Source organism: Pristiophorus japonicus, chromosome 1, assembly GCF_044704955.1.
Source record: "Pristiophorus japonicus isolate sPriJap1 chromosome 1, sPriJap1.hap1, whole genome shotgun sequence".
Taxonomy (NCBI): Eukaryota; Metazoa; Chordata; class Chondrichthyes; family Pristiophoridae; genus Pristiophorus; species Pristiophorus japonicus.
The window spans coordinates 1937019-2081197 of NC_091977.1; the positions used below are offsets into that span (position 1 = coordinate 1937019).

Genomic DNA, 144179 nt, shown 5'->3' on the forward strand with positions numbered 1-144179 from the left:
ACCTTCTGGTAGGGGCGTCTTACCCCAATCACAGGGGACTCCCTTCCCTGGATTATGCTGTTGGCAAACAAGGCAGCGACTACTGATGTTCTGGGCCAGAGCCTGGAGTCTAGGGTGCCACCAAGTGGCCAAAAGCGTGTCACTTGTTGTCCTTGCTCCACAATGAGTAGCAAAGTGCATACATTCAATAACCCATAAGGCCAACTCGTCAGACATGCAAGTCTGTTCCGCGGGAGTGGTCCAGAGTTTAGAGACATTGTCATAAGTACATCCATAATTTTTCCACAACAGTTTATCTTTTTCAGGAGCATCCTGCTGTGCTTTAATGACATCTTGGATGGTTGGCATTGGTTTTTCCGAGGCGAACTTATCCTTTGTAGAATTTTTAGTTTAACTCATCATTCTGGGCACTACCATCTGTTGTCCCTCGTGGCACTATATCAACCGGGGATTTTCCGCTAGTGTGGGCAGTACATTTGACAATGGCAATGTGCTTGGGGAGCATGAGCGCCTGCAACAAGTCTGATACTAGCTGCTTATGGGATATCTCATTCCCATTTGAGGTTAGGAATCCCCTATTTTTCCATAATTGTCCGAAATCATGGGCTACCCAAAAGGCATACCCAGAGTCGGTATAGATATTGACCTTGAGGTCTTTAGCCAAGATACAGGCTAGGGTGAGGGCGAATAGTTCAGCTTGTTGGGCGGAATAGGCGGTAATACAGTCAGGGTCCTCCATTGGTACATCAACTAAATCCTCCCTGACCGAGGTGGCTTCTTGAATTAAAGATAAACAGTCATGACTCGGTTCTTCCTCATCTTGGGGTGGCTCGGTAAGAAAACAGGCCGGATTAATGGCAGTACAGTGCCGAAAGGTCAGCCTAGGGTTATTTAGTAGGTGGATCTCATATCTACTCTGCCTGGCCATGGTAAGATGTTGAGTCTGCAGTTGACCCAAGAGGGCAGCTACAGAGTGAGAGGTATATACAACAATATCCTGCTGGAGGGTAAGGTTGGCGGCAGATTGAAGGCTATTGTAGATGGCAGTTAATATTTGAGTACATACAGGGTGCCCCAAGGCAACGGGGTCTGTAGGCAACAGGCCTATGCTTATCCCCGTGTTTCTGAGTTAAGACAGCGGTAGCACAATCTTTCAAGATCGTACAATACAGTTGAAAGGGCCGGTCATAGAGGGGCTGGCCCAAAGCTGGAGCTTGCAGCAGGGCTGTCTTTAGTTCCTTAAAGGCTTGGACGTCTGCGGTTTCTATTTCAAAGCTGCCTTCCTTGGTGGTGTACGGTGTGAGTTGCTTGGTCATCAGGGCAGCATTCGGGATCCAGGATCTACAGTAATTGATCATCCCCAACCACTGCTGCATTTGTTTAGCCGTGCTAGGGACTGGAAACTGGCAAATTGTTTCGACTCGGCTAGCCTCCAAAGCTCGGTGGGTGCCTGATAAAATGATCCCAAGAAATTTGACTTGAGACTGGCCAATTTTGACCTTTGATGGGGAAACTATGTATCCCAGGGAGGACAAGTAATTCAGTAACTGATTAGCATCCTCCCTGTTACTTGGTTCATCTGCGCTGGCTACCAGTAAATCGTCCACATACTGAATTAAAGTGGATCCCTTAGTCAGCGTGAGGTACTGTAACTGTTTCTGCAGGCACCTTGAGAATAAGGTCGGGGAGTGGATGAACCCTTGGGGAACTCTAGTCCATGTATATTGCTGTCCTTGGTAAGTGAAGGCGAACAGGTATTGACTCGTCTGGGCTAGCGGCAAGGCGAAGAAGGCGTGTTGGAGGTCTATTATTGCGAAGATCTTGGCGTTTGCTGGGATTAACGACAGTATCTGTGCTGGGTTGGGAACCAGAGCGTGTAGGGGCTGGACGATAGCATTGATGGCTCGAAGGTCCTGGACCAAACGGAACTGATTTGTTTTGCCTGGCTTAGGGACTGCCAGTATTGGTGTATTACACGGGGACTGACATTGAACCAAAATCCCCTGTTCCACTCGTCCTTTGATCAATCGGTGGATACTTGGTATTGCCTGTGCTTTTAGTGGGTACTGACGGATGGAGTGCCAGTCCACATTGTCCTGTACTGGGATCTCAATCGGATCAATTGGAGTATAGCCCACTTGGGAGGGGTCCTCTGCCCATATATGAGAATCCACGTAATCGGGTGTATTGATACCGATGTAGTGGCATAGTACCGTCAGAACCTTCTCGGGATCCCTGTGAAATTGGACCGTCCGGCCATGTCCCACAATCTGCAAATCCGGGCTGGTAGGGTCAGCCTCATCTATAGCTTGGCGCACCATAATTCCCAAATCTCTGGCATGGTGGGGAGGTAAAACTTCGCGAGTGACGTGGGGTGCTACCGTTGGGGGCTGCCGCCACAACTTTCTATTCATTTCCACAAAATCTGTTTTCCCCTCCGGTCCAGATACTCTGGCTCTTAGGAGGAATTCCCACTCCTCTCCCACGTGATCCTGGTAGAGATTCTGGAGATCCTGATTCTTACCACTAGGATCATAGGCTAGGGTCACATGATAGGGCGCTTGGGGCAAATCCAGGGACCACCATTGAGGGGTCCGGGTAGTGTAGCACTGCCGTTTAAAGGTTCCTTGCTTTACAACGATCCCATCATCCCCGCATTCCAGATGCAACTGAAATTTACAGAGGAGATCCCCAGCCATCAAGTTACAGTCCAAACTGGTGGTAATAACAAACCGATGTTCTACAGATTCTTCCGTAATTTACTTTAACTGGTTCTGACACTGCGAATGTTGAGACTTGTCCCAGGAACCCTGACAGTCCCTGTGTCTCGGTGGAGGCGGGGAGTTTAAGCTTCGATTGCACAGAGGACATGGAAGCTCCCGTATCTATTAAGAAGGGTTGCCACTCATTTTGAATTTTTAGCGATATCATTGGTTCCTCATCCGAGGAAGGTCCTCGTACAGTCAAGCTGCGTAGTCAGTATTGATATTCGGGTGACAGATGGGCAAAGGGGTTGTTCTGGGAGAAGTTAGTATAAGATCCCCGTCCTCTCTCCCCTTGCCCCCCTCCTTTTCCTCCTCTTCCTTTTTCGTGCCGAGGGGAGGGGCATTCCCTGCTCCAATGTCCTTCCTGTCCACAATTAAAGCATCGTTCGCTCCTTCCCCAGCCCTGGCCGCCTTCCATACCCGATTGAGGGCCATAAGGGGGTCCATAGTTTGCGGGGCAGGGACCGTTGGGGTGTTGGGTATTCCCATATCCTTGGTTATCCACCCATCCCCTTACACAGTGCTGTGGTTCCATTTGATATCCCCTTGGGGCAGGTTTCGCTCTTTCCCCTCGAGGAGGCTCTTCCTTTCTAGTCACGTATTCAGTCTTGACCCGGGTTGGGGCGCACCTCCCCCCTCTCCTTTCTTTTCCTGCCAATAATATTTCACTGCTTTCTCCATCTGGTCCTGACTGTTATCTGCCCAATTCATATTATTGGTCCAGATAGCGTGAGCAATCGAATGGGATAGGCACTGAAGTAGAATAGCACAGAATTGAGGTGAATTATCCCCCGCTCGGAAGGCATTATCTCCAGATTGACCTCCGTATATTTCAATGAATCTTTCCATGAATTCATCGGCATTTTCGTCTCGCTTGGGTTTAATTTCTAATACTGCGGCCATACTGATGGGCTTCTGAAGGGTCGTGCTGAGGGCGGTGAAAACAGCGTTTAGGCGGTCCTGGGCGTTATTAGGGTGTGCAGCCAACAATGCGTCATGGGTTGCATATCTTAAGTGAACTAGAAATCGGGAGTGCTCAGTTGGGCTCAAGGACTGCTGTACCAGGGCCCACAGGTCCCTTGATTCTGCATTAGAAACTGCAATGGTAGTCCAGAGATAATCTATAAACTTGACAGGTTCCCTTTTTCGATCTGGCATGGTGGCCAGAATGGCCACAATTTCGCTCGGTTTCCAAGGCACATAGACATCTATGGTGGGGTGGTCTGCAGCTTGTTGTGCGTCAGGGTTTGGCATTGGTTGAACCGGGAGCTGCCGCCGGGGCTTAGGGGTGAGGGTGTCAATCTCGGAAGACGTTTCTGGGTCAGAGGGGGGCTTAGAGCCGTCTGACTGTACAGCACCTCCGCGTCCCGATCGGAAAGGTTTGTTTTGCCTTTCGCAACTGGCATTCTGACTAGCGGATTCACGGGACTGCTTATTTCTTTGAGATATAGATCTGCCCTTCCGGGTGTGAGATCTGGTCCTCTCGGCTACATGGCTCCTGAACTGGGTATTTGAGTCGCTATCAGAGGATGAGGGGTCCGTCTGGGCTTGTTGGTTCGTTGGTGTGGGGTTATGATTATCCTTACCTCCTACCGCCGGAGTGTAAGATGGAGGTTGGGAAGGGGACTGTGGTAAGGGGCTTGGGACTGCGGGAGGCGCCGTTGGGCGCCGAGTCAGTGACCATTCATCAATTTCATCATCAGCCTCGGTCAACGCAAAGCCAACCATTTGACTACGTAGTCAGTCAATACCTTTCTCATAGGTCCCAGTGGATCTCTTAGTACGTTTTTTGTGCGCGCATTCTTTTTTTAAGACGTCTACGGTTTTAACATGTTCTCCTTCTGTCAATGAGAATCCTAATTCATTGGTGTTTTCCTGCCAACTTGACAGAAGTGATGCATCTTTTAATTTTTGACAATAATGTCGCCACATGGCAATTAAATTCTTGTCCCTTTTCCCTCGTCCCCTTCTCCAAATCAATCCCTGTGCCTTTTTTGCTACCTCCACGCTAGGGGCCATTGGTCATCTCCTAATAATTTGTTCAGGGCTCCAGATAACAGTCTAAATTGTTCAGCTCTTTCAGGGAATTCTTCACATAACTTTTGTAGTGGACTACCCGCATCCGTAGTTTTATCTAACTGATTACCCATTCTCGCGTCGCCCCGCGTATTGTAACTTTTGTAATTAGTCCTGATTGTCCCCGTGTCGCCCCGCAGTGGTTTAGGTTACCTTATCCAGAGCCTAGGCGGACCAAGTGATATACAAGATCGACGCCACACCTGGCATAAGTACAATTTTAAATTTACACAGTCCCGCGTCGCCCTGCGGTTTCTTTCCCTCCGCGTCGCCGCACGGTTCACGTCGCCGCGAGATTTAATCTCGCCCTATCTAACCTAGCCCTATCCTCCACGTCACCACGCGGATCGCGCCGCCCCGCGATTTGATCTAGCCCTATCTAACCTAGCCCTATTCTCTACGTCGCCGCGCGGATCGCGTCGCCCCGCGATTTATTCTAGTCCTATCTAACCTAGCCCTATCCTCCACATCGCCGCGCGGATCGCGTCGCCCCACGATTTGAATCCAATCAGTGCCTAGACGGGCCAAGTGATATACAAGGTCGACATCACACCTGACTTGGACACTTATTTCCTATCCTCCGCATCGCCGCGCGGTACGCGTCGCGGCGCGATTGTCTATATCTCCGCGTCGCCGCGCGGTTTCCCTGTTCATGTCACCGTGCGATTAGCCTTACTTAATTTGTTCTAGGTTCCAGATTTCCCTATCCTTTCGCGTCGCCGCGCGGTTTAAATCCAATCAGTGCCTAGTCGGGCCAAGTGATATACAAGGTCGATGTCACACCTGACTTGGACACTTATTTCCTAAGTTTAGACGGTATTCGCCAGATTGACCTGGATCTTGTTCAGACACTACCTGAGAACCAGCGAGTGGCCAAACTTTCCTCAGACTTTTGAAACTGAAGGAAACTGCAGTGGTATTTTAAAATATACTCACTCCAGTGGCCACTTTCCTCCCATCTCGTCCAAGGCTAGTCTGGCTCTTAATTCGCAAGTTTTCGGCAGTCGTCCGTTGAGATCCCACTTCTGACACCAAATGTTGATTCTGGATTCTTTTTCCTTCAATCTGTTTCAGCGAATACACTGAGGCGAACACCAAAGCAGCTTCTAACCAAGCAGTCTTTATTAATTGTTTCACCGGCCGGGACTTATCAGAACGAAAGAACGCTCTCCCTCAGAGTGCGCCCACTTCCCTCGGACAAGCCCCGTTACAATGTAGGGTCGCAACGGTTATATACTTCCTGTACGTGATACAATTGAGAGACATTCAGTTCACCCTATCCTTTGTGATCCCTCCTTCCCTTTGTCCACTCATTAGCCGATACCTGGCCTTCCTTGCCCAATTAAATAAGGGCAAGTGGTTACAGCAACTGTTTTTCACAAAGAACTTTCTCACACATTGCACAAAGAACTTTCTCACACATTGCTTGTAAACGTTACAATTTTACTGGCGTGACTAGTAACTTAGACCTTGAGCAAGTCTGTTAATTGTGCTGATGTTGTAATATTTGCAGTCTGACATTCTTTTAGTTATTCTTCCATGATTTCTTTGTTCACTTCACTGTCTCTATGGCTTATACATTTTCAGACATTCACACTGCGAGCTATCCGAAACGCTGTCTTAATATCCTTCAGTTGCCCCTCCAGCCCGCTTACTTTCCCCAGTAAACGAGTGGTCTCCTCCCATGCAACCTGCTCCTTGAGCTTGGTCTCTGTTACCTGACACTGCAGGTACTCCCTTTTGTTACAGGAGGTTTCCTCCTGAATGTGCCTCTCCTGCTTTTCTTCGCTCAACTCATCTAAAAGCCTCGTTCCTACCTTGTGGCTGGCTCCTCGGACTCTTTGAGCTCTGCCTTAAGTGTCCCAACCTGCTCCCTAAGCAGTTGGACTTGCTTCTGCAGCCACAGGAGCCAAATGGCCTTTTCTTTTGCCTTTCTATGCTCCTTACTCCCCGTCCACTCAGCGGCTTTGTCTTCCGGACTCTCAGCCCACAAAAGGTCGAGTACCCACTGCTATGTTACATTAACTTTCCCAAAGATATATGAGGAAATCTTAGCCCTCATTGCCGATCTCTTGGCCTTAATATCTTCCATAACTCTCTGTTCAGCACACCCAGGTCCTGCTGTAGTCACCAGATTCTGTAAGTGGTTTCCGTTTACCAGAATATTTCCTGGACACTTTCTGTTAGCAACAAATGTGGGTGAGCTTCCGCCCTGTGTTGTGATTCCGCCAATGATTGGGCCTTTGCTTGGGCCCGCTGTCATTTTCGACGCTGACGCTACATCATACACAGCATCATTGCCCAACATAAAACCAAGAACAATTGAATGAAAACTAACATGTGAGATATAATTCTAATCCAAGGGTGAATGTTTACATTCATTCCCCAATCCCACAGACTACGGTACCAAGGGATCGTATCTAGGTGTTTCTCATTGTCCTCTGTTAGTCTTGTGAGGTTCCTTTTGATGAGATGATATCATTTGATACTGGTAGCAAGTGAGTCCTTAAGCTGGTTGAAGTGTTCCGGCAGGTGTGGAATTGGCGGAGCAAAATCACTTGCATATTGGTCCATCTCATCCCGCAAACTGTCCTTTATATTCAGTATAACAGCCTCCCGCGCATGTATACAGACCATTCGAGCGCACCCCACGCTTACTGAGACCCTTGGGGTGAAGCAGACATTTGGGTTAATGATGTTACATACAGTTCCACCATACATATATTTCAGGAGGGTCGTTGCCACTCAGTATTCTCCCTTCCCTCGATAAGTGGAATGAGTGGCCTCCGTGTCTGCCAGACTTTCAACCAAACACAGTTTTCAGTTTGATTATAGCCACATTGGTCTCGCTCTCCACATCCCACCGGGTGAGGACATATGGATAATCGACCCCTCTGTCTACACCCCTCCAAGGATATTCCCACCATTGCCTTGTTGCGTCTTATGGCATATCCGTCAGTAGGATAGAATTGTAAATATTTGTCCCGTCGGAATACCCCAATGTTATCTACTTCGAACTGGGGGTACGGGCCTCCTGCCTCGTCAGTCAGTACTGGAATGCTGAGAACTAGCCCCACCAGTCCTGAACACTCCCCTACGCAGCCCGCAGCTGCTGGGTATGCCCGGATCATTCGCTTCAGGGTGCAGTTATCCAGGGGACCCGGATGTTGCGCCATCCGGAGCAATTGTGTCGCATGAATCCAATCTGGCACTTCCCCCGAGGAATGAGGGACAGGTCGTGCCTTAGCTGTCTGACTATCCATCCTCCATACTCATGGCACAGGTCCCTTCTAACTTCTGTTTCTTCATTCTCGAATTCTCGGTCGATTAAATGGTTTATGATGGCGACGTGGCCTTCCAGGACTGTTATCCCTTTTACTCAGCTCCCCGCCGTCCCCATCCCTTCATTTGCCAGATGGATTGCTTCCTTCGCCTGCCTTGCCAGTAACCCCTGCACGACCCCTTTGAAGTGATCTTGGGCCTGTATGACTTGTATGTCTAGGGCGTTTACTACGGATGTACCATTATTTACCCCCGTTAAGACATCATTTACGAGGCTTCGAATCTTCCTATATATCGGCTTGAGGGCCCCTGTTGTCTTGGCCCTGTTCTTCTATGATACTCTGTTAATACCGTATGTGTTAGTCGAGCATACAGTGCTTTTATCTTTGGGTCGCATTTGGCGTTGAGGCCTAGGCCGGTGAGATTTATCAGTGTAATATTTTATGCAGTACATTCTCATACAAGGTTATCCCATCTGATCTCCACACCAATCCGCTCGGGGGCCCCTTTGTTGTCTGAGGGCATTCCAATGGGTCCCAAAGCTGTAATTCGAAGGGCCCATCCCCCCTACAGGTCGCTTTCGACTTCCCTGTCCGTTGTTCTTTACACCATATCTTTAGGGAACTGTTTTATTTCCGATCCCACTTTTACCCATATGAACCTTTCCGGGTTTAGCGAGTCTCCCGGCCTAGTTCGATTAGAGACGGTATACCCCCCTTGTGACCTTACTTCCCCCAGATCAGAAATGGAATGTTTTGTTTGTGGGCTTCCTTTGTTGGTGAGGTGTGAATTCCAAGCCCTCATTTTCTTTCAGCTGGTTCTTCCCGTTCGTGCATTTGAGATCGGATATCAGGCGGACTCGTTCCCTTCGCTCTGCCCCGTCGAGGCCGATAATTAAGAGCAGTAGAATCATCATTCTTAGTCAGCTATAACCCCAAGTATTAATTTTCATCACTTGGATACCTGGTCCAGGGTTCTGTCTGCGGCTTCTAAGGATATAGATCAACAATATTAACATAACACACATCCCTATTAACAATATCGTGCTTATCCACTCGTGGTAATCTTGAGCGTATTGCTCACTCTCGTCAAATGGTATCATTTCTGGTTTATATTGTCCCTTTCATATAATTTTAACTGAGTCCACTGTTTCCACCTTCCTTTACCTACTCTGGATCTGTCTATGCAAGCGCAGGTGTCATTGTTCATTAGCACCTCATCCAGTCTTTCCTGTCGTATATTTAGGAGGTCTTAGACGACAGTGAGCGGGACCACCCGCTAACTCTGGACGATCTGACAAAGGCCGTCCGGTCCCTCGCGACGAGTAAAACTCCCGGAAGCGACGGCTTACCGGGCGAGTTGTATTGGGCTCTGTGGGACTGGATGGGCCCAGACCTGCTGGAAGTGTACGGGGGTATGCTTCTGGCTGGTAGTATGTCAGAATCAATGAGGAAAGGCATCATCACCCTCATCTACAAGCAGAAGAGGGAGAGGGAGGAAATCAAAAACTGGCGGCCCATTTCGCTGCTCAATGTGGATTACAAGATCCTGCAGAAGGTCTTCGCAAACAGGGTCAAGTCTGCAGGACCAGACCTCCGTTGTCCCGGCAGGAAGATCTCTGATAGCCTCGCGCTACTCAGGGATACGATCGCCTACGTGCGGGACAGGACGGTGGACACCTGTTTAATCAGCTTGGACCAGGAGAAGGCCTTTGACAGGATATTGCACACGTACCTGATGGACGTGCTCTCCAAGATGGGGTTTGGGAGGGTATCCACAATTAGATCCAACTGCTCTACACAGACATCAGTAGCACAGTTCTAATCAACGGGTGGGAAACTGAAAGCTTTCCGATCAGGTCTGGAGTCAGGCAAGGCTGTCCCCTCTCCTCTGTCTTGTTTGTGTGTTGTATCGAACCCTTTACCGAGTCCATCAGAAAGGATGCGATCATTAGAGGGGTGACAATCCCAGGCAGCGGAGGTGCTCAGGTCCAGACCTCCCTGTACATGGACGACGTCACCGTCTTTTGCTCAGATCCGCAGTCGGTCCGCAGATTGTGAGCAATCTGCGACCAGTTTGAACTGGCCTCGGGGGCGAAGGTTAATTGCAGCAAAAGCGAGGCCCTGTTCTTTGGAAGGTGGGCTGATCGATCCTTTATTCCCTTCACTGTTAAGTCAGATTACCTGAAGGTGTTGGGAATATGGTTCGAGCAGAAGGGGCAGCGCCAAAAACTGGAAGGAGCGTATCACTAAAGCCAAACATAAACTGGGATGGTGGAAGCTACGCAACCTCTCCTTTGCAGGAAAGAACCTGGTCTTGTGTGGAGTGAACGAGGGAGTGAGCATGTGTGGGGTGAGCACCTGGGGAGTGAGCATGTGTGAGTGAGCGAGGGAGTGAGCATGAGTGGAGTGAATGTGTGTGGAATGAGCGTGTGTGGAGTGAGCGCGTGTGGAGTGAGCGAGGGAGTGTGTGTGTGGAGTGAGCGCGTGGGGTGAGCGCGTGTGGAGTGAGCGTGTGGAGTGAGCGCGTGGGGTGAGCGTGTGTGGAGTGAGCGTGTGTGGAGTGAGCGTGTGTGGAGTGAGCGTGCGTGGAGTGAGCGTGCGTGGAGTGAGCGTGTGTGGAGTGAGCGTGTGTGGGGTGAGCGCGTGGGGTGCGCGTGTGTGGAGTGAGCGTGTGTGGAGTGAGCGTGTGTGGAGTGAGCGCGTGTGGAGTGAGTGTGTGTGGGGTGAGCGTGTGTGGAGTGAGCCTGTGTGGAGTGAGCGTGTGTGGAGTGAGCGTGTGTGGAGTGAGCGCGTGGGGTGAGCGTGTGTGGAGTGAGCGTGTCTGGAGTGAGCGTGTGTGGAGTGAGCGCGTGTGGAGTGAGCGTGTGGGGTGAGCGTGTGTGGAGTGAGCGTGTGTGGAGTGAGTGTGTGTGGAGTGAGCGCGTGTGGAGTGAGCGCATGGGGTGAGCTTGTGTGGAGTGAGCGCGTGTGGAGTGAGCGTGTGTGGAGTGAGTGTGTTGGGTGAGCGTGTGTGGAGTGAGTGTGTTGGGTGAGCGTGTGTGGAGTGAGCGTGTGTGGAGTGAGCGTGTGTGGAGTGAGCGCGTGTGGAGTGAGCGTGTGTGGAGTGAGTGTGTTGGGTGAGCGTGTGTGGAGTGAGCGTGTGTGGTGTGAGCGAGGGAATGAGCCTGTATGGAGTGAGCGTGTGTGGAGTGAGCGTGTGGAGTGAGCGTGTGGAGTGAGCGTGTGTGGAGTGAGCGTGTTGGGTGAGCGTGTGTGGAGTGAGCGTGTTGGGTGAGCGTGTGTGGAGTGAGCGTGTGTGGTGTGAGCGAGGGAGTGAGCCTGTATGGAGTGAGCGTGTGTGGAGTGAGCGTGTGTGGAGTGAGCGTGTGTGGAGTGAGCGTGTGTGGGGTGAGCGTGCGGAGTGAGCGTGTGTGGAGTGAGCGTGTGTGGAGTGAGTGCGTGGGGTGTGAGCGAGGGAGTGAGTGAGCATGTGTGGAGTGAGCGCGTGGGGTGAGCGTGTGTGGAGTGAGCGTGTTGGGTGAGCGTGTGTGGAGTGAGCGTGTTGGGTGAGCGTGTGTGGAGTGAGCGTGTGTGGTGTGAGCGAGGGAGTGAGCCTGTATGGAGTGAGCGTGTGTGGAGTGAGTGTGTGGAGTGAGTGTGTGGAGTGAGCGTGTATGGAGTGAGCACGTTTGGAGTGAGCGCGTGTGGAGTGAGCGTGTGTGGAGTGAGCGTGTGGGGTGAGCGTGTGTGGAGTGAGCGTGTGTGGAGTGAGCGCGTGTGGGGTGAGCGTGTTGGGTGCACGTGTGTGGAGTGAGCGTGTTGGGTGAGCGTGTGTGGAGTGAGCACGTGTGGAATTAGCGAGGGAGTGAGCGTGTGTGGAGTGAGCGTGTGTGGAGTGAGCGCGTGGGGTGAGCGTGTGTGGAGTGAGCGCGTGTGGGGTGAGCGTGTTGGGTGCGCGTGTGTGGAGTGAGCGTGTTGGGTGAGCGTGTGTGGAGTGAGCACGTGTGGAATTAGCGAGGGAGTGAGCGTGTGTGGAGTGAGCGTGTGTGGAGTGAGCGCGTGGGGTGAGCGTGTGTGGAGTGAGCGTGTGTGGAGTGAGCGCGTGTGGAGTGAGCGCGTGTGGAGTGAGCGCGTGTGGAGTGAGCGTGTGTGGGGTGAGTGCGTGTGGAGTGAGCGCGTGTGGGGTGAGCGTGTGTGGAGTGAGCGTGTGTGGAGTGAGCGTGTGTGGGGTGAGCGTGTGTGGGGTGAGCGTGTGTGGAGTGAGCGTGTGTGGAGTGAGCGTGCGTGGAGTGAGCGTGTGTGGAGTGAGCGTGTGTGGAGTGAGCGAGGGAGTGTGTGTGTGGAGTGAGCGCGTGGGGTGAGCGCGTGTGGAGTGAGCGTGTGGCGTGAGCGCGTGGGGTGAGCGTGTGTGATGTGAGCGTGTGTGGAGTGAGCGTGTGTGGAGTGAGCGCGTGGGGTGAGCGTGTGTGGAGTGAGCGTGTGTGGAGTGAGTGTGTGTGGGGTGAGCATGTGTGGAGTGAGCGTGTGTGGAGTGAGCGTGCGTGGAGTGAGCGTGTGTGGAGTGAGCGTGTGTGGAGTGAGCGTGTGTGGAGTGAGCGTGTGTGGAGTGAGCGTGTGTGGAGTGAGCGAGGGAGTGTGTGTGTGGAGTGAGCGCGTGGGGTGAGCGCGTGTGGAGTGAGCGTGTGGAGTGAGCGCGTGGGGTGAGCGTGTGTGGAGTGAGCGTGTGTGGAGTGAGCGTGTGTGGAGTGAGCGCGTGGGGTGAGCGTGTGTGGAGTGAGCGTGTGTGGAGTGAGCGTGCGTGGAGTGAGCGTGTGTGGAGTGAGCGTGTGTGGAGTGAGCGTGTGTGGAGTGAGCGTGTGTGGAGTGAGCGTGTGTGGAGTGAGCGTGTGTGGGGTGAGCGCGTGGGGTGAGCGTGTGTGGAGTGAGCGTGTGTGGAGTGAGCGTGTGTGGAGTGAGCGCGTGTGGAGTGAGCGTGTGTGGGGTGAGCGTGTGTGGAGTGAGCCTGTGTGGAGTGAGCGTGTGTGGAGTGAGCGTGTGTGGAGTGAGCGTGTGTGGAGTGAGCGCGTGGGGTGAGCGTGTGTGGAGTGAGCGTGTGTGGAGTGAGCGTGTGTGGAGTGAGCGTGTGTGGAGTGAGCGCGTGTGGAGTGAGCGTGTGGGGTGAGCGTGTGTGGAGTGAGCGTGTGTGGAGTGAGCGTGTGTGGAGTGAGCGCGTGTGGAGTGAGCGCGCGGGGTGAGCTTGTGTGGAGTGAGCGCGTGTGGAGTGAGCGTGTGTGGAGTGAGCGTGTTGGGTGAGCGTGTGTGGAGTGAGTGTGTTGGGTGAGCGTGTGTGGAGTGAGCGTGTGTGGAGTGAGCATGTGTGGAGTGAGCGCGTGTGGAGTGAGCGTGTGTGGAGTGAGTGTGTTGGGTGAGCGTGTGTGGAGTGAGCGTGTGTGGTGTGAGCGAGGGAGTGAGCCTGTATGGAGTGAGCGTGTGTGGAGTGAGCGTGTGTGGAGTGAGCGTGTGTGGAGTGAGCGTGTTGGGTGAGCGTGTGGAGTGAGCGTGTGTGGAGTGAGCGTGTTGGGTGAGCGTGTGTGGAGTGAGCGTGTTGGGTGAGCGTGTGTGGAGTGAGCGTGTGTGGTGTGAGCGAGGGAGTGAGCCTGTATGGAGTGAGCGTGTGTGGAGTGAGCGTGTGTGGAGTGAGCGTGTGTGGAGTGAGCGTGTGTGGAGTGAGTGCGTGGGGTGTGAGCGAGGGAGTGAGTGAGCATGTGTGGAGTGAGCGCGTGGGGTGAGCGTGTGTGGAGTGAGCGTGTTGGGTGAGCGTGTGTGGACTGAGCGTGTGTGGTGTGAGCGAGGGAGTGAGCCTGTATGGAGTGAGCGTGTGTGGAGTGAGTGTGTGGAGTGAGTGTGTGGAGTGAGTGTGTATGGAGTGAGCACGTTTGGAGTGAGCGCGTGTGGAGTGAGCACGTTTGGAGTGAGCGTGTGTGGAGTGAGCGTGTGTGGAGTGAGCGCGTGGGGTGAGCGTGTGTGGAGTGAGCGTGTGTGGAGTGAGCGTGTGGGGTGAGCGTGTGTGGAGTGAGCGTGTGTGGAGTGAGCGTGTGTGGAGTGAGCGCGTGTGGGGTGAGCGTGTTGGGTGCGCGTGTGTGGAGTGAGCGTGTTGGGTGAGCGTGTGTGGAGTGAGCACGTGTGGAGTTAGCGAGGGAGTGAGCGTGTGTGGAGTGAGCGTGTGTGGAGTGAGCGCGTGGGGTGAGCGTGTGTGGAGTGAGCGTGTGTGGAGTGAGCGCGTGTGGAGTGAGCGCGTGTGGAGTGAACGTGTGTGGGGTGAGCGCGTGTGGAGTGAGCGCGTGTGGAGTGAGCGCGTGTGTGGAGAGCGTGTGTGGAGTGAGCGTGTGTGGAGTGAGCGTGTGTGGGGTGAGCGTGTGTGGGGTGAGCGCGTGTGGGGTGAGCGTGTGTGGAGTGAGCGTGTGTGGAGTGAGCGTGTGTGGAGTGAGCGTGTGCGGGGTGAGCGTGTGTGGAGTGAGCGTGCGTGGAGTGAGCGTGCGTGGAGTGAGCGTGCGTGGAGTGAGCGTGTGTGGAGTGAGCGTGTGTGGAGTGAGCGTGTGTGGAGTGAGCGCGTGTGGGGTGAGCGTGTGTGGGGTGAGCGTGTGTGGAGTGAGCGTGTGTGGAGTGAGCGTGTGTGGAGTGAGCGTGTGTGGAGTGAGCGTGTGTGGAGTGAGCGTGTTGGGTGCGCGTGTGTGGAGTGAGCGTGTTGGGTGAGCGTGTGTGGAGTGAGCGTGTGTGGAGTGAGCGTGTGTGGGGTGAGCGTGTGTGGAGTGAGCGTGTGTGGGGTGAGCGTGTGTGGAGTGAGCGTGTTGGGTGAGCGTGTGTGGAGTGAGCGTGTTGGGTGAGCGTGTGTGGAGTGAGCGTGTTGGGTGAGCGTGTGTGGAGTGAGCGTGTGTGGAGTGAGCGTGTGTGGAGTGAGCGTGTGTGGAGTGAGCGTGTGGAGTGAGCGCGTGTGGAGTGAGCGTGTGTGGAGTGAGCGTGTTGGGTGAGCGTGTGTGGAGTGAGCGTGTTCAGTGAGCGTGTGTGGAGTGAGCGTGTGTGGTGTGAGAGAGGGAGTGAGCCTGTATGGAGTGAGCGTGTGTGGAGTGAGTGTGTGGAGTGAGCGTGTGTGGAGTGAGCACGTTTGGAGTGAGCGCGTGTGGAGTGAGCACGTTTGGAGTGAGCGTGTGTGGAGTGAGCGTGTATGGAGTGAGCACGTTTGGAGTGAGCGTGTGTGGAGTGAGCATGTATGGGGTGAGTGTGTTGAGTGAGCGTGTGTGGAGTGAGCGTGTGTGGAGTGAGCACGTTTGGAGTGAGCACGTGTGGAGTGAGCGTGTATGGAGTGAGCACGTTTGGAGTGAGCGCGTGTGGAGTGAGCGAGGGAGTCTGCGTGTGTGGTGTGAGCGAGGGAGTGAGCATGTGTGGAGTGAACGTGTGTGGAGTGAGCACAAGCAGAGCCTACACGCGGGAGGGGCGGCATTTGGGGTGGGCTGCAAAGCCACCCACAGGCGAATAGTTCACCTGCCAAATCTTAATACCCAATGTGAGGCTCGTCGCCTTGACAAGAGGAAACGGTGTCTGGGCGTTACTAGAGAACAGCTTGGAGGAAGAAATTGATTGCTGACTCCTCTGTGATGCCCCTCTCATGTCCGATCTTTTGCAGATGTTGCGCTCGATGTCACCCCCGTGTCCTCGGGGCTCCAGCCCGGGCTCACACCAGCAGAGGGTTCCCCAACATCTGGGGCGTGTTTACCTCAGTGACCGAGTAAGTATATAGTGATACACTATGGGGCTCCTTGTAAATACTGACACACTCCCGAGGACCTCCTGTAAATATTGACACCTCCGGGAAACCCCTGTAAATACTGACACATTCCCGGGGACCCCCTGTAAATACTAACACACTCCCGAGCACCCCCTGTAAATACTGACACATTCCCGGGGACTCCCTGTAAATACTGACACACTCCCAGGGACCCCTGTAAATACCTACACACTTCCAGGGACCCCCTGTAAATACTGACACACTCCAGGGGACCCCCTGTGAATACTGACACACTCCCAAGCACCCCCTGTAAATACTGACACACTCCCGAGCACCCCCTGTAATTACTGACATACTCCCAGGGACCTCCTGTAAATAATGACGCACTCCCGGGGACCCCCTGTAAATACTGACACACTCCCGGGGACACCCTGTAAATACTGACACACTCCCGGGAACCCAATGGAAATACTGACGCACTCATGGGGACCCACTGTAGATACTAACATACTCCCAGGGACCGCCTGTAAATACTGACACACTCCTGGGGACCTCCTGTAAATACTGACACATTCCCGGGGACCCCGTGTAAATACTGACACACTCCCGCGGACCCCCTGTAAATACTGACACACTCCCAGGGACCCCCTATAAATACTGACACACTCCCAGGGACCCCCTATAAATATTGACACACTCCCAGGGACCCCCTGTAAATACTGACACACTCCCGGGGACCTCGTGTAAACACTGACACACTCCCGGGGACCCCCTGTAATTACTGACATACTCCCAGGGACCTCCTGTAAATACTGACACACTCCCAGGGACCCAATGGAAATACTGACACACTCCCAGGGACCCCCTATAAATATTGACACACTCCCGGGAACCCAATGGAAATACTGACGCACTCATGGGGACCCCCTGTAAATACTGACACACTCCCAGGGACCCCCTATAAATACTGACACACTCCCAGGGACCCCCTATAAATATTGACACACTCCCAGGGACCCCCTGTAAATACTGACACACTCCCGGGGACCTCGTGTAAACACTGACACACTCCCGGGGACCCCCTGTAATTACTGACATACTCCCAGGGACCTCCTGTAAATACTGACACACTCCCAGGGACCCAATGGAAATACTGACACACTCCCAGGGACCCCCTATAAATATTGACACACTCCCGGGAACCCAATGGAAATACTGACGCACTCATGGGGACCCCCTGTAAATACTGACACACTCCCAGGGACCCCCTGTAGATACTAACATACTCCCAGGGACCGCCTGTAAATACTGACACACTCCCGCGGACCCCCTGTAAATACTGACACACTCCCGGGGACCCCCTATAAATACTGACACACTCCCAGGGACCCCCTGTAAATACTGACACACTCCCGGGGACACAATGGAAATACTGACATACTCCCGGGCACTTACTGTAAATACGGACACACTGCCAGGGACCTCCTGTAAATACTGACGCATTCCCGGGGACCCCCTGTAAATACTGACGCACTCCTGGGGACTCCCTGTAAATACTGACGCATTCCTGGGGACCCCCTGTAAATACTGACGCACTCCTGGGGACCCCGTGTAAATACTGACAATCCCCTGGGGTCCCCTGTAAATACTGGCACACTCCCGGGATGAAGGGATTGTCTTATGAGGAAAGGTTGAGCAGTTGGGCCTGTACACATTGGAATTTCGAAGAATGAGAGGTGATCTTATTGAAATGTATAAGATACTGAGGGAGCCCGACAGGGTAAATGCTGAGAGGATATTTCTCGTCGTTGGTGAATCCAGAACTCGGGGACATCGTTTCTGAATAAGAGGCCGCCCATTTATGACGGAGAAAAGGAGGAATTTCTTCTGTCAGAGGGTCGTGAATCTTTGGAATTCTCTGCCGCAGAGAGCTGTGGAGGCTGGGTCATTGAATATATTCAAGGTGGAGATAGACAGATTCTTGCACTGTAGGGGAGTGAAGGGTTAAGGGGAGCGGGCGGGGAAGTGGAGCTGAGTCCATGATCGGATCAGCCATGATCGTATTGAATTACGGAGCAGGCTCGAGGGGCCGTGTGGCCTACTCCTGTTCCTATTTCTTATGTTCTTATGGGGCATAACCTCAAAAATGTGAGCTAGGCCGATCAGGGATGATGTGAGGAAAAACTTCTTCACGCAAAGGGTAGTGTAAATCTGGGATTCTATCCCCACAGAAACCTGTTGAGGCTGGGGGTTAATGACAAATGTCAATACTGAGCCTTTTGTTGGGTAAGGGCACCAAAGGATATGGGACCAAGGCAGGTAGACAGAGTTAAGGTACAGATCAGCCATGATCTCATTGAGTGGGGGAACAGGCTCGAGGGGCTGAACCACCTACTCCTGTCCCCATGTCCCTGTGTGAGCCATTTTGAGTGAGATGGATTAGCCAAGGTGAGCAGAATACAATGGGGGAGGGGGCACACTGGGTGCTGGAGATGGACAGACCCCACCCACCGGTTACAGTGACATCCCATCTGACCCCCCAGCCTCTCTCCACCAATCATTGGACAGCGAGTGTTCCTTACCGGGAGAAAAACACCGGCTTTTCCTGATCAGGTGATCTCGCCATTCCTCCAAGATCAATAAGCTTCTTGACACATGCAGGTTAAGTGTTGGTTGATTTATTGAGCAGTACAGATATGCAGTAGCACTTAAACACACACTAAATCGATGGGGCTTACAGACACAGCCGATGGTCAGGAGCTCAAAGGACCTTACAGTTCTGAGCTCAGTATTCAGGCCCTACACACCCTTGCAGTACAAATCCCCATTTCCGTCCGCCACTTTATTGCTCCTTTCTAAGCTCCAGGTTCCCCCTTGTCCAAATATCCATCAATGGAAGCTACAACTGCCCTGACCATGTCTGGCTCACATCTGCAGCTTTCCACCGTCACACCACAGAATGGGGACCAACCACTGGGTCATTTCCACAACACGCCTGTTCACTGACGTGGGTCAAGATGCAAACCTTTGGCTTTCCACTTCCTCAGGAATAAATCTCCGTGTCGGGAGAATCTCACTGGACCCGCCCATTACCAGTAACTTCGGTTAATAAAACTGGCACCCTTACCTATTTTACACTGGGCTCATGAGCTCGGTTTACTCCATTCCTCCCTCATCTTATCAAAACGGTTAGCTTTTCTCTCATATAATTGCTGTTCTACCAAAGAATATCTTTACTTATAAGTCTATAATGAATTCTGTAAGGACCACAACCAGCTACTTGCCCCCACTCTAGGGAAACCCCAATGACAATGCTGATAACCACCCAGAGGTTGTCCTTTGGCCAGGACTACCTCCCGCCCGCCCGTTATCAGCGCTGACTGACAGCTCCCTGAAGCTCAGGAGCCTCTGCACAATGCTGGCTGGCTGGGTCTTTGCTGAGATTCCCTCACTGAGCAGGAGGTCCCCTCAGCCTGAAACAGGCCCGAGCTGGAGGCTCAGTCTCGGCCCAGTGGTTACTACTTAAACATGGGATGGTATTTCCCACCGCTAACGCTCAAAGCTCCCGCACCCTCGCAGCATGAAGAGGAATCAATAGTGATACAAGAATAGCACGCGTCTCGTTGGAGGTTAACCCTTTGTAGAGAATTTCCTTGGGTTAAACAAGACGACGGTCGGTCAGGCAGAGCCGGAATCGAGGCAGGCTGTCACACACACACACACGGAGACGGCATCACGGGCTCTGGCTGACCCGCTCGCTCCGTCAATTCCCATCCGAGCACTCAACGTCCTCCAGTTTGAAACGGAACTCCTCGTTTGGGCATTGTTCCTTTATCATCTGATTAATCTGCATCACAGACAGGAGAAAGTGTGGGTGTTACAGCAAGGGGGGAGTGCAGGGGGAGAGGAGGATAGAGAGAGAGAGAGAGAGAGAGAGGAGAAAGGGTGAGTGTTACAGCAAGAGGGGAGTGCAGGGGGAAGAGGGGGATAGCGACAGGAGAAAGGGTGAGTGCAGGGGGAGAGAGGGGGATAGAGAGACAGGAGAAAAGGTGAGAGTAGGGAGAGAGGGGGGGTAGAGAGAGAGAGAGAGAGGAGAAAGGGTGAGTGTTACAGCAAGGGGGGAGTGCAGGGGGAGAGAGGGGGATAGAGACAGGAGAAAGGGTGAGTGCAGGGGAGAGAGGGGGATAGATAGAGAGAGAGACAGGAGAAAGGGTGAGTGTTACAGTAAGGGTGGAGTGCAGGAGGAGAGAGGGGGATAGAGAGAGAGAGAGACAGGAGAAAGGGTGAGTGTAGGGGGAGAGAGAGGGATAGAGAGAGAGAGAGACAGGAGAAAGGGTGAGTGCAGGGGGAGAGAGGGGGATAGAGAGAGAGACAGGAGAAAGGGTGAGTGTAGGGGGAGAGAGGGGGATAGAGAGAGAGAGAGGAGAAAGGCTGAGTGCAGGGGGAGAGAGGGGGATAGAGAGACAGGAGAAAGGGTGGGTGTAGGGGAGAGAGGGGGACAGAGAGAGAGAGGAGAAAGGGGGAGTGTAAGGGGAGAGAGGGAGATCGAGAGAGCAACAGTATCCGTAATAAGGTGGATGAATTAACTGTGCAAATAGATGTTAACAAATATGATGTGATTGGGATTACAGAGACATGGCTCCAAGATGATCAGGGCTGGGAACTCAACATCCAGGGGTATTCAACGTTCAGGAAGGATAGAATAAAAGGAAAAGCAGGTGGGGTAGCATTGCTGGTTAAAGAGGAGATTAATGCAATAGTTAGGAAGGACATTAGCTTGGATGATGTGGAATCTATATGGGTAGAGCTGCAGAACACCAAAGGGCAAAAAACATCAGTGGGAGTTGTGTACAGACCTCCAAACAGCAGTAGTGATGTTGGGGAGGGCATCAAACAGGAAATTAGGGGTGCATGCAATAAAGGTGCAGCAGTTATCATGGGTGACTTTAATATGCAGATAGATTGGGCTTTAACCAAACTGGAAGCAATACGGTGGAGGAGGATTTCCTGGAGTGCATAAGGGATGGTTTTCTAGACCAATATGTTGAGAAACCAACTAGTGGGGAGGCCATCTTAGACTGGGTGTTGTGTAATGAGAGAGGATTAATTAGCAATCGCGTTGTGCGAGGCCCTTTGGGGAAGAGTGACCATAATATGGTGGAATTCTGCATTAGGATGGAGAATGAAACAGTTAATTCAGAGACCATGGTCCAGAACTTAAAGAAGGGTAACTTTGAAGGTATGAGGCGTGAATTGGCTAGGATAGATTGGCGAATGATACTTAAGGGGTTGACTGTGGATGGGCAATGGCAGACATTTAGAGACCGCATGGATGAACTACAATAATTGTACATCCCTGTCTGGCGTAAAAATAAAAAAGGGAAGGTGGCTCAACTGTGGCTATCAAGGAAAATCAAGGATAGTATTAAAGCCAAGGAAGTGGCATACAAATTGGCCCGAAATAGCAGCGAACCCGGGGACAGGGAGAAATTTAGAACTCAGCAGAGGAGGACAAAGGATTTGATTCGGGCAGGGAAAATAGAGTACGAGAGGAAGCTTGCAGGGGACATTAAGACGGACTGCAAAAGCATCTATAGATATGTAAAGAGAAAAAGGTTAGTAAAGACAAACGTAGCTCCCCTGCAGCCAGAATCAGGGCAAGTCATAACGGGGAACAAAGAAATGGCAGACCAATTGAACAAGTACTTTGGTTCGGTATTCACTAAGGAGGACATAAACAACCTTCCGGATATAAAATGGGTCAAAGGGTCTCGTAAGGAGGAGGAACTGAGGGAAATCCTTATTAGTCGGGAAATTGTGTTGGGGAAATTGATGCGATTGAAGGCCGTTAAATCCCCAGGGCCTGATGGTCTGCATCCCAGAGTACTTAAGGAGGTGGCCTTGGAAATAGCGGATGCATTGACAGTCATTTTACAACATTCCCTCGACTCTGGATCAGTTCCTATGGAGTGGAGGGTAGCCAATGTAACCCCACTTTTTAAAAAAGGAGGGAGAGAGAAAACAGGGAATTATAGACCGGTCAGCCTGACATCAGTAGTGGGTAAAATGATGGAATCAATTATTAATGATGTCATAGCAGTGCATTTGGAAAAAGGTGACATGATAGGTCCAAGTCAGCATGGATTTGTGAAAGGGAAATCATGCTTGACAAATCTTCTGGAATTTTTTGAGGATGTTTCCAGTCGAGTGGACAAGGGAGAACCAGCTGATGTGGTATATTTGGACTTTTAGAAGACTTTCAACAAGGTCGCACACAAGAGATTAATGTGCAAAGTTAAAGCACATGGGATTGGGGGTAGTGTGCTGACGTGGATTGAGAACTGGTTGTCAGACAGGAAGCAAAGAGTAGGAGTAAATGGGTACTTTTCAGAATGGCAGGCAGTGACTAGTGGGGTACCGCAAGGTTCTGTGCTGGGGCCCCAGCTGTTTACATTGTACATTAATGATTTCGACGAGGGGATTAAATGTAGTATCTCCAAATTTGTGGATGACACTAAGTTGGGTGGCAGTGTGAGCTGCGAGGAGGATGCTATGAGGCTGCAGAGTGACTTGGATAGGTTAGGTGAGTGGGCAAATGCATGGCAGATGAAGTATAATGTGAATTAATGTGAGGTTATCCACTTTGGTGGTAAAAACAGAGAGACAGACAATTATCTGAATGGTGACAGATTAGGAAAAGGGGAGGTGCAACGAGACCTGGGTGTCATGGTACATCAGTCATTGAAGGTTGGCATGCAGGTACAGCAGGCGGCTAAGAAAGCAAATGGCATGTTGGCCTTCATAGCGAGGGGATTTGAGTACAGGGGCAGGGAGGTGTTACTACAGTTGTACAGGGCCTTGGTGAGGCCACACCTGGAGTATTGTGTACAGTTTTGGTCTCTTAACTTGAGGAAGGACATTCTTGCTATTGAGGGAGTGCAGCGAAGGTTCACCAGACTGATTCCCGGGATGGCAGGACTGACCTATCAAGAAAGACTGGATCAACTGGGCTTGTATTCACTGGAGTTCAGAAGAATGAGAGGGGATCTCATAGAAACGTTTAAAATTCTGACGAGTTTAGACAGGTTAGATGCAGGAAGAATGTTGGGGAAGTCCAGAACCAGGGGTCACAGTCTAAGGATAAGGGGTAAGCCATTTAGGACCGAGATGAGGAGAAACTTCTTCACCCAGAGAGTGGTGAACCTGTGGAATTCTCTACCACAGGAAGTTGTTGAGGCCAATTCACTAAATATATTCAAACGGAGTTAGATGTGGTCCTTACTACTAGGGGGATCAAGGGGTATGGCGAGAAAGCAGGAATGGGGTTCTGAAGTTGCATGTTCAGCCATGAACTTATTGAATGGTGGTGCAGGCTCGAAGGGCCGAATGGCCTACTCCTGCACCTATTTTCTATGTTTTTATGACAGGAGAAAGGGTGAGTGTCGGGGGAGAGAGGGGGATAGAGAGAGAGAGAGAGAGACAGGAGAAAGGGTGAGTGCAGGGGGAGATGGGAGATAGAGAGAGCGACAGGAGAAAGGGTGAGTTTAGGGGGAGAGAGGGGGATAGAGAGAGAGAGAGAGAGACAGGAGAAAGGGTGAGTGTAGAGGGAGAGAGGGGGATAGAGAGAGAGAGACAGGAGAAAGGGTGCGTGTAGGGGGAGAGGAGGGGATAGAGAGAGAGGAGAAAGGATGAGTGTCGGGGGAGAGAGCGGGATAGAGAGAGCAACAGTGATAGTGATAGAGAGAGACAGAGAGAGTGAAAGTGAGAGAGAAAGAGGGAGAAAGTGACAGAGAGATAAACAGTGACAGAGAAAGAGGGGGATAGAGTGAGAGATAGAGAGGAGGATAGAGCGTGACAGTGAGAGAGAGAGAAAGGGAGAGATATAGATAAACAGTGACAGAGAGCGAAAGAGGGGAATAGAGAGACAGAGACAGTGGCAGAGAGTGATAGAGAGACACAGAATGAGACAGTGTTTGAGAGAGAGAGCGACAGAGAGAAAGAGAAACAGTGACACTGAGAGAGGGGAGAAAGTGATAAAGGGACAGTTAGCGAGAGACAGTGTGTGAGAGAAAGACGTGAGGCAGTGGCAGAGAGAGATAGACAGAGGGCGAGAGAGAGAGAAAGAGATTGTGGCTGAGAAACAGATAGAGAGAGACTGACAGTGAGAGATAGAATGGGAGAGAAACAGAGAAAGAGACATGGAGGGGGAGAGAGAGTGAAAGAGAGAGATGGAGAAAGAGAGAGAGAGACAGAGAGCGATAGCGATAGAGATAGAGACCGTGACAGAGAGAGAGAGAGAGAGAGAGAAAAGAATGACAAAGCAACAAAGAGAAGTGATCCTAACATCATCAAGTCATTCAGCCTCTGGAGCCTGTTACATAGGAACAGGAGGAGGCCATTCAGCCCCTGGAGCCTGTTACACAGGAACAGGAGGAGGCCCATTCAGCCCCTGGAGCCTGTTACACAGGACCAGGAGGAGGCCCAGTCAGCCCCTGGAGCCTGTTACATAGGAACAGGAGGAGGCCCATTCAGCTCCTGGAGCCTGTTACACAGGAACAGGAGGAGGCCCAGTCAGCCCCTGGAGCCTGTTACACAGGAACAGGAGGAGGCCCAGTCAGCCCCTGGAGCCTGTTACACAGGGACAGGAGGAGGCCCATTCAGCCCCTGGAGCCTGTTACATAGGAACAGGAGGAGACCCATTCAGCTCCTGGAGCCTGTTACACAGGAACAGGAGGAGGCCCAGTCAGCCCCTGGAGCCTGTGACATAGGAACAGGAGGAGGCCCATTCAGCTCCTGGAGCCTGTTACATAGGAACAGGAGGAGGCCCAGTCAGCCCCTGGAGCCTGTTACATAGGAACAGGAGGAGACCCATTCAGCTCCTGGAGCCTGTTACATAGGAACAGGAGGAGGCCCAGTCAGCCCCTCGAGCTGCCCGTGACCACAGCTCCATGAATGGGGTGTTGCGGGGGACAGGACGATACCCAGAGGGGGAAGTGGAGCTGGTGAATTCAGACGGCGAGAGGGAGGATGTGGTGTGGCGTGGCCCTGTGTTTGCCCTCAGTGCCGTGCTGTCTCTCACCCTCTCCGCAATGATCTTCTTCTTCATTTCAGGATGGAGCTTGGTCGTCGAAGTAAGCTGCACATTAATCCACCGCTCCTTGGGATCTAAAAACAACAGTCACAACTTCAAAAGCCTAAACAGAGCGAGAGTTCAGCGCAGGTCAAAGGGACGGAGTTAGAATTCTTGCTCCCCTCTATTTCATGCTCTCCTGCCTCTGTTTTTGCATTCACTCTCTCCTTCCCCTCCCTTTTATTCACTTTTTATCTCAGCCCCTCTTGCCTCCATTCTACTCTCTCTGTGTTTGCATTCTCGACCTTCCTTTCTCTCGCCCCCTTTTGTCTCCTCCTGTCCCCTGTTCCGATATGATTTCTATTCTCCCTTTGTGACGTTCTCAAGAACATCAGAAATAGGAGCAGGAGTCGGCCATTCAGCCCCTCGAGCCTGCTCCGCCATTCAGCAGGATCATGGCCGATCATCCACCTCAACTCCACCTTCCCGCACTGTCCCCATATCCCTTCGTTCCCCGAAATTATCCACCTCTGTCTTGGACATACTCAATGACTGAGCTCTCTCACATTTGCCCCATCTCTCAGTGAGAGAGAAAGATGGAGAGAGAGAGAGTTGGAGAGACAGAGGGAGAGCGAGACAGATAGAGAGTCAGAGAGAAAAATAGAGATAGAGACGAGAGGCAGAGCGAGAGGCAGAGAGAGAGATAGGCACAGAGATAGAGAGTCTTGGAGAGAGATAGAGAGGGAGGCAGAGATAGAGAGACAAAGAGAAATGGAAGGACGGAGAGAGCGAGAGAGACAAAGCCATGGAGAGAAATAGAGAGTGAGAGAATCAGAAAAATATAGAGAGACAAACAGAAAGAAAGGGAGATAAACAGAGAGATTACATCAGTGAGAATGAGGAGGAGTGGAGATGGAAGCCGAGAGAAGATTAGTGAAGCACACATTATATATTCCCGTGTTTGCCCCAATGATTGTACACAGCGAATACAAGAGACAGCAACTTGTGTTGTGACAGCACCGACCGGGCAAAGCTAGTGACCGACAGTGATGGCTCTTGGTGCACAGACTGATGGCACACCTGCTTTGGGAGACTCGGGCCCGATATATTTGTGCCTGACTAAGACAGAGAGAGGGATTTAATTTCCCTGAATTGTTGAGAACCTGAGATGTTCTCACCCTCAACAAAATCCTCCTGAAAGGTGGGAGATTCCTCAGGTGTAGACAGAGGGTCATCTGATGCCAAAACAGTCCCAGAATCTGAGGGTCAAATATAGACAGCCTGAATTTCACTGGGACTCTGAGTGGTTGATGGAATGGAGAGAGGACAGGAGGGAGAGACAGAGAGAGAGAGAGAGATACAGGCAGGGGCACAGAGAGAGACATGGTGATAAAGACAGGGACACAGAGAGAAAGAGAGAGGGACAGAGAGAGATACAGGTAGGGGCACAGAGAGAGAGAGGGACAGAGAGAGATACAGGCAGGGGCACAGAGAGAAAGAGAGAGGGACAGAGAGAGATACAGGCAGAGGCACAGAGAGAAAGAGAGATACAGGCAGGGACACAGAGAGAAAGAGACATAGTGATAGAGATAGGGACAGAGAGAGATACAGGTAGGCGCACAGAGAGAGAGAGACAGAGAGGGACAGAGAGATACAGGCAGGGGCACAGAGAGAAAGAGTCATAGTGATAGAGACAGGGACACAGAGAGAAAGTGAGAGATAAAGACAGAGAGAGGGAACACAAGAGTAAGAGAGAGAGAGAGACAGATACAGAGAGAGAGGGAGACGGATGATTTCGGCAGTTATTATGATGAACAGTCTGTAGAATGGACCCCACAAGGCAGATACCTGAGGTGAATGTCAGATACCAGTCTTTATATAACCCAAAATCATCCAAACCCATTCCCCTTGTCACTGCATTTTTAAATTGGGTCCTGGGATGTGGGTGTCACTGGCAAGGCCGGCATTTATTGCCCATCCCTAATCGCCCTGGAGAAGGTGGTGAGCCGCCTTCCTGCATACGACTGAGTGGATCGCTGGGTATTTCAGGGGGCAGTTAATTTTCCAACACATTGTTGTGGGGCTGGATCCATACATAAGCCAGACCGGTAAGGGCGGCAGATTTCCTTCCCTGAAGGGCATTAGTCTTTATATAACCAGTAATCATCCCATTCTACTCCCCTCAGTCACTGCATCCCACTCCCCTCAGTCACTGCATCCCACTCCCCTCAGTCACTGCATCCCACTCCCCTCAGCCACTGCATCCCACTCCCCTCAGCCACTGCATCCCACTCCCCTCAGTCACTGCATCCCCACTCCCCTCAGTCACTGCATCCCACTCCCCTCAGTCACTGCATCCCACTCCCCTCAGTCACTGCATCCCACTCCCCTCAGTAAGAGACCGGAATTGATCTGAGGGACTGAATATTTCTGTAGTTACACTGGGAGAAAGGAACATTTAGAATGGACCCCACAAGGCAGATACCTGAGGTTGAAGACCCCTCTGGGATAATGGATGGACGGTCAGTAGTTTCACGGGTCGATTGATCCTCAGGCCCCTGAGTTGGGGATGTCTCTGTATCTGTAATAAAGGAAGAGAGATATGGGAGCGTGGAGAATGACAGAACAGGCCATCAGGCTGATGCTAGATCCGGAGAATATCAGATACCAGCCTTTATATAACCAGAATATTACAATCCCTCACCCCTCAGTCACTACAACCCACTCCCCTCAGTAACAGATGGATGAATCTCTGGGATTGAGGATTTCAGCAGTTACATTGGGTGAACAGCCTGTGTAGAATGGACCCCACAAGGCAGATACCTGAGGCTGTAGAGCCCGCTGGGATAGTGGATGGACGGTCAGTGGTTTCACGGGTCGATTGATCCTCGGGCCCCTGAGTTGGGGATGTCTCTGGGTCTGTAATAAAGGAAGAGAGACATGGGAGAGTGCAGAGTGGAGAACCCGAACAGTTCATCAGGCTGGTACTAGAGTCCGGAGAATGTCAGATACCAGTCTTTATATAAAATCCAGAATCTTCCAGGCCCCTCATTCACTACATTTTTAAATTGGGTCCTGGGATGTGGGCGTCACTGGCAAGGCCGGCATTTATTGCCCATCCCTGATTTCCCTGGAGAAGGTGGTGGTGAGCCGCCTTCCTACATACCACTGAGTGGATCGTTGGGCTATTTCAGAGGGCAATTAAGTGTCCAACAAATTGTTGTGGGTCTGGACCCATATATAGGCCAGACCGGTAAGGACGGCAGATTTCCTTCTCTGAAGGACATTAGTCTTTATAAGAACATAAGAAATAGGAGCAGGAGTAAGCCATATGGCCCCTCGAGCCTGCTCCACCATTTAATAAGATCATGGGCTGATCCAATCATGGACTCAGCTCCACTTCCCCGCCAAGTCCCCATAACCCCTTATTCCCTTATCGTTTAATAAACTGTCTATTTCTGTCTTAAATTTATTCAATGTCCCAGCTTCCACAGCTCTCGAAGGCAGCCAATTCCATAGATTTACAACCTTCTGAGAGAATAAATTTCTCTTCATCTCTGTTTTAAATGGGTGGCCCCTTATTCTAAGATCATGTCCCCTAGTTCTAGTCTCTCCTATCAATGGATACATCTTCTCTGCATCCACCTTGTCAAGCCCCCTCATAATCTTATATGTTTCGATAACATCACCTCTCATTCTTCTGAATTCCAATGAGTAGAGGCCCAACCTACTCAACCTTTCCACAAAAGTCAACCCCCTCATCTCCGTAATCAACCTAGTGAACCTTCTCTGAACTGCCTCCAAAGCAAGTATATCCTTTCTTAAATATGGAAACCAAAACTGCATTCAGTATTCCAGTGTGGCCTCACCAATACCCTGTATAACTGTAGCAAGACTTCCCTGCTTTTGTACTCCATTCCCTTTGCAATAAAGGCCAAGATTCCATTGGCCTTCCTGATCACATGCTGTACCTCATTCTATCCTTTTGTGTTCCATGCACCAGTTCCCCCAAGGTCCCGCTGTACTGCAGCACTTTGCAATCTTTCTCCATTTAAATAATAATTTGCTCTTCCATTTTTTCTGACAAAGTGCATGACCTCTCACTTTCCAACATTATACTCCATCTGCTAATTTTTTGCCAACTAACTTAGCTGTCTATGGCCTTTTGCAGGTTTTTTGTGTCCTCCTCACACATTGCTTTTCCTCCCATCTTTGTATTATGAGAAAACTTGGCTACGTTACACTCAGTCCCTTCTTCCAAGCCGTTAAGATAGATTGTAAATAGCTGGGGTCCCAGCACTGATCCCTGCGGCACCCCACTAGTTACTGATTGCCAACCCAAGAACCAACCATTTATCCTGACTCTCTGTTCTCTGTTAGTTAGCCAATCCTCGATCCATGCTAATATATAACCCCCAAACCAGTGCAGTAACCTTTTATGTGGCACCTTGTCAAATGCCTTCTGAAAGTCCAAATACACCACATCCACTGGTTCCCCTTTATCCACGCTGTTCATTACATCCTCAAAGAACTCCAGCAAATTCGTCAAACATGACTTTCCCTTCGTAAGTCCATGCTGACTCTGCCTGACCGAATTTTGCTTTTCCAAATATCCTGCTACTGCTTCTTTAATAATGGACTCCAACATTTTCCCAACTACAGATGTTAGGCTAACTGGTTTATCGTTTCCTGCTTTTTGTCTGTCTCCTTTTTTAAATAGGGGCGTTACATTTGCAGTTTTCCAATCTTAAGGGGCCTCCCCAGAATCCAGGGAATTTTGGTAAATTACAACCAATGCATCCACAATCGCTGCTGCTACTTCTCTTAAGATCCCAGGATACAAGCCATCAGGTCCGGGGGATTTATCTGCCTTTAGTCCCATTATCTTACTGAGTCGCACCACCTTAGTGATTGTGATTGTGTTAAGTTCCTCCCCCCCATAGCTCCTTGACTATCCACTGTTTCAATATTGTTAGTGTCCTCTACCATGGACCGATACAAAATATTTGTTCAGAGTTTCTGCCATCTCCATGTTCCCCATTACTAATTCCCCGGTCTCGTCCTCTAAGGGATCAACATTTACTTTAGCCACTCTTTTCCTTTTTATATAACCATTAATCATCCCATCCCACTCCCCTCAGTCACTGAATCTCACTCCCCTCAGTAAGAGACCGGAATTAATCTGAGGGACTGAATATTTCTGTAGTTACACTGGGAGAAAGGAACATTTAGAATGGACCCCACAAGGCAGATACCTGAGGTTGAAGACCCCTCTGGGATAGTGGATGGATGGTCAGTGGTTTCACGGGTCGATTGTTCCTCGGGCCCCTGAGTTGGGGATGTCTCTGGGTCTGTAATAAAGGAAGAGAGACATGGGAGCGTGGAGAATGACAGAACAGGCCATCAGGCTGACGCTAGATCCGGAGAATGTCAGATACCAGTCTTAATATAACCAGAATATTACAATCCCTCGCCTCTCAGTCTCCTTGCCCCACTCCCCTCAGTAACAGATGGATGAATCTCTGGGATTGAGGATTTCTGTAGTTACATTGGGTGAACAGCCTGTGTAGAATGGACCCCACAAGGCAGATACCTGAGGCTGTAGACCCCACTGGGATAGTGGATGGACGGTCAGTGGTTTCACGGGTCGATTGATCCTTGGGCCCCTGAGTTGGGGATGTCTCTGGGTCTGTAATAAAGGAAGAGAGACGTGGGAGAGTGCAGAGTGGAGAATCCAAACAGATCATCAGGCTGGTACTAGAGTCCAGAGAATGTCATAACACCAGTCTTCATATAACCCAGAATCTTCCAATCCCACAACATTAAATCACTTTTTCCCACTCCTGTCAGTCCCTGCATCCCCCAACCCTCAGTCTTCTCATCCTATTCCCCTCCATCTCCCCATCCCACTCCCCTCAGTCTCCTCATCCCACTCCCCTCAGTCTCATCTCACTGCGCTCAGTCTCCTCATCCCACTCCCCTCATCGCACTGCCCTCAGTCTCCTCATCCCGCGCCCCTCATCCCGCGCCCCTCATCCCACTCCCCTCAGTCTCCTCATCCCACTCCCCTCAGTCTCATCTCACTGCGCTCAGTCTCCTCATCCCACTCCCCTCATCGCACTGCCCTCAGTCTCCTCATCCCGCGCCCCTCATCCCACTCACCTCAGTCTCCTCATCCCACTCACCTCAGTCTCCTCATCCCACTCACCTCAGTCTCCTCATCCCACTTGCCTCAGTAGCTTCTATCCCCTGAAGCACCAATAACCTCAGTCTCACTCTCCGCCCTGGTAGAAAATCCCCCAAATTAAAGCTGGATCTGTTCCTCCTTCTTTAAACCAGGTTTCCAACTGTCTCCCAGCTCAGTCTCCCCTCCAACTCACTGCTCACAGCCAGACCTCATTGGGTATCTCAGTCCGCAGGTGAACACTGAGTGCAGATGGTGGGGACACTCGATGGTCAGTGACAGATATCATAAGAATATAACAACATAAGGAATAGGAGCAGGTGTTGGCCATACGGCCCCTCGAGCCTGCTCTGGTATTTAATACGATCATGACTGATCCGATCATGGACTCAGGTCCACTTCCCTGCCTGCTCCCCATAACCCCTTATTTCCTTATCGGTTAAGAATCTGTCTCTGTCTTAAATGTATTCAATGTCGCAGCTTCAACAGCTCTCTGAGGCAGTGAATTCCACAGATTTACAACCCTTTGAGAAAAGAAATTCTTCCTCATCTCGGTTTTAAATGGGCGGCCCCTTATTCTAAGATCATGCCCCCTAGTTCTAGTCTCCCCTATCAGTGGAAACATCCTCTCTGCATTCAACTAATCAAGCCCCCTCATAATTTTATACGTTTCGATAAGATCACCTCTCATTCTTCTGAATTCCAATGAGTAGAGGCCCAACCTACTCAATCTTTCCTCATAAGTCAACCCCCTCATCTCCGGAATCAACCTCGTGAACCTTCTCTGAACTGCCTCCAAAGCAAGTATATCTTTTCTTAAATATGGAAACCAAAACTGCATTCAGTATTCCATTGTGGCCTCACCAATACCCTGTATAACTGCAGCAAGACTTCCCTGCTTTTATACTCCATCCCCTTTGCAATAAAGGCCAAGATTCCATTGGCCTTCCTGATCACTTGCTGTACCTGCATACTATCCTTTTGTGTTTCATGCACAAATACCCCCAGGTCCCGCTGTACTGCAGCACTTTGCAATGTTTCTACATTTAAATAATAATTTGCGCTTCCATTTTTTCTGCCAAAGTGCATGACCTCACACTTTCCAACATTATACTCCATCTGCTAATTTTTTGCCAACTAACTTAGCCTGTCTATGGCTTTTTGCAGGTTTTTTGTGTCCTCCTCACACATTTCTTTTCCTTCCAGCTTTGTATCATCAGAAAACTTGGCTACATTATACTCGGTCCCTTCATCCAAGTCGTTAATATAGATTGTAAATAGTTGGGGTCCCAGCACTGATCCCTGCGGCACTACACTAGTTACTGATTGCCAACCTGAGAATGAACCGTTTATCCCGACTCTGTTTTCTGTTAGTTAGCCAATCCTCTATCCATGTTAATATATTACCCGCAGTCCCGTGAAATTTTATCTTGTACAGTAACATTTTATGTAGCACCTTGTCTGGAAATCCAAATACGCCACATCCACTGGTTCCCCCTTATCCACCCTGCTCGTAACATCCTCAAAGAATTCCAGCAAATTTGTCAAACATGACTTCCCCTGCATAAATCCATTCTGACTCTGCCTGACTGAATTTTGCTTTTCCAAATGTCCTGCTACTGCTTCTTTAATAATGGACTCCAACATTTTCCCAACCACAGATGTTAGGCTAACTGCTCTATAGTTTCCTGCTTTTTGTCTGCCTCCTTTTTTAAATAGGGGTGTTACATTTGCAGTTTTCCAATCTTCCGGGACCTCCCTAGAATCCAGGGAATTTTGGTAAATTACAACCAATGCATCCACTATCCCTGCCGTTACTTCTCATGGGGTATCTCAGTCCCCGGGTGATCATTATCATAGGCAGTCCTTCGGAATCGAAGACGACTTGTTTCCACTCTTAGAATGAGTCATTCGGTGGCTGAACAGTGCAATACAAGAACCACAGTCCCTGCCACAGGTGGGACAGTCGTTGAGGGTAAGGGTGTGTGGGACTGGTTTGCCGCACGTTCTTTCCGCTGCCTCCGCTTGTTTTATGCATTCATTTGGCGATGTGACTCGAGGTGCTCAGCGCCCTCCCGGATGCACTTCCTCCACTTAGGGCGGCCTTTGGCCAGGGACTCCCAGGTGTCGGTGAGGATGTTGCACTTTATCAGGGAGGTTTTGAGGGTGTCCTTGTAACGTTTCCTCTGCTCACCTTTGGCTCGTTTGCCATGAAGGGGTTCCGAGTAGAGCGCTTGTTTTGAGAGTATCGTGTCTGGCATGCAGCCAATGTGACCTGCCCAGCAATGGTCAGTGCTTTAATGCTGGGGATGTTGGCCTGGTTGAGGACACTAATGTTGATGCGTCTGTCTCTCAGGGGATTTGTAGGATCTTGCGGAGGCATCGTTGGTGCCAACGACTTGAGGTGTCTACTGTACATGGTCCATGTCTCTGAGTCATACGGGAGGGCAGGTATTACTACGGCCCTGTAGACCATGAGCTTGGTGGTAGATTTCAGGGCCTGGTCTTCGAACACTCTTTTCCTCAGGCAGCCGAAGGCTGCGCTGGCGCACTGGAGGCGGTGTTAAATCTCCTCAAATGTCTGCTTTTGTTCTTAAGAGGCTCCCGAGGGAGAGGAAATGGTCCACATTGTCCACGGCCGCACCGTGAATCTTGATAACTATGGGGCAGTGCTGCGCGACGAGGACAGGCTGGTGGAGGACCTTTGTCTTACGGATGTTTAGCGTAAGGCCCATGCTTTCGAACGCCTCAGTAAATACGTCCACTCGATGCTCAGTGGGAGATACCATGGGGTATCTCAGTCCCCGGGTGAACACTGAGTGTAGATGGTGGGGACACTCGATGGTCAGTGGGAGATACCATGGGGTATCTCAGTCCCCAGGTGAACACTGAGTGTAGATGGTGAGTGACACTCGATGGTCAGTGAGAGATACCATGGGGTATCTCAGTCCCCGGGTGAACACTGAGTGTAGATGATGGGGACACTCGATGGTCAGTGGGAGATACCATGGGGTATCTCAGTCCCCGGGTGAACACTGAGTGTAGATGGTGGGACACTCGATGGTCAGTGGGAGATACCATGGGGTATCTCAGTCCCCGGGTGAACACTGAGTGTCGATGGTGGGGACACTGGATGGTCAGTGGGAGATACCATGGGGTATCTCAGTCCCCGGGTGAACACTGAGTGTAAATGGTGGGGACACTCGATGGTCAGTGTCTCAGTCTTGGGGTGAAATTAGATTAGAAATAATTTGCTGTTCTTGATTCTTCATTGATAAATATAGAAACATAGAAAATAGGTGCAGGAGTAGGTCATTTGGATCAATAAGATCATGGTTGATCATTCATCTCAGTACCCCTTTCCTGCTTTCTCTCTTGAACCCTTTTGCCGTAAGGGCCATATCTAACTCCCTCTTGAATATATCCAATCAACTGGCATCAACAACTCTCTGAGGTAGGGAATTCCACAGGTTAACAACTCTCTGAGTGAAGAAGTTTCTCCTAATCTCAGTCCTAAATGGCTTACCACTTGTCCTTAGACTGTGTCCTCTGGTTCTGGACTTCCCCAACATCGGGAACATTCTTCCTGCATCTAACCTGTCCAGTCCCTTCAGAATTTAATATGTTCCTATGAGATCCCCTCGCATCCTTCGAAACTCCAGTGAATACAGGTCCAGTCGATCCAGTCTCTCCCATCCTCCTTAATGTCAGTCCTCCCATCCCGGGAATCAATCTAGTGAACCTTCGCTGCTCTCCCTCTATAACAAGAACGTCCTTCCTCAGATTAGGAGACCAAAACTGAACACAGTATTCCAAGTGAGGCCTCACCAAGGCCCTGTACAACTGCAGTAGGAACTCCCTGCTCCTATACCCAAATCTCCTAGCTATGAAGTCCAACATACCATTTGCCTTCTTCACTGCCTGCTGTATCTGAATGCCAACTTTCAGTGACTAATGTACCATGACACCCAGGTCTCGTTGCACCTCCCCTTTTCCTCATCTGCCGCCATTCAGATAATATTCTGCCTTTGTGTTTTTGCCCCCAAACCGGATAACCTCACATTTATCGACATTATACTGCATCTGCCATGCACTTGCCCACTCACCTAAACTGTGCAAATCACCCTGCAGCCTCGTAGCATCCTCCTCACAGTTCACACCGCCACCTAGTTTAGTGTCATCTGCAAACTTGGAGTTATTACACTCAATTCCTTCCTTCGTGAAGACAGAACCAAAGTATTTGTTCAACTGGTCTGCCATTTTGTTCCCCATTATAAATTCACCCGATTCTGACTGCAAGGGACCTACGTTTGTCTTCACTAATCTTTTTCTCTTCACATATCTACAGAAGCTTTTGCAGTCAGTGTTTATGTTCCCTGCAAGCTTCCTCTCATACTCTATTTTCCCCCTCCTAAGTAAACCCTTTGTCCTCCTCTGCTGAATTCTAAATTTCTTCCAGTCCTCAGGTTTGCTGCTTTTTTTGGCCAATTTATATGCTTCTTCCTTGGATTTAACACTATCCTTAATTTCCCTTGTTAGCCATGGTTGAGCCACCTTCCCCGTTTTATTTTTACTCCAGACAGGGATGTACAATTGTTGAAGTTCATCCATGTGATCTTTAAATGTTTGCCATTGCCTATCCACCGTCAACCCTTTAAGTATTATTTGCTAGTGAATTCTAGCCAATCCACGTCTCATACCATCAAAGTTACCTTTCCTTAAGTTCAGGACCCTAGTTTCTGAATTAACTGTGTCACTCTCCATCTTAATAAAGAATTCTACGATATTATGGTGACTCTTCCCCAAGGGGCCTCGCGCAACAAGATTGCTAATTAGTCCCTTCTCATTACACATCACCCAGTCTAGGATGGCCAGCCCTCGAGTTGGTTCCTCGACATATTGGTCGAGAAAACCATACCTAATACACTCCAGGAAATCTTCCTCCACCGTATTGCTACCAGTTTGGTTAGCCCAATCTATATGTAGATTAAAGTCGTCCATGATAACTGCTGTACCTTTATTGAACGCATCCCTAATTTCTTGTTTGATGCTGTCCCCAACCTCACTACTACTGTTTGGTGGTCTGTACACAACTCCCACTAGCATTTTCTGCCCTTTGATTTTCCGCAGCTCCACCCATACAGATTCCACATCCTCCAAGCTAATGTCCTTCCTTACTATTGCGTTAATTTCCTCTTTAACCAGCATCGCTACTCCACCTCCTTTTCCTTTCTGTCTATCCTTCCTGAATGTTGAATACCCCTGGATGTTGAGTTCCCAGCCTTGGAGGAACGACACGTGGTTCCACGCAAGGAAAACGATTGGGATAAAATAAGCAAGGCCATTTTAAAGCAGGCCAACAACCCGCCATTTTTGAATGAACTGCTTGAAATTGGTAACCAACGTAAAAGTCCAGCTGTAACGAGCAAAATGTTGTTGAGCGATGTCAGGTGCAAATTGCAATCTGCCAATGTAGCGGGCGAACACCTAACGGTCGTATACAGGTCCAGCGAGCAACCCAATGCTGTCGCCTGCGTCCCTGGGACCAGAACGATGTATCATAAAGTGTCCCAACAGCTGACAGAAGTAGAGAATCGCAGAGTAAACGACCGCCGAAAAGCAGAGCCACCGGTAGCGATACCCTGCCTCAGATCAGTTTAACATTGCAGGCACCCGATGGCATGAACCGCCACGGGCCAGAAACAATAAATTGCACCTATGTTCGCAGTTGGCTACTGTCGCCCACCACCTGGGTGGAAAAAGCGCAGCCCACAAACCCACTGGCAATGCTCAAGAGCGAAGGGTCACCTGCAACTGCTCCTCCGAACAGGACCTGGACCAGCCAGGATCCCAAACTAGAGAGTGCTCACAACGGTGCCCTCAAGGAAAGTGAGTCAGCAGTCCCCTGTGAACTACTAGACAAGACGAGGCAGTCCCACCGTCACTGAGACAAAGCGCTCACTCGCTCAGACCGCTTCCCAGGGAGCAAACGAAAAGGACAGGGAGTTCACAGACACATCAGCTGTCTTTGGGCCTACCCGACACTAGGAGTAACGGCAAGAGCCCTGAGCTCCGGCAACTCGAGCAAAATGAGCTCACCTCGCCCACAGACTCACTAGCATGGGGCGCTACTCCACCACCAGACGACCCGGATCTTATCCGGCCGTGCTGGAACTAGACTGTCCTTGTGTACCTGTACTGATATACCTGTACTGATCATGTAAATGTACCACACAAAAAGAAACCCAACAAATGTACCAAGCTGTAAATGTAAAACCCATGTGATGAACTTGAATGCAACTTACATGTAATGGGCCATCAGCATGATCTGTGTGTGTGGGGCGGGGGGGTGGGGAGAATGGAGTAGTCATGGATTCACAACCAGAAACCACGGGGACCTCCACTGGCAACAAATCTCACTACCAACCCACCCAAGCTAGAAACGACCCTCCAATGGTCAACCAGGAAGAGCAAAGCCCAGGTCACCGTCAATGTACGAGTCAATTTGCATTAAAGACTTGGGGGGAAGTGATGTCATGTATGTAGACCATGTATACTAACTGTATAGTCACATCAGGTGTGCCACCAGAGGGCACTGCGGTGGGAGACCTGAGGATCACCTGTACAGGTGTGCAGGGCCCAGTATAAAAGGCTGCCCACCATGCTTGTGTCTCACTCTGGAGTTACAATAAATGGGACTAAGGTCACAACAGCTCAAGTACAATACTAGACCTCATGGAGTCAGTCATAAGAGTATTAAAGATGTAATACATACAAAATGGCCAAAACTAGTGGGAGGACAGAAGATTGGGAAGCTTTTAAAAGGCAGCAAAGACAGACTTAGAGGGCACTAACAATATTCCGACAGTGGATAGTCAAGGGCTATGGGGGGGAGGAACTTGACACAATCACAATCACTAAGGAGGTGGTACTCAGTAAGATGATGGGACTAAAGACAGATAAATTGCCTGGACCTGATGGCTTGCATCCTCGGGTCTGAAGAGAAGTAGCAGCAGGGATAGTGGAGGCATTGGTTGTAATTTACTAAAATTCCATGGATTCTGGGGAGGTCCAAGCAGATTGGAAAACTGCAAATGTAACACCCCTATTTAAAAAAGGAGGCAGACAAAAAGCAGGAAATTATAGACATCTGTGGTTGGGAAATTGTTGGAGTCCATTATTAAAGAAGCAGCAGCAGGACATTTGGAAAAGCATAATTCAGTCAGGCAGAGTCAGCATGGATTTATGAGGGGGAAGTCATGTTTGACAAACTTGCTGGATTCTTTGAGGATGTAACGATAAAGGGGTAACCAGCGGATGTGGTGTATTTAGACTTCCAGAAGGCATTTGACAAGGTGCGACATAAGAGGTTACTGCACAAGGGGCTGGGGGTAATATATTAGCATTGATAGAGGATTGGCTAACTAACAGAAAACAGAGTGTTGGGATAAATGGTTCATTCTCGGGTTGGAAATCAGTAATGGTGGGGTGCCGCAGGGATCAGTGCTGGGACCCCAACTATTTACGACTTGGATGAAGGGACCGAGTGTAATGTAGCCAAGTTTTCTGACGATACAAAGATGGGAGGAAAAGCAATGCGTGAGGAGGACACAAAAAATCTGCAAAAGGACATAGACAGGCTAAGTGAGTGGGCAAAAAATTGGCAGATGGAGTTTTATGTTGGAAAGTGTGAGGTCATGCACGTTGGTAGAAAAAAAATCAATCAAAGAGCAAGTTATTATTTAAATGGAGAAAGATTGCAAAGTGCTGCAGTACAGCGGGACCTGGGGGTACTTGTGCATGGAACACAAAAGGATAGTATGCAGGTACAGCAAGTGATCAGGAAGGCCAATGGAATCTTGGCTTTTATTGCAAACGGGATGGAGTATAAAAGCAGGGAAGTCTTGCTACAGTTATACAGAGTATTGTTGAGGCCACACCTGGAATACTGTGTACAGTTTTAGTTTCCATACTTACGAAAGGATACACTTGCTTTGGAGGCAGTTCAGAGAAGGTTCACTAGGTTGATTACGGAGATGAGGGGGTTGACTTATGAGGAAAGGTTGAGGAGGTTGGGCCTCTATTCATTGGAATTCAGGAGAATGAGAGGTGATCTTTTCAAAACGTATAAGATTATGAGGAGGCTTGACAAGGTGGATGCAGATTGGCCAGGAGTTGCTCTGTTTTTTTTTGGAGCAACTTGAATTTTCTGGAGTATCTTAAAAATCCCCATTTTGCACATTCAATTTGCGACAGTGTCAGTGAGTTAGCAAGGATTTTTTTTAGTTTAGTTTAGTTTTTCTCAAAAGGGGGTGTTACCAGCCACCGACGCCAATTTTAGCCATTTAGGCCACTTTGGCCAGCTAATACTTACTCTAAATCTACTTAGGCCAGCGTATGTGGCCACTTCAGAAAACCCCTGCGGAGCGTTAACAAATCAGCGCAGGTAGGTATATCGGAGGCCAGCAGAACTTAATGACTGGACTAAAGAATGTGAATAGGATTAAACAGCTATACAGGACATAGAAACATAGAAAATAGGCGCAGGAGCAGGTCATTCTGCCTTTGAGACTGCACCACCATTCAATATGATCATGGCTGATCATGCAACTTCAGTACCCCATTCCTGCTTTCTCTCCATACCCACTGATCCCTTTAGCCGTAAGGGCCACATCTAACTCCCTTTTGAATATATCTAACAGAGAATTCCACAGGTTCAGAATTCTCTGAGTGAAGAAGTTTCTCCTCATCTCGGTCCTAAATGGCTCACCCCTTATCCTTAGACTGTGACCCCTGGTTCTGGACTTCCCCAACATCGGGAACATTCTTCCTGTATCTAACCTGTCCAGTCCCATCAGAATTTTACATGTTTCTATGAGATCCCCTCTCATCCTTCTAAACTCCAGTGAATACAGGCCCAGTCGATCCAGTCTCTCCTCATATGTCAGTCTTGCCATGAGGGTATCAGTCTGGTGAACCTTCGCTGCACTCCCTCAATAGCAAGAACATCCTTCCTCAGATTAGAAGACCAAAACTGAACACAATATTCCAGGTGAGGCCTCACCAAGGCCCTGTACGACCACCCAGCTTAGTATCATGTGCAAACTTGGAGATATTACATTCAATTCCTTCGTTTAAATCATTAATGTATATTGTAAATAGCTGGGGTCCCAGTACTGAACCCTGCGGCACCCCACTTGTCACTGCCTGCCATTCTGAAAAGGACTCGTTTATTCCCACTTTTTGCTTCCTGTCTGCCAACCAGTTCTCTATCCACGTCAGTACATTACCCCCACTACCATGTGCCTTAATTTTGCACACTAATCTCTCGTGTGGGACCTTGTCAAAAGCCTTGCGAAAGTCCAAATGCACCACATCCACTGGTTCTCCCCTGTCCACTCTACTCGTTACATCCTCAAAAAACTCTAAAAGATTTGTCAATGATGATTTCCCCTTCATAATTCCATGCTGAATTGGACCGAGGAGGCGGGAGCTCGGAGCAGCGCGAGTCCGGGGTCGGCGAGAGGCCTATAAAGGCCAGCGGGAGTCGGGCAGTTCGAGCAGTCAGTCGAGGAGGCGGGAGCTCGGAGCAGCGCGAGTCCGGGGTCGGCGAGAGGCCTATAAAGGCCAGCGGGAGTCGGGCAGTTCGAGCAGTCAGTCGAGGAGGCGGGAGCTCGGAGCAGCGCGAGTCCGGGGTCGGCGAGAGGCCTATAAAGGCCAGCGGGAGTCGGGCAGTTCGAGCAGTCAGTCGAGGAGGCGGGAGCTCGGAGCAGCGCGAGTCCGGGGTCGGCGAGAGGCCTATAAAGGCCAGCGGGAGTCGAGCAGTTCGAGCAGTCAGTCGAGGAGGCGGGAGCTCGGAGCAGCGCGAGTCCAGGGTCGGCGAGAGGCGTACCGGTGCAGCTGCAGGGAGAAGGCAAAAAAACAAAGGTGACGTCACAGCCTATGGGGTAAGTGATTGGCTGGTGATTGGTGAGTAGTTTTTCTTTTTCTTCTTATATTGGTCAGTAACTTTTAACATTGTTATTACCAGTTTAAGTGTATCTAAGGGTTAAGACATGGCAGGAGAGCTCGGTCGGGTGTTATGCTCCTCCTGTACCATGTGGGAACTCGGGGACACTTCCGGTGTCCCTGACGACTACGTGTGCGGGAAGTGTATCCGCCTCCAGCTCCTGACGGTCCGCGTTACGGAATTGGAGCTGAGGGTGGATTTACTCTGGAGCATCCACGATGCTGAGAATGACGTGAGTATCACGTGTAGTGAGTTGGTCTTACCGCAGGGAAAGGGTCCACAGCCAGATAGGGAATGGAAGACCAGCAGGAAGAGTAGAGCAAGGAAGGTAGTGCAGGGGTCCCCTGCGGTCATCCCCCTGCAAAACAGATACACCGCTTTGGGTACTGTTGAGGGGAATGACTCATCAGGGGAGGGCAGCAGCAGCCAAGTTCATGGCACCGTGGCTGGCTCTGCTGCACAGGAGGGCAAGAAAAAGAGTGGGAGAGCGATAGTGATAGGGGATTCAATTGTGAGGGGAATAGATAGGCGTTTCTGCGGCCGCAACCGAGACTCCAGGATGGTATGTTGCCTCCCTGGTGCAAGGGTCAAGGATGTCTCGGAGCGGGTGCAGGACATTCTGAAATGGGAGGGAGAACAGCCAGTTGTCGTGGTGCACATTGGTACCAACGACATAGGCAAAAAAAGGGATGAGGTCCTACGAAACGAATTTAAGGAGCTAGGAGCTAAATTAAAAAGTAGGACCTCAAAAGTAGTAATCTCGGGATTGCTACCAGTGCCACGTGATAGTCAGAGTAGGAATCGCAGGATAGCGCAGATGAATACGTGGCTTGAGCAGTGGTGCAGCAGGGAGGGATTCAAATTCCTGGGGCATTGGGACCGGTTCTGGGGGAGGTGGGACCAGTACAAACCGGACGGTCTGCACCTGGGCAGGACTGGAACCAATGTCCTAGGGGGAGTGTTTGCTAGTGCTGTTGGGGAGGATTTAAACTAATATGGCAGGGGGATGGGAACCAATGCAGGGAGACAGAGGGAAACAAAAAGGAGCCAAAAGCAAAAGACAGAAAGGAGATGAGGAAAAGTGGAGGGCAGAGAAACCCAAGGCAAAGAACAAAAAGGGCCACTGTACAGCAAAATTCTAAAAGGACAAAGGGTGTTAATAAAACAAGCCTGAAGGCTTTGTGTCTTAATGCAAGGAGTATCCGCAATAAGGTGGATGAATTAATTGTGCAAATAGATGTTAACAAATATGATGTGATTGGGATTACGGAGACGTGGCTCCAGGATGATCAGGGCTGGGAACTCAACATTCAGGGGTATTCAACATTCAGGAAGGATAGAATAAAAGGAAAAGGAGGTGGGGTAGCATTGCTGGTTAAAGAGGAGATTAATGCAATAGTTAGGAAAGACATTAGCTTGGATGATGTGGAATCTATATGGGTAGAGCTGCAGAACACCAAAGGGCAAAAAACGTTAGTAGGAGTTGTGTACAGACCTCCAAACAGTAATAGGGATGTTGGGGAGGGCATCAAACAGGAAATTAGGGGTGCATGCAATAAAGGTGCAGCAGTTATAATGGGTGACTTTAATATGCACATAGATTGGGCTAGCCAAACTGGAAGCAATACGGTGGAGGAGGATTTCCTGGAGTGCATAAGGGATGGTTTTCTAGACCAATATGTTGAGGAACCAACTAGGGGGGAGGCCATCTTAGACTGGGTGTTGTGTAATGAGAGAGGATTAAATAGCAATCTCATTGTGCGAGGCCCCTTGGGGAAGAGTGACCATAATATGGTGGAATTCTGCATTAGGATGGAGAATGAAACAGTAATTTCAGAGACCATGGTCCAGAACTTAAAGAAGGGTAACTTTGAAGGTATGAGGCGTGAATTGGCTAGGATAGATTGGCGAATGATACTTAGGGGGTTGACTGTGGATGGGCAATGGCAGACATTTAGAGACCGCATGGATGAAGTACAACAATTGTACATTCCTGTCTGGCGTAAAAATAAAAAGGGGAAGGTGGCTCAACCGTGGCTATCTAGGGAAATCAGGGATAGTATTAAAGCCAAGGAAGTGGCATACAAATTGGCCAGAAATAGCAGCGAACCTGGGGACTGGGAGAAATTTAGAACTCAGCAGAGGAGGACAAAGGGTTTGATTAGGACAGGGAAAATGGAGTACGAGAAGAAGCTTGCAGGGAACATTAAGGCGGATTGCAAAAGTTTCTATAGGTATGTAAAGAGAAAAAGGTTGGTGAAGACAAACGTAGGTCCCCTGCAGTCAGAATCAGGGGAAGTCATAACGGGGAGCAAAGAAATGGCGGATCAATTGAACAAGTACTTTGGTTCGGTATTCACTAAGGAGGATACAAACAACCTTCCGGATATAAAAGGGGTCAGAGGGTCTAGTAAGGAAGAGGAACTGAGGGAAATCTTTATTAGTCGGGAAATTGTGTTGGGGAAATTGATGGGATTGAAGGCCGATAAATCCCCAGGGCCTGATGGACTGCATCCTAGAGTACTTAAGGAGGTGGCCTTGGAAATAGCGGATGCATTGACAGTCATTTTCCAACATTCCATTGACTCTGGATCAGTTCCTATGGAGTGGAGGGTAGCCAATGTAACCCCACTTTTTAAAAAAGGAGGGAGAGAGAAAACAGGGAATTATAGACCGGTCAGCCTGACCTCAGTAGTGGGTAAAGTGATGGAATCAATTATTAAGGATGTCATAGCAGTGCATCTGGAAAATGGTGACATGATAGGTCCAAGTCAGCATGGATTTGTGAAAGGGAAATCATGCTTGACAAATCTTCTGGAATTTTTTGAGGATGTTTCCAGTAAAGTGGACAAGGGAGAACCAGTTGATGTGGTATATTTGGACTTTCAGAAGGCTTTCGACAAGGTCCCACACAAGAGATTAATGTGCAAAGTTAAAGCACATGGGATTGGGGGTAGTGTGCTGACGTGGATTGAGAACTGGTTGTCAGACAGGAAGCAAAGAGTAGGAGTAAACGGGTACTTTTCAGAATGGCAGGCAGTGACTAGTGGAGTGCCGCAAGGTTCTGTGCTGGGGCCCCAGCTGTTTACATTGTACATTAATGATTTAGACGAGGGGATTAAATGCAGTATCTCCAAATTTGCGGATGATACTAAGTTGGGTGGCAGTGTGAGCTGCGAGGAGGATGCTATTAGGCTGCAGAGTGACTTGGATAGGTTAGGTGAGTGGGCAAATGCATGGCAGATGAAGTATAATGTGGATAAATGTGAGGTTATCCACTTTGGTGGTAAAAACAGAGAGACAGACTATTATCTGAATGGTGACAGATTAGGAAAAGGGAAGGTGCAACGAGACCTGGGTGTCATGGTACATCAGTCATTGAAGGTTGGCATGCAGGTACAGCAGGCGGTTAAGAAAGCAAATGGCATGTTGGCCTTCATAGCGAGGGGATTTGAATACAGGGGCAGGGAGGTGTTGCTACAGTTGTACAGGGCCTTGGTGAGGCCACACCTGGAGTATTGTGTACAGTTTTGGTCTCCTAACTTGAGGAAGGACATTCTTGCTATTGAGGGAGTGCAGCGAAGGTTCACCAGACTGATTCCCGGGATGGCGGGACTGACCTATCAAGAAAGATTGGATCAATTGGGATTGTATTCACTGGAGTTCAGAAGAATGAGAGGGGACCTCATAGAAACGTTTAAAATTCTGACGGGTTTAGACAGGTTAGATGCAGAAAGAATGTTCCCAATGTTGGGGAAGTCCAGAACCAGGGGTCACAGTCTGAGGATAAGGGGTAAGCCATTTAGGACCGAGATGAGGAGAAACTTCTTCACCCAGAGAGTGGTGAACCTGTGGAATTCTCTACCACAGAAAGTAGTTGAGGCCAATTCACTAAATATATTCAAAAGGGAGTTAGATGAAGTCCTTACTACTCGGGGGATCAAGGGTTATGGCGAGAAAGCAGGAAGGGGGTACTGAAGTTTCATGTTCAGCCATGAACTCATTGAATGGCGGTGCAGGCTAGAAGGGCTGAATGGCCTGCTCCTGCACCTATTTTCTATGTTTCTATGTTTCTATGATCCTGTCACTGCTTTCCAAATGCGCTGCTATTACATCTTTAATAATTGATTTCAGCATTTTCTCCAATACTGATGTCAGGCTAACCGGTCTATAATTCCGTGTTTTCTCTCTCCCTCCTTTTTTAAAAAGTGGGGTTACATTAGCTACCCTCCAATCCATAGGAACTGAACCAAAGTCCATGGAATGTTGGAAAATGACCACCAATGCATCTACTATTTCTAGGGCCACTTCTTTAAGTACTCTGGGATGCAGACTATCAGGCCCTGGGGATTTATCGGCCTTCAGTCCCTTCAATTTCCCCAACACCATTTCCTGACTAGTAAGGATTTCCCTCAGTTCCCCCTTCTCGCCAGAACCTCGGTCCCCTAGTATTTTTGGGAGGTTATTCGGACAGAACCAAAGTATTTGTTCATCATATGACAAACTTCGCAAAGTTAATTTACTATACAACAGAAGCATTGATGGAAGCTTAAACTACAAAAATAGAAGTAAAGGATAGTTGAATTAAATTGCCCTAATCTCACAACTATTTTGAACAACTATTTCTTTGCAATAATTATACTGAGCCAAAATTGAGCCCATATTATCTAAATAAAGTCTACTTCAATAAATAAGATATTCTCTCAGTGTTCCTCCGTCGCTTATGTTCTTCTGTCACAATAGCCCTGCCCACCCGCCCCGAGCCCTGGCCGAGTGACCAATCAATGCGATTTCTAGATAATTAAAGCTGAAAATCAAATACCCCTCGTCACAGCAACATTTGCCGGTATCAGGTCCCACACTCACAGCAACACACTGAGAGGCTGGGGATTCCAGCAGTCGGTATGATGATGATGATGATCAGGTCCCACACTCACAGCAACACACTGAGAGGCTGGGGATTCCAGCAGTCGGTATGATGATGATGATCAGGTCTCACACTGCAGCAACACACTGAGAGGCTGGGGATTCCAGCAGTCGGTATGATGATGATGATGATCAGGTCGCACACTGCAGCAACACACTGAGAGGCTGGGGATTCCAGCAGTCGGTATGATGATGATGATCAGGTCCCACACTGCAGCAACACACTGAGAGGCTGGGGATTCCAGCAGTCGGTATGATGATGATGATCAGGTCCCACACTGCAGCAACACACTGAGAGGCTGGGGATTCCAGCAGTCGGTGTGATGATGATGATGATCAGGTCCCACACTGCAGCAACACACTGAGAGGCTGGGGATTCCAGCAGTCAGTATGATGATGATGATCAGGTCGCACACTGCAGCAACACACTGAGAGGCTGGGGATTCCAGCAGTCGGTATGATGATGATGATGATCGGGTCTCACACTGCAGCAACACACTGAGAGGCTGGGGATTCCAGCAGTCGGTATGATGATGATGATGATCGGGTCCCACACTGCAGCAACACACTGAGAGGCTGGGGATTCCAGCAGTCGGTATGATGATGATGATGATGATGATCAGGTCCCACACTGCAGCAACACACTGAGAGGCTGGGGATTCCAGCAGTCGGTATGATGATGATGATCAGGTCCCACACTGCAGCAACACACTGAGAGGCTGGGGATTCCAGCAGTCGGTATGATGATGATGATCAGGTCCCACACTGCAGCAACACACTGAGAGGCTGGGGATTCCAGCAGTCGGTATGATGATGATGATGATCAGGTCCCACACTGCAGCAACACACTGAGAGGCTGGGGATTCCAGCAGTCGGTATGATGATGATGATCAGGTCCCACACTGCAGCAACACACTGAGAGGCTGGGGATTCCAGCAGTCGGTATGATGATGATGATGATCAGGTCCCACACTGCAGCAACACACTGAGAGGCTGGGGATTCCAGCAGTCGGTATGATGATGATGATGATCAGGTCTCACACTGCAGCAACACACTGAGAGGCTGGGGATTCCAGCAGTCGGTATGATGATGATGATGATCAGGTCCCACACTGCAGCAACACACTGAGAGGCTGGCAGTGTGAGCTGCGAGGAGGATGCTATTAGGCTGCAGAGTGACTTGGATAGGTTAGATGAGTGGGCAAATGCATGGCAGATGAAGTATAATGTGGATAAATGTGAGGTTATCCACTTTGGTGGTAAAAACAGAGAGACAGACTATTATCTGAATGGTGACAGATTAGGAAAAGGGAAGGTGCAACGAGACCTGGGTGTCATGGTACATCAGTCATTGAAGGTTGGCATGCAGGTACAGCAGGCGGTTAAGAAAGCAAATGGCATGTTGGCCTTCATAGCGAGGGGATTTGAATACAGGGGCAGGGAGGTGTTGCTACAGTTGTACAGGGCCTTGGTGAGGCCACACCTGGAGTATTGTGTACAGTTTTGGTCTCCTAACTTGAGGAAGGACATTCTTGCTATTGAGGGAGTGCAGCGAAGGTTCACCAGACTGATTCCCGGGATGGCGGGACTGACCTATCAAGAAAGATTGGATCAACTGGGCTTGTATTCACTGGAGTTCAGAAGAATGAGAGGGGACCTCATAGAAACGTTTAAAATTCTGACGGGTTTAGACAGGTTAGATGCAGAAAGAATGTTCCCAATGTTGGGGAAGTCCAGAACCAGGGGTCACAGTCTGAGGATAAGGGGTAAGCCATTTAGGACCGAGATGAGGAGAAACTTCTTCACCCAGAGAGTGGTGAACCTGTGGAATTCTCTACCACAGAAAGTAGTTGAGGCCAATTCACTAAATATATTCAAAAGGGAGTTAGATGAAGTCCTTACTACTCGGGGGATCAAGGGTTATGGCGAGAAAGCAGGAATGGGGTACTGAAGTTTCATGTTCAGCCATGAACTCATTGAATGGCGGTGCAGGCTAGAAGGGCTGAATGGCCTGCTCCTGCACCTATTTTCTATGTTTCTATGTTTCTATTCCAGCAGTCGGTATGATGATGATGATCGGGTCCCACATTGCAGCAACACACTGAGATGCTGGGGGCGAGGATCCACTGTGCATATGCAGACAGTGTTTTCAGCGCGGGACGCTGGCTTCGCCCCTGACTCAACTGGCCAAGCTGCGCGAAGACCCTGGAGAGGCCAGACAGCGGCCAAAGTGGGGAGCAATTTTGTCGGAGCATGTTTCAACGTAGAAAAACGGCACATCTCCGGTGAATGCGTCAAAAAAAGGGGTGGGCCAATTTTGAGCCCAATGTTTCTACTGATAGGGGAGACTAGAACTAGGGGGTATAATCTTAGAATATGGGGCCGCCCATTTAAAACTGAGATGAGTTGTAAATCTGTGGAATCCGCTGCTTCAGAGAGCTGTGGAAGCTGTGTCGTTGAATAAATTTAAGACAGAGATCGACAGTTTCTTAACCGATAAGGGGATAAGGGGTTATGGGGAGTGGGTGGGGAAATAGACCTGAGTTCATGATCGGATCAGCCATGATCATATTAAATGGCAGAGCAGGTTCGAAGGGTCAAATGGCGTACTCCTGCTCCTATTCCTTATGTTCTTATCTCTGACTGTACATCACATTATAAATACAACAATTCCAGAAAATTTGGATGAGGAGAAGTTACTTACATAACTGTACATCTGGGAAGGTTTTCTATAACAGAAGATTTGTTTCTAATCACTAAGTTAGACAGTCTGAGCTAAACTCAATGCTGTTTACACTCTTTCACTTTCTCTGTCCAATGGGAAAATGCCACTCCAGTGATGGGAAATCATCCTGGCAAGTACGGTATCCCTAAAAGGACAATAAGACTCCAAACGGAAAACTCCAACCATTACAACTGGAGCCCGAATACCAGACACCAGTCTTTCTATAACCCCGAATATCCCAATCCCACTCCCCGTGACCTGTAAACCCTGGAGAGGGAGGATGGGGTACCCAGTGCTACACTGGGGGTCTATCGCCATCAGTGGGTCCCGCAGGGAACAGAGTGTCCGACACACACAGAGAACAGCGTCTGATTCAGCTCCCTGGAGCTTTGGTGAAAAGACCACTTTGTGTTTCAGGTCCTTTACCCGTTGTGTCCCTTACAACAGGAGGGGCCCGCCCCGTGTAACTTTCTTATTGTTGTGGGTGGGTGACACGGGACATCCCAGAGTCACCCTTCTGGGTCATTCACAATGCGCAATGTACCTGTGCAATAAACATCGCAACCGGTGGGGTTTGTCGGCTTCAACTGGTAAACGGAGTAACTGGTGCAGTTTTTGATCTTTATCTCCCGGGTCAGGTAGCAGTTATCTCCATCCCAGCTAAAACAAACTGTCCTTGTCACTTCTCCCTGGCCCACGGTGGGATGAGTTCCTGAAATGAGGATTATAAATATTGCAGAATGTAACCGAGGTGAACAGTGCTGGAGAGTGAATGTAAATCTGAGATTATAAAGTCTGAAAGTACCGTTTAACCAGCCTGGGCCGTATGTGGAGCAGTGATATTCTGGGACCGCAGTCTCCGGAATCTTCTTTCCGCCAGAACTGAAACAACAATCACACAGTCAGCCCCTGAACTGGTGGCAACGATCAACTGATAGAAGCTGTTCCCCTTTCCCTGTATCCACTCCCTGCCCCATTGCTCTGACTGATAATCCCGCTCTCTCTACACAACCGCTTCCTAATCTCACACGTTGCTCTCTTTTCTACATTTACTCCTGGCTTATTGACTAGTTTATCTGTCATTTCCCCTCACGTTACCTTTTAAATCTGTACCATCCTTGGACAAGATCCTGATCACACTGAATGTTTCCGATGCACTGAGTCCCACCACAATCCGTGCTCCTCCAGGGCTGGTCCAGGACTGTGTGATTTACACACGGGTCAGTGAGTGCGGAGTCTGTGACTGAGTGACAGAAAGATGTTTAATGTTAATATAGAGCACAGTTAATGTTACACAGCGACTTGTACCCCCCGAAGCACCAATAACATCAGTCTCACTCTCCGCCCTGGTACAAAACCCCCAAATGAAAGCTGGATCCTTTTCTCCTTCTCTAAACCAGGTTTCCATCTGTCTCCCAGCTCAGCCTCCCCTCCAACTCACTGCTCACAGACAGACCTCATGGGGTAGCTCAGTCCCCGGGTGAACACTGAGTGTAGAGGGTGAAGACACTCGATGGTCAGTGAGAGATACAATGGGGTTTCTCAGTCCCTGGGTGAACACTGAGTGTAGATGGTGGGGACACTGGATGGTCAGTGGGAGATACCATGGGGTAGCGAGTTGGTCTTACCGCAGGTGAAGGGTCCACAGCCAGCTAGGGAATGGAAGACCAGCAGGAAGAGCAGTGCAAGGAAGGCAGTGCAGGGGTCCCCTGCGGTCATCCCCCTGCAAAACAGATACACTGCTTTGAGTACTGTTGAGGGGGATGACTCATCAGGGGAGGGCAGCAGCAGCCAAGTTCATGGCACCGTGGCTGGCTCTGTTGCACAGGACGGCAGGAAAAAGAGTGGGAGAGCGCTAGTGATAGGGGATTCAATTGTAAGGGGAATAGATAGGCGTTTCTGCGGCCGCAACCGAGACTCTAGGATGGTATGTTGCCTCCCTGGTGCAAGAGTCAAGGATGTTTTGCAGTGGGTGCAGGACATTCTGAAAAGGGAGGGTGAACAGCCAGTTGTCATGGTGCACATTGGTACTAACGACATAGGTAAAAAAAGGGATGAGATCCTACGAGACAAATTTAAGGAGCTTGGAGCTAAATTAAAAAGTAGGACCTCAAAAGTAGTAATCTCGGGATTGCTACCAGTGCCACGTGCTAGTCAGAGTAGGAATCGCAGAATAGCGCAGATGAATACGTGGCTTGAGCAGTGGTGCAGCAGCGAGGGATTCAAATTCTTGGGGCATTGGAACCGGTTCTGCGGGAGGTGGGACAAGTATAAACCGGATGGTCTGCACCTGGGCAGGACCGGAACCAATGTCCCAGGGGGAGTGTTTGCTAGTGCTGTTGGGAAGGAGTTAAACTAATATGGCAGGGGGATGGGAACCAATGCAGGGAGACAGAGGGAAACAAAATGGAGACAGAAGCAAAAGACAGAAAGGAGATGAGTAAAAGTGGAGGGCAGAGAAACCCAAGGCAAAAAACAAAAAGAGCCAATGTACAGCAAAATTGTAAAGGGTCAAAGTGTAATAAAAAGGCAAGCCTGAAAGCTCGGTGCCTCAATGCGAGGAGTATTCTGAGCTAGTTAGAGTGGGTGAGAGCTCAGATGAACAGGACCCCAAGAAAGAATGCAAAAGGCAGGAGGCAACAGAGCAGACTAGCACTGGGGTAAGTGTAAACCACAAGGTGATAAGAAGGGACAATATGTATGAATATATAGGGCTGCAGGAGGGGTCAAAACTAAAAATCATGGTTTAAAAACTAGGATTAAAACACTTTACCTAAACGCACGCAGCATTCGAAATAAAGTAAATGAGTTGACGGCACAAATCATTACAAATGGGTATGATTTGGTGGCCATTACAGAAATGTGGTTGCAGGGTGGCCAAGACTGGGAATTAAACATACACGGGTATCTGACAATTCGGAAGGATAGACAAGAAGGGAAAGGAGGTGGGGTAGCTCTGTTAATAAAGGATGATATCAGAGCAGTTGTGAGAGATGATATTGGCTCCAATGAACAAAATGTTGAATCATTGTGGGTGGAGATTAGAGATAGTAAGGGGAAAAAGTCACTGGTGAGCATAGTTTATAGGCCCCCAAATAATAACTTCACGGTGGGGCGGACAATAATCAAGGGAATAATAGAGGCATGTGAAAAAGGAACGGCAGTAAACATGGGGGATTTTAACCTACATATCGATTGGTCAAGTCAAATCGCACGGGGTAGCCTGGAGGAGGAATTCATAGAATGCATACGGGATTGTTTCTTAGAACAGTATGTTACAGAACCTACAAGGGAGCAAGCTATCTTAGATCTGGTCCTGTGTAATGAGACGGGAATAATAAATGATCCCCTAGTAAAAGATCCTCTGGGAATGAGTGATCACAGTATGGTTGAATTTGTAATACAGATTGAGGGTGAGGAAGTAGTGTCTCAAACGAGCGTACTATGCTTAAACAAAGGGGACTACAGTGGGATGAGGGCAGAGTTAGCTAAAGTAGACTGGGAACACAGACTGAACGGTGGCACAATTGAGGAACAGTGGAGGACTTTTAAGGAGCTCTTTCATACGGCTCAACAAAAATATATTCCAGTGAAAAAGAAGGGCGGTAAGAGAAGGGATAACCAGCTGTGGATAACCAAGGAAATAAAGGAGAGTATCAAATTAAAAACCAATTCATATAAGGTGGCCAAGGTTAGTGGGAAACGAGCAGATTGGGAAAATTTTAAACGACAGCAAAGAATGACTAAGAAAGCAATGAAGAAAGGAAGGATAGATTACGAAAGTAAACTTGCGCAAAACATAAAAACGGATCGTAAAAGCTTTTACCGATATATAAAACGGAAGAGAGTGACGAAAGTAAATGTTGGTCCCTTAGAAGATGAGAAGGGGGATTTAATAATGGGAAATGTGGAAATGGCTGAGACCTGAAACAACTATTTTGCTTCGGTCTTCACAGTGGAAGACACAAAAACCATGCCAAAAATTGCTGGTCACGGGAATGTGGGAAGGGAGGACCTTGAGACAATCACTATCACTAGGGAGGTAGTGCTGGACAGGCTAATGGGACTCAAGGTAGACAAGTCCCCTGGTCCTGATGAAATGCATCCCAGGGTATTAAAAGAGATGGTGGAAGTTATAGCAGATGTATTCGTTATAATCGACCAAAATCTCTGGACTCTGGGGAGGTACCAGCGGAATGGAAAGCAGCTAATATAACGCCTCTGTTTAAAAAAGGGGGCAGACAAAAGGCAGGTAACTATAGGCCGGTTAGTTTAACATCTGTAGTGGGGAAAATGCTTGAAGCTATCATTGAGGAAGAAATAGCGGGACATCTCGATAGAAATAGTGCAATCAAGCAAACGCAACATGGATTCATGAAGGGGAAATCGTGTTTAACTAATTTACTTTAATTCTTTGAGGATATAACGAGCATGGTGTATAGAGGTGTACCGATGGATGTGGTGTATTTAGATTTCCAAAAGGCATTCGATAAGGTGCCACACAAAAGGTTACTGCAGAAGATAAAGGTATGTGGAGTCAGAGGAAATGTATTAGCATGGATCGAGAATTGGCTGGCTAACAGAAAGCAGAGAGTCGGGATAAATGGGTCCCTTTCGGGTTGGAAATCGGTGGTTAGTGGTGTGCCACAGGGATCGGTGCTGGGACCACAACTGTTTACAATATGCATAGATGACCTGGAAGAGGGGACAGAGTGTAGTGCAACAAAATTTCCATATGACACAAAGATTTGTGGGAAAGCGGGTAGTGTAGAGGACACAGAGAGGCTGCAAAGAGATTTAGATAGGTTAAGCGAATGGGCTAAGGTTTGGCAGATGGAATAGAATGTCGGAAAATGTGAATTTATCCACCTTGGGAAAAAAAAACAGTAAAAGGGAATATTATTTGAATGGGGAGAAATTACAACATGCTGCGGTGCAGAGGGACCTGGGAGTCCTTGTGCATGAAACTCTTTTTGGGAGTAAACAAAAAACATTAAACCGCGCCCCCCCGATCTGGGGGAAAACACCAACCATTTACAAGGCACTTTTTTTTATTTTTTGGGGGATTTTTTTGGGCACAGAATCGAATTTTTTCCAAGTGCCCCCTATAAAAGGGGAGGGTGACACTAAAAGCACCGGCAATTAAAACAAATTAACTTAAAAACATAAAATCAAATTAAAATTTGGTTGCCGGGCGTGATGATGCACTCCAGTCCCTCCGGTGCCCACCTCTCATGAATCCCAAAAAGTTAGTTTGCAGGTGAAGCAGGTAATCAGGAAGGCGAATGGAATGTTGGCCTTCATTGCGAGAGGGATGGAGTACAAAAGCAGGGAGGTCCTGCTGCAACTGTATAGGGTATTGGTGAGGCCACACCTGGAGTACTGCGTGCAGTTTTGGTCACCTTACTTAAGAAAGGATGTACTGGCTTTGGAGGGGGTACAGAGACGATTCACTAGGCTGATTCCGGAGATGAGGGGGTTACCTTATGATGATAGATTGAGTAGACTGGGTCTTTACTCGTTGGAGTTCAGAAGGATAAGGGGTGATCTTGTCGAAACATTTAAAATAATGAAAGGGATAGACAAGATAGAGGCAGAGAGGTTGTTTCCACTGGTCGGGGAGACTAGAACTAGGGGGCACAGCCTCAAAATACGGGGGAGCCAATTTAAAACCGAGTTGAGAAGGAATTTCTTCTCCCAGAGGGTTGTGAATCTGTGGAATTCTCTGCCCAAGGAAGCAGTTGAGGCTGCCTCATTGAATGTATTCAAATCACAGAAAGATAGATTTTTAACCAATAAAGGAATTAAGGGTTATGGGGAGCGGGCGGGTAAGTGGAGCTGAGTCCACGGTCAGTTCAGCCATGATCTTTTTGAATGGCGGAGCAGGCTCGAGGGGCTAGATGGCCTACTCCTGTTCCTAATTCTTATGTTCTTATGTTCTTATGTATCTCAGTCCCCAGGTGAACACAGTGTAGATGGTGGGGGCACTCGATGGTCAGTGGGAGATACCATGGGGTATCTCAGTCCCTGGGTGAACATTGAGTGTAGATGGTGGGACACTGGATGGTCAGTGTCTCAGTCCTGGGGTGAAATTAGATTAGTATTAATTTGCTGTTCCTGGTTCTTGATTGATAAAACTAGATAATTTTATATATATGTCAATCATGTATATATTAATACTGAATATATTAATCAATTGGAGGCTGATTATCAAAAGTATTTTCACAATATATTATACAAATTGCCTGATAAATATTCTGATAGAATTGCTGAGCATATGAATATCACAGAATCATAGAATAGTACAGCACAGGAGACCATTCGGCCCATCGAATCTGTGCTTGCTCTTTTAAACAGAAATCCAGTTCGTCCCGATCCCCTGTTCTTTCCCCACATCACTGCAGTTTTTTTTCCTTCCATTATTCATCCAATTGCCATTTGAAGGTTACTAGTGAATCTGTTTCCACCATCCTATTGGGCAGTGTATTCCAACTTTTCTTTTATTCGTTACTGGGATGTGGGCGTCACTGCCCAGGCCAGCATTTATTGCCCATCCCTAATTGCCCCTTGAGAAGGTGGTGGTGAGCTGCCTTCCTGAACTGCTGCAGTCCGTGTGGTGAAGGTGCTCCCACAGTGCTGTTAGGGAGGAAGTTCCAGGATTGTGACCCAGTGACAATGAAGGAACGGCGTTATATTTCCAAGTCAGGATGGTGTGTGACAGGGAGGGGAACTTGGAGGTGATGGTGTTCCCATGCACCTGCTGCCCTTATCCTTCTAGGTGGTAGAGGTTGTGGGTTTGGGAGGTGCTGCCGAAGAAGCCTTGGTGAGTTGCTTCAGTGCATCGTATAAATAATACACACTGCAGCCATGGTGCGTCGGTGGTGGAGGGAGTGAATGTTTAAATCCTTCTATCTGAATCCTTCATGATTGTAAGCACCTCTCTCAAATATCCTCTTCGCTTTCTCTACTCTGAGAAGAACTACCCCACTTTCTCCAGTCTATCAAAGTAACGGCAATCCCACATCTCTGTACCCATTCTAGTGAATCTCTTCTGCACCCTCTCCAAAGCCTTCACCTGCTTCCTAAAGTCTGCTGCCCAGAATTGGACACAATTCTGCTGCTGGGCCCCAGCTCGTGAATTTAAATCAAATGTTTAAGATAAATTTAAGAACTAAATGTAAAGATGACAAATTAATGACAATGGGAAATATAAACAAACATACGGATATAAATGAGAATTTAAACGTACAAATACTTAAGTATCTGTATTACATTTAAACACCAAATACATCTGGCTAAATATTAGAAAGAATTGTGTAAATATAACGATAGTTTTTACAGTAAATATCCGTTTCTGTCTAAATAAAGATCAGAGATCACAAATACCTAATAAACAATACAAATCAGTATTGTAAATGTTAAAAATCCATCACAAATGCATAATAAATTATATGAATCGATAATTTAAATATTAAATGTCTATTACAAATGCATAATAATATGAATCAATAATCAAATATAAATATCTATTACAGATACATAATAAATATATCAATCATGGGGGAATCTGGAACTAGGGGGCATAGTTTCACAATAAAGGGTCGCCCATTTAGGACGGAAATGAGGAGGAATTTCTTCTGTGGAATTCTCTGCCACAGAGAGCTGTGGAGGCTGGGTCATTGAATATATTTAAGGTGGAGATAGACAGATTTTTCAATAATAAGGGAGTCAAGGCTTACGGGGAGCGGGCAGGGAAGTGGAGCTGAGGCCAAGATCAGATCGGCCATGATCTTACTGAATGGGGGAGGAGGCTCGAGGGGCCAAATGGCCAACTCCTGCTCCTATTTCTTATGTTCTTATGCTCTATTACAATGCATAATAAATAATATGAATTTATAATGCAAATATTAATGATATATTACAACGCATAATAAATAAAATAAATCAGCAATGCAAACATTAAATATGATAACAAATGCATAATAATTAATATTAATCAAAGATGCATATGTGGAACATCTATCACAAATGCATTATAAATAATATGAAACAATAATGAAAATATTCAAGAATCATTACAAATTCATAATAAATAATATAAATCCATAATGCAAATAATGAGGATCTATTATAAAGGAATAATACATTATATCAGTCAGTGATGCAAAAATTAATGATATAATTTATTATGCATTTGTAATTTATGAAGCAACAATGCAATATTTCAGCTTTATGAATAACATCAATCAGAATTGCAACTAATAAATATATATGACAAATGCATAATAATTAATATTAATCAAAGATACAAATGTGAAATATCTATCACAAATTTAGAATAATAAATATGAATCAATAATGCAAATATTCAAGATCTATTACAAAGGAATAAGTTATATCAATCAGTAATGGAAAAATTAAAGATATATTACAAATGCATAATAAATAATATCAATCACAGATGCAAATGTGAAATAGCTATCACAAATACATTATAAAGAATATAAATCCATAATAAAAATATTAAATACTATACCAAATGCATAATAATTAATATTAATCACAGGTGCAAATGTGAAATAGCTATCACAAATACATTATAAATAACATGAATCAACAATGAAAATATTCAAGAATCATTACAAATGCATAATATGAATTAGTAATGAACACAATAAAGATACAGGGTATATATCAAATGCGTAATACATTGTATCAATCTGAAATGCAAAAATTAAAGAGTTACAAAGGCATAATAATTAATATTAATCAGTAATGCAAATCTTAATCACTATTACAAATGCACAATCATTAATATAAATCAACAATGCAAGTGTAAAATATCTATCACATAATAAATAAATAATATAAATGAATAATACAAATATTTAAGATATATTAAAAATGCATATTGTATAATATGAACAATAATGCAAGTATTAAAGTCTCTTACAAATGTATAATAAATATCAATCAGTAATGCCAATATTAAATATCTATTACAAATGAATAATAAATATCAACAACAACAACTTATATTTATATAGCGCCTTTAATGGAGTAAAATGTCCCAAGATGCTTCACAAGTGTGTTATAAGACAACAATTTGACACTGAGTCAAATAACCAGATGACCAAAAGCTTGGTCAGAGAGGTAGGTTTTAAGGAGCGTTTCAAAGAAGGAGAGGGAGGCACAGAGGCGGAGAGCTTTAGGGAGGGGATTTTAGAGGTTGGGGCCCATCAACTGAAGGCAAGGCCACCAATGGTGGAGCGATTATAATCAGGGATCCACAAGAGGGCAGAATTAGAGGAGCGCAGACATCTCGGGTGTTGTGAGGCTGGAGGAGATTACAGAGATCGGGAGGGGCGAGGGCCATGGAGGGATTTGAAAATAAGGATGAGAATTTTGAAATTGAGCCGTTCCTTAACTGGGAGTCAATGTAGGTCAGCAAGCACAGGGGGTGATGGGTGAACGAGACTTGGTGCGAGTTAGGACTCGGGCAGCCGAGCTTTGGATGATCTCAAGTTTACGTAGGGTAGAATGTGGGAGGACAGCCAGGAGTGCTTTGGAGTCGTCAGGTCTAGATGTAACAAAGGCCTGGATGAGGGTTTCAGCAGCAGATGAGGAGGCGGGCGATATTACAAAGGTGGAAATAGGGGGTTTTAGTTACGCTGCGAATATGTGGTCAAAAGCTCATTTCAGGGTCAATAATAACACCAAGGTTGTGGACCGTGTTGTTCAGCCTCAGACAGATGTTAGGGAGAGAGGTGGAGTCAGTGGCGAGTGAACGCAGTTTGTGGCGGGGCTAAAGACAATGGCTTCGGTCTTCCCAATATATCATTGGAGAAAATTTCTGCTCATCCAGTACTGGATGTCGGACAAGCAGTCTGACAATCAACTATGCAGCTATTAAATATCTATCACAAATGCATAATAAATAATATCAATCAATAATTCAAAAATTAGATATATTACAAATACATAATAAATATGAATCGATATTACAAATATTAAAGATATATTATAAATACATAATGAACCGAAAATTGCGGCCTCTCCAGGTGAGTACGACGTGCACACACAAAGAGACTTCGCCAACGCTGGTTCTCAGCGTGCAACGCATCCCCGGGAGAAGGACATCCGCGGAGCAGAGATGGGAGCTATTTGCCCAACTCTTGCCCAGCGAATGTCCTTCAAACTCTTACACCTGGTAAAAGCAGACGTACAGCTTACTTTTACCAGCGTAAGAGTTTTAAGACAGAGAAAATAATATATGTCATTACTTGTAAGGGCATAAGGCAGTCAAGGGTTACGGGGAGCAGGCAGGGAAGCCAAGATCAGATCAGCCATGACCTTATTGAATGGCGGAGCAGACTCGAGGAGCCAGACGGCCTACTCCTGCTCCTATTTCTTCTGTTCTTATTTTTATATTTAAAAACCTGTCTATGAAGGGAAGTTTATTTTGAACACTATTAAAACATTTTTTTTAATTCACAAAACTAAAGTTTTCTCTCAAACATTTAATTTAATGCAATTTATATTAACTTAAAAAATGAAGTGTTTTCTTTATTTATGTCGGAGTTTCATTTGATTTTTGGGATATTCTCACTGACAGTAACTGAGCTCGGAGCTCCCATTACTATGCACGAGAATACGACATTGCGGTTGGTGGTCCAGGCCCGCGTGATCCCGGGATACACATACGATCCTGAAAGGCATGTTCCCATACGCTGGACTGAGCACAAGTCTACGTTCCTCCGGGACCACCAGGTATTTTCATAAAAAGAATTTCGGTCGGAGGCGTCCGCCCGTGAGAAGCCTCCATCGGCAATTTTCCCCCAATAGATAAGATCAATAATGCAAATATTAAAGCCCATTACAAATCCATAATAAATACTAGCAATCTGTAATGGCAATATTAATGATATATTAAAATGCTGAATGTTTACATTTGTTCAGTAATTAAGAGTATGTGTAATATTTTGTATGTACGGCACAGAAAGAGGCCATTTTGCCGAGCTGGTCCTAACGCTGTTTATGTTCCCCACGAGCCTCCTCCCACCCATCTACATCGAACCCTATCAACATCTCCTTCTATTCCTTTCCCTCTGTGTGCTCATCGAGCTCAGCCGTGAATAATCTCTGCCTCTCGCCTCAGCCTCTCTGTGTGGTGACGAGCTCCATATTCTCACCACTCTCTGGGTAAAGAAGTTTTCCCAAATACCCCACTGGATTTATTAGTGACGATCTTATATTGATGGCTCCCGAGATCTCGTCTCGCCCATAAGTGGAAACATCTCCGATACGTTTATCGCATTCATTTTAAAGACCTGTATCAGGTTCCCCCCTTCAGCCTTCTCCTTTCCAGAGAAAAGAGCCCCCACCAGTTCAGTCTTTCCTGGGAGTTATAACATCACAGTTCTGGTATCATCTTGTCAATCCTTTATCGCACCCGCTCCAGTGCCTCTACATCCTTTTTGTGTAATATGGAGACCAAAACTGCACACAGAAATGATGGAATACCTATCACACATCCATAGGTTTTAAATCTGATCAATAATTAAAAGTATAAATAATAGGAATGTAAGAATTTCAATGTGACCATGTTTGAATCTCCCAACTCAGATTTCCATCCCTGTCACAGCCCTAAAACTGCCCTGATGAAAATCACAAACCAGAAGAACTTTGGGAGGTTTCTCTACATAAAGACATTAAATAAACACGGTGCAGTTTGTTTATAATGACAATGACTTACTCAGGTAACCCAGAATCAGCAGCAGAGTCCTCATCGTACTGGTGGATATTCTGGAAGTAAACACAGGGAATTATTATTGGAGAGAGTTGAGGGGATAGTGGGGTCCGAGGGAACTTTAAATAGGGAGTTGGACAGGAATCAGTGGGTATATCAATTTATAATTGGAGAGCTCCACCTCTCTCCCTCACTGGGACCCTACAGACAGAGGTGAGCTCTATCTCTCTCCCTCACTGGGACCCTACAGACAGAGGTGAGCTCTACCTCTCTCCCTCACTGGGAACCGACAGCCAGAGGTGAGCTCTCCCTCTCTCCCTCACTGGGACCCTACAGACAGAGGTGAGCTCTATCTCTCTCCTTCACTGGGTCCCTACAGACAGAGGTGAGCTCTCCCTCTCTCCCTCACTGGGACCCTACAGACAGAGGTGAGCTCTCCCTCTCTCCCTCAATGGGACCCTACAGACTGAGGTGAGCTCTATCTCTCTCCCTCACTGGGACCCTACACACAGAGGTGAGCTCTATCTCTCCCTCACTGGGACCCTACAGACAGAGGTGAGCTCCACCTCCTTACATGTCCTTGATAAACCTTGTCTCTCGATCCAGTCTCCCTGTGTAGACCCCCTCCATTACTGAGCCCTGTATCGGGACAGGGCAAGAGGTACACACCTGAATCCCTACTTAGCAAGTGACAAACCCCTGAGCTGGTGTAGAAGCCCATTCATACCCGACTGCTTACCAGAGTCTCCAAAAGCGGTGTCTCTGTGTGAGATGCAGAGAGTTCTGATCACCTGCAACCTTCTCAGTCCCAGGTCCAGCCTGCTGTGAGCGACGTCAGGCTCAGTGACAGCTGATATAACCACCCATCACATCAGATTCACGTATGACTGACGTCAGTGCTGGTTGGCTTAAACCGTATTGTTGATCAATGATCTACAATGTGGTAGAAACCATGCAAATGAAAGACTTTCAGTGAAAGGACCTGAGATAGTCGAATAAATGAACATCTCTCTGGGCCCATGGTAACCCCAGTTGGGCATTGCTCCTGTAACAGAACTTGTCTTCAGCTGCCCAGCATGAAGCGTGTAGGGACAGTGGGACTGGGGAGATCTGAGCATGTTATGGTCAGTATTGGGGAATGGTGTGTATTGGGACTGGGGGGGGGGGGGTCTGAGCATGTTATGGTCAGTATTGAGGAATAGTGTGTATTGAGACTGGGGGGGGGGGTCTGAGCATGTTATGGTCAGTATTGGGGAATGGTCTGTGCGTGTATTGGGACTGGGGAGGGTCTGAGCATGTTATGATCAGTATTGGGAAATGGTGTTTATTGGGACTGGGGAGGGTCTGAGCATGTTACGCTCAGTATTGGGGAATGGCGTGTATTGGGACTGGGGAGAGTCTGAGCATATTATGGTCAGTATTGGGGAATGTTATGTATTGGGACTGGGGAGAGTCTGAGCATGTTATGGTCAGTATTGGGGAATGGTGTGTATTGGGACTGGGGAGGGTCTGAGCATATTATGGTCAGTATTGGGGAATGGTGTGTATTGGGACTGGGGAGGGTCTGAGCATGTTATGGTCAGTATTGGGGAAGGGTCTCTGTGTGTATTGGAACTGGGGAGGGTCTGAGCATGTTATGGTCAATATTGGGGAATGGTGTGTATTGGGACTGGGGAGGGTCTGAGCATGTTATGGTCAGTATTGGGGAATGGTGTGTATTGGGACTAGGGAGGGTCTGAGCATGTAATGATCAGTATTGGGGAATGGTGTGTGTGTGTATTGGGACTAGGGAGGGTCTGAGCATGTTATGGTCAATATTGGGGAATGGTGTGTATTGGGACTGGGGAGGGTCTGAGCATGTTATGGTCAGTATTGGGGAATGGTGTGTATTGGGACTGGGGAGAGTCTGAGCATGTTATGGTCAGTATTGGGGAATGGTGTGTATTGGGACTAGGGAGGGTCTGAGCATGTTATTGTCAGTGTTGGGGAATGGGCTGTCTATTCTTTTTTATTCATTTATGGGATGTGGGCATCATTGCCAAGGCCTGCATTTATTGCCCATCCCTAATTGCCCCTTGAGAAACATAGAAACATAGAAAATAGGTGCAGGAGTAGGCCATTCAGCCCTTCGAGCCTGCACCGCCATTCAATGAGTTCATGGCTGAACATGTAACTTCAGTACCCCATTCCTGCTTTCTCGCCATACCCCTTGATCCCCCTAGTAGTAAGGACCACATCTAACTCCTTTTTGAATATATTTAGTGAATTGGCCTCAACAACTTTCTGTGGTAGAGAATTCCACAGGTTCACCACTCTCTGGGTGAAGAAGTTTCTCCTCATCTTGGTCCTAAATGGCTTATCCTTAGACTGTGACCCCTGGTTCTGGACTTCCCCAACATTGGGAACATTCTTCCTGCATCTAACCTGTCTAAACCAATCAGAACTTTAAACGTTTCTATGAGGTGCCCTCTCATTCTTCTGAACTCCAGTGAATACAAGCCCAGTTGATCCAGTCTTTTTTGATATGTCAGTCCCGCCATCCCGGGAATCAGTCTGGTGAACCTTCGCTACACTCCCTCAATAGCAAGAATGTCCTTCCTCAAGTTAGGAGACCAAAACTGTACACAATACTCCAGGTGTGGCCTCACCAAGGCCCTGTACAACTGTAACAACACCTCCCTGCCCCTGTACTCAAATCCCATCGCTATGAAGGCCAACATGCCATTTGCTTTCTTAACCGCCTGCTGTACCTGCATGCCAACCTTCAATGACTGATGTACCATGACACCCAGGTCTCGTTGCACCTCCCCTTTTCCTAATCTGTCACCATTCAGATAATAGTCTGTCTCTCTGTTTTTACCACCACAGTGGATAACCTCACATTTATCCACATTATACTTCATCTGCCATGCATTTGCCCACTCACCTAACCTATCCAAGTCACTCTGCAGCTTCATAACATCCTCCTCGCAGCTCACACTGCCACCCAACTTAGTGCCATCCGCAAATTTGGAGATACTGGTGAGCCGCCTTCGTGAACCGCTGCAGTCCGTGTGGTGAAGGTGCTCCCACAGTGCTGTTAGGGAGGGAGTTTCAGGATTTTGACCCAGCGACGATGAAGGAACGGCGATATATTTCCAAGTCAGGATGGGGTGTGACTTGCAGTGAAACTTGTGGGAGGTGTTGCCCTGATGGTTCCAGGTGTATATTGGAACTTTCATGGACACTGAGTGTTAGAAAGAGAATACTCACAGAATAAATCCCTCCCATGTCAGGAATGGGCCAGTCACCTTTATTGACACCAGGATTTTCATATCCAGATTTTTCTAATTGACTGCCATGGTGGGATGGATAGCTCAGTGATATAACCACTAGATTACTATACCCTTAGTAATCGCAAGCTTCTTGCAGCAACTGATGGCTCACGGTTGCATAAACCAGACATATTCCCTGGAGTAAAGTAGATTAAGGGAGGATCTAAATCTGGATCTCTCTCCCCAGAAAGTTGTTGAGGCTGGGGGTCAATTAAAAATGTCAAAACTGAGCTTGATCGGTTTTGTTGGTAAGGGTATTAAGGGACACGGAACCAAGGTAGGTAGATGGAGTTAGGGTACAGATCAGCAGTGACCCAGGTGAATGGCAGAGCAGGCTCGAGGGCCTGAACAACTTCCTCTTGTTCCTATATTCCAAAGAGCTCTCTCTCCTCACTGTCATTTGCATATGTTGGTCAATGTGCTCCTGTGGCCTTTTGGAGATCCGACCTGTGATATGATATGAACAGATCATTGTTCTCAGTCTCTGACAAACACAACAACCTCACACTTTGTAAAGGCCAACATTATTTCACCTCCAGCACACAGCAAACCACATTCAAATCGGTTCGTCAAAAAGGTGCCTCTATCCGGCAGACTCTGAACTGACAATGGGCCCAGTGTGGGACTGTGTAACTTCCTTTTGTCCTGGTGGTAACTCACGGGCATTGACAGAATCAGCAAGTTGGGGATGTGGGGGGTGGTGGAGATTGAGGAATCTATCGGGGACCAGGCCTCGGGCATGCGGTGGCTGAGAGTGAGTTGGAAAGTCAGTCAACCCGCTTCAATTGCAATGTAACATTGAGAGGGTCAGAGAGAGGGAACGGGGCAGAGCGAGAGAGGGAGAGACAGACAGATAGAGATACAGTTAGAGTTAGAGAGAGAGAGAGAAAGAGGACAGAGAGAGAGGGACAAAGAGTGAAGGACACAGAGAGAGGGGCAGAGAGAAAGACGCAAACACACAGACAGGGAGAGAGAGCGACAAAGAGAGAGAGAGAGAGAGAGAGGACAGAGATAAAGATTGATGGAGAGCAATGGAGACAGAGAGATTGACAGACAGACAGTCGTGGAGAGCTAGAGAGAAGGACAGAGACTAAAAGAGAGTGGGACACAGAGAGAAAGAGAGAGTGAGAGAGAGAGAGAGAGAGAGAGGGAGAAGCAGAGAGAAAGAGAGCGCGAGCGAGACAAACAGAGAGAAACACAGAGTGAGAGAACGAGAGAGAGACCGAGAGAAAGTCAAAGAGAGAGAGAGAGACAGAGAGAGAGAGACAGAGAGAAAGAGAGTGAGAGAAATCGAGAGAGAGACAGAGAGAAAGAGAGTGAGAGAGATCGAGAGAGAGACAGAGAGAAAGACAGAGAGAGAGAGCGACAGAGAGAGAGAGACAAACAGAGACACGGATAGAGAGAGAGACACACACACACACAGACAGGCAGGCAGAGAGAGAGCGAGAGAGAGGGACAGAGAGAGAGGGACACAGAGTGAAGGACACAGAGAGGGACAGAGAGAAAGACACACACACACAGTGAGAGAGAGCGACAAAGAGAGAGAAGAGAGAGAGAGTGATACAGAGAGTGGCAGAGAAAGAGACAGGGAGAGAGAGACAGAAAAAGACAGCGGAACAGAGAAAGAGAGAAAAGGACCAAGAATGACAGAGAACATAAGAACATAAGACATAGGAGCAGGAGTAGGCCATTTGGCCTCTCGAGCCTGCTCCGCCATTTATGGCTGATCCGATCATGGACTCAGTTCCACTTACCCACCCGCTCCCCATAACTCCTTATTCCCTTATCGTTCAAAAAAATGTCTATCTCCTCCTTAAATATATTCAATGACCCAACCTCCACGGCTGTCTGGGGCAGGGATTTACAAACCTCTGAGAGAAGAAATTCCTCCTCATCTCAGTTTTAAATGGGCGGCCTATGAGGAAATATCCTCTCAGCATCCACTTTGTCGAGCCCCCTCATTATCTTATATGGTTCTTCTGAACTCCAGTGAGTACAGGCCCAACTTACTCAACCTATCTTCATAAGATAACCCCCTCATCTCTGGAATCAACCTAGTGAACCTTCTCTGAACAGCCTCCAATGCAAGTATATCCGTCCATAAATATGGAGACCAAAACTGTACGCAGTACGATAGGTGTGACCTCACCAATACCCTGTACAGTTGTAGCAGGACTTCTCTGCTTTTATACTCCATCCCCCTTGCAATAAATGCCAACGTTCCATTTGCCTTCCTGACTACTTGCTGTACCTGCATACTCACATTTTGTGTTTAGTGCACAAGTACGCACAGGTCTCTCTGTACTGCAGCACTTTGCAATCTTTCTTCATTTATATTATAATTTGTTTTTCTATTATTTCTGCCAAAGTGGATAACCTCACATTTTCCCACATTATACTCCATCTGCCAAATTTTTGCCCACTCATTTAGCCTGTCTATATCCTTTTGCAGATTTTTTGTGTCCTCACAATTTGCTTTCTCACCCATCTTTGTATCATCAGCAAACTTGGCTACATTACACTCAGTCCCTTCATCCAGGTTGTTAATATAGATTGTAAATAGTTGGGGCCCCAGCACTGATCCCTGCGGCACCCCACTAGTTACTGGTTGCCACCATGACAAATGACCCATTTATCCCGACACTCTATTTTCTGTTAGTTAGCCAATCTTCTATCCATGCTAATATATTACCCCCAACCCCATGAACTTTTATCTTGTACAGTAACCTTTTATGTGGCACCTTGTCAAATGTCTTCAGGAAATCTAAATACACCACATCCACTGATTTCCCCTTATCCATCCTGTTCGTTACATCCTCAAAGATCTCAGCAAATTTGTCAAACATGATTTCCCTTTCATAAAACCATGCTGACTCTGCTTGATTGAATCATGTTTTTCCAAATGTCCTGCTACTGCTTCCTTAATAATGGACTCCAGCATTTTCCCAACGACAGATTTAGGTATTAAGCTCCTCCCTCCCTATAGCTCCTTGATTATCCACTATTGAGATGTTTTTAGTCTTCTACCGTGAAGACTGATACAAAATATTTGTTCAAAATCTCTGCCATTTCCCTGTTCTCCATTATTAATTCCCCAGTCTCATCCTCTAGTGAACCAACATTTACTTTAGCCACTCTTTTCCTTTTTATGTACCTAAAGAAACTCTTACTATCTGTTTTTATATTTCATGCTAATTTACTTTCATTATCTATCTTTCCTCTCTTCATTATTTTTATAGTTCTTTGCTGACTTTTAAAAGTTTCCCAATTTTCTGGCCTCCCACTAGTCTTGGCCTAATTGTATGCCATTCTTTTAAATTTGATACTATCCCTTATTTCCTTAGTTAGCCACGGATGGTTATCCCTTCTCTTACAGTCTTTCCTTCTCATTGGGATATATGGGAGAGAGGGGCTGAGAGGGCAAGAGAGAGATGGGACAGAGAAAGAGAGAGAGAGAGAGAGAGAGAAATAGGAACTGAGAGAGAGAGAGAAAGAGAGAGATAAAAATAGGAACTGAGAGAGAGCGAAAGACAGATTGGAACAGGCAGAGTCGTACAGACAGGGATGGACAGTGAGAGAGAGGGAAAGATAGAGGGAGAGAGACAGAGAGACACAGATAGATGAGGCAAGGGTCAGAGGGAGAGGGAGATAAAGAGAAAGGACAGAGAACGTGAGAGGTACAGAGAGATTCAGCGACAGATAGATACACAGAGACAGAAAGAGAGAGAGATAGAGAGAGAAATGGTCAGAGTTGAGACAGGGAATGAGAGAATAAAAGAGAGAGACAGAGACAGTGAGAGGGAGAGAGAGGAGGACAGAGAGCGACAGGGGAGAGAGAGATAGAAATACAGAAAAACGGAGAGATACAAAGAGAGGGACAGTGTGGTGTATGTAACACGCAAATCACTGACTCCACACGGTCTGGTGTTGATCTAACTGCTGTGACCTTAGTCCTTTATTGAACAGCTCCAGAGTGCTCCACAGGTGTGGTGGGCAGCCTTTTATACTGCCTCGTGCAGGTACTTTCAGGTCTCCCACCTGTGTTGCACCATTGTACTTATCATACATTTAATGTACCAGAGCAATACACAACCGACAGAGTGAGGGACAGGGAGAGAAGGACAGATACAGAAAGAGGGAGGGAGAGGGACAGAGGGAGAGAAGAAGCGAGGGAGAGAGGAGAGAGATGGAGAGATAGAGGGACAGAGAAGGGGAGAGGGAGAGAGGGACAGATGGAGAGAGGGACAGAGAGAGAGGGACAGAGAGAGAGAGACAGGGAGAGAGGGAAGGACAGAGAGAGAGGGACAGAGAGAGAGAGGGACAGGGAGAGAGGGACAGGGAGAGAGGGACAGAGAGAGAGGGACAGAGAGAGAGGGACAGGGAGAGAGAGAGACAGGGAGAGAGGGAAGGACAGAGAGAGAGGGACAGAGAGCGAGGGAGAGAGAAAGAGGGACAGAGAGTGAGAGACAGGGAGAGAGGGACAGGGCGAGACAGATAGGTAGAGAGGGTCAGGGAGAGAAGGACAGAGAGAGAGAGACAGGGAGAGATGGACAGGGCGAGAGATACAGGTAGAGAGGGATAGGGAGAGCCGGTCCCACACTGCAGCAACACACTGAGAGGCTGGGGATTCCAGCAGTCGGTATGATGATGATGATCAGGTCCCACACTGCAGCAACACACTGAGAGGCTGGGGATTCCAGCAGTCGGTATGATGATGATGATGATCAGGTCCCACACTGCAGCAACACACTGAGAGGCTGGGGATTCCAGCAGTCGGTATGATGATGATGATCAGGTCCCACACTGCAGCAACACACTGAGAGGCTGGGGATTCCAGCAGTCGGTATGATGATGATGATGATCAGGTCCCACACTGCAGCAACACACTGAGAGGCTGGGGATTCCAGCAGTCGGTATGATGATGATGATGATCAGGTCCCACACTGCAGCAACACACTGAGAGGCTGGGGATTCCAGCAGTCAGTATGATGATGATGATGATCATTAATATACAGTGTACAAGGGAAATCAGGGATAGCATTAAAGCCAAGGAAGTGGCATACAAATTGGCCAGAAATAGCAGAGAACCCGGGGACTGGGAGAAATTTAGAACTCAGCAGAGGAGGACAAAGGGTTTGATTAGGGCAGGGAAAATGGAGTACGAGAAGAAGCTTGCAGGGAACATTAAGACGGATTGCAAAAGTTTCCATAGATATGTAAAGAGAAAAAGGTTAGTAAAGACAAACGTAGGTCCCCTGCAGTCAGAATCAGGGGCAGTCATAACGGGGAACAAAGAAATGGCGGACCAATTGAACAAGTACTTTGGTTCGGTATTCACTGAGGAGGACACAAACAACCTTCCGGATATAAAAGGGGTCGGAGGGTCTAGTAAGGAGGAGGAACTGAGGGAAATCCTTATTAGTCGGGAAATTGTGTTGGGGAAATTGATGGGAATGAAGGCCGATAAATCCCCAGGGCCTGATGGACTGCATCCCAGAGTACTTAAGGAGGTGGCCTTGGAAATAGTGGATGCATTGACAGTCATTTTCCAACATTCCATTGACTCTGGATCAGTTCCTATGGAGTGGAGGGTAGCCAATGTAACCCCACTTTTTAAAAAAGGAGGGAGAGAGAAAACAGGGAATTACAGACGGTCAGCCTGACATCGGTCGTGGGTAAAATGATGGAATCAATTATTAAGGATGTCATCGCAGTGCATTTGGAAAGAGGTAATATGATAGGTCCAAGTCAGCATGGATTTGTGAAAGGGAAATCATGCTTGACAAATCTTCTGGAATTTTTTGAGGATGTTTCCAGTAGAGTGGACAAGGGAGAACCAGTTGATGTGGTATATTTGGACTTTCAGAAGGCTTTCGACAAGGTCCCACACAAGAGATTAATGTGCAAAGTTAAAGCACATGGGATTGGGGGTCGTGTGCTGACATGGATTGAGAACTGGTTGTCAGACAGGAAGCAAAGAGTAGGAGTAAATGGGGACTTTTCAGAATGGCAGGCAGTGACTAGTGGGGTACCGCAAGGTTCTGTGCTGGGGCCCCAGCTGTTTACACTGTACATTAATGATTTAGACGAGGGGATTAAATGTAGTATCTCCAAATTTGCGGATGACACTAAGTTGGGTGGCAGTGTGAGCTGCAAGGAGGATTCTATGAGGCTGCAGAGCGACTTGGATAGGTTAGGTGAGTGGGAAAATGCATGGCAGATGAAGTATAATGTGGATAAATGTGAGGTTATCCACTTTGGTGGTAAAAACAGAGAGACAGACTATTATCTGAATGGTGACAAATTAGGAAAAGGGCAGGTGCAAAGAGACCTGGGTGTCATGGTACATCAGTCATTGAAGGTTGGCATGCAGGTACAGCAGGCGGTTAAGAAAGCAAATGGCATGTTGGCCATCATAGCGAGGGGATTTGAGTACAAGGGCAGGGAGGTGTTGCTACAATTGTACAGGGCCTTGGTGAGGCCACACCTGGAGTATTGTGTACAGTTTTGGTCTCCTAACCTGAGGAAGGACATTCTTGCTATTGAGGGAGTGCAGCGAAGGTTCACCAGACTGATTCCCGGGATGGCGGGACTGACCTATCAAGAAAGACTGGATCAACTGGGCTTGTATTCACTGGAGTTCAGAAGAATGAGAGGGGACCTCATAGAAACGTTTAAAATTCTGACGGGTTTCGACAGGTTAGATGCAGGAAGAATGTTCCCAATGTTGGGGAAGTCCAGAACCAGGGGACACAGTCTAAGGATAAGGGGGAAGCCATTTAGGACCGAGATGAGGAGGAATTTCTTCACCCAGAGAGTGGTGAACCTGTGGAATTCTCTACCACAGAAAGTTGTTGAGGCTAATTCACTAAATATATTCAAAAAGGAGTTAGATGAAGTCCTTACTACTAGGGGAATCAAGGGGTATGGTGAGAAAGCAGGAATGGGGTACTGAAGTTGCATGTTCAGCCATGAACTCATTGAATGGCGGTGCAGGCTCGAAGGGCCGAATGGCCTACTCCTGCACCTATTTTCTATGTTTCTATATTTCTAGGTCTCACACTGCAGCAACACACTGAGAGGCTGGGGATGCCAGCAGTCGGTATGATGATGATGATGATCGGGTCTCACACTGCAGCAACACACTGAGAGGCTGGGGATTCCAGCAGTCGGTATGATGATGATGATGATCAGGTCCCACACTGCAGCAACACACTGAGAGGCTGGGGATTCCAGCAGTCGGTATGATGATGATGATCAGGTCTCACACTGCAGCAACACACTGAGAGGCTGGGGATTCCAGCAGTCGGTATGATGATGATGATCAGGTCCCACACTGCAGCAACACACTGAGAGGCTGGGGATTCCAGCAGTCAGTATGATGATGATGATCAGGTCCCACACTGCAGCAACACACTGAGAGGCTGGGGATTCCAGCAGTCAGTATGATGATGATGATCAGGTCTCACACTGCAGCAACACACTGAGAGGCTGGGGATTCCAGCAGTCGGTATGATGATGATGATGATCGGGTCCCATGCTGCAGCAACACACTGAGATGCTGGGGGCGAGGATCCACTGTGCATATGCAGACAGTGTTTTCAGCGCGGGACGCTGGCTTCGCCCCTGACTCAACTGGCCAAGCTGCGCGAAGACCCTGGAGAGGCCAGACAGCGGCCAAAGTGGGGAGCAATTTTGTCGGAGCACGTTTCAACGTAGAAAAACGGCACATCTCCGGTGAATGCGTCAAAAAAAGGGGTGGGCCAATTTTGAGACCAATGTTTCTACTGATAGGGGAGACTAGAACTAGGGGGTATAATCTTAGAATATGGGGCCGCCCATTTAAAACTGAGATGAGTTGTAAATCTGTGGAATCCGCTGCTTCAGAGAGCTGTGGAAGCTGTGTCATTGAATAAATTTAAGACAGAGATCGACAGTTTCTTAACCGATAAGGGGATAAGGGGTTATGGGGAGCGGGCGGGGAAGTGGAGCTGAGTCCATGATCGGATCAGCCATGATCATATTAAATGGCGGAGCAGGTTCGAAGGGCCAAATGGCGTACTCCTGCTCCTATTCCTTATGTTCTTATCTCTGGCAGTACATCACATTATAAATACAACAATTCCAGAAAATTTGGATGAGGAGAAGTTACTTACATAACTGTACATCTGGGAAGGTTTTCTATAACAGAAGATTTGTTTCTAATCACTAAGTTAGACAGTCTGAGCTAAACTCAATGCTGTTTACTCTCTCTCCTTGCTTTCACTTTCTCTGTCCAATGGGAAAATGCCACTCCAGTGGTGGGAAATCATCCTGGCAAGTACGGTATCCCTAAAAGGACAATAAGACTCCAAACGGAAAACTCCAACCATTACAACTGGAGCCCGAATACCAGACACCAGTCTTTCTATAACCCCGAATATCCCAATCCCACTCCCCGTGACCTGTAAACCCTGGAGAGGGAGGATGGGGTACCCAGTGCTACACTGGGGGTCTATCGCCATCAGTGGGTCCCGCAGGGAACAGAGTGTCCGACACACACAGAGAACAGCGTCTGATTCAGCTCCCTGGAGCTTTGGTGAAAAGACCACTTTGTGTTTCAGGTCCTTTACCCGTTGTGTCCCTTACAACAGGAGGGGCCCGCCCCGTGTAACTTTCTTATTGCTGTGAGTCACCCTTCTGGGTCATTCACAATGCGCAATGTACCTGTGCAATAAGCCAACTGACAGGCGGGTGCTGGCTTCAACTGGTAAACGGAGTAGCTGGTGCAGTTTTTGATCTTTATCTCCCGGGTCCACTGACAGGGATTTCCATACCCATTAAAACACTCTGTCCTTGTCACTTCTCCCTGGCCCACGGTGGGATGAGTTCCTGAAATGAGGATTATAAATATTGCAGAATGTAACCGAGGTGAACAGTGCTGGAGAGTGAATGTAAATCTGAGATTATAAAGTCTGAAAGTACCGTTTAACCAGCCTGGGCCGTATGTGGAGCAGTGATATTCTGGGACCGCAGTCTCCGGAATCTTCCATCCGCCAGAACTGAAACAACAATCACACAGTCAGCCCCTGAACTGGTGGCAACGATCAACTGATAGAAGCTGTTCCCCTTTCCCTGTATCCACTCCCTGCCCCATTGCTCTGACTGATGATCCCGCTCTCTCCACACAACCGCTTCCTAATCTCACACTTCGCTCTCAGTTCTACATTTACTCCTGGTTTATTGACTAGTTTATCTGTCATTTCCCCTCACGTTACCTTTTAAATCTGTACCATCCTTGGACAAGACCCTGATCACACTTAAAGCTTCCGATGCACTGAGTCCCACCACAATCCGTGCTCCTCCAGGGCCGGTCCAGGACTGTGTGATCTACACACGGGTCAGTGAGTGCGGAGTCTGTGACTGAGTGACAGAAAGATGTTTAATGTTAATATAGAGCACAGTTAATGTTACACAGCGACTTGTACCCCCCGAAGCACCAATAACATCAGTCTCACTCTCCGCCCTGGTACAAAACCCCCAAATGAAAGCTGGATCCTTTCCTCCTTCTCTAAACCAGGTTTCCATCTGTCTCCCAGCTCAGCCTCCCCTCCAACTCACTGCTCACAGACAGACCTCATGGGGTATCTCAGTCCCCGGGTGAACACTGAGTGTAGATGGTGGGGACACTGGATGCTGGATGGTCAGTGGGAGATACCATGGGGTAGCGAGTTGGTCTTACCGCAGGTGAAGGGTCCACAGCCAGCTAGGGAATGGAAGACCAGCAGGAAGAGCAGTGCAAGGAAGGCAGTGCAGGGGTCCCCTGCTGTCATCCCCCTGCAAAACAAATACACTGCTTTGAGTACTGTTGAGGGGAATGACTCATCAGGGGAGGGCAGCAGCAGCCAAGTTCATGGCACCGTGGCTGGCTCTGCTGCACAGGAGGGCAGGAAAAAGAGTGGGAGAGCAATAGTGATAGGGCATTCAATTGCAAGGGGAATAGATAGGCTTTTCTGCGGCCGCAACCGAGACTCTAGGATGGTATGTTGCCTCCCTGGTGCAAGGGTCAAGGATGTTTCGGAGCGGGTGCAGGACATTCTGAAAAGGGAGGGAGAACAGCCAGTTGTCATGGTGCACATTGGTACTAACGACATAGGTAAAAAAAGGGATGAGGTCCTACGAGATGAATTTAAGGAGCTAGGAGCTAAATTAAAAAGTAGGACCTCAAAAGTAGTAATCTCGGGATTGCTACCAGTGCCACGTGCTAGTCAGAGTAGGAATCGCAGAATAGCGCAGATGAATACGTGGCTTGAGCAGTGGTGCAGCAGGGAGGGATTCAAATTCCTGGGGCATTGGAACCGGTTCTGCGGGAGGTGGGACCAGTACAAACCGGACGGTATGCACCTGGGCAGGACCGGAACCAATGTCCCAGGGGGAGTGTTTGCTAGTGCTGTTGGGAAGGAGTTAAACTTATATGGCAGGGGGATGGGAACCAATGCAGGGAGACAGAGGGAAACAAAATGGAGACAGAAGCAAAAGACAGAAAGGAGATGAGTAAAAGTGGAGGGCAGAGAAACCCAAGGCAAAAACCAAAAAGGGCCACTGTACAGCAAAATTGTAAAGGGTCAAAGTGTAATAAAAAGGCAAGCCTGAAAGCTCTGTGCCTCAATGCAAGGAGTATTCGGAACACAGGAGAGGGCTCTGAGCTAGTTAGAGTGGGTGAGAGCGCAGATGAACAGGACCCCAAGAAAGAATGCAAAAGGCAGGAGGCAACAGAGCAGAGTAGCACTGGGGTAAGTGTAAACCACAAGGTGATAGGAAGGGACAATATGTATGAAAATATAGGGCTGCAGGAGGGGTCAAAACTAAAAATCATGGTTTAAAAACTAGTATTAAAACACTTTACCTAAACGCACGCAGCATTCGAAATAAAGTAAATGAGTTGACGGCACAAATCATTACAAATGGGTATGATTTGGTGGCCATTACAGAAATGTGATTGCAGGGTGGCCTAGACTGGGAATTAAACATACAGGGGTATCTGACAATTCGGAAGGATAGACAAGAAGGGAAAGGAGGTGGGGTACCTCTGTTAATAAAGGATGATATCAGAGCAGTTGTGAGAGATGATATTGGCTCCAATGAACAAAATGTTGAATCATTGTGGGTGGAGATTAGAGATAGTAAGGGGAAAAAGTCACTGGTGAGCATAGTTTATAGGCCCCCAAATAATAACTTCACGGTGGGGCGGACAATAATCAAGGGAATAATAGAGGCATGTGAAAAAGGAACGGCAGTAAACATGGGGGATTTTAACCTACATATCGATTGGTCACATCAAATCGCACAGGGTAGCCTGGAGGAGGAATTCATAGAATGCATACGGGATTGTTTCTTAGAACAGTATGTTACAGAACCTACAAGGGAGTAAGCTATCTTAGATCTGGTCCTGTGTAATGAGACAGGAATAATAAACGATCTCCTAGTAAAAGATCCTCTGGGAATGAGTGATCACAGTATTGTTGAATTTGTAATACAGATTGAGGGTGAGGAAGTAGTGTCTCAAACGAGCGTACTATGCTTAAACAAAGGGGACTACAGTGGGATGAGGGCAGAGTTAGCTAAAGTAGACTGGAAACACAGACTGAACGGTGGCACAATTGAGGAACAGTGGAGGACTTTTAAGGAGCTCTTTCATAGTGCTCAACAAAAATATATTCCAGTGAAAAAGAAGAGTGGTAAGAGAAGGGATAACCAGCCGTGGATAACCAAGGAAATAAAGGAGAGTATCAAATTAAAAACCAATGCGTATAAGGTGGCCAAGGTTAGTGGGAAACGAGCAGATTGGGAAAATTGACTAAGAATGATTAAGAAAGCAATAAAGAAAGGAAAGATAAATTACGAAAGTAAACTTGCGAAAAACATAAAAACAGATAGTAAAAGCTTTTACCGATACACAAAACGGAAGAGAGTGACAAAAGTAAATGTTGGTCCCTTAGAAGATGAGAAGGGGGATTAATAATGGGAAATGTGGAAATGGCTGAGACCTTAAACAATTATTTTGCTTCGGTCTTCACAGTGGAAGACACAAAAACCATGCCAAAAATTGCTGGTCACGGGAATGTGGGAAGGGAGGACCTTGAGACAATCACTATCACTAGGGAGGTAGTGCTGGAAAGGCTAATGGGACTCAAGGTAGACAAGTCCCCTGGTCCTGATGAAATGCATCCCAGGGTATTAAAAGAGATGGCGGAAGTTATAGCAGATGCATTCGTTATAATCTACCAAAACTTTCTGGACTCTGGGGAGGTACCAGCGGATTGGAAAGCAGCTAATAACACAAAAGGTTACTGCAGAAGATAAAGGTACGCAGAGTCAGAGGAAATGTATTAGCATGGATAGAGAATTGCCTGGCGAACAGAAAGCAGAGAGTTGGGATAAATGGGTCCCTTTCGGGTTGGAAATCGGTGGTTAGTGGTGTGCCACAGGGATCGGTGCTGGGACCACAACTGTTTACAATATGCATAGATGACCTGGAAGAGGGGACAGAGTGTAGTGTAACAAAATTTGCATATGACACAAAGATTAGTGGGAAAGCGGGTTGTGTAGAGGACACAGAGAGGCTGCAAAGAGATTTGGATAGGTTAAGCGAATGGGCTAAGGTTTGGCAGATGGAATAGAATGTCAGAAAATGTGCATTTATCCACCTTGGAAAAAAAAACAGTAAAAGGGAATATTATTTGAATGGGGAGAAATTACAACATGCTGCGGTGCAGAGGGACCTGGGGGTTCTTGTGCATGAATCCCAAAAAGTTAGTTTGCAGGTGCAGCAGATAATCAGGAAGGCGAATGGAATGTTGGCCTTCATTGCGAGAGGGATGGAGTACAAACGCAGGGAGGTTCTGCTGCAACTGTATAGGTATTGGTGAGGCCGCACCTGGAGTACTGCGTACAGTTTTGGTCACCTTACTTAAGGAAGGATATACTAGCCTTGGAGGGGTACAGAGACGATTCACTAGGCTGATTCCGGAGATGAGGGAGTTACCTTACGATGATAGATTGAGTAGACTGGGTCTTTACTCGTTGGGATTTCAGAAGGATGATCTTATCGAAACATTTAAAATAATGAAAGGGATAGACAAGATAGAGGCAGAGAGGTTGTTACCACTGGTCGAGGAGACTAGAACTAGGGGGCACAGCCTCAAAATACGGGGGAGCCAATTTAAAACCGAGTTGAGAAGGAATTTCTTCTCCCAGAGCATTGTGAATCTGTGCAATTCTCTGCCCAAGGAAGCAGTTGAGGCTAGCTCATAGAATGTATTCAAATCACAGATAGATAGATTTTTAACCAATAAGGGAATTAAGGGTTATGGGGAGCGGGCGGGTAAGTGGAGCTGAATCCACGGCCAGATCAGCCATGATCTTTTTGAATGGCGGAGCAGGCTCGAGGGGCTAGATGGCCTACTCCTGTTCCTAATTCTTATGTTCTTATGTTCTTATGTATCTCAGTCCCCAGGTGAACACAGTGTGGATGGTGGGGGCACTCGATGGTCAGTGGGAGATACCATGGGGTATCTCAGTCCCTGGGTGAACATTGAGTGTAGATGGTGGGACACTGGATGGTCAGTGTCTCAGTCCTGGGGTGAAATTAGATTAGTATTAATTTGCTGTTCCTGGTTCTTCATTGATAAAACTAGATAATTTTATATATATATGTCAATCATGTATATATTAACACTGAATATATAAATCAATTGTAGACTGATTATCAAAAGTATTTTCACAATATATTATACAAATTGCCTGATAAATATTCTGATAGAATTGCTGAGGATATGAATATCACAGAATCATAGAATAGTACAGCACAGGAGACCATTCGGCCCATCGAATCTGTGCTTGCTCTTTTAAACAGAAATCCAGTTAGTCCCGATCCCCTGTTCTTTCCCCACATCACTGCAGTTTTTTTTCCTTCCATTATTCATCCAATTGCCATTTGAAGGTTACTAGTGAATCTGTTTCCACCATCCTATTGGGCAGTGTATTCCAACTTTTCTTTTATTCGTTCCTGGGATGTGGGCGTCACTGCCCAGGCCAGCATTTATTGCCCATCCCTAATTGCCCCTTGAGAAGGTGGTGGTGAGCCGCCTTCTTGAACCGCTGCAGTCCGTGTGGTGAAGGTGCTCCCACAGTGCTGTTAGGGAGGGAGTTCCAGGATTGTGACCCAGCGACGATGAAGGAACGGCCGATATATTTCCAAGTCAGGATGGTGTGTGACAGGGAGGGGAACTTGGAGGTGATGGTGTTCCCATGCACCTGCTGCCCTTGTCCTTCTAGGTGGTAGAGGTTGTGGGTTTGGGAGGTGCTGCCGAAGAAGCCTTGGTGAGTTGCTTCAGTGCATCGTATAAATAATACACACTGCAGCCACGGTGCATCGGTGGTGGAGGGAGTGAATGTTTAAATCCTTCTATCTGAATCCTTCATGATTGTAAGCACCTCTCTCAAATATCCTCTTCGCTTTCTCTACTCTGAGAAGAACTACCCCACTTTCTCCAGTCTATCAACGTAACGGCAATCCCACATCTCTGTACCCATTCTAGTAAATCTCTTCTGCACCCTCTCCAAAGCCTTCACCTGCTTCCTAAAGTCTGCTGCCCAGAATTGGACACAATTCTGCTGCTGGGCCCCAGCTCGTGAATTTAAATCAAATGTTTAAGATAAATTTAAGAACTAAATGTAAAGATAACAAATTAATGACAATGGGAAATATAAACAAACATACGGATATAAATGAGAATTTAAACGTACAAATACTTAAGTATCTGTATTACATTTAAACACCAAATACATCTGGCTAAATATTAGAAAGAATTGTGTAAATATAACGATAATTTTTACAGTAAATATCCGTTTCTGTCTAAATAAAGATCAGAGATTTGAGAGAGGTGCTTACAATCGTGAAGGATTCAGATAGAAGGATTTAAACATTCACTCCCTCCACCACCGACGCACCGTGGCTGCAGTGTGTATTATTTATACGATGCACTGAAGCAACTCACCAAGGCTTCTTCAGCAGCACCTCCCAAACCCACGACCTCTACCACCTAGAAGGACAAGGGCAGCAGGTGCATCTTAAAGATAGAAAACATTCTCAAATCTCTTGAGGTGTAAACAGACTCCGGGAAGGAGGGGAATAAATAATATCGATCATAAATACATTATACATAATATGAATCGATAATACAAATATTAACCATCTATTACAAACCCATAATAAATAATGTGAAATAATGCAAATATTAATTATCACAAATACCTAACAAACAATACAAATCAGTATTGTAAATGTTAAACATCCATCACAAATGCATAATAAATTATATGAATCGATAATTTAAATATTAAATGTCTATTAAAAATGCATAATGAATATGAATCAATAATCAAATATAAATATCTATTACAGCTACATAATAAATATATCAATCATGGGGGAATCTAGAACTAGGGGGCATAGTTTCACAATAAGGGGTCGCCCATTTAGGATGGAAATGAGGAGGAATTTCTTCTCTCAAAGGGTCGTGTATCTGTGGAATTCTCTGCCACAGAGAGCTGTGGAGGCTGGGTCATTGAATATATTTAAGGTGGAGATAGACAGATTTTTCAATAATAAGGGAGTCAAGGCTTATGGGGAGCGGGCAGGGAAGTGGAGCTGAGGCCAAGATCAGATCGGCCATGATCTTACTGAATGGGGGGAGGAGGCTCGAGGGGCTAGATGGCCGACTCCTGCTCCTATTTCTTATGTTCTTATGCTCTATTACAATGCATAATAAATAATATGAATCGATAATGCAAGTATTAATGATATATTACAATGCATAATAAATAAAATAAATCAGCAATGCAAACATTAAATATGATAACAAATGCATAATAATTAATATTATTCAAAGATGCATATGTGAAACATCTATCACAAATGCATTATAAATAATATGAAACAATAATGAAAATATTCAAGAATCATTACAAATTCATAATAAATAATATAAATCCATAATGCAAATAGTGAGAATCTATTACAAAGGAATAATACATTATATCAGTCAGTGATGCAAAAATTAATGATATAATTTATTATGCATTTGTAATTTATGAATCAACAATGCAATATTTCAGCTTTATGAATAATATCAATCAGAATTGCAACTAATAAATATCTATGACAAATGCATAATAATTAATATTAATCAAAGATACAAATGTGAAATATCTATCACAAATTTAGAATAATAAATATGAATCAATAATGCAAATATTCAAGATCTATTACAAAGGAATAAGTTATATCAATCAGTAATGGAAAAATTAAAGATATGTTACAAATGCATAATAAATAATATCAATCAGTATTGCAAATATTAAATACTATAACAAATGCATCATAATTAATATTAATCAAAGATGCAAATGTGAAATAGCTATCACAAATACATTATAAAGAATATAAATCCATAATAAAAATATTAAATACTATACCAAATGCATAATAATTAATATTAATCACAGATGCAAATGTGAAATAGCTATCACAAATACATTATAAATAACATGAATCAACAATGAAAATATTCAAGAATCATTACAAATGCATAATATGAATTAGTAATGAACACAATAAAGATACAGGGTATATATCAAATGCGTATTACATTGTATCAATCTGAAATGCAAAAATTAAAGAGTTATAAAGGCATAATAATTAATATTAATCAGTAATGCAAATCTTAAACACTATTACAAATGCACAATCATTAATATAAATCAATGATGCAAGTATAAAATATCTATCACATAATAAATAAATAATATAAATGAATAATACAAATATTTAAGATATATTAAAAATGCATATTGTATAATATGAACAATAATGCAAGTATTAAAGTCTTTTACAAATGTATAATAAATATCAATCAGTAATGCCAATATTAAATATCTATTACAAATGAATAATAAATATCAACAACAACAACTTGTATTTATATAGCGCCTTTAATGGAGTAAAATGTCCCAAGATGCTTCACAAGTGTATTATAAGACAACAATTTGACACCGAGTCAAATAACCAGATGACCAAAAGCTTGGTCAGAGAGGTAGGTTTTAAGGAGCTTTTTAAAGAAGGAGAGAGAGGCACAGAGGCGGAGAGCTTTAGGGAGGGGATTTTAGAGGTTGGGGCCCATCAACTGAAGGCAAGGCCATCGATGGTGGAGCGATTATAATCAGGGATCCACAAGAGGGCAGAATTAGAGGAGCGCAGACATCTCGGGTGTTGTGGGGCTGGAGGAGATTACAGAGATCGGGAGGGGCGAGGGCCATGGAGGGATTTGAAAATAAGGATGAGAATTTTGAAATTGAGCCGTTCCTTAACTGGGAGTCAATGTAGGTCAGCGAGCACAGGGGGTGATGGGTGAACAAGACTTGGTGCGAGTTAGGACTCGGGCAGCCGAGCTTTGGATGATCTCAAGTTTACGTAGGGTAGAATGTGGGAGACCAGCCAGGAGTGTTTTGGAGTCGTCAGGTCTAGATGTAACAAAGGCCTGGATGAGGGTTTCAGCAGCAGATGAGGAGGCAGGCGATATTACAGAGGTGGAAATAGAGGGTTTTAGTTACGCTGCGAATATGTGGTCAAAAGCTCATTTCAGGGTCAAATATAACACCAAGGTTGTGGACCGTGTTGTTCAGCCTCAGACAGATGTTAGGGAGAGAGGTGGAGTCAGTGGCGAGGGAACGCAGTTTGTGGCGGGGCTAAAGACAATGGCTTCGGTCTTCCCAATATATAATTGGAGAAAATTTCTGCTCATCCAGTACTGGATGTGGGACAAGCAGTCTGACAATCAACTATGCAGCTATTAAATATCTATCACAAATGCATAATAAATAATATCAATCAATAATTCAAAAATTAGATATATTACAAATACATAATAAATATGAACGATATTACAAATATTAAAGATATATTACAAATACATAATGAACCAAAAATTGCAGCCTCTCCGGGTATGTACGATGTGCGCACACACAAAGAGGCTTTGCCAACGCTGGTTCCCAGCGTGCAACGCATCCCCGGGAGAAGGACATCCGCGGAGCAGAGATGGGAGCTATTTGTCCAACTCTTGCCCAGCGAATGTCCTTCAAACTCTTACACCTGGTAAAAGCAGACGTACAGCCTACTTTTACCAGCATAGGAATTTTAAACAGAAGAAAAAATATATGTCATTACTTGTAAGGGCATAAGGCAGTCAAGGGTCATGGGGAGCAGGCAGGGAAGCCAAGATCAGATCAGCCATGACCTTATTGAATGGCGGAGCAGGCTCGAGGAGCCAGACGGCCTACTCCTGCTCCTATTTCTTCTGTTCTTATTTTTATATTTAAAAACCTGTCTATGAAGGGAAGTTTATTCTGAACACTAATAAAACATTTTTTTTTAATTCACAAAACTAAAATTTTCTCTCAAACATTTAATTCAATGCAGTTTATATTAACTTAAAAAATGAAGTGTTTTTTTTATTTATGTCGGAGTTTCCTTTGATTTTCGGGATATTCTCACTGACAGTAACTGAGCTCGGAGCTCCCATTACTATGCACGAGAATACGACATTGTGATTGGTGGTCCAGGCCCGCGTGATCCCGGGATACACATACGATCCTGAAAGGCATGTTCCCATACGCTGGACTGAGCACAAGTCTACGTTCCTCCGGGACTACCAGGTATTTTCAGAAAAAGAATTTCGGTCGGAGGCGTCCGCCCGTGAGAAGCCTCCATCCGCAATTTTCCCCCAATAAATATCAATAATACAAATATTAAAGCCCATTACAAATCCATAATAAATAATATCAATCAGTAATGGGAATATTAATGAGATATAACAAATGCTGAATGTTTACATCTGTTCAGTAATTAAGAGTATGTGTAATATTGTGTACGGCACAGAAAGAGGCCATTTTGCCGAGCTGGTCCTAACGCTGTTTATGTTCCCCACGAGCCTCCTCCCATCCATCTGCATCGAACCCTATCAACATCTCCTTCTATTCCTTTCCCTCTGTGTGCTCATCGAGCTCAGCCGTGAATAATCTCTGCCTCTCGCCTCAGCCTCTCTGTGTGGTGACGAGCTCCACATTCTCACCACTCTCTGGGTAAAGAAGTTTTCCCAAATAGCCCACTGGATTTATTAGTGACGATCTTATATTGATGGCTCCCGAGATCTCGTCTCGCCCATAAGTGGAAACATCTCCGATACGTTTATCGCATTCATTTTAAAGATCTGTATCAGGTTCCCCCCTTCAGCCTTCTCCTTTCCAGAGAAAAGAGCCCCCACCAGTTCAGTCTTTCCTGGGAGTTATAACATCACAGTTCTGGTATCATCTTGTCAATCCTTTATCGCACCCGCTCCAGTGCCTCTACATCCTTTTTGTGTAATATGGAGACCAAAACTGCACACAGAAATGATGGAATACCTATCACACATCCATAGGTTTTAAATCTGATCAATAATTAAAAGTATAAATAATAGGAATGTAAGAATTTCAATGTGACCATGTTTGAACCTCCCAACTCAGATTTCCATCCCTGCCACAGCCCTAAAACTGCCCTGATGGAAATCACAAACCAGAAGAGCCTTGGGAGGTTTCTCTACATAAAGACATTAAATAAACACGGTGCAGTTTGTTTATAATGACAATGACTTACTCAGGTAACCCAGAATCAGCAGCAGAGTCCTCATCGTACTGGGGGATATTCTGGAAGTGAACACAGGGAATTATTATTGGAGAGAGTTGAGGGGATAGTGGGGTCCGAGGGAACTTTAAATAGGGAGTTGGACAAAAATCAGTGAGTATATCAATTTATAATTGGAGAGCTTCACCTCTCTCCCTCACTGGGACCCTACAGACAGAGGTGAGCTCTATCTCTCTCCCTCACTGGGACCCTACAGACAGAGGTGAGCTCTATCTCTCTCCCTCACTGGGACCCTACAGACAGAGGTGAGCTCTATCTCTCTCCCTCACTGGGACCCTACAGACAGAGGTGAGCTCTCCCTCTCTCCCTTACTGGGACCCTACAGACAGAGGTGAGCTCTATCTCTCTCCCTCACTGGGACCCTACAGACAGAGGTGAGCTCTATCTCTCTCCCTCACTGGGACTCTACAGACAGAGGTGAGCTCGGACCCTACAGACAGAGGTGAGCTCTATCTCTCTCCCTCACTGGGACCCTACAGACAGAGGTGAGCTCTCCCTTTCTCCCTCACTGGGACCCTACAGACAGAGGTGAGCTCTCCCTCTCTCCCTCACTGGGACCCTACAGGCAGAGGTGAGCTCTATCTCTCTCCCTCACTGGGACCCTACAGACAGAGGTGAGCTCTCCCTCTCTCCCTCAATGGGACCCTACAGACAGAGGTGAGCTCTATCTCTCTCCCTCACTGGGACCCTACAGACAGAGGTGAGCTCTATCTCTCTCCCTCACTGGACTCTACAGACAGAGGTGAGCTCTATCTCTCTCCCTCACTGGGACCCTACAGACAGAGGTGAGCTCTCCCTCTCTCCCTCACTGGGACCCTACAGACAGAGGTGAGCTCTCCCTCTCTCCCTCACTGGGACCCTACAGTCAGAGGTGAGCTCTATCTCTCTCCCTCACTGGGACCCTACAGACTGAGGTGAGCTCTCCCTCTCTCCCTCACTGGGACCCTACAGACAGAGGTGAGCTCCCTCTCTCCCTCACTGGGACCCTACAGACAGAGGTGAGCTCCATCTCTCCCTCACTGGGACCCTACAGACAGAGGTGAGCCCTCTCTCTCTCCCTCACTGGGACCCTACAGACAGAGGTGAGCTCTCCCTCTCTCCCTCACTGGGACCCTACAGACAGAGGTGAGCTCTCCCTCTCTCCCTCACTGGGACCCTACAGACAGAGGTGAGCCCTCTCTCTCTCCCTCACTGGGACCCTACAGACAGAGGTGAGCCCTCCCTCTCTCCCTCACTGGGACCCTACAGACAGAGGTGAGCTCTCCCTCTCTCCCTCACTGGGACCCTACAGTCAGAGGTGAGCTCTATCTCTCTCCCTCACTGGGACCCTACAGACTGAGGTGAGCTCTCCCTCTCTCCCTCACTGGGACCCTACAGTCAGAGGTGAGCTCTATCTCTCTCCCTCACTGGGACCCTACAGACTGAGGTGAGCTCTCCCTCTCTCCCTCACTGGGACCCTACAGACAGAGGTGAGCTCCCTCTCTCCCTCACTGGGACCCTACAGACAGAGGTGAGCCCTCTCTCTCTCCCTCACTGGGACCCTACAGACAGAGGTGAGCCCTCCCTCTCTCCCTCACTGGGACCCTACAGACAGAGGTGAGCTCCACCTCTCTCCCTCACCGGGACACCGACAGACTTTCGATATAAACTCCATATTCCGCCCCACCACAACCCTCAAACTGCCCGAATACATTGCCCGCCATGGCTCAGTGACTAGCACTCTTGCCTCTGAGTCGGAAGGTGGTGGGATCAAGTCCCACTCCAGAGACTCGAGAAACAAATCCAGGCTGGCACTCCCAGTGCAAAGGGGAGCTCTCCCTCTGCCCCTCACTGCGACCCTACAGACAGAGGTGAGCTCTATCTCTCTCCCTCACTGGGACCCGACAGACAGAGATGAGTTCTATCTCTCCCTCACTGGGACCTGACAGACAGAGGTGAGCTCTCCCTCTCTCCCTCACTGGGACCCTACCGGCAGAGGTGAGCTCTATCTCTCTCCCTCACTGGGACCCGACAGACAAAGGGGAGCTCTCCCTCACTGGGACCCTACAGACAGAGGTGAGCTCTATCTCTCTCCCTCACTGGGGCCCTACAGACTGAGGTGAGCTCTATCTCTCTCCCTCACTGGGACCCTACTGACAGAGGTGAGCCCTCCCTCTCTCCCTCACTGGGACCCTACAGACAGAGGTGAGCTCTATCTCTCTCCCTCACTGGGACCCTACAGACAGAGGTGAGCTCCCTCTCTCCCTCACTGGGACCCTACAGACAGAGGTGAGCTCTATCTCTCTCCCTCACTGGGACCCTACAGACAGAGCTGAGCTCCACCTCCTTACATGTCCTTGATAAACATTAATACCTTGTCTCTCGATCCAGTCTCCATGTGCAGACCCCCTCCATTACTGAGCCCTGTATCGGGACAGGACAAGATGTACACAAACCTGAATCCCTACTTAGCAAGTGACAAACCCCTGAGCTGGTGTAAAAGTCCATTCATACCCGACTGCTTACCAGAGTCTCCAAAGGCGGTGTCTCTGTGTGAGATGCAGAGAGTTCTGATCACCTGCAACCTTCTCAGTACCAGGTCCAGCCCGCTGTGAGCGATGTCAGGCTCAGTGACAGCTGATATAACCAAACCCTCAACACCAGAGGTACATGTGACTGATGGCAGTGCTGATTGGCTGACACATTATCATTGACTCATGATCTATAATATGGCAGAATCCATGCAAATTAAATATTTTTAATGAAAGGATCTGAAATAAACAAATGAGTGAACATCTCTCTGGGCCCATGGTAACCAGTTGGGCTTTGCTGCTGTAACAGAACTGGTCGTCAGCTGCCCAGCATGAAGGGTGTAGGGGTCTGAGCATGTTATGTTCAGTATTGGGGAATGTTATGTATTGGGACTGGGGAGGGTCTGAGCATGTTATGGTCAGTATTGGGGAATGGTGTATATTGGGACTGGGGAGGGTCTCAGCATATTATGGTCAGTATTGGGGAATGGTCTGTGTGTGTCTTGGGACTGGAGAGCATCTGAGCATGTTATGGTCAGTATTGGGGAATGGGCTGTGTGTGTATTGGGACTGGAGAGCGTCTGAGCATGTTATGGTCAGTATTGGGGAACGGTCTGTGTATGTATTGGGACTGGGGAGGGTCTGAGCATGTTATGGTCAGTATTGGGGAATGGTGTGTCTTGGGACTGGGGAGGGTCTGAGCATGTTATGGTCAGTATTGGGGAATGGGCTGTGTGTGTATTGGGACTTTAATGTAAGTAAGAATATAAACAATAGGAGCAGAGTCGGTCAGTGAAGCAGTCCATGCCGCATGCAGCAAGACCTGGACGACATTCAGGCTCAGGCTGATAAGTGAAAAGTAACATTCGCCCCACACAAGTACCAGACAATGATCATCTCCAACAAGCGGGAGTCTAACCATCGCCCCTTGATATTCAACAGCCTTACCATCACCAAATCCCCCACCATCAACATCCTGGGGTCCACCATTGCCCAGAAACTTAACCGGACCAGCCACATAAATACTGTGGTAACAAGAGCAGGTCAGAGGCTGAGTATTCTGTGGTGAGTGTCTCACCTCCTGACTCCCCAAAGCCTATCCACCATCTACAAGGCACAAGTCAGGAGTGTGATAGAATACTCTCCACTTGCCTGGATGGGTGCAGCTCCAACAACACTCGAGAAGCTCAACACCATCCAGGACAAAGCAGCCCGCTTGACTGGCTCCCCATCCACTACCTTCAACACTCACTCCCTCCACCACCGGCACACCGTGGCTGCAGTGTGTACCATCTACAAGATGCACTGCAGCAACTCGCCAAGGCTTCTTCGGCAGCACCTCCCAAACCCACGACCTCTACCACCTAGAAGGACAAGGGCAGCAGGCGCAAGGGAAGACCACCACCTCCACATTCCCCTCCCAGTCACACACCATCCTGATTTGGAAATATATCGGCCGTTCCTTCATCGTCACTGGGTCACAATCCTGGAACTCCCTCACTAACAGCACTGTGGGAGCACCTTCACCACACGGACTGCAGCGGTTCAAGGCAGCGGCTCACCACCACCTTCTCAAGGGGCAATTAGGGGGATGGGTAATAAATGCCGGCCTGGGCAGCGAAGCCTTCATCCTGGAATTAATTTTTAAAAAATACGGCCCCTCGAGCCTGCTCCACCATTCAATACGATCATGGCTGATCTTCTACCTCAACTCCACCTTCCCGCCCGATCCCCACATCCCTTGGCTCCCTTCGTGCCCAAACATCTATCAATTGCAGTCTTGAATATACTCAAAGACTGAGCCTCCACAGCCCTCTGGGCAGAGAATTCCAAACATTCACCACCCTCAGAGTGAAAAAATTTCTCCTCATCTCAGTCCTAATTGGTCCAGCCCTGATGGTGAGACTGTGACCCCTTGTTCTGGACTCCTCAGCCAGGGGAAACCACCTCTCAGCATTAATCCTCTCAAGCCCTCTAAAAATTATATCTCTTTCAATCAGATCACCTCTCATTCTTCTAAACTCCAGAGAATAGAGGTCCACTCTACTCAGTTTCTCATCCCAGGGATCAATCAAGTGCACTCCTTCTGAAGCAAGTGTATCCTTCCCTAGGAAAGGAGACCACAACTGTGCCCAGTACTCCATGTGTGGTCCCACCAAAGGCCTGTACAATTGTAGCAGGACTTCCTCACTCTTACACTCCAACCATCCGGCAATGAAACAGAAACAACAACAACTTGTATTCATATAGCGCCTTTAACGGAGCAAAACCTCCCAAGGTGCCTCACAGTAGCAATAGAGGAGAAAACAGACACATTTTGACACCGAGAAGAAGAAATGACAGTAGCTGACCAAAAGCTTGGTCAAAGAGGTAGGTTTTAAGGAGCGTCTTAAAGGAGGAAAGAGAGGTGGAGAAGCGGGGAGGTTTCGGGAGGAAGTTCCAGAACTTGGGGCCCAGGCAACAGAAGGCACGGCCACCGACGGGTGAGCGATTATAATCAGGGATGTTCAAGAGGGCAGAATTAGAGGAGCGCAGAGATCTTGGTGTGTTGTGGGGCTGAAGGAGATTACAGAGATAGGGTGGGGTGAGACCATGGAGGGATTTGTAAACAAGGATGAGAATTTTGAAATCAAGGCGTTGTTTAACCGGGAGCCAATGTAGGTCAGCGAGCACAGGGGTGATGGGTGATTGGGACTTGGTGCGAGTTAGGACACGGGGCAGCGAGCACAGGGGATGATGGGTGATCGCGACTTGGTGCGAGTTAGGACACGGGGCAGCGAGCACAGGGGATGATGGGTGATCGAGACTTGGTGCGAGTTAGGACACGGGGCAGCGAGCACAGGGGATGATGGGTGATCGGGACTTGGTGCGAGTTAGGACACGGGGCAGTGAGCACAGGGGTGATGGGTGATCGGGACTTGGTGTGAGTTAGGACACGGGGCAGCGAGCACAGGGGTGATGGGTGATCGGGACTTGGTGTGAGTTAGGACACGGGGCAGCGAGCACAGTGGGTGATGGGTGATCGAGACTTGGTGCGAGTTAGGACACGGGGCTGCCCAGTTTTGGATGACCTCAAGTTTACGTAGTGTAGAATGTGAGAGGCCATCCAGGAGTGAGTTGGAATAGTCAAGTCTGGAGGTAACAAAGGCAAGGATGAGGGTTTCAGTCACTGATGAGCTGAGGCAAGGGCGGAGGTGGGCGATGTTACGGAGGTGGAAATAGACGATTATAGTTATACTACGGATATGTGGCCGGAAGCTCATTTCAGAGTCAAATATGACACCAAGGTTGCAAATAGTCTGGTTCAGCCTGAGACAGGAGTTGGGGAGAGGGATGGAGTCAGTGTCTAGGGAACGCAGTTTGTGGCGGGGACCGAAAACAATGGCTTCGGTCTTCCCAATATCTAATTGGAGAATATTTCTGCTTATCCAGTACTGGATCTGACAATTTAGAGACCGAGGAGGGGTCGAGGGAAGTGGTGGAGAGGTAGAGCTGGGTGTCGTCAGCGTACATGTGGAAACTGACTCCGTGTTTTCGGATATCGCCAAGGGGCAGCATATAGATGAGAAATAGGAGGGGCCAAGGACAGATCCTTGGTGGATACCAGAGGTAACGATGCGGGAGTGGGAAGAGAAGCCATTGCAGGAGATTTTCTGGCTACGATTAGATAGATTAGAATGGAACCAGGCGAGTGCAGTCCCACCCAGCTGGACGATGGTGGGGGAGGTTGGAGTGGTCAACCGTGTCAAAGGCTGCAGACAGGTCCAGGAGGACGAGGAGGGATAGTTTAACTTTGTCACAAAGTACGTCATTTGTGACCTGATGAGAACCGTTTCAGTACTGTGGCGGGGGCGAAAACCGGATTGAAGGGATTCAACCATGGAGTTCTGGGAAAGGTCACGGATTTGGGAGACGACACACGTTCAAGGACTTTGGAGAGGAACGGGAAGTTGGAGATGGGGTGGTACCTAGCATGTACAGTGGGTCAAGGTTGGTTTATTTGAGACCAGCGGTGATGACGGCAGATTTGAAGGAGAGGGACAGTACCTGAGGACAGAGAACCATTAACAATGTCAGCTAACATGGGAGCCAGAAAAGGAAGTTGTGTGGTGAGCAGTTTGGTTGGAATAGTGTCAGGGGAGCAGGAAGTGGGTCTCATGGACAAGCTGAGCTTGGGGAGATGAAGAGGGGAGATCAAAGAGAAACTGGAGAAAGATGTGAGTTTCAGGCTGGGACAGGGGGGAGTCTCAGAGGAAGTTTGGCCCAACATATCCCTTGCCTTCCTGAGTGCTTGCTGTAGCTGCATGTTAACTTTCTGTGATTTGTGTACAAGGACACCGAAATCCCTCTGAATACCAACATTCACTAGTCGCTCACCTTTTATACAATATTCTGCTTTTCATAGGCTCCATAGACTTGCCTTGCATTCCCACGTGTATAGAATTGGGATTGACAGCTTTTTGTTGGGTAAGGGTATTGAGGATCACAGAACCAAGTCAGGTATTTGGGGTTAAGGTACAGATCAGCCATGATCCGACTGAATGCTGGAGCAGGCTGGTGCTGGAGAGGTTACATTGCCCCTTCCTGTTCCTATGTTTCCGTGTTGCTGTGACTCTCAGAATTCTGTCTCTCTACACTCAACTTTGCATTAGTTGTGAAATGTGCTCCTGTGACCTTTAGCAGAATATGTCCGTGTTTCTGATCTGAACAGTGCATTGCTCTCAGTCTCTCAGCATCCTCTGACAAACACAACAAGCCCCCCACCTTTTTGAAGCCTGCCATTGACCTACCTGCAACACAGCATGCAACATTCAAATCCGTTAGCCACAGGGATGCAAAGTTCAGGCCGACACAGAATCGACAATGGGTCCATAGTCGCTTCGAGTAACTTCCTTGTACACTGGTGCTCACGCACGGGGATTGACAGCTTCGGCAATCTGGGGAGAATGGAGATTGTGGATCTATTCGGGACTAGACCTTTTCACACACACTAACACTGAGCAAGCAGATGTTACAAAGGGACTGAGACCATTGAGGGAAGGGTAGCACTGTGCTATTGTCACTGCACTATTGATCCAGAGAATGAGAGTTCTGGGGATTTGTACCAAAATTGGGGGAGCTGTCCCCCAGACAAGTCAAACCACAGCCTGACATAGTCATACTCACAGAATCATACCTTTCCACCAATGTCCCAGACTCCTCCATCACCAGCCCTGGGTATATCCTGTCCCACCGGCAGGACAGACCCACCTGAGGTGGCAGCACAGTGGTATAGTCGGGAGGGAGTGGCCCTGGGAGTCCTCAACATTGTCTCCGGACCCCATGAAGTCTCGTGGCTTCAGGTCGAGCATGGGCAGGGAAACCTCCTGCTGATTCCCACCTCCAACTCTCAACTGTGGCTCAGTGGGCAGCACACTCACCTTGGAGTCACAAGGTTGTGGGTTCAAGTCCCACTCCAGAGACTTGAGCTCAAACAAAATCTAGGCTGACACTCCAGTGCAGTGCTGAGGGAGAGCCGCACTGTCGGAGGGGCAGTACTGAGGGAGCGCCACACTGTCGGAGGGGCAGTACTGAGGGAGCGCCGCACTGTTGGAGCGCCGCACTGTCGGAGGGGCAGTACTGAGGGAGCGCCGCACTGTCGGAGGGGCAGTACTGTCAGAGCGTCGCACTGTCAGAGGGGCAGTACTGAGGGAGCGCCGCACTGTCGGAGTAGCAGTACTGAGGGAGCGCCGCACTGTCGGAGTGGCAGTACTGAGGGAGCGTCGCACTGTCGGAGGGATGGTACTGAGGGAGCGCCGCACTGTCGGAAGGGCAGTACTGTCAGAGCGTCGCACTGTCGGAGGGGTGGTACTGAGGGAGCGCCGCACTGTCGGAGTGGCGGTACTGAGGGAGCGCCGCACTGTCGGAGGGGCAGTACTGAGGGAGCGTCGCACTGTCGGAGTGGCAGTACTGAGGGAGCGCCGCAATGTCGGAGGGGCGGTACTGAGGGAGTGCTGCACTGTCGGAGGGGCAGTACTGAGGGAGCGCCACACTGTCGGAGGGGCAGTACTGAGGGAGCGCCGCACTGTCGGAGGGGCAGTACTGAGGGAGCGCCGCACTGTCGGAGGGGCGGTACTGAGGGAGTGCTGCACTGTTGGAGGGGCAGAACTGAGGGAGCGCCGCACTGTCGGAGGGGCGGTACTGAGGGAGCGCCGCACTGTCGGAGGGGCGGTACTGAGGGAGCGCCGCACTGTCGGAGGGGCAGTACTGAGGGAGCGCCACACTGTCGGAGGGGCAGTACTGAGGGAGCGCCGCACTGTCGGAGGGGCAGTACTGAGGGAGCGCCGCACTGTCGGAGGGGCAGTACTGAGGGAGCGCCGCACTGTCGGAGGGGCAGTACTGAGAGAGCGCCGCACTGTCGGAGGGGCAGTACTGAGGGAGCGCCGCACTGTCGGAGATGTCGTCTTTCAGATGAGATGTTAAAGCGAGAAATATTACACCAATGTTGCGAAGAATGTGGTTCAGTCTCAGACAGATGTTAGGGAGAGGGATGGAGTCAGTGGTTAGGGAACGCAGTTTGTGGCTTCGGTCTTCCCAATATTCAATTGGAGAAAATTTCTGCTCATCCAGTACTGGATGTCGTACATTTTAGAGACCAAGCAGCGGTTGGGAGAAGTGGGGGTGAGGTAGAGCTGGGTGTCGTCAGCGTACATGTGGAAACTGACTCCGTGTTTTCGGATGATATCGCTAAGGGGAAGTATATTGATGAGAAATAGGAGGGGCCAAGGACAGATCCTTGGGGGACACCAGAGGTAACGATGAGGGAGTGGGAAGAGAAGCCATTGCAGGAGATTTTCTGGCTACGATTAGATCGATAAGAGTACAGTCCCACCCAGCTGGACGATGGTGGAGAGGTGTTGGAGGAGGATGGATGGTCAACCGTGTCAAAGGCTGCAGACAGGTTGAGAAGGACGAGGAGGGATAGTTTAACTTTGTCACAGTCACACAGGATGCCATTTGTGACTCTGATGAGAGCCGTTTCGGTGCTGTGCCAGGGACGAGAACCAGATTGAAGGGATTCAAACATTGAATTCAGGACAAGATGGTCACGGATGTGGGAGGCGACAATACGTTCAAGGACTTTGGAGGGAGGTTGGAGATGGGGCGATAGCTGGAAAGCATAGTGGGGTCAAGGGTCGGTTTATTGAGGAGAGCGGTGATGACGGCAGATTTGAAGGAGGGGGACAGTACCTGAGGACAGAGAACCGTTAACAATGTCGGCTAACATGGGAGCCAGAAAAGGAAGTTGGGTGGTCAGCAGTTTAGTGGGAATAGGATCAAGGGAGCAGGAAGTGGGTCTCATGGACAAGCTGAGTTTGGAGAGATCAAGGGGGGAGATCGGAGAGAAACTGGAGAGAGATGTGTCTTTAGAGCTGGGGCAGGTGGGAGCCTCAGATGAAGTTTGGCCCGGTGGGCGAGGGGAAGGAAGGGAACTGGCAGAGGCAGCTGATCAGATGGTGTCAATCTCTGAGACAAAGAAATCCATGAGCTCCTCACACTTGTTGTTGGAGGTGAGGGTGGGGTTGATGGGAGAGGGGTTTAAGGAGATGGTTAGCAGTAGAGAATAGTAGCCTGGGCTTATTTCTGCATTCCACAATGATCCTGGAATAGTGAGCAGTTTTTGTAGACAAGAGCAGGAACCGATAATGTTTTATGTGTTCGAGCCAGATCTGGCGGTGAAAGGTTAAACCAATTGTCCGCCACATCTGTTCAAGTCTGCGCCCTTTAGACTTGAGGGAGCAAAGATGAGGGCTGTACCGGGGGAATTGGCCAACGTGGGAGAGTAATCTTTTTAATAGGGACTGGGGCATCAAAGGTGGTGGTGAAGGTGTGGTTGGGAAGATCGGTGGCTGCAGCAATATCATTATTAAAAAGCGGCCAAAGGTTGGACAGTTTTATGTTGATTTGTGCAGTTGTAAGTGTTGGAGAGAGTTTTTTCCAGGGGTGGATACAGAATGAAATAGGCTTGGATTGGGGAAGGGGGATGTGGGCTGAGAGCAATACAAGGAAATGGTCAGAGATAGCTTTATCTTTAACTGACACTGTAGGAATAGCAAGGCCATGAGAGATAGCAAGGTCAAGGGGCTGGCGGTCAATATGGGTTGAGGAATTTACATGGAGGGAGAGATTAAGGGAGGACAGGAGGGTAGTGAACCCAGAGGAGAGAGAACATGGTGAATTGAGATGGAGGTTGAAATCACCGAGGATGAGAAGTCGCTCGGTGCATAGGCTGAGGGAGGATAGCAGTGAGGATATATCCGTGATAACAGTTTTAGAATGCTTGGTGGGTGGTAGAGAACGAGAAATTTGAATGAGAGGTGAGGGGTGGAATAGGGCGAGATGTTCAAAAGATGAGAAAGTGCTGGAGGAGTAGGGGGCCAGACCAAGGTATGATTTGATGAGAGTTATACTGCCACCACGGCGGTCTGGGCGGGGCAAGTGGTGGAAGGTGTCGCCGGGAGGGGGTGGATCGAATTTCCCCATTCTCCCACTCGCTCTCTGTCTCTACCTCTCTCTGTCTCTCACTCTCCCTCTGTCACACACACACTCTCTCTCTGTCTGTCTCTCCCAGTCTCTCACTCTCCCTCTCTCTCACTCTCCCTGTCTCTCCTTGTCTCCTCTGTCCCTCTCCCTCTCATTCACTAGGTCTCTGTCTCTCTGCTCTGTTGCCCTCTCTCTGCCACCCACTTTCTCTATCTCTCTCCCTATTTCCCTCTCTCCGTGCCTCTCACACTCTCGCAATCTCTACCTGTCTCTCTTTCTCACAATCTCTCAAAATATCACTGTCTCTCTCACTCTGTCTCTGTGTCTCTCTCCCTCTCTCACTCATTCTCTCTCTCTTTGACTCACTCTGTCTCTCCCCCCTTGTGTCACTCTGTCGCTGTCTCTCACTCTGCCTGTGTCTTTGTCTCTCTCAGTCCCTTTCTCTCACTTTCTCTCAATGTCTCTCTCTGTTTCTGTCTCTCACATTCACTGTGTCTCTGTCCCTCTCGCTCTCCCACCTGCGTTCTCTCGCTATCTCTCTCTGACTCTCTCTCTATTTCCCTCTCTCTCTGCCACTCAATCGCACAATCTCTACCTCTCTCTCGCTCTCTCTCTGTACCTTTCGCTCTCTCTCTGTCTCGCTCTCTCCCTCTCACCTTGTCTCCTCTGTCTCTATCTCTGTGTTCCTCTCTCCTCCATTGACTTTCTCTCTCTCTCTCTCCCTATTTCCCTCTGTCTGCCACTCAATCTCTCTCAATCTCACCCCTGTCTCTACTTGTCTCTTTCTCTCAATCTCACTTTGTCCCCCTGTCTCTCTCTCTCGCTCTGTCTCTCTGAATCTCTGTCTGTGTGTCTCTCTCTCTGTGTGTCTGTGTGTCTCTCTCTGCCTCTATCTCGCTCTGTCTCCATCACTTTATCTCTCTCTCCCCGTCTCTCTCTGTACCGGTAGAGCTATGGAATTTCTAGCCCAGAGAGAGGAATAGAGCGAAAGACCGAGGGGGGAATTAACCTTGTTTTTTAATACCAGATTTATTTAGTATTTTAAAAAAATAATTCAGCTTTACAAGAGCCCAAAGTGTGTTTTGAACTTTCGGCCATTAGTGTGATCACACCTCTGGGAACATTACCACTACACCAACACATCGGACACAGTCTGGGATCTCAATAAACACATTCAAGAGCTGCGCTAACACAATGTGTTTCTATCTTTTCCCATTTCCTTTCCTTCTTATCTTCAGGACAATGATCACCCCCAAGGTACAGTGTCAGACATTGCTTCATAATTTCATTGTTTCAGCTTCTTTACTGAAACACCTCCCATTCTCTCTACATCGCAGCCACATTTCATTCTCACACCATTCAAGCAAGTTTTCCAGCTGATTATTTCAAAAAATGTCAACTCAATCTGGGCTAAAAAAACAAAGCTATTTCTCCGTTTCAACAACAGCTTGTATGATTCATTTGTATTTGTACTTGCAAAATGATATCATCACATTATGAGAAGATTAAATGATTCAAGCTCGCCATGTTCCTCAGTGTGGGCACATAGCGTGTAATCTTAGAATAAGGGGCCGCCCATTCAAAACTGAGATGAGGAGGAATTTCTTCTCTCAGAGGGTTGTAAATCTGTGGAATTCACTGCCTCAGAGAGCTGTGGAAGCTGGGACATTGAATATATTTAAGACACAGATTGACAGTTTCTTAACCGATAAGGGAATATGGGGTTATGGGGAGCGGAAGGAATACCCTTTAATACCCCCTCTCTCACTGTGTTTATTTCATCCAGAATATCACACACCTCCTCGATAGCAATATCTGCATTGCCCCTTTCCTTTGTGAAAACAGACGCAAAGTTTTCATTAAGAACCATACCCACATCTTCCACCTCCACACACAGATTACCCTCATGGTCTCTAATAGGCCCTACCCTTTCTTTAGTTACCCTCTTGCTCTCTCTCTCTCTGTCTCGTTCTCTCATTCTGTGTGTTTGTGTCTCCCTCACTGTCTCACTCTGTGTGTCTCTCTCTGTCTCTCTCCCTCTATCTCTCACTCTGTGTATCACTCGCACTTTCTCACTCTGTCTCTTTCTCTCTCTGTCTCTCTCTCATTCACTCTGTGTCTCCCTCTCGCTCACACACTCTCTCTCATTCTCTGTGTCTCTCTCTTTCACTGTCTCTCTCGGTCTCTCTCTCTCACTGTCTCTCTGTGTCTCTCTCTCTGCCTCTCTCTTTTCTCTCTCTCACTGTGTGTGTGTCTCTCTGTCTCTCTCTCTCTCTGACTCTCACTATCTGGCTCTCTGTGTCTCCCTCTCTCTCTGCCTCTCCCTCGCACTCTTGTGTGTGTCACTCTCTCTCTGTCTGTATCTCTCTCTTTCTCTCTGTGTGTCTCTCTCTCTCACTGTGTCTGCCTCTCTCACTGTCACTGTCTCTCTTTCTCTCTCTGTGTCTCTCGCTCTCACACTCTCGGTGTCTCTCTCTCTCTCTCTCTCTCACTCTGTCTCTGTCTCTGTCTCTCTCTCTCTCTCTCTCTCACTGTGTGTGTGTGTGTGTGTGTGTGTCTCTCCTCTCTTTGTGTGTGTCTCCCTCTCTCTCTCACGGTCTCTGTCTCTCTCACTCTGTCTCTCTCTCTGTTTGTCTCTGTCTCTCTCTCTCTCTCCCTCTGTGTCTGTCTCTCTCTCTCACTGTCTTTCTCTCTCTCTCTCTCTCTCTCTCTCTGACTCTCTCTCTCTCTGGCTCTCCCTCACTGTGTCCCCCTCTCTCTCTGCCTCTCCCTCACACTCTTGTGTGTGTCACTCTCTCTCTCACTGTCTCTCTCTCTCTCTCTCTCACTGTGTGTCTCACTGTGTGTCTCTCCCTCACTGTCACTGTGTGTGTCTCTCTGTCTCTCTCTCACTGTCTCTCTCACACTGTGTGTGTGTGCCTCTCTCTCTCACTGTGTCTCTCTTTTTCTCTCCCTCTCTGTCTGTCTGTCTGTCTGTCTCTCTCTCTCTCTCTCTCACTGTATGTCTCTCTCTCTCACTGTGACTCTCTCTATCTCTCTGTGTGTGTCTCTCTCTCTCTCTGTCTCTCTCATTGTGTGTGTGTCTCTCTCTCTGCCTTACTGTGTCTCTCTGTCTCTCTCTGTCTCTCTCTCTATGTCTCTCTCTCACTGTGTGTCTACCTCTCTCCCTTTCCGTCTCTCCCTCTCACTGTCTCTGTGTGTGTGTCTCTCTCTCTGTCTCTGTGTAGTCTCTCTCTCTCTCACTGTGTGTGTCTCTCTCTCTAGTCTCTCTCTCTCATGGTCTCTTTCTCTCTCACTATGTGTGTGTGTCTCTCTCTCTCTCACTCTGCCTCTCTCTCTCTCACTCTGCCTCTCTCTCTCTCTCACTCTCCATCTCTCACTGTGTGTCTCTCTATCTTTCTCTCATTCTCTGTCTCTCTGCCTCTCTCTCTCTCGCTCTGTGTCTCTCTCTCTCTCTCTCTCTCTCATTGTGTGTGTGTCTCTCTCCCTCTCTGTGTCTTCCTCTCCATCTCTCCCTCTCACTGTCTCTCTCTCTGTCTGTGTGTGTGTGTGTCTCTCTCTGTCTCTCTCTCTCTCTGTAGTCTCTTTCTCTCTCTCTCTCTCTCACTGTGTGTGTGTCTTTCTCTGGCTCTCTCTCTCACTGTCTTTCTCTCTCTCTGTAGTCTCTCTCTCTCTCTCTGTAGTCTCTGTGTGTGTGTGTGTGTCTCTCTCTCTCTCTCTGTTTGTCTCTGTCTGAATCTCTCTCTCTTTCTATCTCTCTCTCCCTCTGTCTCTTCCTCTCTGTGTCTGTCTCTCTGTCTCTCACTGTCTCTCACTCTCTCTTTCACTGTGTGTCTCTCTCTCACTGTGACTCTCTCTCTCTCATGGTCTCTTTCTCTCTCTCTCTCTCTCTCTCTCACTCACTCTCTCTCTCTCTGTGTCTCTCTCTCGGGCTCTCTCTCTCTCTCTCTCACTGTCTCTCTCTCTCTCTCTGTGTCTCTCTCTCGGGCTTTCTCTCGGTCTCTCTCTCTCTCTTGGTCTCTCTCTTTCTTCTCTCGGTCTCTCTCTCTCTGTGTCTCTCGGTCTCTCTCTCTCTCTATGTCTCTCGGTCTCTCTCGCTCACTCTCAAGGTCTCTCGGTCTCACTCTGTCTCTCACTGTCTCTCACTCTGTGTGTCTCCCTCTCTGTCTGTGTGTGTCTCTCTCTCTCTCCGTCTCTGTGTGTGTGTGTGTGTGTCTCTCTCTCACTGTGTGTGTCTCTCTCTCTCTCTCTGCCTCTCTCACTGTCTCTCTCTCTCACTGTGTCTCTCTCTATCTTTCTCTCATTCTGTGTCTCTCTGCCTCTCTCTCTCTCTCACTCTGTGTCTCTCTCTCTCTCTCATTGTGTGTGTGTCTCTCTCCCTCTCTGTGTCTCCCTCTCAATATCTCTCTCTGTCTGTGTGTGTGTGTCTCTCTCTCACTGTGTGTGTCTCTCTCTCTCACTCTGCCTCTCTCTCTGCCTCTCTCAGGTCTCACTCTCTCTCTCTCTCACTGTGTCTCTCTATCTTTCTTTCATTCTGTGTCTCTCTGCCTCTCTCTCTCTCTCTCACTCTGTGTGTCTCTCTCTCTCTCATTGTGTGTGTCTCTCTCCCTCTCTGTGTCTCCCTCTCCATCTCTCTCTCTGTCTCTGTGTGTGTGTCTCTCTGTGTAGTCTCTCTCTCTCTCACGGTCTCTCTCTCTCTCACTGTGTGTGTGTCTCTCTCTCTCTCACTGTCTTACTCTCAGTGTCTCTCTCTCTGTAGTCTCTCTCTCTTTCTGTGTGTGTGTGTGTATCTCTGTCTCTCTCTCTTTGTTTGTCTCTCTCTCTCTCTCCCTCTCTTCTTCTCACTGTCTCTCCCTCTCTGTGTGTCTGTCTCTCTATCTCTCACTGTCTCTGTCTCTCTCTCACTGTGTGTGTCTCTCTCTCACTGTGACTATCTCTCTCTCTCTCTCTGTAGTCTCTCTGTAGTCTCTCTCTCTCGGTCTCTCTCTCTCTCTCGGTCTCTCTCTCTCTCGGTCTTGGTCTCTCTCTCTCGCTCTCTCACTCTGTGTGTCTCCCGCTCTGTCTCTCTCCCCCTCTGTCTCTCTCCCCCTCTGTCTCTGACTGTGTGTGTGTCTCTCTCTCTCTCTGTCTGACTGTCTTTCTGTCTCTCACTGTGCCTCTCTGTGACTGTCTCTCTCTCTCTGTGACTGTCTCTCTCTCTCACTGTCTTTCATTGTGCCTCTCTCTCTCTCTCTCACTGTGTCTCTCTCTCTCACTGTATGTGTGTGTGTGTGCGTGTATGTCCTGGAGTACACACAGTGGGGGTTGCAGAAAGTGAGGGTTGGGGGGAGAATGGGGGAATGTTACATTTGTGGGGTTCAGTGTGAGCTATGGGTGGAATTTACCCATGTCACTGGGTCATGTTCTTTACCCAGTCCCTGTGTGAGGCCTGTGATCGATATTTTCAAACTGCTGTAATGTTCCAGCCGGTTAAAGTTTAAATAATGAGCCTGCGATATTTCAGAGTACCTCCCAATCCAGTAAATAACCGTTAGAGACCCTCTGTATAGTCTCGATATACAGTCCCCAGCCCGGGGAAACATCCTCCCAGCATCTACCCTGTGTAGCCCTGTCACAATTTTATATCTTTCAATGTGATCACCTCTCATTCTTCCAAACTCGAGGGAATATAAGCCTAGTCTACTCAATCTCTCTCGTAAGACAATCCCCCCATCCCAGGAATCAGTCTGGTGATCTGTTCCAATCGATATTATAATCTGTGTAATCCTTCACTCCTGTGTACACAGACGGTAAATCTCACGGCCTAAAGTTCACACAAATCTCGGTAAGGATACTCAGAACAGACTTTAATTGTATTTATTTGCTTCACTTTCCTCAGATGAACCCAGAGATCTTCAGACCAACATTCTGGGACATGTGACTGTCTCCTCTCCATTTCCATCAAATCAGGGGAAAACTTTATTATTGAATGACAGTCCCGATTATTCCCACTCTCTGTTTTCTGTCTGTTAACCAATCCTCAATCCGTGTGATATATTACCCCCAATCCCGTGAGTCGAAACATTGTGTCTCTTTGTCCTTGTCTCAGTCCAACTCTCTCTGTTGGTGTCTCTCAGTCAGTCTCTCTTTCTGTCTGTCTCTGTGTGTGTCTCTCTCTCTTTATCTCAGTTAACATAAGAAATAGAAGCAGGAGTAGGCCATATGGCCCCTCGAGCCTGCTCCGCCATTTAATACCATCATGGCTGATCCCATCATGGACTCAGGTCCACTTCCCCGCCCGCTCCCCATAACCCCTTATCCCCTTATCGGTTAAGAAACTGTCTATTTCTGTCTTAAATATATTCAATGACCCAGCCCCCACAGCTCTCTGAAGCAGCAAATTCCACAGATTTACAACCCTCTGAGAGAAGAAATTCCTCCTCATCTCAGTTTTAAATGGGCGGCCCCTTATTCTAAGATCATGCCCCCTAGTTCTAGTCTCCCCTATCAGTGGAAACATCCTCTCTGCATCCACCTTGTCAAGCCCCCTCATAATCTTATACGTTTCAATAAGATCACCTCTTCTGAATTCCAATGAGTAGAGGCCCAACCTACTCAACCTTTCCTCATAAGTCAACCCCCTCATCCCCGGAATCAACCCAGTGAACCTTCTCTGAACTGCCTCCAAAGCAAGTATATCCTTTTTTAAATGTGGAAACCAAAACTGCACGCAGTATTCCAGGTGTGGCCTCACCAATACCCTGTATAACTGTAGCAAGACTTCCCTGCTTTTATACTCCATCCCCTTTGCAATAAAGGCCAAGATTCCATTGGCCTTCCTGATCACTCTGTCACTCTTTCTCTCTATATTATATATATATATATAAAACCAAAGATAATCAGGGTGAGAGTGAGAGTGAGTGTGTGTTCGAGACAGAGTGAGAGAGAGAAGAGAGAGACAGAGTGAGAGAGAGAAGAGAGAGGCAGCGTGAGCGAGAGAGAGAGACAGACAGTGTGCGAAAGAGAGAGAGTGTGCGCGAGAGCGAGGGAGAGATAGAGACAGGGAGGGAGGGTGTGTGAGAGAGAGAGGGTGTGTGTGAGAGAGAGAGAGAGGGTGTGGGGTGTGTGAGAGAGAGGGGGTGTGAGAGATGGTGTGAGAGAGAGAGAGGGTGTGAGAGAGGGGGTGTGAGAGAGAAAGAGTGTATGTGAGAGAGAGAGAGAGACAGACAGAGAGAGAGAGTATGCGAGAGAGCGTGTGCGCGAGAGCGAGGGAGAAATAAAGACAGGGAGGGAGGGTGTGTGAGAGAGAGAGAGGGTGTGTGAGAGAGAGAGTATGAGAGGGAGACAGAGAGAGAGAAGGGGTGTGCGAGAGAGAGGGTGTGTGAGGGAGACAAAGAGAGAGAGTGTGTGACAGGGTGTCAGAGAGAGAGAGAGAGAGACAGGGTGTGAGAGAGAGAGAGAGAGGGTGTGTGAGAGAGAGAGAGAGAGAGGCAGGGTGTCCGAGAGAGAGAGAGAGGTTGTGTGAGGGAGAGAGAGAGAGGTAGGGTGAGTGTGTGAGAGAGAGACAAAGTTTGCGAGAAAGTTAGAGACAGGGTGTTCGAGACAGAGAGCGACAGGGTGTGTGCTAGAGAGAGCGAGACACAGACAGCGAGTATGTGTGAGAGAGAGGAAGACAGAGGCACGATGAGAGAGGTAGCGGAGAGAGCGTGCGAGAGAGAGAGGGTGCAAGAGCGAGGGAGAGAGACAGCGAGGGAGGGTGTGCGAGAGAGACGGGGTGTGCAAGAGAGAGAGAGAAAGAGAAAGACAGGGTTTGTGAGAGTGTGTGAAGGTGTGCGAGAGAGAGCGAGATGGGGTGTCCGAAAGAGAGAGTGTGCGAGAGAGGGAGGGAGGGAGGGTGAGCGAGAGAGAGAGCAGGGTATGTGAGAGATATACAGGGTGTGGCAGCAAGAGGGTGTACGAGAGAGAGAGAGAGACTGTGTGCGAGAGTGGCAGAGAGTGCGCGAGAGAAAGGGACAGGTTGTCAGGGAGAGACAGGGTGTGCGAGAGAGAGATACACAGGATGTGCAAGAGATAGATACAGAGGCACGTTGAGAAAGAGTCAGGGTGTGCAAGAGAGAGACAGGGTGTGTGTGAGAGAGAGAGAGAGGGTGCGTTTGTAAGAGAGAGAGAGAGAGAGACAGGGTGTGTGTGTGAGAGAGAGAGAGAGAGAGACAGGGTGTGTGTGAGAGAGAGAGAGAGACAGGGTGCGTGTGTGTGAGAGAGAGAGAGAGAGACAGGGTGTGTGTGAGAGAGAGAGAGAGACAGGGTGTGTGTGAGAGAGAGAGAGAGAGAGAGAGAGAGGGTGCGTTTGTAAGAGAGAGAGAGAGAGAGACAGGGTGCGTGTGTGTGAGAGAGAGAGAGAGAGAGACAGGGTGAGAGAGAGACAGGGTGTGTGTGAGAGAGAGAGAGAGAGAGAGCGACACGGTGTGTGTGTGAGAGAGAGAGAGAGAGAGACACGGTGTGTGTGTGTGAGAGAGAGAGAGAGAGACAGGGTGTGTGTGAGAGAGAGAGAGAGAGACAGGGTGTGTGTGTGAGAGAGAGAGAGAGAGAGAGCGACACGGTGTGTGTGTGTGAGAGAGAGAGAGAGAGACAGGGTGTGCGAGAGACAGAAGGTGTAAGAACATATGAACATAAGAAATAGGAGCAGGAGTAGGCCATACGGCCCCTCGAGCCTGCTCTGCCATTTAATATGATCATGGCTGATCCGATCATGGACTCAGGTCCACTTCCCCGCCCGCTCCCCATAACCCCTTATTCACTTATCAGTTAAGAAACTGTCTATCTTTACCTTAAATTTATTCAATGTCCCAACGTCGACAGCTCTCTGAGGCAGCGAATTCCACAGATTTACAACCCTCAGAGAGAAGAAATTCCTCCTCATCTCAGTTTTAAATGGGCGGCCCCTTATTCTAAGATTATGCCCCCTAGTTCTAGTCTCCCCTATCAGCGAAAATGTCCTCTCTGCATCCACCTTGTCAAGCCCCCTCATAATCTTATACGTTTCAATAAGATCACCTCTTCTGAATTCCAATGAGTAGAGGCCCAACCTACTCAACCTTTCCTCATAAGTCAACCCCCTCATCTCCGGAATCAACCTAGTGAACCTTCTCTGAACTGCCTCCAAAGCAAGTATATCCTTTCGTAAATATGGAAACCAAAACTGCACGCAGTATTCCAGGTGTGGCATCACGAATACCCTGTATAACTGTAGCAAGACTTCCCTGCTTTTATACTCCATCCCCTTTGCAATAAAGGCCAAGATTCCATTGGCCTTCCTGATCACTTGCTGAACCTGCATGCTAACCTTTTGTGTTTCATGCACAAGTACCCCCAGGTCCCGCTGTACTGCAGCACTTTGCAATCTTTCTCCATTTAAATAATAACTTGCTCTTTGATTTTTTTTCTGCCTCACACATGACCTCACACTTTCCAACATTATACTTCAACTGCCAAATTTTTGCCCACTCACTTAGCTTGTCTATGTCCTTTTACAGATTTTTTGTGTCCTCACACGTTGCTTTTCCTCCCATCTTTATACCGTCAGCAAACTTGGCTACGTTACACTCAATCCCTTCTTCCAAGTCATTAATATAGATTGTAAATAGTTGGGGTCCCAGTACTGATCCCTGTGGCACCCCACTAGTTACTGATTGCCAACCCGAGAATGAACCATTTATCCCGACCCTCTGTTTTCTGTTAGTTTGCCAATCCTTTATTCATGCTAATATATTACCCCCAACCCCATGAACTTTTATCTTGTGCAGCAACCCTTTATGTGGCACCTTGCCAAATGCCTTCTGGAAGTCCAAATACACACATCCACTGGTTCTTCTTTATCTACCTTGCTCGTGACATCCTCAAAGAATTCCAGCAAATTTGTCAAACATGACTTCCCTTTCATAAATCCATGCTGACACTGCCTGACTGAATTATGCTTTTCCAAATGTCCTGCTACTGCTTCTTTAATAATGGACACCAACATTTTCCCAACCACGGATGTTAGGCTAACTGGTCGATAGTTTCCTGCTTTTTATCTGCCTCCTTTTTTAAATAGGGGCGTTACATTTGCAGTTTTCCAATCTGCTGGGACCTCCCCAGAATCCGGTGAATTTTGGTAAATTACAACCAATACATCCACTATCCCTGCCGCTACTTCTCTTCAGACCCTAGAATGCAAGCCATCAGGTCCAGGGGATTTATCTGCCTTTAGTTTATTAACTTAATGAGTACCACCTCCTTAGTGATTGTGATTGTGTTAAGTTCCTCCCCCCTATAGCCCCTTGACTTCCATTTGTTGGGATATTGTTAGTGTCCTCTACCATAAAGACTGATACAAAATATTTGTTCAGTTTCCCCATTACTAATTCCCAGGTCTCATCCTCTAAGGGACCAACATTTACTTTAACCACTCTTTTCCTTTTTATATAGCTATATGCAAGAGAGACGGTGTGTGTGAGAGATATGGTGTGTGCGAGAGATACAGGGTGTGTGCGCGAGAGAGAGAGAGGGTGTGCGCGAGAGAGAGAGAGAGAAAGAGTGAGAGAGAGAGAGAAAGAGAGAGAGAGAGGGTGTTCAAGAGTGAGAGAAAGATAATAGGTGTGCAAGAGAGACAGCGTGTCAGAGAGAGAGGGAGTCAGGATGTGCGGGAGAGAGAGACAGGGTATGTGCGAGAGAGACAGCATGTGTGAGGGAGAGAGGGTGTGCGAGAGATAGAGCGAAACAGGGTATGCGAGAGAGAGAGAGAGACAGGGTGTTTGAGAGAGAGAGGGAGACGGGGTGTTCAAGAGAGAGAGAGATACTGGGTGTGTGAGAGACAGAGAGAGACCATAGTAAAGCTCCCTCGACACTGTCCCATCAAACACTCCCAGGGCAGGTACAGCACGTGTTAGATACAGAGTAAAGCTCCCTCTACACTGTCCCATCAAACACTCCCAGGCCAGGTGCTGCACGGGGTTAGATACAGAGTAAAGCTCCCTCTAATTTTGGTTAATCAAACACAACCAACTCAGACACAGCATGTGTTCAATGCAGCGTACACTCCCTGGACACTACCCAATGAAGCCAACCAGCTACAATTTAAAAGGAAAGCAAAGAGTGAGCATGAAAAATTCTTGGCAGTAAAATCAAGCAAAATCCAAAGATGTTTTATAAATATATTAAGAGTAAGAGGATAACTAAAGAAAGGGTAGGGCCTATTAGAGACCATGACGGCAATCTGTGTGCGGAGGTGGGAGACGTGGGTATGGTTCTTAACGAATACTTCGTGTCTGTTTTCAAAAAAGAGCGAGGCGATGGAGACACTGGTATCGAGGAGGAGGAGTGTGAAATAAACATAGTGAGAGAGGAGGTATTAAGGGGTGGAGCAGCTTTGAAAGTGGATAAATCCCCAGGCCTGGATGAAATGTATCTCAGGCTGTTAAGTGAAGCAAAAGAGGAAATAGCAGAGGCTCTGACCATCATTTTCCAATCTTCTCTGGCTACAGGTGTGGTGCCGGAAGACTGGGGGACTGCTAATGTGGTACCTTTGTTTAAGAACGTAGAAAGGGATAGACCGAGTAATTACAGTCCAGTCAACTGAACCTTGGTGGTGGGAAAATTATTGGAAAAAATTCTGAAGGACAGGATAAATCTTCATTTAGAAAGACACGGATTAATCAACGACAGTCAGCACAGATTTGTTAAGGGAAGGTCACGTCTAACTAACTTGATTGAATTTTTGGAGGATGTAACCAGGAGAGTTGATGAGGGTAGTGAGTACGATGTAGTGTATATGTATTATAGCAAGGCTTTTGATAAGGTCCCACATGGCAGAGTGGTCAGGAAAGTAAAAGCCCCTAGGATCCAGGGCAAAGTGGCAAGTTGGATCCAAAATTGGCTCAAAGGCAGGAAGCAACAGGTAATGGTTGATGGGTGTTTGTGCATCTGGAAGGATGTTTCCAGTGGGGTTCCGCAGGGCTCAGTGCTGGGTCCCTTGCTTTTTGTGATATACATCAATGATCTAGACTTGAATATAGCGGGTCTGATTAAGAAGTTTGCTGATGATACTAAAAGCGGCTGTGTGATTGACAATGAAGAACACTGTAGACTACAGGAAGATATTAATCAGCTGGTCAGGTGGGCAGAACAGTGGCAAATGGAATTCAATCCGGAAAAGTGTGAGGTAATGTATCTGGGGAGGGCTAACAAGGGAATACACAACAAATAATGAAGGACACAGATAAGTGTAGAGGAACAATGGGGCCTTGGAGTGCATGTCCACAGATCCCTGAATGTAACAGGACAGGTGGATAAGGTGGTTAAGAAGGCATATGGAATCTTGCCTTTATTAGCCAAGGCATAGAATACAAGAGCAGGGGGATTATGCTCGAACTGTATGAAACATTAATTAGGCCACAGCTAGAGTACTGCATGCAGTTCTGGTCACATTACAGGAAGGACGAGATTGCACTGGAGAGGGTACAGGGGAGATTTACGAGGATGTTGCCGGGAGTGGAGAATCTTACCTATGAGGACAGATTGCATAGGCTGGGTTTATTTTCCTTGGAACAGAGGAGGCTGAGGGGAGACCTGATTGAGGTGTATAAAATTATGAGGGGTCTCGATATCGTGGATAGAAAGGGCCTAGTTCCCTTAACAGAGGGATCAACAACCAGGGGGCATAAATTTAAAGTAATTGGTAGGAGGTGTAGAGGGGATTTGAGGGGGAATTTCTGCATGCAGAGAGTTGTAGGGGTCTGGAACTCACTGCCTGAAAGGGTGGCAGAGGCAAAAACCCTCACCACATTTAAAAAGTACTTCGATGTGCACCTGAAGTGCCATAACCTGCAGGGTTATGGACCCAGAGCTGGAAAGTGGGATTAGGCTGGGTAGCTCTTGGTCGGCCGGCGTGGACACGATGGACCGAAATGGCCTCCGTCCATGCAGTAAATTTCTATGATTCCAAGATACAGCAAGGAGTGTATCCAGAATAACGGTCCCTCTACATGCAGGTGTCAAACACTCCCAGGTGAGGTACGGGCAAGGTTTATCTACCAGTTAAGCTCCACTCAATGTCCCACATCAAAGACCCAACCTGAAGGCAGATGTTGAACAACTCCCGGTATCTGGTTAGACTCTCACCTCGGCTAATTCCTGGACTGATGGGATTCTCAGTAAAGTCCCTCACCTTCACAATCATTGTTGAATCTTCCCGTTTTATCCCGTCTCTGACACTGGGGGTCGTGGTCCCACCAGATCTGCTCTCCAGTCGCAGCGAGTGTGGCGATGGTTTGATTTCTCTCTCTCCACCTTCCTGAGATATTGCTCACTCCCAGAAACTGTCAATAGAAACATGATTGATATTAATCCCAGAATCTGTACCTGGAATACAGTGGGACTGTTTCTGTGCCTGTGATTGTATCGAATTTGATTATATTTGCAATCAATGAGTGTGTTTGAATTACTTATCATAATATGAAATTGTTCTTTACTGTCCTTTACCCTGTTTATTGGGAATAAACTCACCCCCAGTGTCAGCTGTCACTCCAGCTCCTCCCACACTGACATCCCACTGATGGGCCGTAACCAGGGGCCGAAACCTATCAACAGGTGACATCACACAGGAGCCAATCACACAGCAGCCTGGAATGATGTCACAAAGTGGCCAGTGCCCCTCCCACCCCCAGGGCAGGTACAATACAGAGCTCCCTCTACATTACCCTGACAGTGTACCCCCCACTTTATACCCAGTGTCAGCATCGAGCGCTCCCGGGGCAGATACAGTACCGAGCTCCCTCTACATTACCCTGATATTACCACTGTTACTCCCTCCCCCTACCAGTTCTGCACCATTTCTGTTGCTGAGTATGCTCCAGCTCGGGTTCCCCCAGCTACAGTTCCTCTCCTGTCTGTCCCAGGTATTCCTGGGCCCACTTCACTGGAAAGGTCACAGCCGGGTCTGCGGGGTGAGGAAAGGTCAGAGGTTAAACACGATATAAAGTCAAAACGGTTCAGTGGGGAGGGGAGCTGGGGGTTCAGTGGGGAGGGGAGCTGGTGGTTCAGTCATTCAAACCCTCATCTCTTCCAAGATCTTTATACAAGGAACTAATTCTCTGGCCACACTCCGCAGTATTCCTCCTGGCACATTGTGGCATCAAATTCAATCTTCACACTAACCCTGCTTGGCAACAGCTGTGTGTCTGTCCGAAGTGTGTTTGAACCTCACTTAACCTGTAGTTACTCCACCTTCATATTGATACAATTCTCTATGTTCTATGTAAATGCAGTTTACAAAAATCATCACTGTAAGTACAGGGTAGAAATTCAGACCAGAACATGTGAGTGTCTATGGAACAATCTTTCCTGTCTTGTTCCCCAAAGCTGTAGCTCCCTGTCCCACACACATTCCCCACGCTGTGCTGTAATCCCTCCCCATTGCACCATCTGCACCAGGTCTGTGCCCCTCTCCCAGTCTCTCCCTCCCCATTGCACTATCTGCACCAGGTCTGTGCCCCTCTCCCAGTCTCTCCCTCCCCCTCTTTGGCTCATTGTCCTGTGTGCCGATCCGCGCATGCGCCCTGTCCCCCGCCCTAACCAAGGTGGAGGCGCGGGGACAAGTCCCGCCTTCCTTCACCAAGATGGCGGCCGGTTGCCAGGGTAACCCGGGCTTGCCGTCGGGGAGAAAGCCTCCAACAAGAGGACGGCCGGTGTCCCCTCACCCGGGAGGTCGGGCCTGGCGTCACGGCGTGAAATAGGGGGCCTGAGACCTACTCCGGGTGTTTGTACAGATTCCCAGCCCAGCCTAGGTGCCAGTTCCTCCGCGGCCACCATCTTCTCCGCCCAAGTCCGAGTCCGCACCGCCACTGGCACTGCGCATGCTCAGAGCACTCTCCAGACCGCGCCTGCGCACTGGGCTCCTATAGGCATTGATAGGACATAAAAACATAAGAATTAGGAACAGGAGTAGGCCATCTAGCCCCTCGAGCCTGCTCCGCCATTCAACAAGGTCATGGCTGATCTGGCCGTGGACTCAGCTCCACTTACCCGCCCACTCCCCATGACCCTTAATTCCCTTATTGGTTAAAAATCTATCTATCTATGACTTGAATACATTCAATGAGCTAGCCTCAACTGCTTCCTTGGGCAGAGAATTCCACAGATTCACAACCCTCTGGGAGAAGAAATTCCTTCTCAACTCGGTTTTAAATTGGCTCCCCCGTATTTTGAGGCTGTGCCCCCTAGTTCTAGTCTCCCCGACCAGTGGAAACAACCTCTCTGCCTCTATCTTGTCTATCCCTTTCATTATTTTACATGTTTCTATGAGATCCCCCGTCATCCTTCTGAAATCCCAACGAGTAAAGACCCAGTCTACTCAATCTATCATCATAAGGTAACCCCCTCATCACCGGAATCAGCCTAGTGAATCATCTCTGTACCCCCTCCAAAGCTAGTATATCCTTCCTTAAATAAGGTGACCAAAACTGCACGCAGTACTCCAGGTGCGGCCTCACCAATACCCTATACAGTTGCAGCAGGACCTCCCTGCTTTTGTACTCCATCCCTCTCGCAATGAAGGCCACCATTCCATTCGCCTTCCTGATTACCTGCTGCACCTGCAAACTAACTTTTTGGGATTCATGCACAAGGACCCCCAGGTCCGTCTGCACCGCAGCATGTTGTAATTTCTCCCCATTCAAATAATATTCCCTTTTACTGTTTTTTTTCCAAGGTGGATGACCTCACACTTTCCGACATTGTATTCCATCTGCCAAACCTTAGCCCATTCGCTTAACCTATCTAAATCTCTTTGCAGCCTCTCTGTGTCCTCTACACAACCCGCTTTCCCACTAATCTTTGTGTCATCTGCAAATTTTGTTACACTACACTCTGTCCCCTCTTCCAGGTCATCTATGTATATTGTAAACAGTTGTGGTCCCAGCACCGATCCCTGTGGCACACCACTAACCACCGATTTCCAACCCGAAAAGGACCCATTTATCCCGACTCTCTGTTTTCTGTTCGCCAGCCAATTCTCTATCCATGCTAATACATTTCCTCTGACTCCGCATACCTTTATCTTCTGCTGTACCCTTTTGTGTGGCACCTTATCGAATGCCTTTTGAAAATCTAAATACACCACATCCATCGCTACACCTCTATCCACCATGCTCGTTATATCCTCAAAGAATTCCAGTAAATTAGTTAAACATGATTTCCCCTTCATGAATCCATGTTGCGTCTGCTTGATTGCACTATTCCTATCTTGATGTCCCGCTATTTCTTCCTTAATGATAGCTTCAAGCATTTTCCCCACTACAGATGTTAAACTAACCGACCTACAGTTACCTGCCTTTTGTCTGCCCCCTTTTTTAAACAGAGGCGTTACATTAGCTGCTTTCCAATCCGCTGGTACCTCCCCAGAGTCCAGAGAATTTTGGTAGATTATAACGAATGCATCTGCTATAACTTCCGCCATCTCTTTTAATACCCTGGGATGCATTTCATCAGGACCAGGGGACTTGTCTACCTTGAGTCCCATTAGCCTGTCCAGCACTACCTCCCTAGTGATAGTGATTGTCTCAAGGTCCTCCCTTCCCACATTCCTGTGACCAGCAATTTCTGGCATGGTTTCTGTGTCTTCCACTGTGAAGACCGAAGCAAAATAATTGTTTAAAGTCTAAGCCATTTCCACATTTCCCATTATTAAATCACCCTTCTCATCTTCTAAGTGACCAACATTTACTTTGGTCTCTCTTTTCCGTTTTATATATCTGTAAAAGCTTTTACTATCCGTTTTTATGTTTTGCGCAAGTTTACCTTCGTAATCTATCTTTCCTTTCTTTATTGCTTTCTTTGTCATTCTTTGCTGTCGTTTAAAATTTTCCCAATCTTCTATTTTCCCATTAACCTTGGCCACCTTATACGCATTGATTTTTAATTTGATACTCTTCTTTATTTCCTTGGTTATCCACGGCTGGTTATCCCTTCTCTTACTGCCCTTCTTTTTCACTGGAATATATTTTTGTTGAGAGCTCCTTAAAAGTCCTCCACTGTTCCTCAATTGTGCCACCGTTTAGTCTGTGTTTCCAGTCTACTTTAGCCAACTCTGCCCTCATCCCACTGTAGTCCCCTTTGTTTCAGCATAGTACGCTCGTTTGAGACACTACTTCCTCACCCTCAATCTGTATCACAAATTCAACCATACTGTGATCACTCATTCCGAGAGGATCTTTTACGAGCAGATCGTTTATTATTCCTGTCTCATTACACAGGACCAGATCTTAAATAGCTTGCTCCCTTGTAGGTTCTGTAACATACTGTTCTAAGAAACAATCCCGTATGCATTCTATGAATTCCTCCTCAAGGCTACCCCGTGCGATTTGATTTGACCAATCGATGTGTCGGTTAAAATCCCCCATGATTACTGCCATTCCTTTTTCACATGCCTCTATTATTTCCTTGATTATTGTCCGCCCCACCATGAAGTTATTATTTGGGGGCCTATAAACTACGCCCACCAGTGACTTTTTCCCCTTACTATGATTCAACATTTTGTTCATTAGAGCCAATATCGTCTCTCACAACTGCCCTGATATCTTCCTTTATTAACAGAGCTACCCCACCTCCTTTCCCTTCTTGTCTATCTTTCCGAATTGTCAGATACCCCTGTATGTTTAATTCCCAGTCTTGGCCACCCTGCAACCATGTTTCTATAATGGCCACCAAATCATACCCATTTGTAGTGATTTGTGCCGTCAACTCATTTACTTTATTTCGAATGCTGCGTGCATTTAGGTAGAGTGTTTTATTACTAGTTTTTAAACCATGATTTTTAGTTTTGACCCCTCCTGCAGCCCCTTTACATTCAGTGAGCCTTTTTGTTTTTTGCCTTGGGTTTCTCTGCCCTCCACTTTTACTCATCTCCTTTCTGTCTTTGCTTTTGTCTCCTTTTTGTTTCCCTCTGTCTCCCTGCATTGGTTCCAATCCCGCTGCCATATTAGTTTAACTCCCCCCCAACAGCACGAGCAAACACTCCCCCTAGGACATTGGTTCTGGTCCTGCCTAGGTGCAGACCATCCAGTTTGTACTGGTCCCACCTCCCCCAGAACCGGTTCCAATGCCCCAGGAATTTGAATCCCTCCCTGCTGTACCACTGCTCAAGCCACGTATTCATCTGAGCTATCCTGCGATTCCTATTCTGACTAGCACGTGGCACTGGTAGCAATCCCGAGATTACTACTTTTGAGGTCCTATATTTTAATTTAGCTCCTAGCTCCTTAAATTCGTCTCGTAGGACCTCATCCCTTTTTTTACCGATATCGTTGGTACCAATGTGCACCACGACAACTGGCTGTTCACCCTCCCTTTTCAGAATGTCCTGCACCCGCTCCGAGACATCCTTGACCCTTGCACCAGGGAGGCAACATACCATCCTGGAGTCTCGGTTGCGGCCGCAAAAACGCCTATCTATTCCCCTTACAATCGAATCCCCTATCACTATCGCTTTCCCACTCTTTTTCCTGCCCTCCTGTGCCCTGAACTTGGCTGCTGCTGCCCTCCCCTGATGAGTCATCCCCCTCAACAGTACTCAAAACAGTGTATCTGTTTTGCAGGGGGATGACCACAGGGGACCCCTGCACTACCTTCCTTGCACTGCTCTTCCTGCTGGTCTTCCATTCCCTAGCTGGCTGTGGACCCTTCACCTGCGGTAAGACCAACTCACTAAACGTGCTATTCACGTCATTCTCAGCATCGTGAATGTTCCAAAGTGAATCCACCCTCAGCTCCAATTCTGCAACGCGGTCTGTCAGGAGCTGGAGGCGGATACACTTCGCGCACAAGTAGTCGTCAGGGACACCGGAAGTGTCCCTGAGTTCCCACATGGTACAGGAGGAGCATAACACATGACCGAGCTCTCCTGCCATGACTTAACCCTTAGATACACTTAAATTGGCAACAATGCCAAAGTTTACTCACTGTTATAGAAGAGAAAAAAGAAAAACTACTCACCAATCACCAGCCAATCACTTACCCCCTTGGCTGTGACATCACCTTTCTGTTTCTTTCTACTTCGTTTTTGGACACTTTCTTTCCCGTGGGGGATCCTGGGTAACACTACTGCCATTGAAAACCCCGCAGATCATTCACTGGTTCAGATTGGGCCTGTCTTCACTACCTATTGGGGCTGGCAATAAATTGTCCCAGTGTCATCAAACGGCAACCCAAACCATTAAGGCAAGTGACGTAGCCCAACAGATTAGGAAAAGGGGAGGTGCAACGAGACCTGGGTGTCATGGTACATCAGTCATTGAAGGTTGGCATGCAGGTACAGCAGGCGGTTAAGAAATCAAATGGCATGTTGGCCTTCATAGCGAGGGGATTTGAGTACAGGGGCAGGGAGGTGTTACTACAGTTGTACAGGGCCTTGGTGAGGCCACACCTGGAGTAATGTGCACAGCTTTGGTCTCCTAACTTGAGGAAGGACATTCTTGCTATTGAGGGAGTGCAGCGAAGGTTCACCAGACTGATTCCCGGGATGGCGGGACTGACATATCAAGAAAGACTGGATCAACTGGGCTTGTATTCACTGGAGTTCAGAAGAATGAGAGGGGATCTCATAGAAACATTTAAAATTCTGACGGGTTTAGACAGGTTAGATGCAGGAAGAATGTTTCCAATGTTGGGGATGTCCAGAACCAGGGGTCACAGTCTAAGGATAAGAGGTAAGCCATTTAGGACCAAGATGAGGAGAAACTTCTTCACCAAGTGAGTTGTGAACCTGTGAAATTCTCTACCGCAGAAAGTTGTTGAGGCCAATTCACTAAATATATTCAAAAAGGAGTTGGATATAGTCCTTACTACTAGGGGGATCAAGGAGTATGGCGAGAAAGCAAGAATGGGGTACTGAAGTTGCATGTTCAGCCATGAACTCATTGAATAGCGGTGCAGGCTCGAAGGGCCGAATGGCCCACTCCTGCACCTATTTTCTATGTTTCTAACACACGTCCAATAATAAGTATGTACAAAGAGTGACACACGCTAATAATAATTCAATCATTATGTGATTGTGAGGATGATTATCACCTCTCTAACCTGCGGTACCCACCGGTCGAGGAAGATATCAAGTGTATCGGTGGACATCAGATTCTCCCTCTCCAGGGCCATCTGGGCATGGACAAGACTGCGAAAGAGAGGCATGCAGCCAGATCCACCCCCACTCCACGGGCCCTGGCCATCCTGGACCTTCAAATTGCTGTTTCGGCCAAGCCCAGAGGGCCAGGAGAAGATCTCCAACCTTACCCACACCCCTCTGTACCGGGCGGCCTAAGATTAGGAGCATGGGGCTCAAATATAATTAGGAGTTGAGGAACAGGCACTTCAGGGTAATAACAAAGGGGCTGCAATCTCTCACACTGAAAATATATATAGCCTGTGGGCTGCTGTCACTCGTAAAAAACACATGTGGCCTCAGAGTCCGGAAGGGCGATCTATGCAATACTTTCCAGCCAGATCACCAAAGGTGCAGAGAAGGGCTCCCACACGTAGAGGCATCCTTTGGGAACCCCCGCTCCGCCGGTCACCAAGATCACCCGCCTGTCCGATTCAGCTTACATAGAAACATAGAAAATAGGTGCAGGAGTAGGTCATTCGGCCCTTCGAGCCTGCCCAATATTCAATAAGATCATAGCTGATCATTCAGATCAGTACCCCTAACCTGCTTTCTCTCCATACTCCTTGATCCCCTTAGCTGTAAGGGCCATATCTAACTCCCTCTTGAATACATCCAATGAACTGGCATCAACAACTCTCTGCAGCAGGGAATTCCACAGGTTAACAACTCTCTGAGTGAAGAAGTTTCTCCTCATCTCAGTCCTAAATGGCCAACCCCTTATCCTAAGACTGTGTCCCCTGGTTCTGGACTTCCCCAACATCGGGAACATTCTTCCCGCATCTAACCTGTCCATCCCTGTCAGAATCTTATACGTTTCTATAAGATCCTCTCTCATCCTTCTAAACTCCAATGTATAAAGGCCCAGTTGATCCAGTCTCTCCTCATATGTCAGTCCAGCCATCCCTGGAATCAGTCTGGTGAACCTTCGCTACACTCCTCAATAGCAAGAACATCCTTCCTCAGATTAGGAGACCAAAACTGAACACAATATTCCAGGTGAGGCCTCACTAAGGCCCTGTACAACTGCAGTAAGACCTCCCTGCTCCTATACTCAAATCCCCTAGCTATGAAGGCCAACATGCCATTTGCCTTCTTCACCACCTGCTGTACCTGCATGCCAACTTTCAATGACTGATGAACCATGACACCCAGGTCTCATTGCCTCTCCCCTTTTCCTAATCTGCCGCCATCCAGATAATATTCTGCCTTCGTGTTTTTGCCCCCAAAGTGAATAACCTCACATTTATCCATATTATACTGCATCTGCCATGCATTTGCCCACTCACCTAACCTGTCCAAGTCACCCTGCAGTCTCTTAGCATCCTCCTCACAGCTCACACCGCCACCCAGTTTAGTGTCATCTGAAAACTTAAGCAATAAACTGAATGATTAAATAAAGCGTACAGAAACCTGAGAGCCCGGGTCCTCTGCCCTGGTGTGAAGCACGCTGGCCGCCACTTTTCCATTACTAACTCACACCTCAGGCCTCGCCCAATCTGGTTAAACTGCTAAATGTTTTCTAACTGTGTTTTCTAACATGACTGAAGGGCTGTCATTCTGAGAGAAACTTACGATGCTTCATTATTTGTCTGTCCCACCCCAGAGGCTTTCAATGTCTGTAATAAACTGGCAACAAGAATATTTTAAATGGAAACGGTAAAAAATGCCACGAGTGATGCTTCAAACACACGGGACAGAGACATCCATTTCACCAGCCCTCCTGCCACAGGTCTCAATATCCAGCCCCATCATTGGCACACTGTGCCTGAAGTATGTACTATCTTACAAGATGACCAATGTCAGGCCTTGTGGAGTTAAAGGCCGGGTCGCAGAATGGATTTTTTTTTAATTGCAAAATATATACTTTATTGATATAAAAATGTGCACTATACATTGGAGGCAGTTCAGTACATTTGGACGTGGTCAGCAATTCCATACAATACATTTGGATGCTGACGGCAGTTCCGTTCAATACATTTGCTTGCTTTACATTTCGAGGTACAATTCAGTACAATCCAGGATACATTGTAATACAGTCATCAAATTACGTTACATGTGCCACTATACAGTACACGGAACGGGTGAAGGTACAGCTACATTTCTTTACAACATACATTACTAAACAGTTGCTGAACTTGCATTATACATGGCTCTGGTGTTTTCAGATCATGGTGCTCTATGTATACAAAGGTTTACAGCCCAAGAATGGATGGCAAGTTGGCAACAATCCTTCCTTAACTCCAACTTTCTGATTTATGTTTTGTCGCCATCTGTCCATCCATTCTGCTGCCTGGCCCTTCACTCCACACGGCCCAAACTTGGTCAGCTTCTAGATTGTACACACTGTTATAGATAGCAAGCTGGTTACAAAACAGAAAACAGAGTGTAGCGAGGCAGACTGGCAAAAGGTGGGAAGTGATGTTCCACAAGGATCGGTGCTGGGAGCACTGCTGTTCACAATCTACATAAACCACATGGACTCGGGAATCGGAAGTAGCATTTCAACATTTGTCGAAGACACCAGATTGGGAGGTACGGTTAATACTGAGGAAGTCTGTGACAAAATTCAGTGAGACATTAATACACTTGGAGACTAGGAGAGTAATTGGCACCTGAATATCAATGTAGACAAGTGTGAGTCAAGTGTCAGCTCACCTTACCATCCAGAATGTCTCTGCTAGCTTTGGTATCCAGGGAAATTATCAGTAACATGCCCACCTCCCTCCACACACACACACACATCCCCCACCCCCCCCATCACACACACACACACACAACCCGCCCACCACACACACCCCCACCCCCCCCCACACACACACACATCCCCCCTCACACACACACACACACCGCCCCCCCGTCACACACACAGCTCCCCTCCCACACACACACACATCCCCCCTCACACACATCCCCCCCTTCACACACACATCTCCCCCCTCACACACACATCTCCCCCCTCACACACACACAAACTCCCCCCACACACACACAAACTCCCCCCACACACACACACTCCCCCCCCCACACACACACACTCCCCCCCCCACACACACACACTCCCCCCCGTCACACACACACACACACTCCCCCCCCCACACACACTCCCCCCCCCCACACACACACACACTCCCCCCCCCACACACACACACTCCCCCCCCCACACACACACACTCCCCCCCCACACACACACACTCCCCCCCGTCACACACACACACACACTCCCCCCCCACACACACTCCCCCCCCCCACACACACACACACTCCCCCCCCACACACACACACTACCCCCCCACACACACACACTCCCCTCACACACACACACTCCCCCCCCCCACACACACACACTACCCCACACACACACACACTACCCTCCACACTGACACACACACCACCCCCCTCACGCACACACACACACACACTGACACACTCACTCACACACACACTAACACACACACACCACCCCACCGGCCCCCCTCACACACACACACACACACACTCACTCACTCACTCACACACACACACCACACCCCTCACACAGACACACTGACACACACACACACTCACTCACTCACACACACCACACCACCTCCCCTCACACACAAACACCGAGTGACACACACACACACACACTCACACACACCACACCACCTCTCCTCACACACAAACACCGAGTGACACACACACTCACTCACACACACCACACCACCTCCCCTCACACACAAACACCGAGTGACACACACTCACACACACCACACCACCTCCCCTCACACACAAACACCGAGTGACACACACTCACTCACTCACACACACCACACCACCTCCCCTCACACACAAACACCGAGTGACACACACACACACACTCACACACACCACACCACCCCCCTCACACACAAACACCGAGTGACACACACTCACACACACCACACCACCTCCCCTCACACACAAACACCGAGTGACACACACTCACACACACCACGATGACACAGCTTCAGTCCCCGGTCTGTGCTGAGTTAGTTAGCCTCAGGCAGAGTGCCTGTAGGGGCGCGACACTTAGCCTCAGTGCCCCAGGGTGGGAGACCTGAGGACCCAGCCCGGCTTGCTGATCCTGACTGCCACCTAGTGACCCCCATTGGAAAGATGCCTGTGTGTGGAGAAAAGAGGAGGGAGCGAGGATGAAGATGTGCTATGAAGCAGGAACAGTTGGACATTGTGTTCAGACTTTAAACAAGTTGAGCAATGGGCTTTCTGCAGCACTGACACCTGGCGGTAGCCAAGTGCACTGCATGGATGGCTCTGTTTTCCCGGCGAGGGAAACACAGGCTCCTGAAAGGCAAGGGAGCAAGCTGCTGGTTGCCCGCGGTTACCACCCACTGCATCGACCACCTTAAAAGCCCAATTCTCCGCTTGTGCCAACTCTCCCACACAACCCACGGTGAGGATGCCATCCTTGTAAAGTTGCTCCACCGCTGCGCACAGCTCCACGGCAGGATGGGTCGGCTGCTCCACCAGGACAGCATCACCTTGGTCCTCCTGGTCGGTCAGGTCCTGGTGGTGAGTGTTTACCGTGTCACGCCCCATCTTCTCCTTCCAACTGCTCAGCTCCACCGACAGGAGGCACAACAGCAGCGACACACATCGAGAAGGAAGGAAGGGCCGAGGGCTGCAATCCCAAGGGCTACAAGTTGTGCTGCAGTTATAGAAAGCTCGGCTCTGGGCCCACCTGGAGTCACTGCACTCAGTTCTGGGCTCCGTGCCTCAGGAAGGACAGATCGGCCTCGGAGAGGGTGCCGCACGGATTCACCGGAATGTTACCGGGAGCTGAAAGGGCTCAATGACGGGGACAGGCTGCACAGACTGGGCTTGTAATTCCTCGAGTAGAGAAGATTGAGGGGCCATCTAACCGAGGTGTTTCTGATCATTACAAGATTGGACAGCGCAGATAGAGATAAACTATTTCCAGAACAAGGGGGCATCACCTTCAAATCAGAGCCAGCTTTGTTCAGGGTGATGTCAGGAAACACTTCTTCACACAAAGGGCAGTGGCTGTTCATTCCCTCAGTACCCATTCCCTGCTTTCTCTCCATACCCCTTGATCCCTTTAGCCGTAAAGGCCACATCTAACTCCCTTTTGAATATATCTAACGAACTGGCCTCAACAATTTTCTGTGGTAGAGAATTCCACAAGTTCACAATTCTCTGAGTGAAGAAGTTTCTCCTCATCCCGGTCCTAAATGGCTTAGCCCTTATCCTTAGACTGTGACCCCTGGTTCTGGACTTCCCCAACATCGGGAACATTCTTCCTGCATCTAACCTGTCGAAACCCATCAGAATGTTATATATTTCTATGAGATCCAGTCTTTCTTCATATGTCAGTCCTGCCATCCCGAGAATCAGTCTGGTGATTCACTGCACTCCCTCAATACCAAGAATGTCCTTCCTCAGATTAGGAGACCAAAACTGCACACAAGGTGTGCTCTCACCAGGGCCCTATACAACTGCAGACAACACTTCCCTGCCCCTGTACTCAAATCCTCTCGCTATGAAGGCCAACATGCCATTTGCTTTCTTTACTGCCTGCTGTACCGATATGCCTACTTTCAATGACTGATGTACCATGACACCCAGGTCTCGTTGCACCTCCCCTTTTACTAATCTGTCACCATTCAGATAATAATCTGCCTTCCTGCCACCAAAGTGGATAACCTCACACTTATCCACATCTGCCATGCATTTGCCAACTCACCTAACCTGTCCAAGTCACCCTGCAGCCTCATAACATCCTCCTCACAGCTCACACTGACACCCAGCTTAGTGTCATCTGCAAACTTGGAGATATTACACTCAATTCCTTCATCCAAATCATTAATATATATTGTAAATAGCTCGGGTCCCAGCACTGAACCTTGCGGTACTCCACTAGTCACTGCCTGCCATTCTGAAAAGGACCCGCTTATTCCCACTCTCTGCTTCCTGTCTGCCAACCAGTTCTTTATCCACATCAGTACATTACCCCCAATCCCATGAGCCTTAATTTTGCACACTAATCTCTTGTGTGGGACCTTGTCAAAAGCCTTTTGAAAGTCCAAATACACCACATCCACTGGTTCTCCCTTGTCCACTCTACTAGTTACAGACTCAAAAAGTTCTAGAAGATTTGTCAAGCATGATTTCCCTTTCATAAATCCATGCTGACTTGGACTGATCCTGTCACTGCTTTCCAAATGCGCTGCTTTTACATCTTTAATAATCGATTTCAGCATTTTCCCCACCACCAATGTCAGGCTAACTGGTCTATAATTCCCCGTTTTCTCTCTCCTTTTTTAAAAAGTGAGGTTACATTAGCTACCCTCCAATCCATAGGAACTGATCCAGAGTCCAAGGAATGTTGGAAAATGACCACCAATGCATCTAGTATTTCTAGGGCCACTTCCTTAAGTACTCTGGCCCTAGACTATCAGGCCCTGGGGATTTATCGGCCTTCAATCCCTTCAATTTTCCTAACACCATTTCCTGCCAAATAAGGATTTCCCTCAGTTCCTCCTTCTCGCTAGACCCTCGGTCCTCTTGTATTTTCGGGAGGTTATTTGTGTCTTCCTTAGTGAAGACTGAACCAAAGTATTTGTTTAATTGGTCTGCCATTTCCTTGTTCCCCATTATAAATTCACCTGATTCTGACTGCAAGGGATCTACATTAGTCTTCACTAATCTTTTTCTCTTCACATATCTATAGAAGCTTTTGCAGTCAGTTTTTATGTGCCCTGCAAGCTTACTCTCGTACTCTATTTTCCCCCACCTAATTAAGAGAACTGCACAAGTCAAAAATGTTCCTTTTAATATTATTAAACCATCATTCCTGTACCAGCTCTCTGAAAGACCTATCTAATGAATCCCACCCCACCTGCTCTGCCCCCATAGCCCGGCAATATTTTCCCTTCAAGTATTTATCGAATTCCCTTTCGAACTTTACTGGTCATTTGCTTCCAGGCCTTTTCAGGCAGTGTATTCAACATCACAACAACTCACTGCGTGAACAATGTTCCTCATGTCACCTCTGATTCTTCTGTCCACCTCCTCTGCTCTGAGCAGAATGATCCCGGCTTCTGCAATCTCTCCACCGAACTGAATTCCTCATCCGTCTCATCCATCACGTAGATCTCTCGAAGGCCTTGACTTACATAAGAACATAAGAATTCGGAGCAGAAGTAGGCCATCCAGCCCCTCGAGCCTGTTCCGCCATTCAACAAGATCATGGTTGATCTGGCCGTGGACTCAGCTCCACTTACCCGCCCGCTCCCCGTAACCCTTAATTCCCTTATTGGTTAAAAATCTATCTATCTATGATTTGAATACATTCAACGAGCTAGCCTCAACTGCTTCCCTGGGCAGAGAATTCCACAGATTCACAACCCTCTGGGAGAAGAAATTCCTTCTCAAATCGGTTTTAAATTGGCTCCCCCGTATTTTGAGGCTGTGCCCCCTAGTTCTAGTCTCCCCGACCAGTGGAAACAACCTCTCTGCCTGTATCTTGTCTATCCCTTTCATTATTTTAAATGTTTCTATAAGATCACCCCTCATCCTTCTGAACTCCAACGAGTAAAGACCCAGTCTATTCAATCTATCCTCATAAGGTAACCCCCTCATCTCTGGAATCAGCCTAGTGAATCGTCTCTGTACCCCCTCCAAAGCTAGTATATCCTTCATTAAGTAAGGTGACCAAAACTGCATGCAGTACTCCAGGTGCGGCCTCACCAATACCCTGTACAGTTGCAGCAGGACCTCCCTGCTTTTGTACTCCATCCCTCTCGCAATGAAGGCCAACATTCCATTCGCCTTCCTGATTACCTGCTGCACCTGCAAACTAACTTTTTGGGATTCATGCACAAGGACCCCCAGGTCCCTCTGCACCGCAGCATGTTGTAATTTCTCCCCATTCAAATAATATTCCCTTTTACTGTTTTTTTTCTAAGGTGGATGACCTCACATTTTCCGACATTGTATTCCATCTGCCAAACCTTAGCCCATTCGCTTAACCTATCTAAATCTCTTTGCAGCCTCTCTGTGTCCTCTACACAACCCGCTTTCCCACTAATCTTTGTGTCATCTGCAAATTTTGTTACACTACACTCTGTCCCCTCTTCCAGGTCATCTATGTATATTGTAAACAGTTGTGGTCCCAGCACCGATCCCTGTGGCACACCACTAACCACCGATTTCCAACCCGAAAAGGACCCATTTATCCTGACTCTCTGCTTTCTGTTAGCCAGCCAATTCTCTATCCATGCTAATACATTTCCACTGACTCTGTGTACCTTTATCTTCTGCAGTAACCTTTTGTGTGGCACCTTATCGAATGCCTTTTGGAAATCTAAATACACCACATCCATCGGTACACCTCTATCCACCATGCTCGTTATATCCTCAAAGAATTCCAGTAAATTAGTTAAACATGATTTCCCCTTCATGAATCCATGTTGCGTCTGCTTGATTGCACTATTGCTATCTAGATGTCCGGCTATTTCTTCCTTAATGATAGCTTCAAGCATTTTCCCCACTACAGATGTTAAACTAACCGGCCTATAGTTACCTGTCTTTTGTCTGCCCCATTTTTTAAACAGAGGCATTACATTAGCTGCTTTCCAATCCGCTGGTACCTTCCCAGAATCCAGAGAATTTTGGTAGATTATAACGAATGCATCTGCTATAACTTCTGTCATCTCTTTTAATACTCTGGGATGCATTTCATCAGGACCAGGGGACTTGTCTACCTTGAGTCCCATTAGCCTGTCCAGCACTACACTCCTAGTGATAGTGATTGTCTCAAGGTCCTCCCTTCCCACATTCCCATGACCAGCAATTTTGGGCATGGTTTTTGTGTCTTCCACTGTGAAGACCGAAGCAAAACAATTGTTTAAGTTCTCAGCCATTTCCACAGTTCCCATTATTAAATCCCCCTTCTCATCTTCTAAGGGACCAACATTTACTTTCGTCACTCTCTTCCGCTTTATATATCGGTAAAAGCTTTTACTATCCGTTTTTATGTTTTGTGCAAGTTTACTTTCATAATCTATCTTTCCTTTCTTTATTGCTTTCTTAGTCATTCTTTGCTGTCGTTTAAAATTTTCCCAATCTTCTCGTTTCCCACTAACCTTGGCCATCTTCTACGCATTGGTTTTTAATTTGATACTCTCCTTTATTTCCTTGGTTATCCACGGCTGGTTATCCCTTCTCTTACCGCCCTTCCTTTTCACTGGGATATATTTTTGTTGAGCATTATGAAAGAGCTCCTTAAAAGTCCTCCACTGTTCCTCAGTTGTGCCACCGTTTAGTCTGTGTTTCCAGTCTACTTTAGCCAACTCTGCCCTCATCCCACTGTAGTCCCCTTTGTTTAAGCATAGTATGCTCGTTTGAGACACTACTTCCTCACCCTCAATCTGTATTACAAATTCAACCATACTGTGATCACTCATTCTGAGAGGATCTTTTACTCGGAAATAATTTATTATTCCTGTCTCATTACACAGGACCAGATCTAAGATCGCTTGCTCCCTTGTAGGTTCTGTAACATACTGTTCTAAGAAACAATCCCGTATGCATTCTATGAATTCCTCCTCAAGGCTACCCCGTGCGATTTGACTTGACCAATCGATATGTAGGTTAAAATCCCCCATGATTACTGCCGTTCCTTTTTCACATGCCTCCATTATTCCCTTGATTATTGTCCACCCCACCGTGAAGTGATTATTTGGGGGCCTATAAACTACGCCCACCAGTGACTTTTTTCCATTACTATCTCTAATCTCCACCCACAATGGTTCAACATTTTGTTCATTAGAGCCAATATCGTCTCTCACAACTGCCCTGATATCATCCTTTATTAACAGAGCTACCCCACCTCCTTTCCCTTCTTGTCTATCTTTCCGAATTGTCAGATACCCCTGTATGTTTAATTCCCAGTCTTAGCCACCCTGCAACCACGTTTCTGTAATGACCACCAAATCATACCCATTTGTAATGATTTATGCCGTCAACTCATTTACTTTATTTCGAATGCTGCGTGCGTTTAGGTAGAGTGTTTTCATACTAGTTTTTAAACCATGATTTTTAGTTTTGACCCCTCCTGCAGCCCCTTTATATTCATACATATTGTCCCTTCCTATCACCTTGTGGTTTACACTTACCCCAGTGCTACTCTGCTCTGTTGCCTCCTGCCTTTTGCATTCTTTCATCTGAGCTCTCACCCACTCTAACTAGCTCAGAGCCCTCTCCTGGGTTCTGAATACTCCTCGCATTGAGGCACCGAGCTTTCATGCTTGCCTTTTTCTGACACTTTGACCCTTTAGAATTTTGCTGTACAGTGGCTCTTTTTGTTTTTTGCCTTGGGTTTCTCTGCCCTCCACTTTTACTCATCTCCTTTCTGTCTTTTGCTTCTTAACTCCATTTTGTTTCCCTCTGTCTCCCTGCATTGGTTCCCATCCCCCTACCATATTAGTTTAACTTCTCCCCAACAGCACTAACATAACACTCCCCGTAGGACATTGGTTCCGGTCCTGCCCAGGTGCAGACCGTCCGGTTTGTACTGGTCCCACCTCCCCCAGAACCGTTTTCAATGTCCCAGGAATTTGAATCCCTCCCTTTTGCACCACTGCTCAAGCCACGTATTCATCTGAGCTATCCTGCGATTCCTACTCTGACTAGCACGTGGCACTGGTAGCAATCCCGAGATGACTACTTTTGAGGTCCTACGTTTTAATTTAGCTCCTAGTTCCTTCAATTTGTCTCGTCGGACCTCATCCCTTTTTTTACCTATATCTTTGGTACCAATGTGCACCATGACAACCGGCTGTTCACCCTCCCTTTTCAGAATGTCCTCAACCCGCTCCGAGACATCCTTGACCCTTGCACCAGGGAGGTAACATACCATCCTGGAGTCTCGGTTGCGGCCGCAGAAACGCCTATCTATTCCCCTTACAATTGAATCCCCTATCACTATTCCTCCCTAAAGTGTGGTGCCCTGAGTACTCCAGCTGAGCCTAACCAGCGATTTAGAAAAGTTTGCATTACTTATTTGCTGTTGTAGTCCAGGCCTCCAGAAATAAGGCCAAGAATTTTATCACAGTGTTTTTGTAGTGTGGTGGTTATCACGTTCAGCCAACATGTGCAAAACCCCCAGTTCGAAACGGCGGAAACTTTTTGAAAACTTGTTCAATTAAATATTTGAAAATATTAAATAAGTCACGTTTGTGGTTAATATTTAATAAAGTAAATATTTGAAGTACAAATATAACAAGGGGCGGTACTGAGGGAGTGCTACACTGTCAGAGGGGCGGTATGGAGGGAGTGCTGCACTGTTGGTAGGGCAGTACTGAGGGAGTGCTGCACTATCAGAGGGGCAGTACTGAGGGAGTGCCGCACTGTCGGAGGGACAGAACCGAGGGAGCCCCGCACTGTCGGAGGGGCAGTACTGAGGGTGTACCGCACTGTCGGAGGGACAGAACCGAGGGAGCCCCGCACTGTCGCAGGGACAGAACTGAGGGAGCCCCGCACTGTCGGAGGGGCAGTACTGAGGGTGTACCGCACTGTCGGAGGGGCAGTACTGAGGGAGTGCCGCACTGTCGCAGGGACAGAACTGAAGGAGCGCTGCATTGTTGGAGGGGCAGGACTGAGGGAGCAGCGCACTGTCGGAGGGGTGATGTTCCCAATGTTGGGGAAGTCCAGAACCAGGGGTCACAGTCTAAGGATAAGGGGTAAGCCATTTAGGACTTTAATGAGGAGAAACTTCTTCACTCAGAGAATTGTGAACCTGTGGAATTCTCTACCACAGAAAGTTGTTGAGGCCAGTTCGTTAGATATATTCAAGAGGGAGTTAGATGTGGCCCTTACGGCTAAAGAGATCAAGGGATATAGAGAGAAAGCAGGAATGGGGTACTGAAGTTGCATGATCAGCCATGATCATAACGAATGGTGGTGCAGGCTCGAAGGGCCGAATGGCCTGCTCCTGCACCTACTTTCTATGTTTCTATGTAAGTCAGGAGTGTGATGGAATACTCTCCACTTTCCTGGATGAGTGCAGCTCCTATAACACTCGAAGTGTGACACTATCCAGGACAAAGCATCCCGCTTGATTGGCACCCCATCCAGTACTTTAAACATTCACTCCCTCCACCACTGGCGCCCCCTGGCTGCAGTGTGCACCGTCTAAAAGGTACACTGCAGCAACTCGCCAAGGCTTCTTCGGCAGCACCTCCCAAACCCGCGACCTCTACCACCCAGAAGGACAAGGGCAGCAGGCACATGGGAACACCATCAGCTCCACGTTCCCCTTCCAGTCACACACCACCCTGACTTGGAAATATATCACCGTTCCTTCATCGTCGCTGGGTTATAAATCCTGGAACTCCCTCCCTAACAGCACTGTGGGAGCACCTTCACCACACGGACTGCAGCGGTTCAAGAAGGCGGCTCACCACCACCTTCTCAAGGGGCAATTAGGGATGGGCAATAAATACCAGCCTTGCTAGCGACGCTCACATCCCATGAATTAATATTTTTTTAGAAACACTGTATTTTAGGAGTCTGGTTCAAAATGTTCATTGCTGATGACACCAGGAATCTGGGGCAACCGTTGTCAAATTGAACAGGACCGGTTATTCCTACCGTGCACAGAAAATAGAATCAGTAGTGAAGATAAAATCCCACGGCGCTGATTTTAAGATTCAACACAGTAAGATTTGAAATAAGGAGAAAGAAGTTTACAGTGAAAAGATTTGGTCTGAAGTGTTACTTGTATTTGTGTATTTAATGACACTTTGTGACGGCTGTCTCCCGTGCATGTCTCTTCTTGCTGTGCTGAAAAAGAAAGGGGGGTTTGATGTTGAGCACACTGCACTGCCCCTGATAGTTGTGAGCTGAGTGGTTATATTGAGTGGTTTCTCTCCCTATGATCAGTACCAGCTTTAGCTCAGCGGTTACTTCGCAGCACCAACTTCAGGAGAAGTTCCACTCTGTCTCACTGCGGGCGCTGCCTGGTGCTTTTATAATAATCAACTTTTACACCCAAACAAGTTTTAATCGTGTTTTTAAATTAGCAGTGCGAGATATTTAAAGGGCACATTTAAACGATTCCCAAAACCATTCTGATGGTTACAGCAACCCGGGTTCGATTCCCGGTTTGGGAAGTAATTTTGATATCAACGTTTTAAATTGAAGTGAAGTAATGTGATGAGTCACATGGATGTTCCAAAGCCCCACACAGTGCTGGCAAAACAAATAGGTTCCTCATTTAAAATAAGGAATGGCAGATTGGAACCCACACCTCCAGAGGAGACTGAGCTGAACACAGAGCCTTTTTATATTAATATTTATTGAACATTAAGAACATTTACAACATTGTGATCATTCCACTGTTTCACACAAATCCATCCCGCCCCTCTGCACAGCCGTTCCTCCAACACAGATTAACATCACAGCCTGAAGTTTAATTTGTCTCCTGCAACATATAATGATCTATTGTCCTTTAATGTGTTTCCTTGTTGTTTAGAGGTTCGGTGCCCGCAGAGGGAGCCCAGGTTCAGAAAGTAAGATTGAAAATGTAAAATATTTTAAAATAATTGCATGCAAGTAATTAAACGCTGATGGGGAAAGGATTAATTAATATGCATTAACCGATAGCGCTGTTTAGCAGAATGAAAGAAATGCTAACCTGGTTACTGAGGGACAGTCAAAACTTCAACAACTGAACTTTAATCATTTGTGAAAGTTTAACCATTGATAAAGATCTATCCCCTATCTGATTTTACAGACTCTGTATTTTTGGAGACTGATTTAAAATGTTCATTGCTCATGCGACAAGGAACCTGGGGTACTTTGTACACAGGGCCCTTGGCTTCCTAAATCGTGAAATAGAGTACAACAGTGAAGAAGTTGTGCTGTACCTGGGCCTCAGTTGGGGAACAGTTTCCAGTTCAGGGCACCACAATTTAGAAGCGATATCGAGGTATTGGATATAAAGGAAAGATTTTCTGTTTTTGTTGACGACACAAACACGGGCTTTCGTTGAGAATCAGCCTGCAGGTAGCAACAAACTGATTGAAGAGAGCCAGAGAGACCGGCAGAATCGGGAAACACCGGCAAATAGAACACGAGACATTGACAAGGACTGACAGTGCTTTGTGACCAGAAAATTGCCAGAACCCCTGTGGTTTATGAAAGGGCTTTTAATGTTTGATTTCCTTACACACCTTGGAATTCAGGAGAACCTGGGCCTCGATTTGGAGAAATACTACCTTTAAATTATTTTCTGAGCCTTATAATGAAATTTTAGATAATATTTAATGTACTATTTTAGGTTTATTCTCCTCCCCTTACACCGCTCAGCTCCTGACTGTTAAGGATTTTAATTGCAACTTATCTCTTCCGCATGTTCAGTGTTGCTGGAAGATTTTGGTCCATACGTTTGTATCAGTCTTTATTGTAGAGGACACAAACAATATCCCAACAGTGGATAGTCAAGGGGCTATAAAGGCCTTTGACACTGTCAACCGCGAGGGTCTATGGAGCGTCCTCCTCCATTTCGGATGTCCCCAAATGTTCGTCAACATCCTCCGCCTGCTCCACGATGACATGCCAGCCGTGATCCTCACCAAATGATCCATTACAGACCCAATCCACGTCCGGACCGAGGTCAAGCAGGGCTGTGTCATCGCTCCAACCCTCTTCTCAAACTTCCTCGCTGCCATGCTCCACCTCACAGTAAACAAGCTCCCTGCTGGAATGGAACTAAACTACAGAACCAGTGGCAACCTGTTCAACCTTCTTCATCTCCAGGCCAGGTCCAAGGCCACCCCAACCTCTGTCATCGAGCTACAGTACGCGGACGACGCCTGCGTATGCGCACATACAGAGGCTCAAACTCCAAGTCAGAGTCAACGTATTTACTGAGGCATACGAAAGCATGGGCCTTACGCTAAACAGCCATAAGACAAAGGTCCTCCACCAGCCTGTCCTTACCGCACAGCACTGTCTCCCCAGTCATCAAGATCCACGGCGCGGCCCTGGACACCGTGGACCATTTCCCATACCTCGGGAGCCTCTTATCAACAAGAGGAGACATTGATGACAAGATTCAACACTGCCTCCAGTGTGCCAGTGCAGCCTTCGGCCACCTGAGGAACAGAGTGTTTGAAGACCAGGCCCTCAAATCTGCCACCAAGCTCATGGTCTACAGGGCTGTAGTGATACCCGTCCTCCTGTATGGCTCAGAGACATGGATCATGTACAGGAGACACCTCAAGTCGCTGGAGGAATACCACCAATGATGTCTCCACAAGATCCTACAAATCCCCTGGGTGGACAGACGCACCAACGTTAGTGTCCTCGACCAGGCCAACATCCCCAGTGTCGCAGCACAGACCACACTTGATCAGCTCCGCTGGACAGGCCACATTGTTAGCATGCCAGACACGAGACTCCCAAAGCAAACGCTCTACTCGGAACTCCTTCACAGCAAAGAAGCCAAAGGTGGGCAGAGGAAACGTTACAAGGCCTCCCTGATAAAGTGCAACATACCCACTGAAATCTGGGAGTCCCTGGCCAAAGACCGCTCTAAGTTGAGGAAGTATCCAAAACGGAAGAGGACGCTCCATAAGCCCTCACGGTTGACAGTGTCAAAGGCCTTTGTAAGATCGAAGAAGGCCATGTATAAGGGCTGGTGCTGCTCCCTGCATTTTTCCTGCAGCTGTCGCGCTGCAAAGATCATTTCCGTTGTGGCCCGTAGGGGATGAAATCGCATTGTGATTCCGGGAGGAGCTCTTTGGCCACAGGGAGAAGACAGTTGAGGAGAACTCCAGCGACTACCTTCCCAGTGGCTGAGAGCAGGGAGATTCCCCTGTCGTTGCCGCAGTCGGACTTGTCCCCCTTTTTAAGGATGGTCGCGATCACTGCATCTCTGAGATCTCCCGGCATGCTCTCATCCCTCCAAATGAGAGAGATGAGGTCATGTATCAGCACCAACAGTGCCTCTCCACCATACTTTAGCCCCTCAGCAGGAATTCCATCCGCACCTGCAGCCTTGTTATTCTTGAGCAGTTTTATGGCTTTGCCTAACTCCTGCAGCATTGGGGTTTCACTGAGTTGGTTGTGGGTTGCATGCTGCAGGATGTAGTTGAGAACACTCGAGTCAAAGGCAGAGTCTCGGTTGAGGAGATCTTCAAAGTGCTCCGTCCAGCGGGCCCTGACAGCCTCTCTGTCCTTGATGAGTGTTTCCCCGTTTTTGTCCAGGAGTGGGGTAGGGCCTTGGGAGTTTGGACCGTAGGTGGCCTTGACTGCAATGAAGAATCCTCGCATATCGTGGCTGTCGGCCAGTTGTTGTATCTCCTGTGCTTTCTCCATCCACCACCTGTTCTTTAGATCCTGGGTTTTTTGTTGGACCTCAGCCTTGAGCCATCTGTAACGTTGCTCTGCAGCTCCAGAGTTGGATTGTTGCTTGAGACTCAGAAATACTCTGCGCTTACGATGTATTAGTTCTTGGATCTCCTGATCATTTTCATCAAACCAGTCCTGGTGTTTTCTGGTTGAGTAACCAAGTGTCTCTTCACAGATACTGATTATGGAGACCTGGAGGGCAGACCAAGTGCTGTGGGCATTCAGCATCTCAGGGTCATCAAGGCACGCCAGAGTAGCTGTGAGGCGCTGGCTGTATAGGGCTCTCTTAGTTGGATCTTTAAGTGCCCCGGCATTAACTTTTTTGCGGCACTGCTTCTGCTGTCCCCTCTGCTTTGGGGCTATGTTAATATTGATGACGGATTGGATTAGGTGATGGTCCGTCCAGCAGTCATCAGCTCCTGTCATGGCGCGGGTGATGCGCACATCCTTGCAATCCCTGGCTCGGACGATGACATAGTCGAGCAGGTGCCAGTGTTTGGAGCGAGGGTGTTGCCACAATGCCTTATATTTGTCCCTCTGGCGGAGCAGGGTGTTGGTGATGAGGAGTTCATGTTCTTGTCAGAGTAGGGTGCCATTGGAGTTGGATTTCCTACTCCCTCTCTGCCAATCACACCTCCCCAGAGGGCTGTGTCTTTGTCGACCCTGGCTTTAAAGTCACCTAGGATGATCAATTTGTCACCCGTGGGGTCGCGGATGTATCGAGGTTGAAATAAAAACCCTCATCTGTTGCATCGAATGTTGGGGCGCACACACTGATGACTGTGGTGCATTGGTTCCGGGATAAGGTAAGGTGAAGAGTCACGAGGCGTTCATTAACCCCGCAGGGGGAGTCTTTGAGGCGGCCGACCAGTTCATTTTTGACGCCGAGGTCGACTCCATGAAGGCGGCGTTCTTCGTCTGGTTTTCCTTTCCAGAAAAAGGTGTAACCTCCACCATGTTCCTTGAGCTGGTCTTCCCCTGCCCACCGGGTCTCGCTTAGGGCAGCGATGTCGATGTCAAAGCATCTAAGTTCCCGGGCAACTATAGCGGTGCGGCGTTCCGGCCGGTCGCTGTTGGAGTTGTCCATTAGCGTCCTGATGTTCCAGGTCCCGAACTTCATATTAGATGAGTGGAAGATGCCTGTGCATGAGTTCTTTTAACGTGGGGTGGTAACCACATGGGCTTAGCTGAGCAAGGTCTTGGTCCAGTGGCAAGGGAGTGCAAGACGACCGGGGACCAGGCACTGCTATATGAGCCTAGTTGCCGATGGCGAGATGTTGGCCGCAGGCTCGGCGTTGAGTAGCGCCCTTAATGGCAGGTGGTCTGCTGCTTGGTTGGGGGCAGGCATTGGAGTTCAGTGTGGAAGGTCAGGGTGGTCACAGCCATGGTACACACCACGTGCTGGGGGAGAAGAGGCCAGGTCATCAGCGGGGAAGGAGAGGCCCAATCGTCGCTGAAGAGGAGGAGGCCCAATTGCTGCCGTCGCTTGAGAAGTCCCAATCGTCACTGGAGGGGGCCCGGTCGTCATTGGGAATGGTCCGATCGTCGTTGGGAATGGTCCGATCGTCGTTGGGAATGGTCCGATCGTCGTTGGGAATGGTCCGATCGTCGTTGGGAATGGTCCGATCGTCGTTGGGAATGGTCCGATCGTCGTTGGGAATGGTCCGATCGTCGTTGGGAATGGTCCGATCGTCGTTGGGAATGGCCCGATCGCCGCTGGAGGGGGCCCGGTCGTCGTTGGGAATGGCCCGATCGTCACTGGAGGGGGCCCGGTCGTCATTGGGAATGGTCCGATCGTCGTTGGGAATGGTCCGATCGTCGTTGGGAATGGTCCGATCGTCGTTGGGAATGGTCCGATCGTCGTTGGGAATGGTCCGATCGTCGTTGGGAATGGTCCGATCGTCGTTGGGAATGGTCCGGTCGTCGTTGGGAATGGCCCGGTCGTCGTTGGGAATGGTCCGATCGTTGTTGGGAATGGTCCGATCGTCGTTGGGAATGGTCCGATCGTCGTTGGGAATGGTCCGATCGTCGTTGGGAATGGTCCGATCGTCGTTGGGAATGGTCCGATCGTCGTTGGGAATGGCCCGGTTGTCATTGGGAATGGTCCGATCGTCGTTGGGAATGGCCCGATCGTCGTTGGGAATGGCCCGATCGTCGTTGGGAATGGTCCGATCGTCGTTGGGAATGGTCCGATCGTCGTTGGGAATGGTCCGATCGTCGTTGGGAATGGCCCGGTTGTCGTTGGGAATGGTCCGATCGTCGTTGGGAATGGTCCGATCGTCGTTGGGAATGGCCCGGTCGTCGTTGGGAATGGTCCGATCGTCGTTGGGAATGGCCCGATCGTCGTTGGGAATGGCCCGGTTGTCGTTGGGAATGGTCCGATCGTCGTTGGGAATGGTCCGATCGTCGTTGGGAATGGCCCGACCGTCGTTGGGAATGGCCCGGTTGTCATTGGGAATGGTCCGATCGTCGTTGGGAATGGTCCGATTGTCATTGGGAATGGTCCGATCGTCGTTGGGAATGGTCCGATCGTCGTTGGGAATGGTCCGATCGTCGTTGGGAATGGTCCGATCGTCGTTGGGAATGGTCCGATCGTCGTTGGGAATGGTCCGATCGTCGTTGGGAATGGTCCGATCGTCGTTGGGAATGGCCCGGTTGTCATTGGGAATGGTCCGATCGTCGTTGGGAATGGTCCGATTGTCATTGGGAATGGTCCGATCGTCGTTGGGAATGGTCCGATTGTCGTTGGGAATGGCCTGATCGTCGTTGGGAATGGTCCGATCGTCGTTGGGAATGGTCCGATCATCGTTGGGAATGGTCCGATCGTCGTTGGGAATGGCCCGGTTGTCGTTGGGAATGGCCCGGTCGTCGTTGGGAATGGTCCGATCGTCGTTGGGAATGGCCCGATCGTCGTTGGGAATGGTCCGATCGTCGTTGGGAATGGTCCGATCGTCGTTGGGAATGGTCCGATCGTCGTTGGGAATGGTCCGATCGTCGTTGGGAATGGTCCGATCGTCGTTGAAGGGGAGGCGCCCGTTCTCCGCTGGAGAGGCCCAATCGCCTGGTCAGAGACTCACTTGGTTCATCAGACATCGAGGATCGTCATTACTTGTAGTTGTGGAGGAGAGGCCCAGCTGCACCGTTGGGAGGGGCCCAATCGCCTGGTCAGAGACTCACTTGGTTCATCAGACATCGAGGATCGTCATTACTTGTAGTTGTGTGGGGAGGCCCAGCTGCACCGTTGGGAGGGGGCCCGATCGTCGCTGGAGGAGATCCGATCGTGGTTAGAGGGGTGGATGCCCGATCGACTGGTCGGAGGCTCACCTGGCTCGCCGGCATTGTCGAGGATCGAGGATCCAGTGGGGCACCTGAGTAAACGTTGAAGAAAGAGGTCCAGGTCCAGGTCGCCGTTGCAGGAGGCTTGGTCGTTGGTAGTCTGGTCATTGTCACCGGTGAGAGGTGTGGTCGTTTGGAGGGGAGGTTCGCGACTGAGGTAGGCCCAAATTTGTGGGATTTGTGGGATTTGTAGGATTAGGATGTGAAGTGAAGTATTAAGAAAAATGCACTCTCTATTTGGGTCTATTAGGGCCAGGGAAAGTTTAGACAGTGGGATGCGGGAGGTTGAGGGTTAAAATTGGCGGATGGTGGGAGATGACGAAGGTAAAGTTGTTTTGGTCGGGGAGCTCCCTAGGGAGCTGCCATCCCGGCGGCCACCTTTTCCATAATGGCCTATATGTGACTCCAGACCCACAGCAATGTGGACTCTTGACTGCCCTCGGAAATGGGCCAGCACCCAGTCAGTTGTAACAAACCACCACGAAAACCAATAATAAGAATAAAACCGGACGGACCACCCGGCATCGAACTCAGCATCCACTTCAGACATGACAATGACACATCCAGCCCAGTCAACACTGCAAATTCCTCCTCACTAACATCTGGCACTTGTGCCTCAATTGCGAGAGCTGTCCCACTGACCAGTCAAGCAACAGGCTGACATAGTCATACTCACACAATCATACCTTTCAACCAATGTCCCAGACTCCTCCATCACCATCCCTGGGTATGTCCTTTCCCACCGGCAGGACAGACCCACCCGAGGTGGTGGCTCAGTGGGAAGGAGTGGCCCTGGGAGTCCTCAACATTGACTCCGGACCCCATGAGGTCTCATGGCTTCAGGTCTAGCATGGGCACGGAAACGTCCTGCTGATTCCTGTAAAGTCCTTACACAATACCACAAACCCACACGAGGCACATTCTATGGACAAGGTCACTCCATGACCTGAACCTTTATTCACAGGACCAAGAAGTGATGACCCTGCATGGGACCTCCCTTTATATACCTGGCTGACCAGGTGAGGAGTGTCTCCCACAAGTTCACCCCCTGTGGTCAAGGTGTGCATTTCTTACGTATATACAGTATTGCAGTGTTGTTACATAAAGGTTACATACATGACATCACCTCCCCCTCAAAATCTTATTGGGATCATAGGTTATGTCTCTCGGGTGGTCTGCGCTCTCTCGTGGAGTGCCGCAGTTGAGGCTCTGGTTGTTGAGCCTTGGCGTGAGTGTCTGTCCCCTGTGGTGATTCCGGCCTGTCCGGGCTGACCGCAGGGACTGTGCATGCTGCTGAATGTTCTTGTTGCTCCTTCACTGGCGGTGGTGTGAATACCATCCCATGATCTTCCTCAGGTTCCTCAGTGTCCACGCTGAACCTTTTTTTTAAGTTGGTTCAGATGCTTGCGGCATACCTGCCCATTGTTAAGTTTAACCACGATGACCCTATTGCCCTCTTTTTCTATTACAGTACCCTCGAGCTATTTGGGCCCCAAAGCGTGATTGAGAACAAATACGGGGTCATCAATTTCTATACATCTCCCCCTTGAGTTTCACGGTACTCGTTTTGGAACTGCCGCTTGCCCTCAACAATGTCGGACAGGACTGGATGAATGAGGGACAGCCGAGTTTTGAGTGTTCGTTTCATGAGTAGCTCCGCGGGCGGGACCCCCGTGTGCGAGTGCGGTCGGGACCGATAGGCCAGCAGGAGGCGCGATAGGCGGCATTGAAGGGAGGGTCCTTGAATCCGGAGCTTGCCTTGTTTTATGAGTTCGACCGCACGTTCCGCCTGGCCATTGGAGGCCGGCTTGAACGGTGCTGTCCTGACATGGTTAATGCCATTACCCGGCATGAACTCCCGGAATTCGTAGCTTGTGAAACATGGGCCATTATCATTAACAAGGATGTCCAGCAAGCCGTGGGTCGCAAAGACCGCGCGCAGACTCTCCGCGGTGGTGGATGTCGTGCACAAATTCAAAATGATGCACTCGATCCACTTCGAGTACGCATCAACCACAATGAGAAACATTTTTCCCATGAACAGGCCCGCATAGTCTATGTGAATACGTGACCATGGCCTGGTGGGCCAGGGCCACGGGCTGAGCGGGGCCTCCCTGGGGGCATTACCTAGCTGGGCACACATCGTGCACCTGCGAACACAGTGTTCCAGATCTGCAACAATTCCCAGCCACCACACATGTGACCGGGCAATGGCCTTCATCAGCACAATGCCTGGGTGCTCGCTGTGGAGTTCCCTGATGAATGCTTCCCTGCCCCTCTGGGGCATGACTACCCGGCTGCCCCATAGTAGGCAGTCGGCTTGGATGGAGAGCTCATCCATCCGTCTGTGAAACGGCCTGACCTCCTCAGGGCATGCTCCGTGTGCGGGCACCCAATCCCCAGTCAGGACACATTTCTTAATCAAAGATAGGAGGTGATCTCTGTTAGTCCAGATTTTGATCTGGCGGGTTGTGATGGGGGAGCCTGCGCTGTCAAAGGCATCGACAGCCATGACCATCTCAGCGCTTTGCTCCGCTGCCCCCTCAGTGGTGGCCAGTGGAGGCCTGCTGAGCACGTCAGCGCAGTTTTCAGTGCCGGGCCGGTGCCAGATGGTGTAGTCATACACAGCCAGCGTGAGAGCCCATCGCTGTATGAGAGCTGATGCATTGGCGTTGACGGCCTTGCTGTCTGACAGCAGGGATGTTAACGGCTTGTGGTCCGTTACTAATTCGAACCTCCTGCCAAAAAGGTACTGATGCATCTTTTTCACCCCATAGACACATGCGAGTGCTTCCTTGTCAAGCATCCCATATCCCCATTCAGCTTGAGAGAGCGACCTGGAGGCATAAGCCACAGGTTGTAGTTGCCCTCAGCGTTACCCTGCTGCAACACGCACCCAACCCCATATGACGATGCATCATATATCAGAATCAATTTCTTACGGGGGTCGTACAACTTATTTGAACAAAGTAGGTTCCGCGCCCGATTGAAAGCCCATTCCTGACAGTCCCCCCAAAACCAATCACAACCCTTACGCAGGAGCACGTGTAGTGGCTCCAACAATGGGCTTAAGTTCGGCAGAAAGTTCCCGAAATAGTTCAAGAGTCCCAGAAATGAACGCAACTCCGACGTGTTGCAGGGTCTGGGCTCTCGTCGAATCACCTCCGTGTTGGATTCGGTGGGCCGAGTCCCATCTGCAGCAACCCTCCTGCCCAGAAACTCGACCTCGGGAGCTAAAAACACACACTTAGATTTCTTGAGTCGCTGGCCTACCCGGTCCAGTCGGCGTAGCACCTCCTCCAGGTTGTGGAGGTGTTCCTCAGTGTCACGACCGGTGATGAGGATGTCGTCCTGAAATACGATTGTTCCAGGAATGGATTTGAGCAGGCTTTCCACGTTTCTTTGAACATAAGAACATAAGAACATAAGAATTAGAAACAGGAGTAGGCCATCTAGCCCCTCGAGCCTGCTCCGCCATTCAACAAGATCATGGCTGATCTGGCCGTGGACTCAGCTCCACTTACCCGCCCGCTCCCCATAACCCTTAATTACCTTATTGGTTAAAAATCTATCTATCTGTGATTTGAATACATTCAATGAGCTAGCCTCAACTGCTTCCTTGGGCAGAGAATTCCACAGATTCACAACCCTCTGGGAGAAGAAATTCCTTCTCAACTCGGTTTTAAATTGGCTCCCCCGTATTTTGAGGCTGTGCCCCCTAGTTCTAGTCTCCCCGACCAGTAGAAACAACCGCTCTGCCTCTATCTTGTCTATCCCTTTCATTATTCTAAATGTTTCTATAAGATCACCCCTCATCCTTCTGAAATCCGACGAGTAAAGACCCAGTCTACTCAATCTATCATCATAAGGTAACACCCTCGGGAATCAGCCTAGTGAATCGTCTCTGCACCCCCTCCAAAGCTAGTATATCCTTCCTTAAGTAAGGTGACTAAAACTGCACGCAGTACTCCAGGTGCGGCCTCACCAATACTCTACGCAGTTGCAGCAGGACCTCCCTGCTTTTGTACTCCATCCCTCTCGCAATGAAGGCCAACATTCCATTTGCCTTCCTGATTACCTGCTGCACCTGCAAACTAACCTTTTGGGATTCATGCACAAGGAATGTTTATGTTTTTCAGGTAAACTCAAAAGAGTTTCATGCACAAGGACCCCCAGGTCCCTCTGCACCGCAGCATGTTGTAATTTCTCCCCATTCAAATAATATTCCCTTTTCCTGTTTTTTTTCTAAGGTGGATGACCTCACATTTTCTGACATTGTATTCCATCTGCCAAACCTTAGCCCATTCGCTTAACCTATCTAAATATCTTTGCAGCCTCTCTGTGTCCTCTACACAACCCGCTTTCCCACTAATCTTTGTGTCATCTGCAAATTTTGTTACACTACACTCTGTCCTCTCTTCCAGGTCATCTATGTATATAGTAAACAGTTGTGGTCCCAGCACCGATCCCTGTGGCACACCACTAACCACCGATTTCCAACCCGAAAAGGACCCATTTATCCCGACTCTCTGCTTTCTGTTAGCCAGCCAATTCTCTATCCATACTAATACATTTCCTCTGACTCCGCGTACCTTTATCTTCTGCAGTAACCTTTTGTGTGGCACCTTATCGAATGCCTTTTGGAAATCTAAATACACCACATCCATCGGTACACCTCTATCCACTATGCTCGTTATATCCTCAAAGAATTCCAGTAAATTAGTTAAACATGATTTCCCCTTCATGAATCCATGTTCCTATCTAGATGTCTCGCTATTTCTTCCTTAATGATAGCTTCAAGCATTTTCCCCACTACAGATGTTAAACTAACCGGCCTTTACTTACCTGCCTTTTGTCTGCCCCCTTTTTTAAACATCGCAGCCGCTGATCGAATGCCAAACGGACACCTGTTGTAAACAAACAGTCCCTTGTGCGTAGTGATGGTGGTCAGTAGTTTAGATTCGTTGGCCAGTTCTTGGGTCATGTAGGCTGAAGTGAGATCCAACTTGGGAAACAGCTTGCCGCCTGACAGCATGGCAAAAAGGTCCTCCGCTCTCGGGAGCGGGTATTGGTCTTGTAGGGACACTCGGTTGATAGTGGCCTTGTAGTCGCCACAGATCCTGACCGAGCCATCCGCTTTTAGGATGGGAACGATGGGGGTCGCCCAGTCGCTGAATTCAATGGGCGAGATGATGCCCTCTCTCAGCAACCGGACCAACTCACTCTCAATTTTCTCCCGTATCACATACGGCACAGCTCTGGCTTTGTGGTGCACTGGTGTGGCATCCGGGATGATGCGTATCACTACTTTGGTACCTTTGAACATCCCGACGCCAGGTTGACTCAAATTGCTGTAGGACTTGTGAGCATGAACTTCACTCCACAGATGACATGGCGTGCACATCCCATCATTTCCAGTTCATCTCAACTAACCAGCTCCTCCCCAACAGTGTGGGACCATTGCCCGGGACAATCCAGAGCAGCAGACGGTTCACCGATCCATTGTGTGTGACCACCAACATTGCACTGCCTAGCACTGGAATGATTTCTTTGGTGTACATCCGTAATTGCGTCTCAATGCGTTCTAGTTGAGTCTGCTGGCTTTGAGTGGCCACAGCTTTTCGAATTCTTGAACACTCATGAGTGACTGGCTGGCCCCCGTGTCTATCTCCATGCATATAGGGATGCCGTTTAATAGGACTTTCATCATCATAGGTGGCGTTTTCGTATATGAGCTGTGAATGTTTGCCACATGAACCCGCTGAACTTCAGCATCCAGTGATTTGCCCCAAGCGTCATCCTGCCTCACAGACCCCTCATCTGGTTCATCCGCCTCGTATATTGGCCTGGTTACAGGCTTTCTGCACATTCTGGCTCAATAGCCACAGAAGTTACAATTTCTGCAGACGAACTGTTGAAACCTGCAAGTCCTGGCAGTATGTTTGCCCCCACACCTCCAGCATGAACTGAGATTCCCATTGTTGTGAACAAAACAGCTGTTACAAGGCATTCCTCGCTGATTGTCCCTTTGACTGCTCTTGAGCACCCTGTTAGTGGGTGTCAATGGCCCCATCCCGGGCCGCATTGTCCACTGGGGGGCCATAAGTGTCCGTTCAGCCTGCCATTGTCCCTGTTGGAGACTCACTCTTGGGTCTATTGCTGCCTGGGGTGTGTCGAACTGCCCTTGCCTGCCTGCGGGGCTCTGTGTCGCGTTTATGATATTGACTCTCTGATCCATCGCCACGTTGGAGGCAGAATTGCGCGCGTATATTATCTTGTTTTCCTCCTCCCCCGCCATAAATGTCTGAGCCATCAACGCCGCCGCTTCCAAGGTCAAGTCCTTGGTCTCAATTAGCTTTCTGATGATCCCAGCATGACCAATGCCCTCAATAAAGAAATCCCTTTGCATCTCCCCCCTGCAGGCATCTGTGAACTTACAGAGGCTGGCCAATCGGCGGAGCTCCGCAACGAAATCCGGTATGCTCTGTCCTTCCCGATATCGGTGGGTATAGAATCTGTGTCGGGCCATATGTACACTGCTCGCCGGTTTGAGGTGCTCACCGATTAGTTTGCTGAGCTCTTCAAAGGTTTTGTCCGCAGGCTTCTCGGTTGCTAGCAGGTCTTTCATGAGCGCGTAAGTCTTAGGTCCACAGCTGGTCAGTAGATGAGTCCTTCGCTTGTCAGCCGCTGCGTCTCCCAGCCAGTCCTTCGTGACAAAACTCTGCTGGAGCCTCTCAATGAAATCATCCCAGTCCTCACCAACATAGTACCGTTCCTCTGTGCTACCGGTGGCCATTCTCGTGGGTCGTTGATTCCCGTTTCTCGTCGCCAATGTAAAGTCCTTACACAATACCACAAACCCACACGAGGCACATTCTATGGACAAGGTCACTCCATGACCTGAACCTTTATCCACAGGACCAAGCAGTGATGACCTTGCGTGGGACCTCCCTTTATATACCTGGATGACCAGGTGAGGAGTGTCTCCCACAAGTTCACCCCCTGTGGTCAAGGTGTGCATTTCTTATGTACATTACAGTATTGCAGTGTTGTTACAAAAAGGTTACATACATGACAATTCCCACCTACCGCCCTCTCTCAGCTGATGAATCAGTTCTCCTCTATGTTCACCACCACTTGGAAGAAGCACTGAGGGTCGCAGGGAGATAGATAGATTTCTAGAAACAAAAGACATCAGAGGGTATGGGGAAAAGCGGGAATATGATGTTGAGATAGAGGATCAGCCATGATCATACTGAATGGCGGTACAGATTCGAAAGGCGGATAACCGGACCAGGTGAGTTCAGGTGCGTGCTTCTCCTGGGTCCGTGCAAGGTCAGGGGTGCACATCTTCCAGTGCCGGCCTGTCTTTTAAGCTGCACAAGGGCTCGCTGCATTGAAGGCGCTCAGTACATTGTAATCTGAGCGTGTCCGTGGTTTCAGAGCCACTCTTGTATCATTCACAGTGCAAGTTATTTGGTACTGTCGATAAGTGTCTGTTTGCACAGGTTTCACACCATGTTTAAAATGCACCTCTTCAAACAGAAGAGAAGTTTGCTGTCGCAACACCTTCCCACTGAAAGAGGGCAGCAGTGCGCTGAAAAAGCTAAATTCATCCCAAGTCTGCAGCACATGGTGAATGAACCCTTCGCTCCAGGACACTCGAAAGGCTGTGAATGAAAAAGTAAGGGGTAAAAAATAGCACAGGAGTACCATCAGGTACAGCCTGACACAGACAACGTGCAACATAGAAACATTGAAACATAGAAAATAGGTGCAGGAGTAGGCCATTCGGCCCTTCTAGCCTGCACCGCCATTCAATGAGTTCATGGCTGAACATACAACTTCAGTATGCCATTCCTGCTTTCTCACCATACCCCTTGATCCCCCCAGTAGTAAGGACTACATCTAACTCCTTTTTGAATATATTTAGTGAATTGGCCTCAACAACTTTCTGTGGTAGAGAATTCCACAGGTTCACCACTCTCTGGGTGAAGATGTTTCTCCTCATCTCGGTCCTAAATGGCTTACCCCTTATCCTTAGACTGTGACACCTGGTTCTGGACTTGCCCAACATTGAGAACATTCTTCCTGCATCTAACCTGTCTAAACCCGTCAGATATTAAACGTTTCTATGAGATCCCCTCTCATTCTTCTGAACTCCAGTGAATACAAGCCCAGTTGATCCAGTCTTTCTTGATATGTCAGTCCCGCCATCCCGGGAATCAGTCTGGTGAACCTTCGCTGCACTCCCTCAATAGCAAGAATGTCCTTCCTCAAGTTAGGAGACCAAAACTGTACACAATACTCCAGGTGTGGCCTCACCAAGGCCCTGTACAACTGTAGTAACACCTCCCAGCCCCTGTACTTAAATCCCCTCGCTATGAAGGCCAACATGCCATTTGCTTTCTTAACCGCCTGCTGTACCTGCAGGCGGTTAAGAAAATCCTTCACTTGTGTCTAGGGCGGGGTTGAAATGGTCGCACCATCTGGCTATCAGAATACAATACCACACGACACAAACCCCAGGGTGGAACCCAGGATTATCCCCCTATTACTATCCCAGTCTTTATCAGCATAGCTGAAGTCCCCCATTATTACTACTCTATAGTTCTTGCAGCTCTCTATAATTTCTCTGTAAATTTGCTCCTCCATATCTTTCCCACTATTTGAGGTCTATAGAATAAACCGAGTGGTGTAATGGTACCTCGACTATTCCTTAACTCTAGCTATATAGATTCTGTCCTTGACCCCTCCAGGACCCTCCCTCTCCAGCACTGTAACATTCTCCTTAACCAATACTGCCACACCACCTCCTATCTTTCCCTCCCTATCTTTCCTGAACAGCTTATAACCAGGAATATTTCATACCCAATCCTGCCCTTTCCTGAGCCAGGTCTCAGTTAATGCCACAACATCCTATTCCCCTGCGGCTATTTGTGCCTGTAGCTCACTGACCTTGTTTACTACGCTTCATGCGTTCACATACATACACTGGAAGGCCAGCTTAGACCATCCTGTGTTTTCTCTGAGGTGGCCCCCATCTCCCCATCCCCTGATCCACAAGGGCACCGTCTGATTTGGGAGATGTTTGACTGTCCATGTGGCCTCAAGACACACTGCTTGTGATTACTCCACGATCAACTCGACCTTCCTCATCGTTGCGACTGAGTTTACTTCAGTGTCCAGGACACATTGAACCCGCCATTGCTTGTTGCTGGGCTTGTCCCAGTATCTGAGACACATTGAACCTCCTCATGGCTGGGGCTATTTCACCACATACTTTCTCTTTACCTCTTTATTACAATCCCTACGTGTTTCCTCTGCCCCGGCGAACAGAGGCGAGGATTCCAGTCTCCAAATCCTGGGTTGATGTCCAGCGAGGTCCTGTTGCCCAATGGGAGCGGACTGTCAACCAACATTCCCTGGATTCTGGGGCGGTCCCAGCAGATTGGAAAACCACAAATGTAACGCCCCTATTTAAAAAAGGAGGCAGACAAAAAGCAGGAAACTATAGACCAGTTAGCCTAACGTCTGTCGTTGGGAAAATGCTGCTGCTTCATCCAACTTCTTCCCAGCATCGTTGGACCATCGTTGGCAA

At 48.2% G+C, this 144179-nt stretch overlaps 1 protein-coding gene and 1 long non-coding RNA gene across 2 annotated transcripts; both read right to left on the reverse strand.

Moving 5' to 3' along the window:
• Positions 1-18587: 18587 nt before the first annotated feature.
• On the reverse strand, positions 18588-61343 carry LOC139273769 (protein TsetseEP-like). The gene is made up of 11 exons (XM_070890879.1): positions 61269-61343; positions 60536-60585; positions 49879-50023; positions 49586-49662; positions 49325-49492; positions 30530-30625; positions 30192-30287; positions 27760-27855; positions 27422-27517; positions 24946-25031; positions 18588-19713 (listed from the first exon to the last, which is right to left on the reverse strand). Exons 2-11 carry the CDS (start codon positions 60567-60569, stop codon positions 19630-19632), a joined length of 978 nt encoding a protein of 325 aa, XP_070746980.1. The 5' UTR covers positions 60570-60585; positions 61269-61343; the 3' UTR covers positions 18588-19629.
• Positions 61344-73220: 11877 nt separating this feature from the next.
• Positions 73221-86176, reverse strand: LOC139273840 (uncharacterized). The gene is made up of 3 exons (XR_011595411.1): positions 86129-86176; positions 83576-83625; positions 73221-73245 (listed from the first exon to the last, which is right to left on the reverse strand). It is a non-coding gene; the product is annotated as an uncharacterized lncRNA (long non-coding RNA).
• Positions 86177-144179: the final 58003 nt, after the last annotated feature.

What these genes read in the sequence shown, in the direction of transcription:
- LOC139273769 (XM_070890879.1), bottom strand. Translation starts at nt 60,569, where the DNA reads ATGAGGACTCTGCTGCTGATTCTGGGTTACCTGA. An exon ending in CGGCCCAGGCTGGTTAAACG is followed by an intron (nt 49,493 to 49,585) that starts GTACTTTCAGAC and finishes TCCTCATTTCAG; the next exon opens with GAACTCATCCCACCGTGGGC. An exon ending in AGTGGGGTCTACAGCCTCAG is followed by an intron (nt 30,288 to 30,529) that starts GTATCTGCCTTG and finishes CCTTTATTACAG; the next exon opens with ACCCAGAGACATCCCCAACT.